The sequence below is a fragment of the Merops nubicus genome, unplaced genomic scaffold (genome assembly GCF_000691845.1).
Source record: "Merops nubicus isolate BGI_N331 unplaced genomic scaffold, ASM69184v1 scaffold7851, whole genome shotgun sequence".
Classification (NCBI taxonomy): Eukaryota; Metazoa; Chordata; class Aves; order Coraciiformes; family Meropidae; genus Merops; species Merops nubicus.
Window position 1 is genome coordinate 22,366 of NW_008590296.1, and position 144,179 is coordinate 166,544.

Here is a 144,179-nt window from a genome sequence, read left to right on the forward strand (position 1 = left end):
CCTCTTTCCAGCTTGATGCTTCAGCTGTTTCAGGGCAGGCTCTTTCATCTCACTGGGAACTGTCTTGTATCACATCACAGCTTCCAGTTCTCCTCCCTGCATTGGACCTACCCTAGGACTATCAGTGAATAGGGAGCCAGAAAATAGTTTGCAGATTTCTGAGATGCTGGGGTGGGAACTATAACAAGCACCTAATCCATGAGCTGGCTGCCACTGAGTTCTAGCAATAAAGAAACCAAACAGATGTTTCATGTTACACATTATATATTCATATTGCATTCATATTTCATTGCTTCTGTGAAAATGACAATGTTTTAAAAAATGAAATGAGAATGACCTGGAAATGTCAATAATTGCTGTATGAGTAGAAAGAAGCAAAACATAAGCAGAGAGGAAACAAAAGCAGACATGTAAGTTACAGCAGGGTTAAAACCATACCTTGTGGACACCAACTGAAAATTACAGTTTACCACACTGCAAGATCTCTATTAGAAATATAATCCACCTGTTAAAGCCAAAAACTATGCTACTTCCTATGCCAAATAGCTCATAATAACTTAAAGTTAATTACTGAATATAATAATTGGAGAGTTTGAATATATATGTAATATTCTCATCACAGTAGCAGTTTCTCCAAAACATCTTGGTAAACAGGAATTGATGTTCTGAGGTAACTGTTTCTTCACCAGTTGAAAACAACGTACTGTATTATTTATGTTACATTCTCTGCTTTAAAAGTTGTAAAAAAAAAAAATAATCAGACTGTCATCTTTCACATTTTAAGTATCCAATACTCTATTAGAACCATGATTCTCTGAAAAAAAAAAAAAAGTAAATTTTAAATATACTCTTGATACAAATGAAGGGAGATAGCAGCACCCATGACCTTAGTGTTTGCTGTTTGTGTGGTATCAAGGAACAGAACATGCTGCCACTTCTTTTTAATAAAAAAAAGCCCTTCACAGACCTTAGAGAATCAAGTGTTATGCATACAATAAGTAATGCAGCATTTTCAAGTCCAGAATGTAACTAACATGAAAGCTACAGAAAATCCTCCTCCATAACTAGAGGTAAATTGCATAATGTTCTTAATTTCTTCTATCCCATTTTAACCACTGAGTGTTTTATTTGCAATGGAGGGTTCTTATAAGCCTTAGAACTACTTTAACTTTGCAATGTGATATTTTTATCTTAGATTGAGGAGAAGGATATTTGTGATCACAGAGGTGGAGATGTGGCAATCAGCACCATACCTAAATCTCATCCTACACTAGAAAAGATTTCCCTCACTGTTTTGTCTGTTTCAGACCTGCAAAAGAACCCAGATCACCTGCTTGGTGAACTGAGACCTGGAAAATCACAGCCATCGCTTTGACTCCTTATAAGCCTTTCATTTACTTCAGGCTTTTATTTGAATTTAGCTTTATAGCAGCTTGCTTTCTTCAGGCCTTATTTACTAAAGCATTTTAAAGCATTTACTAAAGCTTATTTTAAAAACTTTTATTCCTCCAGCTCTTCTATGTCCATTTTCCCCTGTTGTCAAGCATATAAGAGCCCTTCATCTTGACCTGTCAACTGCCAGCACCTCTGTTCTCTCCCAGGAGAGAGCCAGCTTCTTGTGAATTCTGTTACTGCCTCACTTCCCACACCCTCTTTGCTTCTTGCATTTCTCTCCCTTGTCTGTTTTCTCAGGCTTTCCTCCTTCTTTGTAAACACTGTCAAACAAAATTTCTGATATATTCTACAGATTTACAATGATGAAGTAATATTTTGCATCTCCACAGAAGACACCAGCACTGACTATTCAACACATACTTCCATGTTTCCTGCCAAGCATCAACATCTATTTAAGCAAGTCCCTGCATTCACAGAGCAGAACTTACATTGAGTAGTATAAAAACCACATCATATAGCTACAGTTTTAGTTTTGTTTCATCAGGCTGAAATACTACAGTAATTGTTTAAAAACTTTATTACTGATAATTTTTTATACCTTCTATATTTTTGTCAAATGTTTTTGACTGTCATTTTGCTTTGATTTGCATGTAGGACAATCACTCCGCTAAGAAATCTCCTATATTATGTAAGGTTTCAGTTAGTTGTCTTTTGCATCCAAAGGCCATATCTGCTTTAAAACTACTATGAGTTGTTTCAGAACTATATGAATTGTATAAATTTTTAAAAATTCTTCCAATTCTGTATGTACTTCTTTCTGTTCTTTCAGTCATCACTGCACCATAGGACTCTAATGAGGAGATATAAAGTACTGCTTTTATTCTACACTCTCTGTAGCTGTAATTTGAAGACCGGTGGTCATTTTCTGACCTTGGGCTATTATAGGATTTTTAATTTCCTACAGAGCACAAGCATAGCTCTGATGTCCCTCAGAGCATTCAGTTCTTGGTCCAGCACTGTTCCTAATATACGTGCTGGCACCTAGAGGTCAAATTCTTTGGCAACATTTGTATGACACTGCAGGGATGGCAATATTCAACTGCGTCTTGCTTCAACAGCTTCTGTTCCTCAGGCATTTTTATTGTTCTTTGTCTGATCTCTGCTACTGGATGTGTTGTAACACTTTTCCATATAAATTCAACAGCGACAACAAAAAACCAAGCAGGTTATTCTTACTGACACAGGTTGTCTAGCTGTTATATTACTCTGTAGCCATTCCTGTAATGAACATTCAGTCCAAATATGAAGAGAGTTCTTAGTCTGGTGATTGATATTTAAGGCCTATGTCCATTCTGTCAACTTATACTTATCTCAACCAAGAAAGACAGATAGCATTTTATTAACTGGATATTGGTATCTTGGGATGTGCTTTTACTTCTTATAGCAAGATAGTTGTGAAGCTGTCCATATTTCTGAATCTATTTTTTGACGAATTGAAGCTAATAAAAACATATTGTTGCATGTGCCTTCTCCGGAATTTTCTAAACCATTTACGTTCAACTGTTGAGCTTACACCTGTTTGTGCAGAGGAGGCCTGAAAAACATATCTTTTTTAAAAGGAAGCACAGAATAGACTACAACTCACAGAAAAGATTGAAAAGAAAAGAATCGAAGCTAGGTCTACTAAGAGATGTGTGGCTGTTCTGCCAGTTGCACGGCTCAGCATAAGGGATATGGCCATCAGCAGAAAACAGACTTTACTATCCAATTCCATTGAATACAGGAAAAATATGATCTGGTTCAGAGCAGGGAGAACAAACAAGTCAATATTACTACTCAGCAAGTTTGCTGACGATACCAAGCTGGGTGGTGCACCTGATACGCCAGAGGGATGGGAGGCCATCCAGAGGGACTTGCCCAGGCTGGAGAGGTGGGCTCAGGTGAACCTCATGAGGTTCAACAAGACCAAGTGCAAGGTCCTGCACCTGGGCAGGGGCAACCAACATGACCAATACAGGCTGGGAGAAGACACATAAGAAAGCAGTCCATTGGAAAAAGACTTGCGGGGCACTAGTCAATGAGAAGCTGGACATGAGCCACCAACACACAGCGGCAGCCCAGAAGGCCAATCGAATCCTGGGCTGCATCAAAAGAAGTGTGGCCAGCAGATGGAGAGAGGTGATCCTGCCCCTCTACTCTGCCCTGGGGAGACCTCACCTGGAGTCCTGTGTCCAGCTCTGCAGCCCCCAGCACAAGAAGGGAGTGGACCTGCTGGAACGTTTTCAGCGGAGAGCCACAAGAGTGATCAGAGGGCGGAAGCACCTCTCCTGTGAGGAGAGGCTGAGGGAGTTGGGGTTGTTCAGCCTGGAGAAGAGGAGGCTCCAGGGGGACCTTATAGCGACCTTCTAGTACCTGAAAGGGGCCTACAGGAAAGCAGGGCAGGGACTCTTCACGAGGGTTTGCAGTGACAGGACAAGGGGTAATGGCTTTAAGCTAGAAAAGGGTAGATTTAGGTTAGATGTTAGGAAAAAGTTCTTCAATATGAGGGTGACAGACCACTGGAATAGGTTGCCCAGACAGGTGTTGGAGGTCCCATCCCTGGAAACATTCCAGATCAGGCTGGATGAAGCTCTGAGTACCTTGATGTAGTTGGAGATGTCCCTGCTTATTGTGGGGGGTTAGACTAGATGACCTTTGGAGGTCCCTTCCAGCCCAGACATTCTATGATAAAGGAGGAAGGAATAAGCCAAGCCAAAAGTCCAATCTTAATCATACAAAAGTCACCACAGCACTTGCCAAAGAGATACACCACCAGCCACATCATCCTTGTTCTGTCCAGCTCCCAATCCTGCCCCACCATTGCTAGGAATGCTTGTTGCAGTGGACAGTCAGGGATCCCTCCCAATAACAACAACAAAAACAAACAAAAAAAAACCCCAAAACCAACCAACCAACCAAAACAAAAACAACAACAACAACAACAAAACAACCCCAAGAACCAACAACTAAAAAACCCTACACCATGCACCCACCTGAACAGACACCCCATCCCACTGTAAGCAGAACCAGCTCTTATACTATTCACTTCAAAAGCAGGATACCTGGTGTTAACTTCCTAATTGGCTTTCACCTCATGTTGGACAGACCTTGAGAGAAAACCAAGAGGAAGGTTTCTCCTGTTATTGAAAAATCCTCTGCTTGGTCATGAGAATCATCCACATGTCAGCTTTGATTCCGGGCTTGGGGTTCAGATCCCAGCACTTCAGTGGCTCACTTATGTCACAGATAATGGGTTAAAAATAGATACTCTTGCTAGAGCACTGGTAGTACAACTGGGGAAACTGTGTAACAGAGTTTAGTCCAGACATTGATCCCTTTTGTTGCTTTGAATATAAATCCACAGAATATACTCCTTACTTTCTTAGAATATACTTTAATTTCTTTGAATATATTTCTTACTTTCTTAGAGTTTTATTTCTTACTTTCTTAGAATTCTAAAACCACTGCTTATTTCCCATTTTTATATAAGCCCAGCAATTTTAAAATATAGTTATGTTCTTGTGTTGATACTATTAATCATTATTAAACTTGTAACACTCTTCATTATTCATACATGTGAATATACGTTTCATGATCATGATTTTCATCCTAGAAGCCAGAAAATAGAGCCAATTCCAACAACATCACAAATTGCAGTATCGCCACCATCATGAAAATTCAAGCATATAAATTCTAGTAGAGAGGAGCACATTCATCTATGCCCATACTATGTTAAAGCATCTCATAACTGCAGATGATTGCAACAGCCAGTCAGTGACTGGGTTCAGCAAAACCCACCTGGTTGGGACATGGCACAATAATTTCCACCATCATCTCAAAAATACTTACAGCTGAGCTCTTCCTCTTTTCAACGTAAGAAAGTAGTTAAATGCTTCTAACACAGTAGATTGTCCATGTCCAGTTTATTTATTCCATACAGTATCAGAACATGTTGCATACCTCATAAGCTCCACAGTTTACATTCACCAGCAGATGTTTTTTTCTTTCTGAAGCAGATGGTATATTGAGTGTACTGTGACATAATTCACATTTGCATTATCAGTCATGAATGCTAATGCATTCCATAAACTGAGTTTTGTGTTTTGATAAGATATTTTTAATAGCCATACCATCTTAGTAAAAATCAATTATTTAGATAACAAAATCAAGGAGCCCATTTTTTTCCCTGTTGCAGAGAAAAATAAGACTTATCTTAGCTAAAAATAATATTTATCAAAATACAAGAATAAAACAAAAAGAGCCAAAAGAGACAACACTTTGTTATTACCCTTGTTTGATCTGTGCATACCTACTCTGTTTGTGGTTGTTAAATATTCCACCTCAAAGATGGAATTCTTTTGTAAGAATTCCTAATTTTCTAAGCTATGAGATAAAACTGAGTAATATATTCTCAGAAAGAAAACTTGATAAACTTACTTCATTAAGTCCTCACAAGGAAAAAATAGTTACATAACTGCCAGCTGAACAATATGTTGCCAGATAAAGTTAATAACTTCACTGTTCCTGGGCATGATGATGCCAAAAACAAACAAACAAAAAAATCCAAATTGTTTTGGATTTTATTCTCAACTTACATAATATTTCAAATTAGCTTGTGGTCCTGGAATCCAGAATGCCACTAAAAAGTGTCTGGAATACCCTGCTCAGTAACTTTCTAAAAAGGTAGGTCAAATAATATTTGTGATCTCAACAGTATTCTGCTTTTACAGTCTCCAAGGTATATTTTCACATAAATGAACTCTTTTCTTACTTTCTGAATATGATTACAGATTTTTCCTGATTCAAACAAACTTCCTATTGTCAGATTACTTTTTTAATCTATGACTTTCATCCCACAGAGATATGCCAAGTGTAGTCCAGTTCTTCTGCTGGCATAAATGACCCCACCCTTCTTTAAAGGCAACAGCTTTTCTCCAGTTTGAAATCAGCGCAACGTGAGCCAAAATGAGTCTCCTGATTCAGAAGCGCAGAGCCTGGCTTGTGCTGGGTGGGTGCAAATATCTTCTCATACATTTAAGTCAATCATTACTCAACACTATGCTGCTGCTATGTGTTAATATTTTTTTTGGTTGTACATAGCTTGCTTAATTCTGCACAGAAACAACTGGCATGTTTAATCAAGCGCTAAACAGTTAAAGTGTTATACAAATTGTGAAACAACCCAGATCAAAGGAAGGACGCAGCAGAGGAAAGATCACTGGCCTGATGAGGCACTGCAATTCCTAATAATACTTTCTTGATCACCTTTGAATGAAGAGCAAAAGCAAAAACCATGTCTTTTTGATTTTACAATAAGAATTCCATACAACAGCAAGCATATGAATCACACGTAGAGAAAGCTAGCTAAGAATTTTAGCCTTAAAATTTAACCTTTAATTTTTAGTCTGTGGCCTTAAGGAACAGTGTCATCCTACCATTGATATATAAGCATACTTATTTGAGATTATTATCTCTGTCTGCTCTTAAACTATTTTTAGTGAAATTCAACTAGTACTCAACATTATATGCCTGTTTGTGTGATCTTTTTCAACAGATAAAAAGAAAAAAATGAGCAGTTTTTTACATCAACACAAGCAAAAGGTTTGGGGGGTGCGTGTGCAAAGTAAAGATATCATAAGTGAGTAACAAAATAGCAATGCAGTTTTATTCTTCATCCAGTCTAAATCCCATTTAACAGGGCCTTATGTACAAACTATTGACTATCTTGCTGAATCAGAACCAGTGTCCTCTAAAGTAAATTTACAATTTTCTTGCACTGTTATTTCAATCAAAATCTCCTTAGATCTAATAGTTTTCAACTCCTAGCTCTTGACAATATTATAATTTAGATTTTGGTATCAATATAGTAGTTAGTCTGAGGCAGTTCTGGTAGATAACAGAAGGCCTTTTTACAAGAGTGAGTTACCCATTACAGTATTCTTTTTCATTTGGTAAACCTCTGCAATAGGAAATTATTCTCTGCTCTTTTCTTACAAAATTAATGTGTCTTTTTTAATATGATTTAACTGTTAAAAGAAGCACTCTCTGATTAACTTCTCCTGTTTCAGTAAGAATAACTCTCAGTGCTATTTGCTTCTTTCATAAGGAATTGCTGAAATTATATGATCTGGAAACTGAATACTTTTGAAGATACTATTCCACTTTCCTACCATGAAATATAATTACTCATAATAACAGTTTGTTACAACTAGCCCATTGAGATAGAAGATTATCATACTATGAGGTTTTATGTCATTTGTTTTGCATGAACTCTGTTAATTTGATGTAATTCACTTCATCTCTCATGTGGGCCTCCATTATTGTTTTACAAGTATTACAACCTTATCTTAAAATTTGTAACTCATAATAGCTCATCACTACTCATTTGCATTATTCTTCCCAAGTTTCTGTGGCTAATTTGTCCTACCTTGTACATCAAAGTTTGGTTTTGAAGGATTCAGTCTGTACTCACATTACTGGCCATGAGAAGTGCCCAGAAGTTCTAGGGGGTTTCACCACATCTCACTGAAATTCTTTTCATTCTCAGGGAGTGCAATAATTGTAATATTAAGTTCATCACTGAAAGCCCTGATTAGACTTCATACCTGCCCATGTCTCCCGTACATTAAAAGAATGTTTATTTTCTGTTCAACCTTTCTTCTTTTTAAAAGTTTATAATCCTTGTTTTGCTAGAAATTTTCTATGACCATTAAACTTCAGTTCAAATATTTCTTGGAGACATTTTTTTTGTGTTTATTTGTGTTTTGTAAATTTTAATGCATAATCATTTATAATCTAGTGCAGATTGTCTTAGCAGCCATCTGTCACTAAAATTCATGGTGGAGTGGCCCACTCATCTACACTTTCTTTCTCACTTTGATGCTTTTGAAAACCTTTCCTTGTATATACACATGTACCAAAGCGGCTAGCAGCATCATTTTTTTAAGTATATAATCCATTAGGCCACATTTATTTGCACCCTACAGAAATTTGCTTACATATGTTCAGTATCCTACTTTCTGGTCATTATGTAGCCCAAGAAAACAAAGGCGAGAGAAAGGACTTGTAAGCCCCTTCAATGGAAAACAGGAAAACACTTTTTCCAGCTATAAATCACTGCAATGTCAAATATGAGAAAAAGGAGTTGAAATGGCAAAGTGAAATGGAAATGTGGAATAAATCATTTGTGTAGACAGATTTGTGAATCTCAGCATCAAGAGTAGGCACTCCTAGGGCAACTCACCTTGTAGACAAGTGAGCAAGATGTGAAGTTATGCATGCACAGTAGAATTGTGGCAGAGTTGTGACACCTAAAGAGACTTAATTTCGCTATTCAAAGATCCAAATTTTTACTTAAAGATAAATAGACCAAATAAAGAGTTATAATTTGACAGACCTAATGCATAATACCACAAATCATACAAAAGAAACTGCAAACAGGCACCAGACAATTAATCCTAAGTAAATGAGATCATAAGGGGTGAATACTAACCATGACTGTGAACTGATCTGTTTTCTCAAAGAGCATCATCAGCTAAAACAAGTAACATCTGATACATCCTGAATAAAAGAAAAGACACTTAGTATATCTACACAGGAGGGGCAAAGATTGCTTGGTCCTTCTAAAATGAAAGATTAAAAAAAAAAAAAAAAAAAAAAAAAGGAGGAGACTTGATGTGTATACAGAGAGAGATGAGCTAATTAGCTGAATTGAGAAGTGGAAAGCTCTGAAGCTCTGATTCACGTATAGCTATAAACACAACATTTTTACGGATATGGCCCCTATTTGGCCCTTAGGAGCAAAGTCAGCAGCATTGTCTCATAGCTAAATTGACAGCAATGCCAGCAGAAACTTGACCTCTATGGAAGGTTTTCAGAGCTCCCTGTCTTCATTTGTTTGCATGACTTCAATTAACCTTCTAGACTCAGGACTTGATTATTTTAATTGCAGTTGCTGAAGGAAATTGTATCATAGAAAGAAACAGATGTTTAAAAAAGCAAAAGAATACATTTCATACTAAGCAATACGGTGCTCTCACCAGAGAATTGCAAATAGTTCTGGCCATAAACTACAGCAAAAACATTTCATTTAGGGATTGGAATGTATGAAGATCTTTGGGTTTTAGTGGTTTTGTTTGTTATTTTGTTTTTGTTTGTTTGTTTGTTTTTAAGTTCTGAAGTTATTTATGTAATGTAGCAGCAGTTCTCAGGTTTCCAGTAATTTCCAGAAAGTTTCTGTGACTTTAAGTTTATAATGCCAGCTGTATGAATGTTTAGGTTGCCTGGATTCACAAATGTGTAGAGTTGTGTAGATACAATAAGTTCTTTAGTATATTATTACACCTAGATTCACTGATGACATTAAGTACACTATTGTCCACCAATCACAATGTATCTCATTGGTTTTGCCTTATGAGATTTGCAGCAAATCATTTGTAAGATTGTGCATTTGAATTTGGTTGGCTGGTTTTTAACGCGTACACAATATTGTCTATACAATGTGTGTTATACCATATCTGTCAGTGGAAACATTGCCTGGAGTATTCAACAAATCACAAGTGAGGAAAGAAATACAGTGGATTTCTTTTTTAACTTTTACCTTTTTTTCTTTCTTCCAGAAATAGAATCACTGATCAATTTTTAGACAGTTAGTATGTAGATGCTTATAAAACCAATGATCCTTCTCTTACTACTTGCCAAATTGCCTTGGCATAGAAGCAGGAGAAGAGGGACAGACATTTTAAAAATCAGCCTCCAGGCAGAATTAGTTGGATATGGTTTGTTTCTGATGAACAAGTTATTGGTAACTTCTTTTGTCTAGGTTTTTTAAAAATAAAGTCTATTAATCATTCTAGAAATGTAGGAGCTATTAATTGTACTACTCTGTTCTTTTTACAAGTGTTTGCCCTTTTCCAGGCCCCAGGTCTCACCTGTCCTTCATGAGTTCAGAAGCATCATTACCATTGACTCCAACAGTTCCACCACACTGTAGGGAGTTTTCAGTATGCTCATGGATCCAGCTATGCTCAACTGATAAAGGTTTTATTTCCTTTAACCTCTTCCATCTCAGTTGTCCTATATGACTCCTATTTCTTTCTGATTATAGTCTCAGGTGACTACCACCATCAAAAACCACTGACATCATTACAGAGCTGAGACTGCCCAGAACTGTAGGACTAGATTTACCTGATGCAAGAAGCATCATGTTATGATTCAGAATTTATTTACTAAAAAGTGAGTTTATGCTTTTCTGGCTCTGCCATTGAAAACTCATTTGTTTGGTTAGTGCTATCAGGACTGATCCAGCACATGATAATGAGCAGCTTCTTCAGTGGGAAAACCATTCTGGTTATCTAATCTGACCTGTTTAATCCAACTCTCATTTACCAGTCCAGTAATTTTTTATAATACTTGATCCAGTAAGTAATCCATAAAATGTATTCTAACAAAAGTTCAGAAAAATTGAGGGAAATAAAAGAATAAAGTGATACACTGTTTTCTTCCAGTCCTGAAGGAGGCTGACAGAACTTGTGTTTGGTATCACTTCCCCTACAGGTGGCATAATTACAAGTGATGCGTAGGCAGGCAAGATGGGAGTTATTTCTTTATGTGGAAATAAGAATGTCTCTTTATTCCTCTGTGGCTTGAAGTGTGCAGAAACAGCACTACTGGAATGTATAATTTCTGATAAATGTTGGCCAAGTAGAAAGAATATTTAGATGAAATACCATAGCTTTTGTTCTCTTCCACTAGGACTGAAAAACGTCATTGCTAACTAAGTGTCAGCATCCTGATGCAAAACACAAAGAAGGTGCTTCATACATCAGCACAGTAAAACAGGGAGCAGTTGCAGTGCTTTCTAGTTAGAGCAATTTAGAAAGTAGTGATATATTTTTCAGCTCAGTTAGCAAAACTGCACTGAAAAAGGACAGTGTTATTGGCATAGGCACAAATAAAATTCCATGTTGTTTTCACTTTTTTTCTACATCCCTTACTGAGGTTTTAGAATTGTTTACAACATAGTCCTCCAAACGTCCACTCCTCAGTTGAAAGGAACCAGTAAACAAATTCAGCATACTTTTCCTTAGTATCGAAACTGGCATGAAAGTGTAACAAAAATGTCATGCCTACATTTCTGCTAATCACATCAAATTAGGTTTATACTAGGATTATAACAAATTATGGAATGGATTCATAGCATAGCATGCTTGCAATAAGTCTTATAGAACCATTCCTGTCTAGCCTTTGTTTCAGGTTGTTTTCTAAAGCTTACAAAATCTACCCACTACCTGAGCACTAGATGGGTGTGTGTATTGAATGAGATCCTTGTAGCAAAAACTGATCCTTTGTTCAGCAATAACCTTCATTTTCCTACAATCACTTTTGGCCCTGATCCTGATCCTAACATTTTAGCCTGGTGGATAAATGCACTAAACTGAATTGCAGTACTTTTTCTTGAATACAGTAGAGCAGAGAGAAAGTGAGAAGTAGAGGATATATTCTAAAAGATCCAGGCAACAAATAAATGGAATTTAACGTGAACTGATATTTTCAAAGTGTTTTTATAGTACTGAGCTTAACCTTGATCATTAATTAATACATTTCACAAAAATACAACTACTGCCTTTTTTAACAACCAGAACTAGGTTGTTGCTTATAAAACTGTACACTGGGATTTTTGTTAGTATTGGTACTATCCTCTCTACTGTACTAGGCAAATTATCGTTTGGGGAAGCAGCTTCTCAGGAGTTCCTATTTAATTTTCTTTTACCAGCAATAGCTTTGGCATTTGCACTGTAAATCATTCCTCCTGTAGTTAAGCACTATATTCTAAACCTTGGCATATCTTTTTAGTGCATCTGTAGAACCTTCAGGTCTGTGTTGCCATGGAATATTGCCAGCCTTGGAATATGGGAAGCCATTAGTGTCCATAATAATTGTTGCACACAGCCCTGTCACTGCCATTCTACCTCTGTCGTGCCAAAATGTGAAAGCATTAACACAGATTAAAAAAGTTCAATCTTCTAAGAAACCAAATTGTTTGACCAGTCTTGATACTCTTAATCACATTTATTCTAGAAATAAAAAATGAATGTTCAGTATGTAACTTCATGTCCTAAAGCACTAAATGCATTTGTTCATTAAAGGATAAATGTATTACAAATTCTTCATTATCATTACAGCCACAAGAGATACCTGGAAATTTTTTGAACTACTTCAGTTTTATCAGAAAGTCTCTCACATCCAAGCTGAATTTCTGACCACTAAGAGGAAACACCATTCTAGAACAGTCAATAGTCAAACAGTTCAGGTGAACTTCCATTCCAGTACATATATAGATCTACTAATAAATACATTTCCAGCTATCTAAATTGAGCACAGACAATTAAAAGCTTTCACCTTGGAGCAACCACCAGCCTGACAGTTAGAGCAGTTATTTCCATGCAGGTTATGATGTAAATTCCTGTTTGTGGACCATCATGTCACACACCTGAATCTTCTTTAGTCTAAATCAGCCCAATCCATCCAATCACTCCAAATTTATGGTGTGTTTTCCTCACAACCGAAGATTGCTATTAAGTTACTCCACATTTCCTTTCCAAAAATCCCTTCCTGAGAAATGTTTTTAGCTCTTGCTGAATTCTCAGTTTATTCACCATTTTTGTAGGGCGGTGCCCTACCTGGAAAAATACTATAGCTGAAGCCTCAACTTGCTGAGACTTCCAGACTAATTACTGTCTAGGTCATAAAGTGTTATATACAATAGCATTTTTATATATGGATTCAGCAAATACTTAGGAAATTCAGTTAAAGATAAGCATGTATTTCAGTAATTTTCAAACTCAGCTCAAATATTTTGTTTTTTAGGTATTATTACTGTCATAGCTGCCTATTTTAACAAGCAAGTATTGTTCACAGGAATGTTAATTTCCTATCAAAAGCAAAAATCTCACAAGTTTCAGGTTTTCCCTCAAAAACAAGCTCTATCTTCTTATTCTCATGTAGAAGAATCAAAAACTAAACCAGAAAAGGCTGGAAAAGATCTTCCTTTCTAGGAACACCAGCATGTATGATGGCTTCTCATTAATATATATTTAAATTTTTTTAGCTGTCATATAGACACATATTTTTATATATATCTACGTAAATCAGTTTGCAAGACATGCAGAAAGACCACTGCTGACAAATGATCAGTGTAGACTGGCAAATCATTTTAAGCATTCCTTTCCCATGGTTCAACATAATCCAAGCCGAGATGTGCAAAGATTTCTTCCTCACTTCCAGCTTTGAGAAAGATCTTCTGTGAAAAAAATATAAAAAAAGAAAGTCAATAAGGATGTTAGAAGGAAATTTCAATTGATGTTTTTTGTTGTTTAAAAGGAGTTAATTTTTGACAGCTCTATCCATTGTATCCTCTACAGAATACACTGTTTTCATCAGTGTGCTGACCTTGAAATCTGAAAGCAAGTTAAAAAATAATTCTAATGCTGCTTGATGCTTTCAGCTCTAATGACATTTACAACTCTGTTTTGATTTATTTGTTCAAGCCTCTGTACACAAGTATTAGGAATAGAACTCAAATAAAATCTGCATTTCCCTTCCATCAGGGTCAATAGCTTGACTTTCTTCATAAAGTCATCAATGTTTTTTATAACTAATATAGTAATGTTCTCTATAAATGCATTTAAGCTGATTCAATGGTTACACTAATTATGTATAGCCAGGCATTAAAAGCATCAATGCTTTCCAAATTTCTAATACTTACAGAAGGTTTATCTGAAACAAACAAACAAACAAAATACTCCATCTGGAAAAGCAAGAGAAGCTGAAAATGAAGGATTAACAATTGCAACTGTTTTCTTTTTAACACACATACTCCTAATAAATATTTTACAGTAGAAACCAGGTTTTTTTTTTCATATCTGCACTTCTGATAATACAGGATAGGATTCTTGCAAAGGTATCACCCACAAGCCCACTTCCTGTAAGATGACTGATAGTAAGGTACATAGCTTTATGCATTCCTTTCATCACCCAAGTAAATATTAACCTTAAAAGCTGCTAAGGTAAATGAATGCCTAAACAGAGAAACTTCACCATTTAGATGAGTGTGAAAGCAAGAAAGAATTCATTGCTATTGAAAAAGAATATTTAATATTCCAGCAATTCCTGAAATATTTAAAGTTAGGTCACAATGAGTGTTCAGCTCTGAACTATGTTTAATTCCAGTGTCATGAAACCTTCCAGGTTAAGGTTTCATAATCTACTAGATTTACTTTCTACTGTGAAAGAGGAGATGCTGTCTAGAGAGCTACATTGATCAATTCCACTGAGTCAGGAAAATTTCTGACTACCTTAAAGTTTAGGAAAGTTTTTGCCAGCACATCTGCTTTCCCATCTGCCAAGGAGTGCCTCCAGGTGCCTGACACGCAGGAATGGGTCAGGAAGACGAGTCCATAACTAGGTAAGAGCAGGGCCATGATATAGTGGAACAATCAGAGCACCAGGGATTCACAACTTTTCTTTCTTTTTCCTCTGTTTTCTCTCCTTCTTGCTCTCCTTCACTCCCTGAAATGGATGGTGCCTCTTACTCCCATTGAGATCATATAATTCAAGGGACTCAGAAAACAGCAGGGAGGCAGATTACTGAAACACATAGATCCTGCTTCTGGTTACTGACACTTAGCTGTTTCTTCTTTCAACCCTCCTGTTACTTATCAGTCGGCAGAGAAGATGATCAACACTGGTAGGAAAGATGGGGTTGCAGCCTGGTGATGCAGTATGACACCTCAGCATGCTAAGGCTACATAATGCAGTCAGAGCTGCTGCATCAGTGGAAGGAAAGCAGGAAGAACATTAAGCCAGAAAGAAAAGCAAAACCACTAAGCTCACAGCAGCCTCATGCTGCACCTGAAATATGCTTGTGCATCATCAGTGCAATTCACCTGATCAGTTAGTACCCACTGGCTTATTGTGAATCACCATCAGACCCATTCTTTAAATTGCCTGATCCATATCTCAGTCCTGGCAGGAGCCATAGTTTTGCCAAGGCATAATGAAGAACTGAAACCCTAAACTGAAATGTAACATTGTCAGCTGATTTCAAACTTTATCAGGGATTCAACTAAATCAGAAACTTGTTTCCATTTCATTGTAGGTGTATTTGATATTTGAAGTTCTAAGTCAAAATCTACTCTTGCTTTCCATTGCAGCGGTTCAGCTCCAACAGCCAGAGCAGTCAAGCTGGCAGCTTGCTAACAGCTATTTTTCAATGCCACAAAGTAGAATGAAAGCCAGTTTAACTGTGCCAGAAAGGTTACGATGACTAAATTGGATGGTAGTGGTTAGATGCTCCTGAGTGAATAAAGCCAGAGGCCATCAGTGTTCCTTTGAGCTTGGAAGGACAGAATACAAGGTTTTGATTCTGATGTTCCAGAGTTCTCAACCAACAAAGTAGGTATTTAAGATCAGTTTTGGCTGATATCCTCTTGAAACCATCCAAAGTTACTAAGTCATTTATATTTCTTAGCAAATTAATGCTATACAGTTAAGGAATATGGAACTTTTTCACTATTTGGAGACAATTCATTTTTAATTAGACAAAAACAATCTTAATAGGCAAATAGTTAGTCAATGGTAACTATGGCAAAGTGTAATTATTAAGAAAAAAAATTATGAAATCCAGAAGTAATTTTTAAAGTTGTAACTGTTTCTGCAGTGTCCTGTATCAATATGTACAGTGCAGTCTTCACAAATAGTGCATTGCCATGCTTAGAAGCTACTTGCTTGTCATATTAACTCCTTGGCATTTACATTACCCAGACTTGCATTTGCAGAATTGTCATCTATAAATTGCAGTTTACACAAACCAAACCCATTGAAGTAAAGTCTTTCACACTGAGGTCAGCAGACATTGCCTCTGCCATAAAGGCATTGATTTCAGGCAGTGGTACATTTCGTATGGACCAGAGATTTGTTACTAGACTGCACAGGAAAAGTGCTTAATGTATTTGAAGTTGTTTTCACTTTCCCATAATGAATTCCACTTATATAAGATAACTTTCATATTCAAACAGACCATATCAGAACTTTGAAGGAACAATTTGGTCCATTGTTTCAGGGACTTTTTTTTTTTTCTTTAAATCAAATAAAAATACAAACATGGTATGCTTTTTTGCTTTGACACATGTAGTATAAAAAGCCTCTAGTTTTCTAAAGTATTTTATCCTCTACCATAAATTCTCAGCATATGCCTGAGACAGTGCCCCAGACAACTACGGAGCACTGCTGGAGCATGAAAAGCTAAAAACAATCACATACTCATAATGAACTGACAGTTCAAAGTTGTGTCTGCAATTGCAGATTGCTTCCTAGGAAGTTCAGATGTCAGATTCTGGAATAAAAGGAACCTACAAAAAAACAACAACCAGGGGAAAACAGATCCTTTTCCATAGAGACAGGAGTAGGGGAAAAAAAAAAAAAGTAAGAAAGAAGATACTGAACAGAATAAAAGGAAATAAGACATTTATAACTGCCCACCAGGTTAACAATATTTGGGATATTTTGTTCCTAGAGTGTGTCCTTGGAGAACAGGATTTTAGACATCGGGGAGGGGGGTATTCTTCTGTTTTCCTATCACTAAGAACAAGAGCAATGCATACACATACCTTACTGCAAAAAAAAAAAAAATTAAAACAAGAAAAAAAGATCTTACACTTGTAGACAGATGTTACAGATACTCTCTAATAGAAGCTATTCATATCTCTGGGACCCCAAATTTCATCCCATTTCCCACTTTGTTTTCCTGCAAGCAAAATTCATTTTATTTGCCTGACAGCAAAAATTTCTAATACAAAGTATCTGATGCTGAATACCATTCTCAGTAGCTACAAGCCATGCTTCTAAATCAATCACTAGCTAATATCTGAAACCTGTTTTAGCAATGTGTTATTAATGCTAATCATAACCTACGATTTTCATTCTTTGTCAATCTTTGCAGAGTTTATAGAGTGGTGCAAATCTGATCATTGCATTCATTAGTAGTCTTTCTTCCTTTTTTCTTTCTTTTTGCTCAAGAGAAGTAATAAACTGCTTTACAAGTTGTGATTTTTTTCAGCTTCTTACTAATATTCAGGAGATCCAAGACATGCCAAATCAACCAAATGTCAATCAAACTTATGGAAAACAATGCTCTGGAGCAGCTGATATCACGCTGCTCTTATCCCTTTTAATCAATTCTGTTGTTTCAATGGATGTAAATATTGCATTTGTAGTTGCAAACATGACCATTAACTACACTTAGTGTGGAACAGCTGCCATCCAGATGTTTTCTTATGTGAATTGCTACCTCTTATTTTTCATTTTGGCATTAATGATCAATAATACTTTTGATGAAAGAGAAGTAGGGAGTAAAGGCACAGAGCCAGCACTGCTTGATGTGATCCTAAACTAGCACTGTCAAAGTTCAAGCAGATGTTATACTATTGTCACTTGGTTTCGTATCACATTTTAATACAATAAAGCCAGCAAAACAAAACCATTACTCAAAAAAAGTGGAATTCTAGTTTCAACTATATAAAACAGCACTGGCCAAGAGCACATGCTTTTTCTGGGGGGGAAATACAGATTTTACTGATTTTATATATATGTAATTTAATCAGAAACAGTTGAATGTACTGGAAAGTACCTGCCTTCTCTTCCATTTGGGTTGATTACCTTCATGGGTCTCCTGAACATACTTCTTGAGTAGTTCAATGCAAGCAGGCTGACCCTATGCAGCAAGATAAGAAACCTCTAAAAAATTATCAGAAATTTGTCTGGTAAAGACGTAGAAGTAAATATCATGAGAATTCAGATATTACTAGAAATTACTGTGCACAAATTCTTGATTTTCATAACACAAAGGATCTTCCTATCACAAAAAAAAATTTAGGTCACTGGATATGCACTGTTCATGTACTTAACCTGTAATTTCAGTGAGTCTAGATCAGTTCTGTAAGCTGTTGAAATGAAACTATACTGCTTAGACACCCAGCCCACACTTGCCTCCCATCTTCCTTTCCGGTGTTTGGTCAGGAAGGAAAAACACTGCAGTGATAACCTCCCAACACTGCATTGAACAAAACAACACTTTCCTGAGGTTATTCATGCAGCAGACATAGGAGCTGTTGCTTTGCCTGCAACTCTCTGCCAGCTTTGTGTACACAAAGCTCCTGAAACAAAGTCTCCATCAGTATTAACTCAGCCTTCTTGAAAAGCACACATTTAATCAGATTCCAGGTAATAAAAATGTGTTGCAAAACACCAAATTGAGTAATATATCATAATTGAATAATACTATAAATTACTCAGCCTATCACGATGGCATTTCATTAGCATTTCCCCCATCTCAAAATGAACTTGAGAAGTTAGTTAGAATAAAAGTACCTCAAATAAAAGTCAGTACAACTACACAGATAGTATCATTGATGAAATGGAATTTAATGCCTCCAAACCAGCACAACCTGCTGGAGAGCAAAGTACTCCAGGTTTGTGTACAACATATATACATATTTGCATCTCACTGATCTGAACATGAGACACATGGTGGAAATTTGATTAATTTCTCTCTTTAAATCCTTATCATACCTGGTATTAACTAAGAAACTGGAATTAACTATCAAGTTTCCTGGATGATTACTGGCCCAACTCTGTACTTCTTTTCAGCATTATTCTTGACTGTCATAGCAAAAAATCATTAGTAACTAGACTGCACAGGAAAAGTGCTTAATGTATATGAAGTTGTTTTCACTTTCCCATAATGAATTCCACTTATATAAGATAACTTTCATATTCAAAAAGACCATATCAGAACTTTGAAGGAACAATTTGGTCCATTGTTTCTTTCAAAGATCAAAAAATTTCCTTCCATATCCCATTTTTCCTACTCTTTTCATAGTGTTGACTTTTATTTGCTTTACAGCTGTAATTCAGAACAAATACAATCATCCTCCAGTGGATTTCATTATCCTTTGGAAAACTATAACACCAAGTAGGAGGCACCTTCTGTCCTTTTGCAAAAGACTGTGAAGGGCCATGGTCTTTAAGGTCTGTCTGGACTCTGTTTGACATATTCTTTCATCAAATAAATTGAGGAGAGGTAGAGGGAGTGTGTGTGTAGTGGATGACAGAATATTGCCAACATCATCTTGTTAACAAATTACAAAAATGTTTCAAACAACTTTGATTCTAGACAAGTATCTTGGAATGTCATTAACATATACCTTTATTCTCTCCTTATCTGTATATCCTGGTGATGTGGCATGCTTTAAAGGGCAAACTCCTACACAGGGTAGTTAGGGATTTGTCTCATTTCATTTTGGTCTTTTCTTGCTAATTTTTATATACTTTTTCACATGTGACATCTATTCAGAAGGTAATTAAGCTTAATTACCTTAATATTTGCTTTCCTTTTACAAATTATTAAAATGGAGATATAATGGAAATATGTTCAGATCTATATTATTTCCAGTATACAGAATGATAAATACCAAGCAGTCTAAACCCCCATCATTTTACATGTCTGGAATTATTACAGTGGCAGTAAGCATGACAATGATAAATGAACAACAGAAAATAAGACAACAGATTGTCAATTGCAAACTTGGAACTTATCTGTTCATTGTGCTTGGACAGAGTCCATTCTGAAAATAAGTTTTGCATCAATTGGAGATGAATTATGGTAACAAAAGGATTTGCATAATCAGCTATAGTAAAGATATCATAATGCACCTTAAATTTATCTTTACATATGTATTTGATACTTTAGTGACATGTTCACATGTCGTCACTTACGCCAAGTCAATTAAAGATTTTTAATTAAAGATAATTGGGGCTAATACAGAGATGATGCTACTTACATTGCTTACAATAGCTTCCTAGGTGTGAAAGCATTTCTCTAGCTATGAAAGGCCACTGCATTCAAAGAAGCAGTGCACTGTAACACCAATGACCCACGATTTACAGAATATACTACAATGGCTTATTACATTAAGGGTTCAAAGCTATTTAGCTGCTCACACTCCCTTTTTCTCTGATTCCGTTTGCTCAAATAATTTTTATATGCTGTAAAAATATACAAATAGCTGTTAATGAAATTAATAAAATGAGCTTACAGAAAGAATTGTGAAGGCAGAAACAGAAGTAATGTGTCAAGTAGCAAACACATTCCATGTGATTAACAGTGGCAATGTTCACATTACCTTGTCTTTTCTCTGCCACTGGACCACCTTTCCCAGAGCAAGTGTTGGCGCACCACCACTGCACACGTCACACTAATACCCCCAAAAACTTTTACAAAGATAAAACTTTTACTATTTTTAATAAATTAGCCTTTTAAACTGTATACTTTACAATGTAGGTATGTATTTTGTTATTTCATGATTGATGATTTTCAGATTATATTGACCTATAATCTTGCATATCGTGCTGAAGGTATTCAGCTAACAAGGGAGTCTGAGAGCTGCATCAAAAATGCCTGCACAATCATGTGTCCACAAAACAATACACTGAAGTCTCTTTGTTGCAACGTTTCCTGCAATTCTTAGATTGCAGCTAATTTCTGTACTCAATGTTCATATTTTATTGAGTTCAGAGCAGAATTCTGACAATAAATGGGTACAGCATTAAATTATTTATCGTCTATGAAAATGTTAGAAATAATAATAAAAAATAAAATAAAGAAGCTGGAGTAGGTGCAAACAACTGTCACTTTTACAGGATAATTTCTATAAATGCTAAAACAACTATTGCTGAAATCCTTTTAAGAAGCTAACAATAGTATGTGAAATTGTTTCTTGGTATATCATTATTAAATGTAATATGTGACAATAGCTTCAAGCAACTTCTTCTAGCCCACAAAAGACTGATGAGAATAGAAAGAAATAGACAATTGAAAGCTTGAACTAGTCACATTTTCATTAACTGTAGAATCAGAATTGCAAGGAAAAGAGTTTGTGTGCTTGCACTACAAAATTCTTTAAAACCAGAAATGAGATTTGCCTGAAAGGTAAGAAAAAAAGAAGGGAAAAAGTCAGTTAGCAAACAACATGTTACTATCTTAGTTGTTCCAATGTTGCAGATAAATTATTACAATAGAAAATCATGCATCTTTCTGGCTAAATTTTGTATGAAATGAATATCAATGTATCAATAATTCAATCCTGCTGCATGGATTCTGTCAGATAAAATTTAAAAGTCCTTAGGAATACCCCCAATGGATTATATGAATATAATTCCAGTTTTTTCCTGGTTTTGAGAGTTAAATGTTCCTGTGACTGGCAGTACACAAAGAGAAAAGTAAGTTCTCAGCCTAAAATTAAAGACAGTCCAATGATAGGGGCTTTCTCATTTGACTACACTGGGCTGCATGAATTTTTGTTGAACCTTAACAAACAAGCATTATGAAACCATGTAAGTTCACTGCTGCTTTTCACCTGGGAAGCCTACTCTGCCTTACTAGCCTGAATATCTCTGTTAGCTCACAACCAAAAGAAAACTTGAAAATGCTGAGGTCACAGAAAAGTCAGCCGCTGGCAAGGAAAGCATATTTTTCAAACAAAAAGTCAAGTTCCAAGGCCAATCACTGAATGTGCAGAATGCAGACATCTAGGAATTCTTGGATGTGGCAAGCACAAGGACCACTGTTAAAGAAACTGAGTCGGGAAATCTCAAGAGAAGACAAGACAAAGAAAACGTGTTCTGTTTTAGCTATGCACATATATCTTCTCTCAGAAAGGTCACTTCAAAGAGAAGTAATCATATTATACAGTCTGACTGATGAAAAATTATCCAAATTCACTCCATGGCACAATTAGTTGGACCTTCTACTTATTGACAATTAAGTTGTTTTAAGTCCCAAAATAAACACTTTGAATTGATTATATTTTTGATCCCCATCAACTTCAATTAAGTGTATTCTGGAATTATAAATATGGAGATGCTAGTAACATTTCTAAAAATAGGTAAAAAATAAAGGAGGGGAGAAGGACAAAAGGAAGGATGTCAGTAACGGACTTAAAAAAAAAATAAAAATAATAATAATTTAAAAAAAAAAAAAAAAAACCAAAACAGTATGGAGGAGAGTGTTACTGAATGATTGAATTGAGATGACCCAAAAGTACCTCCTGTGCTAGCACTTCTTACAATACTGAACATGCTGATGAGGTTCTGCAGTTCAGCACTTTGATACTGAGAATGAGTGCAACGCATATAACAAGTTAGGAAGGCAAAACTGAAGAAAGTAGTGGAAAGAAATTTTCAGTGGAATTTTAGTTCAGACTTTTCTGAACTGTTTTTTTTTTTTCAGGTAGATGTAAACTCAAACTAAAATCTCTAATAAAATGAGTCAGAACATAGTACTCCCACCAATATTTGCAGAACCACATAAATTTACTCCAGCCACCAGACAGCCAAAAAGCAAGGATGAAAGGGTAGAAAGAGAATTTGTCAATAGTCTAGATGAACTTCTTTGGGTCTTAATAAAGCCCTGCAGCAGACAAAAACACTAACCTGTTTTTGGTTTATCTTAATGGATTTCTGAGAGAGTGGCATTCTGAGAGATAGGTGCAGGCAGTGCCTCCAAAGCGACTCTGCAAAAACAGCTGCAAGGGAGGGTGGGGAAGGATGTTGGAAACTTAAAGTCTTTCAATAACTTCCTTTTCAAAACTTGTTTACTCACAGAAAGATGTTCCCATCTTCTTCATTATCAAAAGTAATCACTTTCTGCAGTGATTTCTTGCAGACAGAGCTTGTGCATTGGGTCAGATAATAGCTCTGAAAGGTATAAGCCATAATTTTTGAAGAAACCTATAAGAAAATGCATAACTCCCATAGCAGTAAAAAAAGAAGCACTTTGCTGATGTTATTACCATGTGCTGGAGTCTGTATTTGAATTTACTAACCTAAAGACAAGCAACACTACTTGATTAGTATGATTTATAATAATACAAGAGAAGTGAGTGAAAACTAGCTTCTTGTTGAGTATATTACTTTAAACTCTTTCCTGAATATCTAGCTCCATGCTGTGTTCTACCCCGATCATGCAGAATTTGAGTCATTGAGCATTATGCTAACCAAGACAGCAGGCTGTGATTTTATTTTATATGCTATATTGTCAAAAAGGAATACATATGGTAGTATACAGAGTTTTTTACTAAAATAATTAATAGGAGCCCAGTGCTGCCATCAACATTTAAAAATTACTGACTTCAGTAGCAGGATTTGGCAATATCAATGTCTACCCCCAGTGGCTATGATCCTATTTCCTTTCAAGAGCTGGATATGCATTTCCTCAATCCATCTATTTATGGCCATCAACAAAAAGGTGCAGTCCCTGCACCAGGATTTCAAACTGTCATTCAGGTCTGTCATGTTCTGCCACGCAGCCTACAGTTAGCACTTCAACCAGCTCCTCTCCCTCTTTATTGAGCTGTAATGACCAAGTTGAAAGCAAACTTTTCAAACATTGATCAGGAAGCCAGCTATTTTCTCTTCCTTCTCTATGCTATTGTTAATTTACAAGAATGAAACTTTGCAGTTTTACACCAGTGACAGTCCCAGAATTATGCAAAGCCACTGCAGAGAAAGTGTTACAAAAGATCCATCAATTCCTGCATTCCTCTGCGCAATATGAAGTTGAGGCCTTCAATCTACAATTAAATGATGTGAATAAAATGTAACACCAATCCACAAAATGGTGGCTACTTCTCTAAAATCATTAGCTCATTCATTAGGGTAGGCTAAGTCTTAATAAGAATCAGTGTAATCAGTAATGCTCACAGTGAGCTAAATGGTTTTATGGAGAAGGAAGAAAGGGAATAGAGGAAGGAAAAAAAAGTCTAAGTAAAGCAATTTCCAGATAAAAATGGATACAAACCTGCCATTACACAAAAGTTATCAAATAACTTTATTCAGTGATTATCTCATGTAGTACAAAGACTGTCAGAAAGTAGCATGGAAAAATGAAAATTCTCCATGGTTCTGATATTCACACTGCTAGTGAGCCTGAGAAGCATCTGATTCCATCACTTTCACAAAGACACTGCTTGATTAAAAGCCATGACAGAATCAAGGCCCAAGGAACTGTGTAGTAATTACCTGTTATTTACTCTGAGTAGTATTTATCTTCATTGTGGTCAACACAAAGTTTTTATACCTTGTGAATTGCTATGCTATCTGAGCATCTATCTTTTAGAACTCTCCTAAACAACAGGAATAAGAACTTTTACGTGTATTTCCTTCTTTGTTTTTCCCATTCTTATCTTTTTTGGGAGGGTACAGGGGTGGCTTTGTTTGTTGGTTTTGAGAGGTTTTGTTTAAGACTGTTGGTGATTTTTGCTTTGCTTGTAATCTGACATTTTGCTAAATAGCTATGGTATGTTTATGAATGAGACTATGAACAGCACAAATAATATGTTAATTATAGAACATAGATGCTGAAGTAATAATTGTTCTAGAAATGCGAAATATTTAATCAAGTTCAATAATAATATTCCCCAGCACTGTTTAGACGTTGTATTTTCCCTCTGATGGGATCATAATGGTTTTCAGTAGCAAATAACCTGAAGTGCCTCTGACATTATTTTATATTCATATATAATTTTCATGTTAAACTGATATTTTCTGTAGTAATCTTCCCATCACATTTCCAGTTGTATAATAAAAACTAAACTGTTTCTAATCCAGCTACAAATAAGATGATAAAAAAAATCAGAGAGAAAAAAGTGACTCTTTGAAATTGACACTATAACAACTATGATTGAAAAAGAAGTATTACAAGCATTACCCACTGACTCAATACCCTCAGGCAAAATCATGTGTAATGGTATTAATGTAAAATAGTGCAGAGGAACTTATTCTAATAATTCTGGGCATGAATAATTTTTGAAGGTAATAGAAGCTGGAACAATAAATTCTCATTTCATTTTATCACTGGACATGCCCTGTGTTTCTAATCAGAAATACAATACTTGAATGTTTCTCTTACAACTATTCTCTAACTCTAGTTAAAGGTTTATTTGTATGAAATTTCTAAAGAATAAAAAGTAGATTCACTGAGTAAAATAGAATAATCTGGTTAATATTATGATATACTGTAAAATGGAACTATTGTATCTTTAAAAATGAGAAATGTGTGGTTACTTCACTGCAAAACACTACATAGTTGTGCATCCAATCTCCCATTACAATTTTAATAATCAAAAACATTCCACAATAAAGAGTATAATACATTATCATCCAGACTACCAGAACATGTTTGCAGTTTTGGGCACACAAAGTGTAGAGAAACCTGGAACTTCCTATCTGGCAACTCAGGCAAAATGTTATAACATTAACATGTTATAGAGCACATTGTTGTAAACAAAAACATAACAAAATTTCTTGTTCCCCGTAGTTCTCTCTCAATGTGTCCTATCACAAAGTCCTTAAAAATACTAACAAGGATTACTTCCTTTTCCACTTTAGCTATATTTCTTTTTCTATGTTATTTACAGTAGCTTTACCTTGTCAAACACTGTTAAGTTGGCTTATTCTATTTTTTTTATAAAGCTTCATATGAATGAAAAAAGAAAAATGCAGAATCCTGGATTTTATGAAACAGTTAACTGTAGTTCAGATGGGATTATTATAAACAATCCACTTCAAAAGAACTTTATTGAGATTGTAAAATCAAAGACCTACAATTTAAGAAGTCCCAGAAGGTGGTTGATTGTATTTTAACCTTAATTCAATTTTCCTATATATATGCATAGACTCTTCTTGCTCTTTGAAGAAATAATGCTTCCTTCAATTCCTGTAGCATACTTAGGCTTCTTTCACTAAGCAGGAAATCCACTGTGCCCTGTACACAAGGCTAATAAATATTACTGACAGCACTGACAGCAATCTTGGGTTGCAGGCCAACGTAGAACCAATCAGTCTTAGCAATCTAAGTTTTCACAATCAGAATCTATTCTAGCTTTGTCTCATTTCTACTTCCCTGTGCTAACTTGTAGCCTTGATCTCTCACTTCAGATTTCTAATGTAACTTCAGGCTCTAGTCATGCCACGTCCAGGGTAAAGTGAGATAAGCACAATTTACTGTTATTTGGGGCAATTGAAAGCTAACCAATTTCTTATTGCCACCTTAGATCATCAACCTGATGAATTTATTTTTCAGTACATCAAACTTCCAGTCATGTCTCTCACCAGCCATTCTTTTTTTCAGCTCAGTGTCTTCAGCCAACCCATACTCTTTTCCACAATGCATCTGCTAATGAAATACACCCCTTCCATTCCCCATCACTTTGTCTGGTCACTCTGCACTTCTTTATCAAAAATGTACATCCACCACAGGCTTCCCATTCTCACTCCACCTCCACACCCCATTTTCCTTTCTGTCCCCTTGGCCCTTTAATTTTCCAGCTTCCTCTCTACCTAGATTCTTCTCAGTCAATTTCTTTTTTCTTTTAAAATATGCTGCTTGTCCCACATTCGATAACTTGCCCAAGTACGCTGATAGAATAATTGAATTAGTACACTTGAAAATTGTTGGCTCTGTTCTGCCCTAGAAATTAAGTATAGTTAAAATATTCTTCATCTGTACCTACTCATGCATTTTGAGGTTTCACTGAACTGTTCAGAAAACACACTGAGCAAAGGAAACAACAATTAGGTACATTTATCTTTGCGCTAGATGTACAGCTTGCTATTACAGAGGGATTAAATTTAGCTAAATATATACATGAATTACATGTAGACTTTGTCAAAATGAACAATCATATACTGAAACATTCAAACCACTAAGACGATGCTGGGGAGAAGCACACTTTGGAAGAAAATGCATAATCTTTTTTTTAATTTACCGAGAGGTAAGAAAAGTAGATTAATTCTTAATTTTAAAAAATAGACCAGGTGCAAAAGGAACAAATCCCCCAAATCACATGTGCAATTTCCACTTTACTGAGAGCGAGTGAGAAGAATTGGAACATAAATGAAAGTATATGCATCTGTTACAGTGACTTAGTGTTTAATTGTAGTAGCAATTGTGTGAACAACTGATCACATTGGAAATCAGTATTATAAACTTTGGATCTTTATGTTTACTCTAGCTTTAATCCAGTCATTATTGCAGACATCTAAAGCAAACTCTACAGCTGCAACATGTTTAATTCATTAAGATATTCTCAAGGCTGACTTTCTCACCGTTATAACTTCATAATTTTAGAGCAGCATCTGCCAAAGTAAGACTACAGCATCCAGTTTTTAAAGTATCATTTAAAATCTCTCTTTAAGTGTGCAAGTAAACTTCTGCAAGCATCTTTTTTCACTGAAAGGTAGTGTGGAGTAAATGTTCCTAGATAAGACAAGAAAACTGATTTAGATACCTGGATAACTATTGAATACACAGTTAAACACATGAATATTACACATCTTTATGTAATAACACAAGGGTATAGAATCACAGCCAGCTCTTCTTCCCAGTGATACATATTTTTGAGAAATACCATATTGGGTAGTGACAGACAAGAATCAATGCTTGGAAAACAAAGCTGGCTTTTTATTAGGAGACTTGTTTATAAATTTCTGGGAAGTGAAGGTGACAGCCTAGCCATCTGCAATCAGTGTAGCTTCCTCAGATCTGTTTCCAGCCTCTAAGTCAAGCCACCACATGAACAAAACTTTTCCCAACAACACGGTCATTGTCAGTTAACACTTATTTCAAAATAAAAATTACTGCCATGTAACCATAACTGTGAAAGTAGTGACTTGCCAGCAACACAGACAGAGAAGGAATTGAGTATCATGTGGGAAGCTAGAAGTTCAAGTATGTTGCTATGCATGACTGGATGCACTGCCTGCTGCACACACGGTGGTCGTATGAGAAACAACTACTTGGAGAAAATGATGAGTAGTAGCAAAATTCAGAAAACTTACCTATGTCCTTGAGCCAGCTCATCAGAACATTACAGTCATATAATAGTTATTATACCTAGGCTGCAATCACACCTTCATTTGGCTTTACAGATTTATGGAAAGACAGACAAGGCAAGCCCTGCCTGAAGAGTCAGATAAGGATTTTAATGAATAGAAATGTTTTCTGCAGGCAAGTGATTAAAGACTGTGCAATAGTGATCTTCACAGTGTGGAGAAAATCCCAGGATACATTTCCGCTCTCTTGTTTATACTGGTTTACCAAGGAAAACTAAATATTCCTTTTAATAAAGTTGGTAGCATATGGTTTTACTATTTCTTTTTGTAGCCATACAGCACTTAATGTTTTGCAAAACTGGATCCCATTATAAAGTTTTCAGAGCATCTTGTGAAATTAATATGCAAAGCAGTCATATAAACCACCTTTCTTGCTATTCAACAACTAAATATCATTTAATGCCATTAGAATTCACACAACTGTTTTTAAATGCAAAACTGTCATTAATCATATACAGTGTTCTGTATAATGTCTTATGTTTTCCAATATTTATTTAACAATAGAAAACACTAAGGCAGCTATTTCTATCTTAAAGTTTCATAGGACATAAAACTACTCACTAATTTATCTTCCAATGATTCTTCAAAATAACACAAAGCTTGTGACCCTCCTCTTACAAAAACAGAACAACCTACAATGTTACTGCAATTACATTCATATGCTAATAATTTAATCAATCTATTATACCCCAGGATCCTCAGCTACTCCTTTACAAAAAAAAAACCAAAAAAACCCAAAAAAACAATGCTAATTATTTACACCACTTCATTTTACTGTCTTGAACTGCATAAAGTAATTCAACTTAAAAGTGATTTTCTGGAATATTGTGAAAATATGTGGGTTTATATAAGTTAAAAATCAAAATCTACAAGACAAATTCAATCCTCAGATCCCACAGACAGCTTAAGGATCTCCATTGGGTAGCGATGCAATAAAAGTGTAGGAAAGAGACACTCTCTACAAGGCCATGATCCAGCACTTAAGCTTTTCCATATACCATCCCTAGAACTCTTGTGTCATGAAATGTGAATAAAGTATCTACAGAAGCTTATTGCATGTAGCCCATCCCACCTCTCATTCAGCATAATGATCAGATGCTCAAAAGCACTTTTGAGCACTCATGTGCTCAAAAGATAACAATTTAAGGAAATACATAATTCAGAACTTCTTGCATGGAGCACTTGAAACTAGTTCCTCTTTTATACAGCCGTGTCCTACGAAATGGGAAGTGCTTATGGCTTAGATGCTGAACCAGAAACAGACTTCAACCACGTTCTTTGGCTCTGAGTAACTTCTGAACAGCAAATGGCATCAAGAAGGGTGGATATACCCTGAATCAATGGAAAGAGCAATAGAGAATCCCACTACAGCTGAAACTGTGTGAAGTACAGTGAGGAAGTTTTAAATATCCTTCTTTACTGTAGCTACAAGGAATAGCTTCCAAATAGTTGCCAAAATTTAAAAATAACAAAAAAGCAGCTTATTTCCTGACAGAATGGGTTCTAGAGTATTTGGTAATGGTACTAGCTTTAAATTACCTCAAAGAAGGAAGTTTATTTAGGAAGTAATAATAAAAAAGGTTGCTAAATCCTGCATTTTAAAATCTCAAATTTATCCATGGTATAAGTGGTAGGGCTGGTCTTTGCATAGCACTGTATATATTTCAGAAGCATCTTCTCTACTTAAGTCTGGGGCATCCTCACATCAAGCTCTATGGAGAAACAGGATATATAGATTCTGCTGGCAGAGAAACACTGGGATACAACTTCCGGGGATTCCCAGAGAAAAGACAGTTCTATGAAACAGTATTTCTACTTAACACACATATAGTCACACCAACATAATATCCCTTGTGAAGAGATCTAGTTAAAACATGCTAATGAAATTTGTTTCATTAGAATTTTCTTATGCACCTAAACCTGGATGTCCCATAAATATGATGTAATTATCAAAATATTGCCCTGGAAAAAGAAAAAACAAAAACAAAAACAAAAACAAAAACAAAAACAAAAACAAAAACAAAAAAAAAAAAAAAAAAAAACAACAACAAAAAAAAAAACACACAAACAAAAACTGCATAGTGTCTAGTTTACCAGGCACTTTTAAAAATCTAAGCCTATTTGAGCTCCTGCCAGCTTGCCATCTTCTCAACAAATTACTTGACAGGCTACTGGGAACCTGTATTCAAAGAAGTAATTTTAATTGCATCAGAGCCAGGGTCCCCAGAGCTTATTTGGTCCATGAGCCTGGAGCAGCCAGGTAAGCTGAGCACATCAGAGCTTGCAGCCCCAAGAGCTGTCTCATCTTGGAGGTTTGGAACAGTCTGATCTGTCTGATTGCTTCCAAAGATGAGACTGAAAAAGTATTTCCCTTTACAAAAAGTGTCAACATTTTCACTTTCTCTCTGATTAAGCGAACAAGCAAATTTTGAATTATCTGAATTTTTCATTAATTTTTTTTTTTCCTCCTAGTTATAGGAAAAAGCAAAATCTGAGTGATCAAAATCTTTCATTAAACTGAACTGGCTTTTGCTACATTGGTTAACTACTTATTCTTACTGCACCTTTGCATTGTGGGAGTTAGGTTTTACCATTGGGTAGTGAGATCAAGGAAGGTTAAATGACTTGCTTAAAACTATAGAGAAAATTTGACTACAGTGAGACCCAAGGTGCGAGCTAATAGTCAAACCTGTGGGCCATCCTCATGCTTCAAGCCATATTACAACATGGACATTCTCTTCAGCTCACACAATTGTCACTTCATGCCAAATGTCAGAATTCCTACTCATGTTGCCTTTTCACAAGCCAAATAAGGATAAAAGAAGGATCAGAAAACATTCAGAGAATATGAAAACCTGGGATTTGTTTGAACATGCCCTCTGATGTCACATGCCTTAACTGGTACATGATGTACCTTTGTACTGTGTACAAGCTGTACTTTGGCTGACTGTCATCACTTCAGTCTACCACCCTCACATGGTGCCCTGTTACAAAGGGATACAAGAAAAGATGTATGTACTAGGCAAGAATAGGCCTATTGCAGAGTAAGAAAAGGCACAAATAGAGTAGGTCATCTCCAGATGTTATTTCCAGTTTTTATACAGGTGCCTTCCTCATATATTAACAGCTGTTCTTATTGTTTTCTCTGTTAAGCCAAAACACCAGCAGGAGATGCAAAATTTTACATATAAATTTCAAAGTAATTTCACTGTGCACTTAAGACATTTCCAAATGCAGTGTTTGGACAGTGTACAGCCCTGAAGAATCAAACTGATAAAACACGACATTACTTTTAGTAATGCTCATTCAACCCCTTCTTCAAATGTTAATGGTTATCTAGGCTGTGTTTCATCAAAGAGAATGGAAGTTTGTGGGACAACTGTCTTCACAATGATCAGTGTAAACACTTCGGGTACTAGTGACAGGAATAATGTCTTAACAACGTGTATGTCAGGTTTTTTGGAAGCTGAAGAAGGATCTTTAAAACCCAGTGACTACACACAGAGAGCCAGAGGAAGCAGAGAGAGCTTCAATCAGCCAGACTGCATCAAATCTACAGCTGTTCATAACAAATATTGAGTATCTGAATTGGGTCTTCAAATGGATGAGCTACAAGGAAGAACATGATCACAACAGTCTGGTATTTATGAACTGCAAACTGTAACCTCAAATAACACCCAGGGACACAGAGTCAGGAAAAGAAACAAAGCAGAATCCAAGATATTTATGGTCCTGTAGAATTTCAAGCAATAAAAAGGTTTTGCAGCAATGCCAAAGAGCAGCTAATAGCAAATGTCAGAATAACAGAAGTTAAAGTAAAATCAGCTTAAACTAAAACCATCGATTTTCTTGATGATTAAATTTTCAGAACTTGAATTTCATTTTAGTGCTTACAGTCCAGAATCTAAGCTATATTTAAAACAGTTTAACTTTAATTTCAGCAGAAAGACATAGCTTGCGTCTTCCGGAAGTACTGCAGCACACTAGGTAGCTCACAAGAGCCTACTGGATCCTTGTGATACTGCAGGAAAGAAAGTAACTTCCCAAACTGACATTTTACACCACTACGTTGTAGCCACCAGCCAGCAACACAGGAGTCTACAAAACTATGGGAGGGTACAAAACTGAAAGAAATTATGTCAGATGACGAAGAAATGGAGGCATGAAGAACACACACAGACAGTAGGATGTTGTATTTACGGTGGAGCAAACTTGAAATTCAGAGATGATGCTAAGTTTATAAGCCAACCGGACCATAGCATTTCATATTCTGGAGAACAATGTTGTTTTTCCTGAAGTAATTTTCTTACTGAAGAAAAGCACACACTTGAGTCTGAGTGGCATTTCATGGAAGAACAGTAATTCCACTTTAAGTCTTACCCACCCTTTTGGTGAAAAGTGCAAAAATCCACTATGGTAGAGTCCAGCTTCAGACACTCTCCACAGCGCCCTTCTGCACAACAAGGATACTCTACTCTAGCTAAAAGCACCAGAGTTTGGTAAAGGAGCAACCAACAACCTTTGCAGTTCCTGAATCTTATTCCAGGTTTCTGACACTGTAGAAGGGGAGAAGTACTCATACTTCAAGATATGAATACTCCTTTAAGAATAAAAAGTCTGTGGTTTGCTAGCCTCTTTAAAAAGAATAAAACCTCATAAAGAAAGTAAAACACATATTTATTGCATTCTCACACAAGTAGATGGTGGTTATTCAGCTTAAAGACAGGTGTTTAAAACAGGATTTATAGCTGTATCTTCTTTAGTTGGATCTTTCTCCATTTCACCCAGGTAAAAAGCTGCCAGTGTGTTGACAATACTTGCTTACAACTGCCCTTCAAATCTCAATACGTGGCAAATCCTATATATACATGTACACTAAAAACTGCAGTACCAACAATGAACTGATGACCACATTATGTAAACACATAACAGAGATCAGTGCTTACACCCTTATTAGCTCCTGAGTTCAGACACAGTGCATGTCGTACACCAAAAATTCTTTACAGTGAGTTAAGGGATAAATGACTCCAAGTCCAACACAGAGGGGCGTAAAAACAACTAGTGATGCCATGATTTCCAGTTTAAAGACCTTAATTTTTCTAAGGATAAGCCTATTGTTCAGCTGAACTGACTCCTGGTTTACACAGAAAAATTAAATTCTTTTTTTTTGCAAAAGCACTTCTACTTTCCTCAGCATATTGTTCATTCATGAATCAGGAAAGTTTTACAGTGAGAATTTTATTGGCCCAGTTCATAAATGTGTCATGCCATTCGTAATCAGCACAATAATGTTATTATAATACAGAGGGAATACACAATTTAACTTTCTTTCTGATGGTCTATTAATTAACTCCTTCATTCCGTAAGTGTGAGAATCATTGTAAGGTCTGACCTCTGTAAGGCTTGATCTCTGATGTAAATCACAGAAACTTCATACTTCAAGTTGGTGTATATAAGTGCTGATTTCCATAGTTTTAGGACACAGTTCTAAAGAGGCACAGATTTGGACATTCACTCATTTTATGAAAAGGAGGCTGACAGATAGTTGGTAGTAAATTTTCCATATTTGTCACAATTTTCCTACCAAAGGAAGATCTACAGAATGCCCTTTTTATTACAGGACTGAAAAAGATCATCAGTTAAAAATCAGGTAGTTGCACACTGTCTTCCAAAAACTACAGATGTATAAGAAAGATTCACACCAGGAAAAAAATAATCAAGGCTGAGGAATAATTTCACAGTTTAACTTTGTAACAAGTCTCTGGAGAAAATATCTGTTCCTTTTGTTCCTCTCTGCAAAGCTATATAATTGATTCTTAACTACTGTATTAATGCTCCCTACTCCTGTCAGAACCCCTTTGGAAATACATTAAAGTAAACAGGACTCTCTCCTGATGCAATCCCTTGAACGCTGCAATATGGAATTCTCTGACACACATCATATTTCAGGCAGTGACCACCGTAGTGGAAGTTTTAGTGCCAAAGGGCTGATAAATATTAATATGGGAGAATAAAATGTACCAAATTATATATTGCAATGTAGAGCAAACCAAGAAACTGTTGCCTTTTATTAAAAAAAAAAATTAAAAAATTTAAAAAATACATACTCTTGGAGGCACTATTATAAAGGTATATTTCCTATATCATCGATTCTTTTACCAGCTTGCAAAATTTCAAATTATGACAGGCAAATATTTTCAAGGAAAGGATTTGGCTTCCATAAGGATCAAAAATTAGTTTGACTCTCCCTAACCTTTCTATCCCTTTTGCTGTACACACACGCAGAATAATAAAATAAGAAGAATGAAGCAGAAAGGATTTGGCCCAGCCTTTGAATTACACCTCAGTGACTGTTAACAGTCATGCACGAAACTGTGTCTGCCTGGACAGAGCCAGTGACATCAGGTAACCTCTCTTCATCAAACGAGGAGAGAAATATGGAAAAGATGTCATCCAGGTTTTACCTATGGTGCCTAATTAACCTTAGGTAAAGTTGCGTTGAGGGTTTTTGATTTCCTGGTCCGGCACAGATCGGGCTGGTTCTTCACCTGCAGCCGGGCGGGAGCTCCAGGCAGGGGTCATTCACTGACCCCATGCTGGGGCAGCAGGGCCGGGCTGGGCAGGTCAGGGGGTTATGAGGGTGCAGCTGCGGGGGCCGCCCACAGTCCCTGCAGGGAGCTCTGGCCTCTTGCCCTTTGTTAGGTGTTGTTATACCTGTGGTTACTGCTGTTTTTTGCTGTTCCTCCTGCGCTGTTGTATTAAATTCTCCTTATCTCAGCCCACGGGGGTTTGGATTTTTCTCCCTTTTCTCCCTCCCATTTTGGGGGGCGGGGAGGTGAGCGAGCCTGGTGCCTGGCTCCAGCCTGGGGCTAAGCCACCACATTTGAGCAGTTTGCACAAGGGATATCTGCTTCCTGATCGTTTTTTAGCTTTTAGAAAACTTTCCTTTGAGAAGGTTTTCTAACTCTAAGAAAATGTCCTTATGTAATCACAGAATCACTATGGTTGGAAAGGACCTTTAAGATCATTGAGCCCAACCATTATCTAACACTCCCAAGCCACTTCTACATCTCTGAGCTCCAGGGATGGCGATTCAGCCACTTCCCTGGGAAGCCTGTTGCAGTGTTTAATCACCCTTTTGGTGAAGAAGTTTTTCCTAAAGTCTCACCTAAGCCTCCCTTGGCATAACTTAATAACATTTCCTCTTGTCCTGCCAGTTGTGACACCTAAGAAGAGGACACACCCACCTCTCTACAACCTCCTCTTAGCTAGTTTTAAGAGAGCAATAAGGTCTTCCCTCAGCCTCCTCTTCTTCAGGCTAAACAACCTCATTTCCCTCAACCACCTTTCTTCATAAGGCTCATCCTCAAGACCCTTCACCAGCTTTGTTGCCCTTCTTTGCACCCTCTCCAGAACCACAATGTCCTTCTTGTACTGTGGTGCCCCAAACTGAACACAGTACTCAAGATGTGGCCTCACCAGTGCCGAGTACAGTGGGACAAACACTTCTCTAGTCCTGCTGACTGCACTATTCCTAATACAGGCCAGGATACCATTGGCCTTCTTGGCACCTGGCCATGCTGCTGGCTCATGTTCAGCTGTCTGTCAGCCAACACCTCAATGTCCCTTTCTGCTAAGCAGCTTTCCAGCCACTCCTCCCCAAGTCTACAGCTTTGCATGGGGTTGCTGCAGCCCATGTGCAGGACTCTGCACTTGGCCTTATAAAACCTCATACAACTGACCACAGCTTGTTGGTCTCCCTGAAGGGCCTCCCTACCCTCAGGCAGATTAACATACCCAGCTAACTTCATGTTATCTACAAACATATGCTCATGTTCCAGTCCAAATTTAAGAGCTGGTACAGATGAAGCATCCACGTTTCTAGTGTTCTCCCATAGTGAAATTTTTTTTAAAAAAAAAGCACTAGAATTACAGTAAAGAAGATTCTCTAGGCTTCACAATTATATTAAGAAACAAATTGCTAAACATTTCACAATTTGGGTGTATGTTCACTGAAAGAGCACTAAAGTTACTTCGCATTTTTATCACTGATTTTAAGTTTACTAACCTCATGACCCTAAAAATTAATCAGCCTTGGCAGCTGCACAACTTACTGCAAAGTTCTCCTCTTCTCTTATGGGTCATCATCTCAAGTTTCAGTTGCAGACACCATTGCTGTATTATGCACATTCTTGACTTTAATACACACTGGGTGGCAGTATGGAAGTTTGTTTTTTTTTTTTTTTTGTACAAAATGTCCTTCACGGGAATAACTTAACACAAAATTGTAAAGTTAAAAAATTTGGTTGTTTTTTTTTTTTACAAAATGTCCTTCACGGGAATAACTTAACACAAAATTGTAAAGTTAAAAAATAAGAAAAAAAATTGGAATTTAACATACTAAGTTATAAATAGTAGAATACTTAGAAGGACAGGGGATGGAGGTGAGTCTCCCTGCTTCTTGTTAGAATCGTAAAGTTAAAAAATAAGAAAAAAATTTGGAATTTAACATACTGTGTTATAAATAGTAGACTACTTAGAAGGACAGGGGATGGGGTGAGTCTCCCTGCTTCTTGTTAGAATGACGCTACTTGATAAAAGACCCTGTTTTAAGTAGATTATAACTACAGTGCCACTTGGTCTGAAATTTTTCACATCAAGAATCTGCCTTAGAATTTTCTTTCCTTATGGAAAATTTCAGTTGGTGTAATTTAGCTATTTCTGAGAATGCTGAGACAAGAGCAGCAGTAAGCTGTATCAACAGATTTACATGACTTCTTGTTTTGAAATCTGCAGTACATCTGTGCTTTGCAGCAGAAAATAAAATTTGGAAGTAAACTGGCTATGTCTGGGATTAAATGAGAAAAGGGAGACTTAGATATTATTGAGGGGGGTGATGATGAACAGATATTTGAAAGCAGAACACAAACACCCCTAAGGAACAATTGATCCATTCATGTCTGTCATTTCATATCTAGAAGTCCTAGATTAAGATCTTCATGGTTAAGATGGTTGAAATTTGCCCTGAAGGACATTTTTTTCCTTGCCCTTGTCATAGAATTCCTTCATTATAATAAGTAACAAGAAACATTTTTTAAGTCTTGCTTCTCATTCTTCTCACTAATTCTTTTTTTTCAAGTTTGGGCAGTGTAGTGAGGAAATATAAGTTGAGACCCAGACTTACAGAAGGTCTTGAGATTCAGTTTCAGCTACAGCTGATGGCTTTGGGAAGCATAACATGGATACACATATTTCTATGTATTTTTCAAAGTCCTGAGGCAGATACTCAACAAGAGAAAATTCAGGCCAGACACTGCAAACAGGAAGGCCTTCAAATCAATGGATTTTTAGGGCCTTAAATGTTTCTCTGCCTCAGTACTTTACTTGAAAATTTGGGAAGACAAGAGCACCTTTCTTCCCAGAGGGCATTGTGAAGATAAACTCATCATTTATCTATGAAATGTCCTGACTAGTTCAGTGAAATACACACGGAAACTCACATTTTCTTTCCCAGAAAGATTTAAACGGTATGTCAGATATAAAGCCTAAACACAATAAAGAAAAAAAATTATACTGATCGATGCTGTTCATGATTGAACAATGTCTGGTTTGCATCACTGAACACCTCAGGGTTCTAGGTAAAAGCAAGCAGATATAATGATATATACTTGCATGCCAGGCAGGCAAATTTTGCTGCCAATAAAAAATAACACTGGCATTTCTTAAATTCTTTGTATTTCCCTAGTGCAGTTATCTGTTACACCCAAAAACTTATTTAAGGGAGCACATATTAACTTGTAGATAATAACTTTTGCTATATTACATTGAGGCAAAGAGTTTATGTTTTGAATGCTTTCAAACTATGAAAGACAGGCAGAAACACATTGACATCATCTCTGACCTCAGGAAGAAAATTCCCCCCTTAGGCATTTGATAGCATATTTTTCTATTATGCAATTTTATATTTTCTTCTAAAGCATCTAGTATTGACAATTGTTGGAGACAGGATATTTGACTAAATGAATCATTAGTCTGATGATTTTCCCAGGTTTCTGCATGGTCTGAGGATGGCATAGCATCTGAGCCTGACCAGTACATATCGAGACAGCTGAAATGAAGTGAGGGCTTGGATCACTTTTGCGTCTCACAAACATTGAGACATTGTCTGTATGTAAGCAAAGATGCTAAAAGCAGGAATATATAGAAAAGATTAATGTAAAACCTTGACATAGTATTTTTGCCTTCCCTTATAATGACATCAATAAACATCTTCAATATTGATTTTTGCCTATTATTAAAATGGCTGAATACAATTACAAACATTAAGCTAGACAAATGCAGAGATCAGTAGAACATTTAGACCAAAAATACTACCAAGAGTGGCAAGCCTGACTAAACAGAACTTCACTTGGACTTCTGAATGCAGGGTGTTAAAAGCAGGACAGCCTGTGATCTCCACTTAGTATCATACCCTGCAAAAACTTCCTCAGGCCTTCTAGCTGAGCCTGTACCACTGAATATCTTCCTCCAATATGCCAGCATAATCCCTGCTGAAATTTTGCCTGCAGCACAGAAATGATCTTTTATTCTGAAATGGAATAGTAAAATACTTTTTTCAAACAGTTGCCGATGAGTTGTTCTCAGTTTTGTGAAGGTTGCTCAATTCCTTCCAAACACCATTATCTAACATATGTTTCCTGTTAAATTTCAGAAATTACCCCAGCAATACCAAAAGAGATTTCTGGACTTATTTGTTCACATTTAATCAAGCTCTGTCAGTGAAAATAAATTGTGTGAAGGTGGGGCTGTTTTATCACATAATAGATATAAAATCAAGCTAAACTAGTCTACATACTTGAATATAAAAATACCCTGAAAATGGAGACTCAGAAATAAAAATATGATAGCTTTATTTTTGAGAAGAAACAGTACCTCTCTCCTGTCATATAAGGCATGGTTATCCAAAATCATCTTCCTTTCATGAGTAGCATACCTCCGCAAATCACGTCCAAATTGCTGTAAAAGATATGGCAAATATCAGCAATTCGGACAAAGCAAAATTATGATCCTTTGTATAAGAGCTCCAACACTAAAGCAAATAATAAACTAAGATGTAAAAACTGCCTCTATTAACAGAGTATGGTCTGAAAAAATGGGTCACCTGAAAGGATGTTTTATATAGACAATGGTCCATCATTTCAGTTACTCTAAGAATAATTGGGTACTGTATGAGAAAATAAGTCTATGATGGACTTTCACAATCTGTAAGTGAATTATCTCAACAGGGAGTAGGAGCTGAGTAAGGCAGAGAAAGATGGAGTCATTGCCTACTCAAAGTGGTTCACAAAGTGCATTTTTAAGTCTAGACACCCACCTACAGAGTTGTTGAGAGAAGGGCTTTCAAGTAGCCAAACATTTCCAGGATAAGAAGGACCCCAGAGTCCATAGAACTGAATTAAAGGTCCAAATAAATACCTTTTATTATCCCAAAAAGAAAAGTGACTGAAGTAACTCATCGGCTCTGCAGGAGAACACAATTGCAACGTTTTGCCTAGTCTAAAACATCCTGCTTCCAATAACCTGCGTAGAACTAAGTGGCAATGCACCTGTACTACTTCTAGCACATCAAAAAGATCATTCAGAGCAGGCTCAGGAGACCTCCATTATACCATGTAATCACTCCCTCAGAAAATGAACATCAGAAGGCAAGCATGTAGAACAGATTAAAAAGTAATTCTGTTCAGAGATAAATTAATCATTTGAGCTTTGAGTTTGCATTTAGATATAATTTTTTATTTTGAAAATACTGTACTATTTGATACCTACTTTCATAGTAGACACAGTGAAAGTGTCATAATTTCAAGTTTTCTTATTAAAATATAAATCAAAACATTCTATTTTAGTTCAAAAAGTGTAAATCTTAAAAGTGTTTTTTTTTAAAAAAAACTAAACTACATCTGAAACAAAACATTTTACCTTATTGAATAATAAAGATGTCAAATTGTTTTCAAATTAAGTTCTAATTCAGAACATCTATTCATCAAGTGTTTAATTTCCTATAAAAATCTGTAACATTTTCCAAATCATCTCTGTACCAAGTAAACATTTAAATTGCTTGTTAACACTAATATGATGTAAAAAGACAATGCAATTGACTGAAAATCTAGCCCTTCAGTCCATGAACCTAAACAACAAGCTTTCAAGAAAATAGATGTTGGGTCCTCTAGAGAGACATCCATAAATGTCAGTGATGAGTTCATCAGCTCAAACTTATGGCCACAAGTTGATGACAGCATGAAATGTGATGTGTGGGGAGAAGGAATATTTATTTTTTTTAAATCCATGAACGCTGAATGGTACTGAAACGGCAAAAATAGGTTAGCAATATTAAGAACACATAGATTGTTGTGGCTACTTACCCTGGAGCCTGTCCAGCCCAACAGAGCATATGGGTATTGCTCAAAGGGGGTTATGACCAAATCCACACGGATTGCCTTCCAGTCTTTGACTTCTGCCATATCAAATTTTCTTGATGTGTTGTTACTGCTGTTGTCTACTCTTGGCTGATACAATTTCAAAATTGCAAAACACTTCTGAAAATGATCCATGGCATCAACTTTTCTGCTTGGTATCTGTTCCTTTACAAAAGTTGATTCAATGATATCACAATATAGGAGTAAGCCCTAAGGAGAAGAAATTGCTCACATTGAAATGCTGGACTGGTTTTCCTGCAATTCCAGAGTTTCTACATAGTTGCCTTAAAGTAATATGCAGTTCCAGTAAACACAGAACTATGCTGGGCCAAATTTGGGTTAAGCAGAGACATGAAACAGCTGCAGCTTCTGGAAAAACCTTTCCTTTGAGGGAAATCTGCAATGGTGGTGATGAGATAGTGGCAATGTCCTGCCCTGTACTAGGGGGAAAGTAATTGTAATTCTTCCCTCCATTCTTTCCTCCTAACCTTTTTGTAGTTATGTCAATGGAAATTTCTGAGTAGGGACTGAGACTTTTTCACTTGGCAGACATCTAGAAAAATCGATTATTCTAAAGCACAGCCTTGCTGACACATTTCAAGCAGAGCATTTGGACAGTGTCTGTTGTGTGAGATTTCCCTGGGACAAGGTCTGAAGTCTCCAAAGAGATGGAAAGGCTCTGCCTGTGCTTTTCTTTTGAAGGGAGTGCACTAAACCTGCTGTTCCTCAAGAGACAGATTTCATTAAAATATAAATAAGATTTTCTTTTTATAATAAAGAACAGAGCATCATGAAATGATTCCTTCTAATCTAGCACCGTAGGAAGGGTTGGGCAGAAAGAGGTAGTGCTTTCTTCCAGCCTTGCTCTGTAACCAGCAGCCTTTCAACGGCTCCTGGAGTTAGTGAGCTCTGCACTATCGCCTCTAGGCCCTTAGGAAAAGTATCTTTCTGTCATTCCTCCATCCTGTCCCTGTGCCTGTTCTTTGCATTTCTAGGCAGTTTCCAGGGCTACTGATTTCCTGAGCATCTCAAATTTATGCTGCACTCCCACAGCTTAGAGGTCTTGTGTGTCCAGCTGCCCTCTGGTAATGTGCAGTCTCCCCTCACCAGCCAGAAAACCTCTTGCCACCTGAAGCTCAGCACCTGGGACAAGAGAAGGAGCAGCCCCCTTCTCTCTGCTGCCTAGCACACCTTTTTTAAAGAATACAAAACATCAAATACACAATTACAAAGAAATAAAGCAGATATTGTCCATCACACCACTTCCTTAAGTCATCCGTGAATCTTCAGAATAGAAACGGAGCTTGATACATAATAACACAGCAATGTTCAGTGTCACTGAAGTCATCTGTAGCAGGAGGGCCCAGCAGGCAAAAAAAAAAAAAATCTGCTTTCCGGGAGAGGTTCCACATGATGAGAACACCAAGATGTATGGCTAAGCCCTGGTACACTCGCTATTAATTTAGCTTTTATAGATTCATAAAATGTGGGAGACTACTGTGACTGCCTCCTCTGAGCTCCTGGTTTCATAGAAATTAGAAACTTCTGAGGTTTGCCTTTGCAAAAGGAATTTAACTTTGTTATGAAGGTCAGCAACAACAGGGCATAAAACACTTTGTTCATAGTCTACTAAGTGTTCAACTGTTACTACTAGAAGGAAAACTACTAAGCTGATCTTGCAAACTTCATGTTCTGACTAGATAAACTCATTAGTTTTCACCTGCAACAAGGCTACAACTGTCACGTCTTTTGATAAATCTCCTTTTACATTTCTTTGAACCTACACATTGATCAAACCCTTCCTTTGAAGTTCTTTAAATGTTTAGAAATTTTCCCTCCTCTGGATGAGGAATTCTTATACTAGTCTCACCATAAAAAAGCATAGTCAAGAATTCCTCCTGACTTTTAGGTAACATATCCCTTAATGGATGGTAAAGAATCATACTAGTTCCGTTGATTTTTTTTTTTTTTTTAATTGCAATAATGAATTGAGAGTGTATAGAAGTAGTTTTATTTGATGACTGTCAATGGTTTAACTACAGTGGTATCCAGGTCAGACCTCCTATGAACACAGGTGACAATAAACTGAATTTTGGAATAACATCTCCATATTAAACTCTGGGGTTTTACTATTTCTTTTATATAGTGTAAGTGTGCTGACTTTATGTGATAATGTGTTAAATACCTCAGACAACAATTACAACAATAAAATTACTTTTATCATTCAGAGCTTAATTCTGAGAAAAAAAAAAAGGCATAACAAAACCACTTAGTTTGATTTCCATGAAGAGACACTGAGAGGTATTATTATATTTTCAGCCTCCATTTTTTTGTTGATAGTTCTAAACTAATGATCCCATTATTTTGCCAGTAATCAGTCACAGGCTTTTTTGTGGGTCACTAGGCCAGCCTTTTTAATGGTGACTATTTGATTTGCATTGACATTCTTTCACTTTTTTGGATTTTTTTCCTGATTTTGAAGATTTATTATAAACTAAAAGAAGAAAATTCCTTATGTAGCTCATTCTCTTAGATTACTAGTTTCCAAGTCTGCTGATGTGAAAATGCTTAATTTTAGCAGGTGCTGTCTCACATCCATCTTTAAAATAGATAATAATTTTTTCTTAATTTCACCCATATGTCACAAGGCACTGATGCTTGCTATTTCTAAATAGAGACTCAAAACAGCTGTTGAATGTTAATGCAAAACTGCTTATTCTATCACTCTTTTGATGAAACTATGCCTGCCTTCAGGTTAATTTTGTTGCTTTTAATGTGAAAAAAATGCTTTCAATGTCATTGAACAGTGGCCATTAATTGGTGACTTCAAGCTTTGATTAAATACTGACAATCTTCCCATTCTCTGTAAAAATCTTCTACCTACTTCATCAGTGCTTTCTCACCTTTAGTTTCATTTTCCTTTTTGTCTCTTTCAGATTTGGGGCATTACATAGCATACCTCAGAAGGAATCTAAATAATTTCTTTTCACAGGCAGAATCCTAACTAGATTAGGTTTTGGTAAGTCTTTTTTTATAGTTCAAACTACCTGCATTTCCAGTACCTGAATGGTACTCGTAGACAATGTGCTCAGATCACTAGTTTTGCACATTTACCACAGTTTAGATCTGTTTTTGTGTCCTCTTTGTTCAAATGAAATTGAAATCTCCTCAGTTTTAGTGCAAGCAATCAGAAATCAAAGCTCATTTTCAGATGGACAACTAAATGAATGGAATTCTTGTTGTAGATGAGAAGCTTTAAGTAGGAGTTTTGCTTCTGATCACTTGAGCATTCCAGCAAGGTATCACAGTCTGCAATGGTTTCTCACTTCATGGGTAAGGAGATGAACACCTAGAGAATGTTTTTTTCTCAGAATCTGGGGATAGTCACACATGGCCACCAGTATCACATACTTGGATTTTTAGCCTATAAACTCTTGAGGAGATAGGATTATGTATTACCTGTGTGTCTGTAATAGATAAAATGCCCTTGACATAAAATGCTTAGGCCTTTTAAGACATTAATTTTTAACTTTTCATAATACATAGTATGCTCTGCTTCATCAATATTTTCATTCTAACACCTAGCTCTGTTATCATCTTATAGATGATCTCTTCTGCACCTGCTTTTCTTAGCCTTCAGAATAATTTGTTCTAGCTTGCTGTTCATTACAGGAATATATAGTTGTAAAAGAAAACAAGGTAAATTGGGTATGTCAGTCTTTACTGTATTGCCCACATCAGAAAGCAAGAAATTCCCTTTACCTAAAGACATTTACAAAAGGTGTCCCTCTTGAAATCTCTCAGCTGCTTGAAGACTACAAATTCTGCCTGTTAAAACACAACATTTAAAGACAGGTCTCTTTTCCATTTTGTTTTTTTCTTATCCTAATTTCATATTTAGGAACTTAAAGGGAACACTTATTGGGGTCTCTGAGAGTTAACTGAATACGCCTTAAGTATTTGCAGATAGCCACAATTAGCAAGTGTGACTAGAAGATATTTTAGGACTACCTTTCTCTGGGTTATTCTGCACTGTTTTTCATAGTTTGTTGGCTGGGCAATTCTAAAGCTAATAGGAAGAGCATGAGAGTGTGTAGACCACTGTAAACATCTATTTCAACTTAAAAAAAATAATTAGGCAACAATTACACAAGTGCTGAGTTCAATAAACAGTTGAAACCTGGTGCAAAGTCAGGATATCACCATTAAATAGGAGCCAAAGCCTAGGTCATATCCATTGGGATAATGTTTCCAAATAACCTAATTTGATTAGGCACTGGACATCACCATCACTCCATAAAGTAAAGCTGAAATGACACTTCTGTACATTTTGAAAAAGTATTGCCTGAAGGAGCAGTCAGCTATGAAGATTGTGTAAAGTTTTGGCTATCGCTATCTACAAAACAGCAGCCTTATCATTACTCTGTGTCAGGGAATTTGCAGTTCTTTGCAATTTTCTTCTTGATCTATACACCATAGAGTGCTGTAGACCTTGTTTACACAATCAAGTTTTAATATGTGGGCACTTTATTAATAAATTTAAAGTAAATTAATTTATTAATTAATTTACAACACCATCAAAAACAAATGTATATTTTTAGGGCTGTTATGTTAACACCCACAAGAATTTTCCCTTTTTTTGAATTATTATGTACTTTTACTTAAATAGACTGAGCGCTTGCAAATCAATAGTACTGATATTGGAGTAAATCCATAATCAAACTGAAGAAAAGTGTGACATTTTAGAAAAATATTAAATAGCTGAAAAATCAAATATGGTCATTAGTGGCCTATGCTATTCCTAATGTTACAAGCTGTCATTATTCATAATTGTTAGTAGCTGGATTAATTCTGTTAAAACTAGGTAGGAACATTGTATACCATGTGAAAATGTAATCCAGTATGTTCCTCTGAAATGTATATATGTTGTGACTCTTAATTTCTTTCTGAGATGGTTTAATAAAGTGAAGCTGGATTATTATTTTTTTTTAGTGAAATATCTATAGCTAAACCAAAATAAGATGTAGGCATGTTAGTTCAGTAAAATCTCTACCTAGGTGAGACAGCTGTTCACCTAAAGCAGAATAGCTCAAGGAACTGATGCCTGGGAGCCCTGTTAGGGTGAGGAATCATTAGTGAATGGCTCATCAGCAATACAAAAGTTTGCAGCTGCTGCATACCCACGAAGCCATCTTGGGCCCTTTTTCATCTTGAAGTTCCCTGTATGTCAGGACAGTCTAATTCTGGATGAATAGCCTGATTCCAACAGCAATGGACAAACCAGAACTGGAGCCCAGAAATGAAGATGTTTCCCTCTCTCTATGCCATGAGCATTTGCATCGTTGAGCAGGATAATTCGATAGATAAGGACATATACATATGTACTTAGTCACACAGAGATATAAAATACACACCAGAAAGATCAGATGTCAGAAGAAATAACACTGTTGTCTGGTTCTTCACTTAAAACATAGCGGGAAATGAAACACTTCTGCCTACTTTATGCAATAACCTCATAAGCAGAACTCTCAGATTCAGCCCCATTCTCTGCCTAAAGCAATTTAAGCCAGCTTCTCTCTTGTCCAATGCTCTAACCACCATGCAATAGTCTATTTTAGGTAAGAATGTCCCCTGCTCCTGATAAAGCTGAGCCAGAATGCAACAAAAAATTCACAATGCATTGAGTCAAAAGGTGACAAAATATGTATTCACAAAGGAGCTCTGCATCCTTATGGGCAGAGTGTTCATCTGGGGAGGGAAAACAAACCACCGAAAAACAAACCTTTGTTCTGACCTCTTTACCATTTCTGTATCTTGTCTTAGAAACAGGTATTTTTGCTGTTAAAATACAGCTGTTACTCAATAATGAATGTGCTGCTATTCTGTAAGCCCTGTTTACAAAAAACTCTTTCCAGCAATTAAGAAGTGAGACTGGCCACTTGCTCCTCACCATCCATCCACCTTAAGCATTCTCATTCCTGATCTCTTCAACTTAGCAAGGGTGACTAAAGGTTTAAAAAGACCACTAATATACTGAAATAATTAAGCACAGGCAGGCATCTGCATTCATCATTTTCCTAAAGGCCAAAAAATAAAATACTTTATAGTTACATAAATAACCATACAATAAATAATAACATAATAACTTTACAATAAATAATAACATAGCTGCAAGGGGAAAAAAAGTGTAAAAAAAAGGGAAAAAGAAGTGTAGGAATACCTGTAGTAACAGTATCTCTTCCTTTGTTGAAAGTATGTACGTGACAACAGGAACAGTGCTAAATACAGCTGTATAAGTTTTTAGCAAAAAATGAAAATGTCTTTATGCAGTATGTGAATGAAGTTGCATGGACACAGATGGTTCACGCTGTTAACCCACAGACTTCCAAGCTCCAAGACACAGTATTAACTTCTTACTTTCTTTAAGCTTTTTGGAACCATTAAAACCATAACCTGTGTACTGCAATGCAGCTTTTCTATTTTGCCACTGTACTTTGAAACTCAATGGAGACTTTGTGTTCTCTGTTCCTCAGCCCATTTATCCCTGGTGATGCTGCATCAAATAGAATGACGGTGTTGATTTAACCACTTACTTTTCAACATCTTTCAATGGAAGGATCTTGTTACATTAAAACTCTCAGCTAAGAAAAAGTCCCTTTTAAGCTATTTAAATAAAGCCAAGGTCCATAATTTAAAGCTAAATATTTCAGAATCCTTCACTAAGAGCTGCCAAAAGGAGATCAACATTATGACCTCAGTGATGTTCTTTCATGAATTTGGACTTTGAAGGAGTAGCACAAAGGTGGAAAGCTGTGAAGCAGACAACAGGTGTACTATCAAAAAGTATAAGTGCTTTAGGTTTGGGAGGTTTTTTTGTTCTCCCCTCCCCTTTAGAAATCAAAAGAAATAAAACAGTATAATGCCTATCTTTCTTGTTTGCAGTTTTATTTTGCTGGCAGCTTATTTTTCAGTAGTGCCAGTAAAAGACTGTATGTTACAACTGCCCCAGTAAAGATGCAGTATAGCTTGTGGTATAACCCATAAAAATTCTGGAGGACAAAAAACATGGAAAATATTTCTTCATAGCTCTAAACAAGATCTAGCTTGCTTAGGTTTAGTTTCTACTGCCACCGTGCATCTGCTCCTCTGACATTTCCTTCATGCTGGGATTCCTGGAGAAGTCCTAATCTTTTCATCAAACTCTTGCCTACCCTTGACCTCCTATACTCTCTCTGCACTTGCTACTGCCAAATTATGTCCTTAAAAAGAAAATCTGCAAGAAACAATTTATTTTCTATTTCTTTCCTTTCAACTCCATTTAATGAAAGCAGCTCAGACCTGAAAAGCTTCAGCAGTTGCCAGACTTCTCAGATCACAGCCATTGATCTCATTAATGTAAGTGGCCTGTGATAAAATGGAGAAAGACTGAAAAGCTGCTCTCAGGGCAGGCTCTAGCCTCAGCCTGTCATCACTTTTCCTTTCTGCTGTGTGATAATAAACATGATCTTTTGGAGGAACCACCCACGCTTCCTAGAAGTTCAAGTCTGCCTGAGAAGGTAAAAGGGCAGCTTCCAAAAAGAAACATGACTTTTCTCATAATAAAAGGAACAGAAGACTGAAAAAGAAAGAAATAATAAAGCGATAAAAATCAAGTAGCTCTTTAGCATTCATTAATTGCCATGGCTTCATTACTTTTCACTGGAATATGATAAATTATACCTGCTAGCAATCTACTTCAATACATACACTTACATACAGAATTAGGATGGAAGTCACAAAAATTAAAAACAAAAAATAAAAATTAACATTTCCAAATCCAAAAGTCAACTGAAGGAAGACGATTTTAGCTAAGGTGGTATTTTATCAGAAAAATACAAGTATGAAGCCTTGCCATTAAAGCTAGCTGAAAGGTTTTGACCACCTTGAAATAGCTAACTTTATACAGTCAGATAAGTTTTTGTCTGCTTAGATGTTTTTAATATCTTTCATGTGTTAACCCATTATACCTCAGTTAAAGCAGAGAGTTCAAGAATCAAATCAAAAACATTCTCTCCAGGGTATCTTAACTGAAAGCTGACTTTACTTAGCAGTGGGGCATTTGGATTTACCTAGGACAGAGTGTTAGCCTTTTACGTGTTGAAAGGTACTCAATTCCTTTGAACAGTACAGGTAGTAAATGTTAAAAGATAACTTAGCTGGCAAGATAGGTAGAATAAGAAATAACAGCTCATTGTTCCAAACATACTATATTTCTGATCCAGGAAAATTCTGAGGTGCCTGCACCTGTTATAATTCAGACTCCTCCAACTTTAAAGCTGCTCAGAAGTGAAGAAATCTGAAGAGGAGAGGAAAAAAAAATCCAAACCCACCAAAACCGATAGATGAATAGCTCATCTGTAAAATGTGTGCATTCTTTAAAACACAGACATCATGGAAGACTATCAATTTTGCCAATATTCTAAAAGAAGCCAGAAAAAAATGCTAATCTACGGGCTGAAAGGAAACCAGAATTCCAAACTTTTGGTACATAGGCTTACAGACTTGCTCACATTACACTATGCTGGCATCTAAATCCACTACATTTAAAGCTGAAGCTCCCAAGTTCCCCTTGGGAGAACCTACTCCCATCTCAAGAAAAAAATAAACAAAACCAGTTAACAGTTTTTCTGTGTCACTCAAAACCCCACCTAGCTTGATTTATCTCTGACTAGCTGTATGTTCTTAGGATAAGGTACAACAGAATGTGTGTAGAGTACTTCTGATACAATGTTCAACATTCAGAGCTGGAGGAGGCACTAGATCATCATGATTAGCAAATAGAGCAATATCCTATTTCAAAATATTGCAGCCATCTGTAAAAATGAGTCAGCATCCTTCAGGTGCTACATAGGCTTAGTTCAGTGATGTTAGAACATGCCTTTTTTGGCTGATTATTTAGTTCATACCTGCTTTTTCCACAGGTCAACAACTTTATGCAGAAGTTCTCCATCTTCTTTTAGTCCTGGACTGGTGACCAAAAAGTCTATATCATGTCCAATCTTCTTACCCCTACAAGCAATAAATAACAAGACTAAAAGAGTTAAGTTTCTGTTAAATTTAACACTACTGCATTAGAAAAAGTTTGCAGCATAAAGTGATAGCAATGTTTCTGGAAACATAATCAAAATGGAATCTTCTATTTCTTTTATTTGGTCTGTCAGCGTTCTTTGTTGAGCAATAATGTAAGCTTTTTGATGTATTTTCTCTGTTCAACTAGATAATGCAGGTCCATTTGGTGATGTTAAATCTCTTTATTTCTTCTCCTTAAGTCCTGGAAAAGAAGGTTACAGTCATCTCTGAATAAAAAGTCATAATCAAAATACCACGGTATATATTATGAATCAAGTGCAGTAACAGCAGGTAAACTTGTCAGACTGACTATCGCAGGCTTAAATATTCTCCTTTAACTTTTGATGGACACTCTCATGAACAAAACTATAATTATGAATAATTATATTGTTTCTTTTAATGGCAGGCAAAATTTCTGAGTGTTTTACATTTCTCCTTATCTTTTAAAATATAACAATGTTTTATGCAGAGATTGAGCTTGATTTTTTTGAGAACAGTTCAGCCTTAATATGACTAAAGCTTGTTTATTATACCCACTAAGGATTTTACAATTAAATCCACACGTATAAAGTTTAATTGTAAATGTTATTAATGAAAAATGATGTCATAACCTCTTGTGTTTCTTCATGTAATTATAAGCATTTGGCTTGCCTTTCATCTACTGATCAAATGTTTTATACTTAAATCAGATTAAGATGAATCTGTCAATGGACACAAAAAAAAAAAAGTTATAAAATGTTTGAGAACATCTGAAAATTTATCTTAGAGCACAATTTATCTGAGGATTGCAGAACGAATATAAAGTTTCCCTTTTGGTCTAAATATTGCAACAAGGAGTGTATACACATCTATTTATTTGGTATAATCTGGCCAGCCTAAGGAGAAAGCAGAGGATGTATTTCTGCAACTAGGTGCAGTGTGCAGAAGATAGAGTAAGCATCCAAAATCTGGAGTAGCAGCATATAAATTCAGTACATCTCCAAATCTTTTTCATGTGTTTATGGGAAAAGTCTGCTCTTGTTGAGGTTCACAAGGGTACATGATGTCATAGCTTGGGTATATTCCAATTCAACACTGTGCCCAGTATTCAGAGAACTTGGAAATGATTATACAAGGAATGAAAATAGGAAACAAACAAAACAAAATATTTACTTTTTTGTATTTGATGAAATTGTTCATTCTCTTAAAATAGTGCATAAAACAATTTGATAGCTTAAACTTGGAAATTTGTAGAAAAAGAACTGATTGGCAGACATGTCAACTGCCACTTGTGTGACAGGAAATCATCTAACTGATGGATAGTTGAACAGTGTTAGCAGCAAGATGTAAGGAAACAAAAACCCAGGTTTTACGTTTGACATGCAGTCGAACTCACTATAATGACTCACTCCCTAGTGTTGTGCCATGTCTGCAGCAAAGTCAAAACTGCTTAAACAGGTGGAAATTATTTCAGAAAAAGTTTTAAAGCATCAGTCTAGGCTTAGAAGCTGAACAGCAATTCAAACTCAAGAAGTTAAAAAATATCTAGTATTCCATTTAACACTTGCAGAGTTACATATAAAATAACAGAGTTATTTTGTAGGATAGCATTCATTATCTCTTAAATTACCATGATAATCCAAAGCTCTTACATAGCACTTTTTACTTACATATCTCAAAATGTTTTTTCAAAGGGAAGGAATTTACTATTCTTATCTTAGAGATGAGGAAAGTGGCATAAGAAAACTTGCTTAATATTATTTTCAAAAAAATAAAAATCAAAGTAAGAAATTGGAAGCTGATGGAATGAGGAGCTGGTTCCTCATTCTTTCCCTGGTAACTCAACACATACATATTTTAGCTTAACAACATCTACAAAATCCTGCATCAATTCAGACATAAAATCCCAAGAAACCTAATGTGTTTCACTGACCATCTATTTCCCAAAACAGAGAGCATTTATTGAAATGTTTTTTATTTTTGAAGTTAATGTGCTTAAATCTCATGTAAAAGTACATGATATAAAGTCATTGTTATTGTTAGAGTTATATTTCAGCTTCTTTTTCAACTCATTCACTTTTTAATTTCTGACTGAATTTGTCAGGCTGTTACTGGTTAGGGAACTACTGGAGAGAGTCCAACGGGGAGTTGGACTAGATGATCCCCAGAGGTCCCTTCTAACCCCTACTATTCTGTAATAATGGAACATTTAGTCTAGTTTCCACTAGTACCTTTTACCAAATAATTTATTTCATCCTAGAAAAATGTATTAACTTCCTTGAAATGGAAAAACTATCTACAATCTAGCAAATTAAAAAGCAGTATCATATACGATCCTCATGGCATGTAAGTCATGGAAAAAAAATGCAGGAAAGTGCAATAGATTCAGACCATCATTCTATCGAAGCTGAAGGGAACATGACCATGGATTTCAGCACAGTAGGGCTTTTCACACACATATTTATAGTGATATATTTGTGTGTGTGTATACATACAAATGTGGGCATTGGTATTCATAAAACTCACATTGGATCCGATAGTGCCAAGGTGCTCTGTCCCAGGCTCAGAATATGTATTTCTTTATCAATGATTAATTCTATATACACAGCAACAGTTTGTTGAAGCTGATGCTATCTACCTAAAGACTAGACATGACAGAGGACTTGATTACATACAAGTTAAACACCATGGTGCCAGACATCTAGCTATGAAAATCCAGAATTCATCACCTGATTAACTGCCTCAGAGATGAAACCTTAATGTCTTGTTCCTTCATGAAGCTCAGCAAGAGAAATACTCCAGGCTGCTGTCTTTTTCAAACCTCATCACGTTCAAGAGAGCAGGGTCCTTACACAAGGCTATAGGTAGGCTCCACCATGATATAGAGACTGAAGGGGCTTAACTAAGCACTATTCACTTAAATGAAAACAAAGACCTTGTTTGAAAAACAAACACCAAATTGATGCTGTCAGTGCCCGGTTTTGTTTTGCATTTGTTAACCTAGTGATTGATACAGCGATGCCTCATCTTTTGATTGCCCTATTTTTCTGTTAGGAATATTGGCAATGTTCCTACTTCACAGGTGGCATCTGTTCAGTCTCCTCTCCTTCTGCCTTCCACTGGGGTACAGTTCGAGGACCAGAGTTTGGAGATGGCCTTTGGGTCCACACTAGCACATACAGGTTTTTTACTTACTTGTTATTAGCTATTGGATTAAAACTGCTCAGCCATGAAAAAGAATGGTATTTGATATCCTCACAACTAAGTTATTGGTTACACTGGCTGTTAAATATAGAAATACGGAGCCAGTTCTCAGTGCAGGGAGAATAGTCTTAAGAGTTCTCTTTAAATGGAGATGCTAGTGAGTACACTACATTACACTCTCTCCCTAGCTCTAGAGATCTCCTGCTTTAACATTGCAGGGTGTCATAAATCCACCCAGGCTAGTGATTTTAGCATACTAATGGATGGTTGGAGAAGTAGGGATTTGATTCTGACATTCCACTTCCTACATACTCTAATCACAAGGCTTTTATATAAAAGTTGAGTACTATTATAAAAAGAAAACCAGCTGCAATGACATTTTAGAAAAAAAAATATACCTCCTCTTAATGTATATGAGAGTTGATCAGAGCTTGTCTATTTTCTAGGCCACCTGTGAAATAAAAGGGATAAGCTGTCTAGTTTCTAGATTCCACCTGCACATAAGCAGGACCTGAGAAATTATTTGCTTATACCTGAAAACTATGAAGCAAAAGTGCAGATGCCCCTAGAAGCAGAACAATCAGGGACATGATTGGGGAGTTTAGATTTCTGAGACTTTGAACAGGAAAGGATATGGATTCAAGTTTTGTATTTGCTATTCATATCTGCTTACACCTTTTCTTCAAATCTAAACCTAAATCCTTCTTGGGTGGGAGCTGTAAGAAAAGCAGCACATTGCAGAACTGAAATTGCAGTGTAGGTTTTTAATTTATTCAAGCCTGAAGACTATAACACACGAAGCACTGTTAATTAACTGTGTTCAATTCTTGGCTGACAAAACTTCTGTGAAGCTGGTGTTTCTTAGTGATCAATCAATTATCTTTAAGATTGCTGGAGTTTGGTTTTTTTACTGTTATTGTTAGTACAAAATCTAGATTTCAAGTCATCAAACATTATTACTAAAATTTAAATTTATGAATGTATGGCAAAGGATAATCATATTGTCTTAATCTGCAAGGGCAACATCTGCATGATTAAGCATTTTAGACTAACATGTGTACATACTATTTTGAAAGGCCAGGATATTATATAATGGTGAAACCATATCAATGACAATTCTGATGAACTGACTTCAGTTGAGGAAAGATGGACTGACATTTCTCTATCACTCAGGAAACTTCACTAACGGAGGAGATTAAACCACTTATTTTTACAGCAGTGAGTTACATGTCAAAACCCTGAAAAACATTTAGCAATCTTTGTACTTATACAGAGTTCAAGTGGATACAGAAGACACTTTATTTCCATGTGTCTTTGCATTAGGTGAAATTGTAAGCTTTTCTTAACCTTGAAAGCCCTTGAAGTGCATGAAATATGAAGTGAACATCAACACCATACGTTTATAAGAGTAACTGCACCTCCTGCTTGGCCATATTTCCAGGAAATCTAAGCATCAAAGTAAAATCACAGACAGCACAATACCTTTGGATGGATCTGTCATAAAAAAATATTTATTTACATTGTATTGTGCATAGAAATGTTACTCACTTCGAGTGTCGCCAAAATATGTTGGGCTTTGTCTGCTCACCAAGGTAAGGTGTTTCTCCTGAAATGTTGCAGTCTAAGTCCTAGATTGGTTTACCACCATCCTCTCTATCAACTCACTTCAACTGTGAGAGCCTTTCTCCAAGAGTAGCCACTTTCTTCAGTGATGGTCAGATGATTCCAAGTTTGCCAGTACTCACACTACATGCACACAGCCCCGTATTTTCCAGCTAAGCTTACTACACTGTAGGTTTTCTTCACCAGCTTCCTCTATCTCCGGTTTTCTTTCAGGTATTCATAATTTTACCCTACACTATTCCTCCCTTTTTTTCACAATTTGGATAATTTATTTTATTTTAAAAAAAAATTATTTTATGTTCTACTGCAGTGACTTTCTTATTCCTGTCTGGTTAGCCTTCAGAGACCATGGGAATGATAAGGGGGAATACAAAGATCTAAGTATTTTTTTTGTTTCCCTGGAATTCTTTTGTAGCTGCATTTTACAGGCCCTATATTTTCTTCCTGGGTGCACTTCACTTCTTTCACCAACAGCTCTTTAAAATGTACCTTTTAGTTTTCAAGTTCCTAGAATTACATTCTGATAGATGTATAAGTTTTGTCTCATTTGACAATCCACCTGTTATCCTGCTGTGGAACAAACCAGAATGAATGGGATAAATCCTTGGATAAGTCTTCTGTGAAGTCCTTTAAGCTATTAAGGTGATTAACTGAATGGTCTACATGCAAAGCTAGGTGATCATAAAAATTACTTCTGAATTTAAAACTTTGAACACAGTACTCAATTGGTCTGTGGTTTATTACGGTTATTTGTAATGGGTCACTGTGATGTTTTGCTTTACAGACTACATCTTCATGTTCTCACACTTTATCTGAAGTGGGGTTATAATAATTTTTACAAATTCTTCTCAAGCAAAACTCTGACTTTACTTCTGTGTGAAAACAGTTCTCAGGCTGAATGATTTACCTCGGACCTTTCCTTGTCAGCTAAATAACAAATGATTTGCCTAATTTCTGATTAGAAATGCAAAGTCTGCTATGTTGGCAAGATATTTTGGAAAAGGAACATAATTTAGTATCAGGCTTTCCAGGGCAGTCCGAAGTCCTCTTTCTTCACAGCTCCCATACTCTGTAATTCATTCCACTCTCAGAATCATCTTAGGAAGGGCATTTGAACACTCTTTTTGGGAAGAAAGGCACTTGATGTCCAGAAAAAGGTAAAGTTTTTAAATAGCTGCTCAGAAAGATCAAACAGAGATGACTATGGCCCACTGGCTCTACACTCTCAAAGCCTGGATGACTGACATGCTGACCAACTTCTATTTCTGTTTCTCAAAAAAACAGATGGAAATTTTCCAAATAATTTGACTTTTTTTATTTTGTAAGTCACAGCATAGCCAAATCTCCATTAAGGAAATCCTACCTATTCAGACAAAACTCTTGTTGGTATAATGATAGCCTTATAAGTGTTGAATGAGGTTACATGTGTGCTAAATCCTTCAGTGTTTACACACGCATACTGAACTTCACACGAGAACACCACCAATGATATGAGAGGCATTAAACACTTGCATGAGTCAAGCATATATATTTAAGAATCTGGAAGACTAGCAACTAACAAGCACTCATTTCCAATGCCTGATCAGCCATAATAAACAATAAAGCATGAATGTATGTGGGGCACCTGCAATGAAGCAAATTCATTGCATATAATTAATTATAAAATAAATCTTTAAATCATACACTCATTTGACTGCTACAAAATATAACATGGTGAATTGGGGCAAACAGTGGAGAACAGAAACAGATTTGGCATAGACAGTTCAGGCTTCCTTCTATTTGACTGATCTTTGTATTTCTATTAAAATCATGGGAAAATATTGATTGTGGAGGAAGGCCTATAAATCTTAAACATTGGATATTTGGCTAATGTTCTGAGTTAGTCTGACAAAACTGGGCTGTATTTACTAAACCAGTATATTTATGATAATATTAATACTCTGATCTGGCAGACTGATTTTTTTTTTTTTTTTTAAATTGTTAATGGATATTTTACCAACATAACTTGCAGCCTTTACATTGAATAAGAAAAAACCCAAAGCTGTGAAATAGCTTCCTGAGAATGATTGCTATAATCAGGAAAGACAGCAAAAAAACTTCAGGTCGTCAGGAATTGCTAAGTAACCAATATTCACCATAAAACTGGTAAGATTTTTAAACTCTCACTCTCCTGACCATTTTATTGTGTAGTTTCATTTTGATACACAAAGCCAGGAAAATCAGTAATGTCAGAGCAGAACTACACGGTGCAGGCCTTAGACAGCATGTGGAGAGCGTTCACAAAATATCAGAGGATACAACTCTTCCTTCCTTGCAAAGAGTTCAGATTAAAAGCAACCCAGCTGAAATTTATTTCTACAGCAAGCTAGATACCAGCTAACATACCAAAAGCCAATTAAAAGAAAAAAGAAAAAAAAAAGACAAGTCCTTTATTTGTGAAAGAGAAATATGGGAATTCATTACACATTAAATTAAGCATCATCTTCTCTACATTCTTCTTTTGGGAAATGCAGAGAGGACAGCTTCTAGACAGACATCCCCAAGTGATTTGAAAATATGTGAGGTAATTTGAATATTTCCTTGAATATAGATAAGCAATATGCATAAACATCTAGGAAGACCAAATGCAATTGCTGAAGTGATGATTGTGTGGCAATGGAAAAAGGATTAAACATTGCAGAAGATTACACATAGCTGAAGGAATGGACAAATGGTAATATAGCACAATGAACTTTTGTTTAAGCAGCAAAGAGAAAGCTTCGATAAGTGGCAGAATCACTGCTTTTGATATAGTAAACAAATAATTTATAAGTACCATAAAATGCAAGTTCCTAAGGGAAAACTCTAGTAGCCTCCAGTGTGTCTGCATAGTCAAACATAGCATTACAGCTATATCCAAACATGCACTCACATGCATACATAGTTCCAAGATTTATTTCTGATTTTTCTGATATCAATGCCATTTTTTTACGCTAGGGAGGTATCCTTTATGTTGGGTCTGATTTAACTTTCACTGCACTGGCAATGTAGAACTATTATTTGACAGCAGCCGAGTTTGACCAAATAGAAATAACATGGTAATTCTTTCTGTAATATCCTCAGTTCTGATTAAGGTGCCTCTACTACATGTCTCCCACCAGCATATGCGCATATGCCTTCTCAGAAGAGGAACAGAAATTTTTATTCGAAATCCCAGGTAGTCTGAATGCTTGTGGATTTGCTTATTAAATTCAAGTTCAAGTCTTTGCTGAAAACTTGAACAAAAGATGGGCAATTTCTTACTTCTAGATATTAAAATAGTTCTGACTCACTGTCACTCAATCTGTCTAGAATTACGCCTTTTTTTTGCATAAACCCTGTTATAAGGAGAAAAAAAAAATATCTTTATGCTGGAAGTGCTGAAGTGTGACAGTGCTACAGCTATTACATAGAAAGTAAAATCCTGGGCTGTTTAACAGCCAGAGGAGAAAAATCCACTGGCTGCAAAGTAGTCACAGATTTCATTTGGCCAAGAATCATCCTTGGCTGTAACACTACAGATTTTCAAAACCTTGTTCCATGATGTTCCATATTCAGGTATAAATTACTAGCAGTTTAATAAAATATAAATGCAAAGTAGACCGATAAGTAAAATTCTCATAATAGTTTACCTGAGTGAATTCAGTGAATTCAGAATTTAATCAGAAATTATTTCAACACACTTTCTTCAGATCTTTTTCAGGTTTGAAACGTGGACCTAGACTGAGGGGCTCAACTTGACTCAAAAGGACATTGAGTATTTAGACTGACATGAAAGTACAAGGCTCTTTCCAAGGAAATGAACAGAACTGTATCAGTTCATTGCTATTATAAATGACCAGCTAAACTCTGTACACAACATGTAAGCTGTTCTTCAAATCACTGTTAGCTTTAGCCCAGCAGTTTTCCTTAATATTCAAGTCAGTTCCACATTTTCAAAACAACATTTAGGTTCAATGGTGTCAATGCAATGGTGGTTCACATACATACAGAGTAGGTAGCAAGAAAATAAATGCTCACTGAACTGCAAAAGCAGCTCAACCAAAGTTAACAATCCAAAAACAGAGGAAGCATAGACAACAGAACACAAAAAGTAACTGTTCACAAACCTCACTTGCACTGTGCAATGATTATTTTGTCGGCAGTGGAAGAGGGAACTTTCAGCCAGAATAAACTAGGGGCACTCACACATGCCAAAAACTACCATCAGCTTCACTTGCTCTCTAGGTGCATGATCTTTATACCTCCTCTTCAAGCATGGCAAAGACATAAGATTGATGAGGATGCCAGAGGCAAGATACCTTTTTATAGTTCATCAGATTACATAGTCAGAAGGCTCACCTATGCCGTTTATCACATACTATGATTCCAAAAACTAAAACGTTTGAGAAACTTAGATTGCTCCAATTCCAGAACTGAAACTTGGGGAAGCCTTCCATTGTAGGACTGGGGAGGTAAATGGGAAGATTAACTATATAGATTATCAGGTTATTTTATGTGAGAGATAATTACAAACCCTAGATGATAATTTTGCCCATTGTTATTAAAAGATTAATAACCAAGAAGGACCCTCCCCACCTTACACTGCAAGCATCTATGGCAAGTGTCATTTCTTATTTCGCCCTGAGTGAATGAATCCCAATATGGTCCACACATGGTCAGTCCCTGTTTTTCAAAAATGAAATAACATGCCTGAAGTAATGAGGAAAACAATAAAGCAAGATCTGATCAGGCATCTGCGGCAGGCATCTGCGGAAGACAGATATGAGTACGGGAATATCTGGCTTCTTGGGATAATTTCTGCTCTTCTAGTTTGTTATTTAAATTAGAACTTAACTGTTTTTAAAGGCAGTTTGACACTAGTGGTTCCTAGCCAGCATCAAAATTCATTCTCTTTGCTTTCTAATAGGTGGTAATATAAAACAGCTGTTGAGATGAGAAGTGCCAGTGTGGGAAAATACTTGGATAAACACTTTGTATCTGGACTCTGACTTTATTGCCCGGCATTTCAGTCACCCTACTGGTCTTGACTGGCACAAGCTGATGAAAATGGAGATTTTAATATTTCTGTAAATCTAATCACAAAGTGACTGAAATTTTTTATTCCATATCAAAGGAAATTCTGGAATTCCTGTCCCTTGAAGATTAATTCTTCCCTGACTGTACATCACAGGGCTATTTTGGGGCATAATTAAGATCTGTGAGATGGTTTATTAGGATGCTGATTAATGTCTGAAATAGCAATAATCAAATTAAATTAACTGAAATAAATTCTGCCACCAGCAAAGGCAATTAAAACTGAATTCATGATATATTTAACTGAAATGATACCATACAGTTATGAGAGATACTCTGACTCATTTGAGAAAGTTTGTGGGTAAAAAAAAAAAAATTGCTGTTGCTGCTTTATCTGGAGAATAACTTTTTCCACAGATATAAGAATAAAATAATTTTAGATTAGACTGTCTCTGAAATTAAAACATAGTGAAAACTGAGCCAGTGTTCTCCCAAGCAGCTATAGGTCAGGTTTCTACAAAAGTTTGAATTGCCAAAGATTGCATATAGCAACATCTTCACCAGCCAAGTAATTTCACATAAACTCAGCTAAATTACAGAAGTATTTGACAAAGATTCACAGGCATCTTTTCTGGAAAAGGTGCTTAAGGGTGGACACTTCACTAAAACTCTACATTTCTTGCCTAACATAACACTAATTCTAATTCACCATGGGCAGAACCCATTTTCCATAGCTGTGGAAGCCATTTATTTTATTTAGGAAGTTAATCCAGCTCTGTGATGAAGTAGTAATGGAAAAATGCCATTCCCTTTTTTGAGCAGAAACTTTGCTTCTAGAGCATAAGGGAATATAGCTTTGATATTGGATAGACAGAACAGGCACTTTTGGTTTCTCATTTATTCAAGAGGATATTACTGCTATGGAACATCAGTACCTGCTGCTCAAGGAGACTTTTATGGAAACACCTAACAATGCAGAGAATGCATTATTTAGAAGATCCTCCTTGTATCAAGTCAGGATAAAGAAATATAATCTGCTGCAGCAGAAGGGATCACATCTCTGGATATTTCTGTGAGGTATGCTCTTAGGGTGAAAATCACTAACATGAGGAAAATCAGTGCAAAACCTGTACAATATCACTTAAATCTCACTTAAAACCTAGTTTCACCCTCAGTGACTGCATTGCTTCAAAAAAGTATAGTAAAACATGCCATTCACCCAGTGTCTCATTAAATGCACTTTCAAAGACTGTGTGTCATGCTATGCTTGACTCTGTGTGTCTTTTATGACCCAGAAGAAACACAGGCACTTTTTCTCAGAGTAAAAGACACCTGGGTACTCCTCTTCATGTCCTGCTGATATCTTTTGTTCAAGCTTTGCTTTAGCAAGGTATTTGATGTTACTTTAATGCTATAATCAGAAAAGATAAATCAGAAACTTCCTAAACTGAAGAACTTTAATTTTAGCAATACTGCGAGTCATTTAAGTTACCCACTGTTGTTATAAAGCTTCGTTAGATTATTTGCATTAAAAATTAATTAATGGGTTAAAAATATTATAATGAGAACCCTTGAAAAGATTTATTTCTTTGCCTTGTGAAAAGAATGAATAGTGTGTTTATATATTGGCTTTTGTGGAGTTTTAGCCAAATGGTTATTTCAAAGCATATTCATTTAAAAATAAATCTACATGAGGATTCTTTTACACACAGATATCTAGGAAAAATATTATGTTGTGGAGCATTACAAAGAAATATAATAGAAGTCAAAATTTGAAGATTTCACAAAAAAAAATATTTCTCAAAAAAAATTACTATTTAATTGACATATTTTTGAACATATTATCTTGAGGACCACCTATTAATTGTGGTGAAACTAATTCCCTTCAACCTTAACTCAACTTCAGAGTTGTTAAAAAAAAAAAATAAATCTGTGAAAAGCTAGAAAATTAAAATTATTACACACTATTAAAATTGTTTATAAAACTAGTACTCTGTCAGCCTGCTTGCTACCAAGACAGCAAAACAGGATAACAGCCATGTAAGAATTTAGTAATCTAATTCTTAATTAGAATGTATGGCTATCTTTACATATTATAATAGTTCTATTGCCTAGATAGCATTATTGTCTTCCAGCTTTCCGTGACATAAATGCCTGAATGTGGCTGTCACCAACTGTATGCTGATGTTGAATATTTATCCCTTTTTGGCTTGCACACAAGAAGACCTTTTGCTCCTAACAGCTCTAGGCTCTCTGAATTCTGTATTTGATGTAAATTCACTATTCCTAAAACCAAAAGAAAATTATGCTTAAGCTTTGAATCACTGAGAGTGCTGTCTCAGTTTCATGTAAATAATGCAACTGTACCTGGAAGCTGTCCATATAATTTTAAGCTTTTAAAGCTTATGAAATGTACCATATCAGTCTGTCACAGTTTTATTTAAAGTCATTAAATACATTGCTGAAGTTTTGCTTTTGCTGCCTTGGCAGATCCTTTAAATTACACTCCATTCTAATCAAGCATTTCAAATGACGTCATATAAACTTCCTGCATACATAAATTTTGTCGAGTGTCAATCAATGAAGCAAAACCTCTTCAACACTATTTTAAAAAGATGCACACTCCAATGAGTGTTGATGTGGATTTGAGATGTCATATATTCAGCTGAAATGTAAGAGTATGCAGATAATATTTCAGTCTTAAAACATGTATCTAGTTTCTCATGTGTAAACTCTACTGTCTGCCCACTCCATAATAACATGGAGCAAGCTCTCTCACACTTAAGAAACAGTCTGGATGGCAGTGGTACAGTATCCTTCATTAGAAGATATTTTAAAATTTTAATCCTGAAATCTGCAAGAACATATTCTAATATGTAGTAAGTACTGAAAAATTAGGCTTGTCTGGAGAGAAGGCACATCTTTTTTATTTATTAGAGCAGGTATCTCAGACCTGACCTGCTTAGGCATCCTGAAATACCTAGTCTCTTTTGGCCTATTTCAAAGGCTTAACAAAGACCTTAGAATAATGCAAACTGAGAGACAAGGAAATTCGACTGCCTCTACTTATAAAGACTTCAACAAAGAGATCAGTGCACTCAAAAATACCAGATGTTTCAGTGAACTCTCAGGAGTACTATGAACTTTGGGAAAAATAAATAAGAAAAAGTAAAAAGAATTAGCTCTTCCTCTATTCAACAATAAATCAATATGAGATGATGAAAGGAGAAGGTTAAGGTTTTCACAACTTCCCTTTGACATCTTTGGAGGTAGTTGGTGACCAGTGCTTTTCAGGACAGACCACCACAAACTAGGAGAGCACAGGACCTTTCTTGGTCTGGATTAATCATTGTACATAGATATTGGTCTGATTCAAGAAAAATTCAGGTCTCCATCCACCCACTGCTGGTGTTCTGCCAGGGAATGAAGTTTGCCATCATGAGGTATTTAGATGGAGTAATCAACAGCTGGCTCGAGATTACACCTGTACTCCAAATGCCTAAAGCTGGAGCTGAGTGGTGGAACTGCATTGACATTCTGGAATTATAGATCAGAAAGCTTTCCAGTTTTTTGTTTCCATCTCAGCTGGTACATAATGTACTCAGATGCCACATTTCAAACCATGCTAGCTGCAAACCAAAACCTCAGCTAAGCAAGTTTATATTGCCAGAACAATAACCTAGTGACCTCTTCAACATCATTATTAATGCAGCAGAGAAAACACAAAGGTCAGCAGCATTCAAGCTATTTACTAGAAGAAGTAGACAACAGGCTGCATTATTAATTATGAAAGCTGTATATTTAAAAAATGCTTTTATGAAGCTTCTTGTCATGCTTACATTTTTTTAAAATTAAAAAAATTATTTTGCAAGTAAGGCAATTTCCTTTTACCAGTTTAGATGTTTATTGTCCATGAGAGAATTGTTTGGTTCAGAATTATATTTCTATTCTACTTACTCAGAATCTCATTAATATATATAAGCTAATATGTAAAATATATTCTATTTTGAAAGAAGAAAAAGGTATTATTCTAAAATGACACTATAACAAAATCAGCAAATAGCTTTATAGCAACAAATTTTGCTGTACTGAAGCTTTCTAGTGGTAGATTGAAAATGTGTATTCAATCCCAGTCCATTTTTTGGATGATTTCTAGCTAATTTTCTTGAGAGTTTCAAATGGATAATTCCTTTGTCATATCCCTGTCACAGAAACTTACATCAAAATATTCTTTTTCATGCACGTCTGCTTTGGCATTTCTAAAAATCAAAGTATTCACTTTAAACAATTTAAAAGACAATATTAATGTTCATGCAAGGAAGAAAACATGCATTTTCAGAATGTCTGAATATCATTAGCCTGGGTTTCACTTACTTGGCAGCAATGCAACCAAACGTAGAATTCACCTACCATAAAAATAAAGGTTTCTATTTGCTTCCTGCTCAGCCGTACTGGAAGTTATATAAACATGACAGTTTTTCTATTAAAATTTTTTGAACTGAGAAGAAGATTGCTTGCATCTGCTGGGAGGGAAAAAAAAAAAAAAAAAAGACATCTCCCCAAATTCTAGCATAAAACAGGATTAAGACTTTGGTTTGATCTGGTAGTGTGATGACTGAGGAGCACAGGTAATTATTCATGCCTTTGGGTTAGTCACAAAGACATGACAAGCCGATTTATGAAGTTGAACATTTTGGCATTTTGTAGCAATACATGTATAATTCTTAGTTATCTTTAGTTGTGATACTTTATGATATTTTATTACATTCTATTAGATTAATATGTGATAATTTCAAATTAAACAGTTGTGTGGTTGCTAGCATACAGCTGCACAATGGTGGGTTTGCCTTTCTAACAAGATACTAAAAATTATGTACACTTTAAAAATTCAAGCACAATCTGATAGTTTTAATTACATTGATCACTCACTTGAATTTTTAGATTGAACTGCTAAGTCTTTCCAGGATTGGGCCAACATACAGGTTTTCCATAACTACACTCCCATACACCTAATGCAAGTAAGGTATTTGGGAATTTTACAGAAGTATAACCTAGAAATAACGAAATTGCTGTCTTTGAGACCTAACTTGGACTGTTTCAACTTGGACTTTCCAAACAAATTGAAATTCAAAACTTGTCTACTTGGCCTACAACTGTGTTTTGCCAAGAAAGCTGTGTCGTGTGAAATCCCACTGTTAGCCAGCAGTTCTCTAGCTGAAACAGCTATACCCTTTGGGCCAATATAGGTTATTCCACCGTTCAAACTATACTGGCAAAGGAACACTGCATCTCCACAGGGAAAGTCTGCCAATATATTCTACAAGTATAAGCATACTAGAAAAGCCTTTTAAAGCGTGGACAAGCCTGTCATTAAATCTACTTTCTACCATAAGTAAATCTCTCCATAGTGAAATCTTGTTACCCTCCTTTACAAAATTCCCTTGCTCTGTGTGGAGACTTGGTCCTCCATCAGGCTAAGGATCTCACAAGGTCGGCTTAGTAAATTTAATCCTAAATTGAAGACTTCTGTGATTCTGTAATAATTAACCAACTTTCTTAACTCCCAAACCATGACAAAGAGATACTCTGAGAATGTAAATTTTGAGTGTTCTCTCTGTACCCTTTTTTCCTGATCCAGATTTTGTAAAGCTCTAGCCATGTGTTTTCAGAGAATCTCTCAAAAAGCCAGTCAAGTCAAATTTCTCTTAACTCTTGCTCTGACTCTTCCTGAATATAATCTTGACTTTTTCAACCTGCATTGTGTGACCTCAGGTAATGGGGCATTTTAAGGGTGACTTCATTGTAGTTACATAATTTTTATTTATTTAGGTTTATTGCGAAGATGTGTTTCCTGGATGACTATTTCTTGCCAGTTCAAATTCTCAATCAGATGAAAGTATCCTTCTAGTTTGTCATAATTCAGCTGAAATCAACATCAAGACTCCCACCAACCTTTTAGCCAGAATGTACTAATATGTTGTTCACATTTCATTTATGGTATTTCAGTGGTGGAGATATGATCTACATTTGCTAACTCGATGTAGTACTATTTATGGTAATGATACAAATGCATACTATAGTATCAATATCAAGACACTTCATAAGCAACAATGTTCAAAGAGGACATCATTACTAAGGCAGACAAACTAAGTGCAACTGGACACAGTGGCCTCTGCAACAGGATAAAATAACCAGGAGTGTTTGCGGTGTTTATTTGCTAGAACTGTCTAGGTGTAGATATAGCAAGATAGAAATGAAAATTTTCTGCACTCTGTGATTATGAACATAATATAAAGAGTGCAATGTTATTAGTTTATAAACTAATGAGTCTATAAACTTGCATATGAGGAGAAGTAATCCATATGGTTTTAATAGTTGGGTGTTTTTTTTCTCCAAGATAGCCCCTAGTAGTATATAGGAAATCAGTCATAGCTAATGATTATAACTGAATTTATCTTATCAGGGGTTTTCTGCTATTTAACGCTTATTTTACATTCCTTCAAAAAGATTGCCTGAAACATTTCCACCCAACCCTCCCACAGCATAGCAACAATTCATAATAAATTTCACAATTACCAAATCGAAAGCAAATAAAAGGACTTTTTCTGTCTATATCTTGTAATTCAGGAATTTACTACATGATTTATTTTTAACCTTTTTAGTCTTTTCCTTGTTCTTTGGCATACAGAAAATGTAAAAATTACAGAAATGTAAAAATTTAGCCAGCAGTTACCACCTCATTATCATGTGCCCACACCACTAGCACGATCATGCCACACTTAATTAAAATGTTATGCCCACTCGTACTCACAGGAGTCTTCAAAATGTACCCCTTGCTTGCTCTAAGTATAATACAAGGTCACCAACGCATGCAGCTTTTCTCAGGATTATCTGCCAGGAAAATGTCATCCAGCTTGTGCCATCAGCTATCTTTACAGCAACTAACTAGCCTATAATAAACTTTGACTTCTGCTACAGGGTAAATCAGCAATGAGTAAGCTGTGCTTTAAATATATAAATACCCTGGTTTCAAGCCTGCTTTCTAGGAATAAAACTAAAACAATGGTAAAAATGATGCAGTATATTACATATTATAAATAGAACTGGTTTTTAATCTCTTGACTCTAAACAACAGGCATTTGATACTGCAAAGCCTGTCTGACATGTAAGCCTGCAAAATCTTTTGTGCAAACAGTGAAGCACAGAATAATATTGTTCATCTTAGTAACTGCTCACTAATAGCAAAATCTTCAGAACAACTTCATCTCTGGTGTAGATGCCCTGAAGCAGGAGTAAAACCTATTTAGAAACAAAATTATCTTATTACATTAATAGTAAGAAATATTATTGAAAAACTTTGGGGCATCCAAAAGCTCTCAGAGGAGAGCATTCAAGGACTGCAACCAAAACAAAATGTAATTAATTATTTCTACTTCTGTCTTAAATTGCTTAGGGACAGATATCAGAGTTCATAGTAAAAGAAATGTTTAAATACAATTATCTGAAACAAAATAAGAAATAGACGCTTGTTTTCTAGTGCACCTGTATGTGTCTGATAAAGGTGGTAGAAGTCTGGCTAAGCATCACTGGCAATGTTCTTTCACATAATAATTAATCTCTTAATCGTAATCAGGTCCTGTCCTTGGCCCATTAATGCTAACTTCCACCTGACTTTGCCAGCAGTCATAGACTGAGCAGCAGTAGAGTTTTGTTTAAAGTTGCCTTTATTCAGAGCTTTGATTTGATTTTCCTTCCGACAATAGCACTTTCTTCTACAGGTCTCACATTGTTACGAAGACAGTGTTATCTCTCTCTCTTCATTTCACTTCCACCTTGAGTGGCTTGGATTTTTTAAAGTATACTCTTTTAGCAGAGATACCCAATGAAAACATTTTATAGATAAGATCTAAGGAACAGAACTAGCTAATGAACTACGCATCCCTATCCCATCAATGCCATGTATGTCTTTGATTTGACCTCTTGTTCTTCATGTTTTTCTTTTATCTTATCACCTTATCTGAAACCTCCTGTGTCTTTTCCTTTTTATCTTGCTACTTCATCTTTCCCTCAATATATCCCACTATCTTAATAGTCCTTCTTGTACCTAATGCTCTGTAACTTAAAATCTTTTAGCTTACCAGTTTTATGGATGATCATAAATGTATTTTACTCTATAGTTTTTTATTTGTGAGACAGCCTGTAAACCCCATAGTGCTTATCCACTTACAGCAAGTACTTTTCAAGTAGTATATTTTAAATATCGTACTTCAACATACTTCCTGTCCTGAGCATTAAAATTAGTCCATTTAAATTCACTGGCCAAGCATTTCAGAAAACAATGCATGATATTAGCTGTCTTCACATCAAATGTTTATAAGACCCTGATAATTGTGACTTTTCAGAACAATACGAAATATGATTCCCTCCATGGAATGTCCATGTAAAAAGCCAAACCTCCCAAACATTTTTTAAAAATTTCTAATAGAAAAAATATTTCCTGGTGCTTGATTTTGCCCAAATTCTGAGTGATAATTATAGTTGATGTGTTATTCTCTCTTCCCAGTCACTCAGTCTACTATTTACAGTGAGGATTCAGCAATGAGAGAAAGCAGAACAAATGTGTGGACAGTTAAATATAAACGAGAAAGAAATGTTTTAATCCAAGCTGTCATTTCATTTTCTTGGCTAAAACTTGAATTAAATATTTCAATGATCTTGAAAAAGCACTGTAACACTACACAGAAGTTTCTGTGCCTCTGACTACCTCTTCTGTGATGCACATACTCCTGTCCTTAGGTGATATGATACAATATAGTATGAAACTTCTATAGCTAAGGCCCATCATGAAACAGAAGTTCTGACTAAAAAACTCATTTCACTACAGAAAAAAATTATAGCCCCTACCAGGCAACAGAATGGCATCTCTGTCCAGTTCTTAAATAAAGAATTGAAGTTTTTTCACATAAAACAAGCAATACTTATAAACATTCTGGCAGATATTTTCCAACTAACCCTAATATAAATGTATGATCTATTTAATTCCCTCAGTTTCCAGATATAGAGATGTTCTGTAACACCATTGATATATTTTGGCTTACAATAGTCACATTGCCAGCATCCCCTTTCACCAAATGTCTTCCCAAATAGTAATATACAAATATCTCCTAGTACTTAAAAAGAAAAACAAACCAAATTTTAGTGAAGAGCCACTAAAATAAAATTCCAAAAAGAGTTAATCAAATCTTCACTGAATTTAGACTTTCTTAGATACCAAACCATGTGATAAAATTCAAAACTTCATGAAAATTGGATATTAATATTCTATGTTTATTGTATTTCTATTTTATCTAGTATCATCAGCATAAAAAAATTCTGTAAACTGAATGAGCCCTATTTCGTGCACTTCAAATTAAGTGCAGCACATATAACACCACTCTGCTCCAGAATAGTTCTAAGGCTATCATCATTAATTTTGAGTGAGATTTTCTGCCATTCTCTCTACAGATTTTGAGAAAGAAGCTCATTCTGTCCATAAGTACTTGTCAGGTACCAATTATTTGTATAGCTTCCTTTTAACCAGAGCAGCTTTTATTCCCCCTGCCCCCAAACATATCACTCTTATCTACTACCAAATTAAGAAAACATTCCAAGAGCAATAGATCACCCTTAGTGTAGGAAGCAGATTTTCCATCTTATAAAATTGTACTGATAAATTTTTTAGTTCCTGCTCTGTATCATGCAGCCTGCCCTACTGCCCCAGCCTTGGAGTGTATGTTTTACTAATGCCTGAGGACATTGGACTCATTGTGATTTTTTGGGATGAAATGGTGTCCTATTCAAACTGTGTCAGCACCAGTGACTGCGTCCTATTCAAAAGATCTTTTCTGAGCTTATTTAATATGCATTTTACGCTCACTGAAAAATTATGTATTCGTATACTGGAAAAATTGTGTATTTGGGAGAATCATTTTCAAGAAAAAGCAGATCATTTCCAGAGAAGTGTTTTCAATATGTCATACCAGAGCTTACTAATTTTTATGTTTAATTTTCATAATGCTAATAGAAAGCAGTACTGCATATTTTAGTTGTTCTAAAATGCTGAATGAATAACTTTCAATTCACCTAGCATAATAAATATCACAACTTTTACTATGCTTTCAAAATGGGGAGGGTCGGTAGAATACAGGTACTATTCTATAACCTATATTGGGATATATCTGGACTCTACAACTAGTTTCATTACAACCACCTTTTATAACTTCTCAGAAATATTCTCTTTGGTAAACTTGTCTAGAAAACTGAGTAAATAATGCAAAATCTGTTTTGACATTTCAGTATTCTAGTGGTACATGATCTTAAAGAGTGCCACTGCATGAGTCACTAGTGTTCAGAGCTGGGAATACTTTTACTCATACTGACAGCTGTCACCATTTCTTTTCACTTAGGTGAGTCTAATGAGCCAACCATCATAACAGACTTATTTATTTCAGAGTTAGGGCTTTAAATCAGGAGGAAGCAAGTTACTTGTGGGCAGGTTTATAATCTGATATTCATTCAAGCAACTAAAATGGCAAAACTGAAGTTAGTGATGAAATCATCTCTAGCTAATGACAATATCATTCTCTTGCACTTTGATAACCAAAGCCACTGGAAAAGATACATCTACAGTCCAAGTCATCCTCAGCCCAGCTCTTCCACATAACAGACACTCCAGATAGCTTTTGTTGGATCCCATGGTGAGCAGTAAACCTAGAAACCTCTCTCCCCATGCCTGTCCTCATAAATAGTGAAGGTTTAATCACAGCAGGACACCCCTGTTTATAGACTGACCATTTTGAGAAACCGTCACTCAAAAATGAGAATAAACATAGAACAGGATTATGGAAACATCAAAAATTATTTTGAACAAACTGTGGTAGATTTCTAACCATTTCTATTACTTTTTGTATAAGTAAAAGGTGTCTTACATTGTAAACACTAAAATAATCCATGAAAATTTTAAATTCAACCATATTGTATTAATATAGAATAAATAGATTTTAAAAATATGGGATTTCCACACTGTTTAAAGATTAAATTATTTGTAAAATGTTAGACTAAATTTATGAAGGGAATCTGCATTCTTAGCTCACTACTTTTGTCACCATTTTGTAAAGTGTTTTCAATGTGTAATTTCTTGGCAAGTAATTTTCTCAATTTCTCAGTCATTAGCCTTTCTTAAAATCTTAAATACATCTTTTTGTGTTCCTCTTCCTTCAATTTCATCACTTTGAAAACAGAGATGCTGTGATTTTTTATCTCTACACTTTATTCAATATGTGCATTGCACAAAGAAACTGTTGTTCTTTTGACATTGCATCTCAATAAATGGATTAAATGAGCTGTGAATATCAGCATTTAAACAATAAAAAGAGATCTTTATTTATTTAAAATGTATCAGATCTGCTTCATCTAAAAGGCTAATTGAAAAGGCTATTCAGGTCAGTTGTGATATTAGAAGACAACTGAATCACATTTAATGCTGCTTAAAGGATGTGAACAGACTAAGAGAAAAATTAAACCATGGCCATTAAAATTTAATTTGACTTAGTGAAGCCATTAACATTTTGATTTTATGCAGTGGCAAGCATTCTAAAAATATTTCCATATAACTCAGAACCCCAGAACTGTCAAATGCTTGACCGTTATGTACCAAAAATGATTGAAAGTGATTTTACAGAGCAAATCGTGAAAAAAAAAAAAAAAGAGAAAAATTATTTTAATACCATTCTTAGCTGTCATTTTGCTCTTCCTTTATATATAGTCTTTATATATGTATAATTACTGTATACACACATACGCAAATTATGTGCTCACAGTAAGTTTCTCTTCTCTTTTATTGTTGCAAAATTTAAACTTTTGTATCTTATCACATCTATTGGCAGGATTCTCTGTAACAGGGCATTTCCACCTCCAATAATAGCCAAATTGATCTATGTAGTTATTAGCTCAAGCTCATCTGACAACTTTATCTAACACACCCTTTTAAAATAACTTTTCATAGGAAAAGGCAACCTACTTAAAATTTGTGATCAAAGCCACTTAGAGCCCTGTAAATTTTAGTTTTATTACACTAGAAATAGTTGCATCTTTACTAGAAATTCTTGTACTACCTCTATTAACTGCGCAGTTCTGTTTTCAATTTAACATTGAATATCAGTTATCAAATGAAAAAACATTACTTTTATGTGAACTATAAAGAAATAATCTGTTTTAAAGACAATAACTTATCTTACTCCTAGTAGTGTATGTAATATGTTGTTTTGCCTCTAAGTTTGCCTTTGTAATTTGAAAATGCTACTGTCAATACTCCTTATACTCTCTGCAATGACAAATATTATAATTACCACAAAGCAGTTATTAATGCAGTAATTTTAAAGATTTTAGCTGGTTTCATTTAAAAGCTTTCTCTAGAAGTAAAATGGTAAGACATCTGATCATGTATCAGTGTGTAACTAAAATTTCAAATTGACTGCCTGACAAGGAAGTACATTTCCCTTAATTTTGATTTTCATTCTAATTTTTTTCAATTCCCTTTAAAAAAAAACCCAAATTATTACTACAGGCGGCTTTGTTGTGGTATTCATAAAATAATATAATCCTGGATTGGATATCTTCCTGTATAAACACTACTTGTATTGGTCTGGCTTACTAGTTGGCATTATCAGTGTTGATAAGATATGGAAAATGCTGAACACTGCTAAGACTGCTACAAATGCATTCCTGGAGGTATAGGTTATTGTGGAAACTGTAAGGCTAATCCAAGGAGTTTCTGGCACTACATATCAAGTGTAAAACTGGCTTCACAGAAATCAGCATCATTGCTACCTCCACTCTGTACCCATCACTTGAACTAGCTGTAGAGAGAAGAGATGTATATAACTAAACTGCATCCCTCTAATGAGCTGATAAACCTGTCAAAGTGTTAAAGGTTTGAGTGGAGAAGGGCATGTAAAAAATCTTGAATCAAGTATTTGAAAGGTTTTGAAAGAATACACTGTGCTGAGTACTCAACTGTTTCACGGATTCATACACAGTTCTTTTTAGATACCTTATTCATCAGTTTTGACTTCACGAATCATCATGGCTAATAATACATGAAATGAGTGGAAAAATAATCAAAGTTCTAATGACAAAAGGAAGTGTCTGAATTACTCTGATAGATTATCTTCTAAATTAACTTAGCTATCCATTCATTTGGACGAAAATTATTTTCTCCTTTGTCAACTTATTTTTTAATGGGTTACAGAAAATTAGAAGCAGAAACTATTGATGATCTCTGGTCTTTCCCAGTTGTAGTGCCTCCTACTCCTGCCACAGAATAATGTTATTCACAGCAACCCAATACCTCAAGGTCAAGCACTTCTAAACTTAGGGAGTTCAGTAAAGTGAAGCTGTTTTACTAAATTTTAAGAACAAACAGATCAGATTAGAACAGCTCGGTTCAAAAGCCTCATCCAAAAGTGTACTATAGTTTCTCAGAGGCAACATAATGCTCATGAGTGATAGCTATATCATCTCTTCAATCTGTTGCTAGAAGAGTTAGATTTTACCAGGATCTGCTTAAATTAGAATGTGTGCAAACTATCATATCAGCTCAAATGTTCAGTGAGCAGCTTGCCTCACAGCTCCTTTTGTACCAGATTTCTCCCTTACAAAACTACATAACAGTAGATAAAAAAAAAGCTGCTTCTTTTAACAGCAGTGGAGGAAAATGAGCAGAAATGACAGTATTCAGGCTTGAGCAGCTGGGTACAGCTTATATCTCCCCTCATTACAGCTTGTGTTTTGGCAGGAAATAAACCCCACAGAAATACCAACAAAAAAAATCCCAGAGAAATAACTATTTTTAAGAATAGTGTGAATGTAAAGATACATTATAACAACAAGGTATGTGTAGAGTAAGGAACCTCTGCCTAGGAGTTTGCCTAAAAACATAATGAAAACATCTTTTGCTGAATTAATTGTATTAAGTGAAGTCTGGCACTGTTTTAATCCTAGATGTGAGCAGAAAGAAAAAAATTTGTGTAAGAGGACTTCAACTACATTTGTTTCTCAGAACTGAAAGATCTGGAGTCACATCAGGTGTTCTAGCCTCATAGCAGCCCCCACAGCCTGCTAAATACGTTTTTTTTTAGGAGTATCCAATGCAAAAAGGTGAAATAGAGCTTTTTTTATCAGGTTTTAACAAGAAATTCAGTCAGAGGCCCGGTTAAATAAATCACAAGGTCTTGAGTATATACCAAGAGCTTGGGAAGTGCAATATTCATCATACATTCAATCTCACACTCTCTCATTTGTAAGCAATGTATCGCTACAGTTAGATAATTGTGATTTCAGACACCTTATAGAAGTCCCAGTTCTGAAATGAAGGTGCCACTAAAACATTTCTTATTCATCAGTGTATGAGCCTGTAAAATAATCTCCAGAAGTGTTTTCTTTATCCCAGCTATTTTGTTTCACTTTATCTCTGAGACTGGAAGGAGGGATACCTTTAAACTATTTTCTTAATACATAACAGCAAATTCCAGAGTGATGTCCATGTTGTTCCTCTATGCATTCCTTTGCCTTGTAGGAAATGTCACTGCACACAGGAAAGAAACTTTGGCATTGTAATATAAAAAAGCATGGCAGTGCTGCCTGATAAACACACTGACCCTGTCCTTTCCTCTGCTCATTGCTTTTCTGTTAGCAACTCTTATCGTCAAATGTTAGAGCCTCAAATCTCGATTTCTGAAAAATTATATAAAATTCAAGCAAGGAGATAGTAATCTACATTTGGCCTCACGTTAGGGGAAAAAAAAAAAATCAGTAATATGAGGATCTGAGACAAAACTTCCCTAAAGACTGATGCAAGATGGAGGAATTAGTCACACAGCAAGACAAATAATAGCTGATAGGCACAGTCATTCTGCTTTACACATTGCCCAAGGCACTTGGGCGCCTTCCTAAGCACTGCAATATAAAAACTTACCTAAAATGGTCTCCTTAATCTACTTCACCCTATCTTAAGGCAAAGATGGGAGAATCTAACAAAAGTGTGTCTAAGCAAAGTTCATTTGAGAAAGTCAGAAGTGAAACTGTAATACCAACAGGATGCCTAGGTAATTTCTAAAAAATAAGTGTCTACTGATGGTATAGTAACTATGCGTTAAGGCCATAGTGATACAGTCCTGCTGCTGCAGAGCTAACCACAACTGAGTGTGTTAAATGAAACGCCAGAAAATTGAAACCTAGTTTGTAAATCTTTTGTGAATCATATGGTTGAAACACAAACACTAACAGAAAGCCATACTGGAAATGCAGTTAATGAACACGATGATTTTTCCTTATTATGGTATTTAATTCTTATTCCAGATCCTTTTCTGAACTTATTTGGGTTTTGTGAACATGTGTATTGAGATATGAATAACCAGTATAGAAATGGAAGCCATAACTACATAAAGGATATGTTTCTTCCAAGTATTTTTGCTCGTAGGAAGCCCTCAATCTAAGTCACTGCTTGTGGCAAAACCAAATATTAGCAGCAAAATCAAGTTAACTCTCGTTTACAAGTGATAACATACATAAACCTAAACTACACTCATGCCTCAGATACAGTTGGGACAAACACAGTACTTAGTCAGGGATGCCACATGCTAAAATGAAGTTTCTTTTCTCCCCATCCCAGGGCCTCTCTTTAACTCCATGTTGGAAGGGAAATTTCACCCTCAGTTGTTCTTGTAAATTCTACTATGAAGTGCTATTCCCCACCTCAGAATTTGTCTCATTAACTTGAAGAAAACTGCTTTAAGTCACAGCAATACCAAGTAAGAGAGGCTGGGTACTGAAAATAATGCTGTGCCAATTCCCGATTCAAACCGACTGCACGACAAATTCAGTCTTTCTGACAACATTGTCCATGGTACGCTTTATATTGCGTTATCAGCATCTTCAGTACTTCCTTCTCTACAGTCAAACTGACAGGCCTAACTAGATACACAATTAAATGCATTCCACATGGTGTGGGTGTGATTTATTTCACAGCCACAGTTGTATAGAAATACAGAAGTAGAACATTTTAGTGTTGTTATTTCTGTTTCAAAATAACCCAGATAAGCATTAGAAAAATATTTTTTATAAATGAAAAAAAAAAACTTCTCCCAATCTCTCATACAAAACTATACCAGATGAAGCTAGGAGTATGTTTTACAAGCAGTTAGATCATGTTTCTGTAGGGGAGTAACAAAGAATGAACTCACCCAGACTTTGTTAATTTATTAGTTTCTGCTTCTGTGAATGATTTCAGATTACAGAGATACCGATGTGTTGCAGTCACAACCCTTTATTTCAGTTACTTTTATGTCTTTATATTCCTTTATGGATTCAGACAATAGTTGCCTTCAACCAAATATAGCATTATCATCACTTCCAACCAAAACCATAAAGAAAGCACTTCCGATTAAAGATGTTTTATGAGCTATTATTTTGTGAAGACAGGCAGAAAGATGCAAAAATTCAGAAAGAGAAGGCTTCAAGGAAGTGGCAAACACTGCAGTCTGCTTCAGTTATAGGACCCTTGAGAAGAAGTAAAAGAGAATTTTGGGGCTAAGCTGAAACTAGAGAATGGCAGAGCAAGAGAGGACATGAGCAGTACACAACTGAACTGGTCAGAGGAAGAGGTCTTGGTATGTTTTCAGTAAGATTGCATCAGCTTTTCCAATTTTCTTGCCTTACTCTAAGAAGAAACCACATAATCCAAAGTAGTAGTTTGATTTTCACTTCCTGTCTATGGCTTTTTTTTCTGTCCTGAATATTTCACCCTTCTGAACTAGAAACAATCTAACAGTAGTTTCCAGTACTACATAATCTGCAAATTGATAACTACCAGCTTAATCTTGCAATCTTGCTTCCTTGACACAAGCAGTGATCAGTGTCCTAACACACTTTTTAGACTCTCAGCCAAACCTGTGCTCAAAATATTCATAGAATCATAGTTTGGAAGGGACCTCCAAGATCATCAAGTCCAACCATTGAGCCATGAGGGCTCTAAAGTCCTCTGCTAAAACAGATCAGAATCTGTCAGGGTTGGAAGGGACCACCAGGATCCCCCAGATCCACCCCCTCTGCCATGAGCAGGGACACCTCCCACTAGATCAGGCTGCCCAGAGCCTCGTCCAGCCTGGCCTTAAAGACCCCCCTTAAACACCTCCCTGGGCAACCCATTCCAGGGTCTCACCACTCTCATGGTGAAGAACTTCTTCCTCATGTCCAGCCTGAATCTGCCCACTTCCAGCTTTGCCCCATTCCCCCTAGTTCTGTTGTTACTCGATATCCTAAAAAGTCCCTCCCCAGCTTTCTTGTAGGCCCCCCTAAGATACTGGAAGGCCTTGTCTCTTCTCTTCAAGCTCCATCATCTTCTATCTGTTGTCCATCCTTCTCTTCATTTTGCTGTTGCTCTCTAATATACAACTGCCAGCCAAGTCTACTTCTTCACCTGTGCTTGCAATTTGACTATTGAGGGATTGATGCCCTGATGCTTTTGTACTGCAGATAGCACCTTCTCTTGTGTTTGCTCTTAATCCTTCATACTGCTCCCTCATTCATGCCCAAAACACGGTTCATCTACCAACATCCACGATTACAGCTGCTATAAGCACCAAATAGCATTAAGACTAGAATAAGAAGCAATAAAGAAGACCAAACATAAAACCTAAATCAAACAAAAAAAAGGCTGGGGTTTCAAAATAAGCTATTATTTACTTGAATTTTATACTATGCCTCTTAATTGTGATTGAAAGAAATACTATATCACCTGATTTCATGAAGTTCCAGGAATCTAATGTAAATAGATTTGTAAAAGAATGTAAAAGTCTAATAACTCATCAAATATATTCAGCCATGGGTTTGATATGTTTGGCAAAAAGAATGTAACTTTCCTGTAGTTTATCTCTACCCTATTGAATCTCCATAACCACGGGATCACTAATGGAAGTTCTGTTCCTCGTAATTCATCCAGTTCCTCCTTATAGTCAGCAAGGTTTTACACTCCTGACTTTCAACTCTCGGTCTCATCTGGAGGAACACAATCAACTGCTAATTTTTTCCAAGTTATGAAACAAATCTACTAAACAAGACAAATTTGGGTACTGGGAAATTAATACATTATTTAGAGCAATCATACAGTATTTTTTCCATTAGTAGTGTACAAGGTGTAATATGAGGCAATCAAGTAAAGTTGTTTGATTAATAAAATTTGCCTACTTCTTTTATTAAAGTATTTACATAATGATGAAAGGAACAAATAATAATTTGTTAATTGAAAACTTTGAGCTAGTCAGCTTACACATACTTCATGTTAATGAATATTGCCACTATGAGACAGGCAAAAAAGAACAGATGTAGTCACTCTATTGCAGTTTAGTAATTCAAATGCAGATGCCTAATAAAGGTATCTCCATCCATTTAATCACATTTTCTACAACTCCTGCACTGCAGCATTTGTTTTCCATGGATTGGTAAAATATCATTTAGGACTGACATTTTGAAATATTGGGGATTTTATATATTCTCTGTATATTTAAAGGCACTTCATTAACATGTAGGATTATTCACCCAAGGCATCAGTAGATACTTAAATAATTTATCTTCTGGTTTGACACATCCATTTAGAGAAACAAAAGCTTCTTCTTAATGAAGAAGAGAATAGCTATCGTATCGCCCTGAAATAATAAGCAAAACAATAGCCTTCAATCTAGTGTGAGAGATTCAAACTTTGGAAACAATTCTGCCAACAAAGCTCACAAAGAGATCATATCAGAAGAATCTGAGAATTTGCAGTGTAGCAACAGTTCTGTCTCTGAAACTCCGTGACCTATGTAGACAGCTATTAATTAGTCATATCCAAGTTACTAACACGAGGTCCCTGACTGATTTGCACCAGTGTGAAGAGATTGTCATCACACGCCTCTTAAACAAGGACTCACAGAATGATGACACTTGGGGTTCTGAATATAAAATTCAGTCTTTTTCCTTTTACCCTGGTCAGGGTTCACACTCGAGCCTAATGCTTATCAATCACTTTGTTTTATAGAAATTACATACCTGGTGGCTGCAAACATTCTTACACTAAATGTGTGACATACAAGGAATAACTATAAATATCGTGAGGTGATAAAGACACAAAGGTAACAAAATACATTCATCACGATCATTGTGCATGTATATAGAAATTACAAATTATATAAGGTCTTAATTTTGCCCTGGAGAAAGTCTAAGCAGGCTTATATAGACTCACAACAATAAATCACACAAGTGATACATTAATTATTAACGTGTTTATGTCTTTTGCTTTCATACCAGTTTTACTTGCATGAAAGAGTGACAGAATTGCATATTTTGAGTTCTAAGAGAATATAAGTATTTTTTAATTATATTTTTATATTAAAAACATTGTCAAAGTTTCACAAAGTAACAAATCAAGAAGCAGAAGACTTAAGGTACAGACTACTTTTTTTTTTGTTTTGTGAGCATGACAATGTGTAACAGTGACATAACAGGGGAATGAGTACAGAGCAAGGAAACCAATACTCCTCAAGACTATTACCAGTCTCAGTAGTTTGTTATTTAAGAGCTTTCCTAAATCTACACAAGTGCTGAAAAAATTATTTTCATATGTCCTGAGCAACAGTTTCAGGTTTGGTTTTACAAAGCAAGACCAAAAGCTTTAGGAACGAAAACCACGCAGGAAAGAAATTCTGAGATCAGCCTATCTATACAGAGATTGGAGTATGTTTGGTTTAGTCAGTGCTTTATATCCAGTTTAGTCAGTGCTTCATATTCAGTTTAGTCAGTGTTTACTGTGAAGTACACATCCAACACTACAAACTTTGCCTTAGCACATTTCAGTCTCATGTGACCAAGTTCTCTTAAAAAAAAAGAGAACAACAAAAAAAACCACCACCACAACACTAAGATTCCCTTTAAACTATTGTATTTTTCTTTCAAGCATGGCCTTACAGCAGTCTCAGCCATGGGAATTCAGATACACTAAAAGAGGAAAAAAATATGCTCAAGCACAGTATGTGATCTAAAGATCATTCTTCTAGCAAGATATTTTTAGATCTTTTTTCTGACAAACCAACCATTAAACACAGGAATAGAGGAATGCCATAGAATTGCTCTCTTGTTTGGGAAAACAAAACAAAAACAAAGGAAAAAACCACACACGTGCACGCGCGCACACAAAAATAACGCCAAAAGCACTGAAAACAAATTCTGATACTTTCCCACTAAGTTGTTATAATTTTTCCAACACACCATCATCATGAGTAAAACAGCCAAGTGACGTCTTTTGTTTTCACTCACCTCCTGAAACCACCAGTTATGGTAACTAAAGCATCTGGTAGAAACATACACACAGTATTCTTGACAATCAAGCTTACTGCATCCGCTTCTGCCTTAGATACACAACTAACCAGGTCCTCATAGTAGAGAAGCCCTGGAAATCAAAGGCAAAAGAGTGATGATCACTCTGTGAAATTATCAAAATCTACACAGCAGTATGTAAGCCTTGTGCAAAAACAGCCTACTCTCATCAAGAAGTTAAACCACATAACTCATACTATGCTCATACATATACTCCACTCATATATATGGGCAAGGGAACCCTATCTAGCAGCAAGAATTAAGAAATACTCTATCTTGAATCTGAAACTACAGATTTGTTTGAGGACATGCAATGGGAAGAAATATATTTTGACCCAGCCTCTTCAGGAGTGTTTTCCTCCCTCCCCATCATTCCTGGAGTCAGCCACCTGCCTTGAATGTTGTGCACCACAGGCAAGAGACAGCCTCTTCTTTCACTTACATTTGTTCTTATAGATTTTTTTTTCCCTGTTATCAATTATGTATTTATGTCATCATCACAGAAGTCAGGATAATTCCCCCATTTACTGAGAAACTGAATATTTGTAAATTACTCTGACTTCTCTACAAGCTCCCATCAATGACATTTCTGGACATACTACTTTAAAGGTGCTCTTCAGAAAATTATGGAGTTCTACCCAAGTACGGGGCTAAGAGGCATGAGAAGTATCCCAGCTATATTGATGTCTAATCACAGAGCTTGTATAAAAACAGCTCGATCCTGCAGCTTGCTTCACATTTGGATATGACATGTAAGAGAAAAAAGGACAAAGGAGCATGAAATTTGGCAAGCTGATCCAAGGGATTCTGAGGTGATGTCTTCTACACAGGGGTCTAATGAAAAGAGGAGTTACAATATTTTAATGTCATGTTATATAATCCACTTTTCTTAATGTAACTGATTCTTTTTTAAAAATTAGTTCCTTTATTTAGGGAAATGATGCACACAAATTCCTTCTGTGAGGAAGCAACACTATTCATTTGACCATGTTTAACACTTTAAAGTTAAGATGTGCTAGGATTATGGAAGTAATTTTACAAGTATTTTCTTACAAATCTTGATTCATCACTAAAGCAGGGCTGCCTTGAATGAGACAGGTCACATCTGAAAAATAGTTCTGGGCTTTCCTAATGTAACTTTTTCATGCTATGTGCAATATGACCCATTAATAATTTTGTGCATAAGAGCAGATTTTATTATCTGTATAAGCAATTAGAAAACAAAACATATATTTTTAATTACACCATTTTTAATTTTGAGCTCTGTAAACAGTGTTTAGAGGCTGCACCTCAAATACTGTGTTCAGTTTTGGGCACCTCACTTCAAGAAGGACAATGAGATGCTGGAGCACATCCAAAGAAGGGCAACAAAGCTGGTGAAGAGTCTAGAACAAGGCCTGTGAGGAGCAGCTGAGGTAACTGGGTCTGTTTATACTGAAGAGAAGGAGGCTCAGTGGAGATCCTATCACCCTCTACGCCTACCTGAAAAGGAGGTTGTAACAAGGTGAGGGGCAGTCTGTCCTCCCAAGTAAGAAGCAATAGGATAAGACAAAACAAACTCAGTTTGAAACAGGGGAGATTTAGGCTGGATATTAGGACAAATTTCTACACTGAATGCATTGTAAAGCACCGGAACAGGCTGCCCAGGGAAGGGGTTGAAAGGCTAAGTATCCCTGGAAGAATTTGAAAGATATGTAGATTTGATGCTGAGGGACGTGGCTTGGTAGTGACCTGGCAGTGTTGGGTTAATGGTTAGACTTGATGATCTTAAAGGTCTCTTCTAACCAAAATGACTCTTTGAAACATTACTTTAACCCAATAATTTAATATTCACAAGACACTGCAGCAACAAAATAGTTCTAGAAATGAACTTTGCCACCTCCTCTGATTCTATTATCAAATTCTTAGAGCGCTGAGACACAGGTTTTTATGAGAATTTCACCTTACCTGCTTTCTGCATTTTTGATAGCTTCAGCGTCCTGTTAGCTTTTACTTCTTCCAGAGTTCGTAAACCCATTCTGTACCATTTCTCAGATGTCTTCACTCCCACTCCAAAGACTGAAGTAAATTGCTATGGTCAGTAGAAGAATACACTTTTCAGTGATGTTTTCTAAAGGAGCAGTGAGTGAATAAGTAGATAGCAATGAAGTTTCACAAGGAAGGTATTGAGGCAGAGTTTATCTTACAATGAAGATAAACAATGGTGTAAACATACAGATTCAGCTTCCTTTCTTTGCATAGTTACGTTGAACATAATTTTTTTAAACATGGACATTTTTAATTAAAGTGAAATCTAAATAACAATAAAGTAGTAGCCTGAACATCTTTATGTAATTCACCTAACTGTACACTTTCAACTAAGGTGTTGAATAAGGCTAGTTCTTAACAATAAGTAGCTGGATTCCTTTACACTGACTTCAGAGGATAAGAGATGTGTCAAGTCTATCTTCCTAATCTGACTGAGATGACAATCTTACATTATATGCACTAACAACTGTCAGTTGTACACATGATGGTGTTGCAGCAGTCCTGAGAGATGAGGTCAGTGGGAACCCTGTAGCTCTTAAAATTCTGCACCGAGGGCAGTGGTCTCAGTGATGCATGGAAACAGATGGCAAGTACATAAAGACAACAAATATACTCTTACACTGCATTATATAAAACAGGTTTGGATGTCACAGCCAATATTGTTTTCCAAAATGGGATTCAATTTCAAGTATAAAAGGTACTTTCTATTTACTTGCATATTGCAGTCTTATAATAAATACTTCAGTCCTCATGTGAGACAAGCTAAATTTCTATATGTCTTATCTGGAGTACAGATTTCATTGATTTGCCCACTGGGGGAAAAAAATCCCAAACCTATAAGCTCTGAAGTTTTAGTATGGTTATAGTCCATTTATTCCAAAGTAAGTTTGTACACTGACTTCTTCCCCAATAAAGGATGCAAAGCAAAAATGTCACAGGTGTAAGCATCATTCAGTGGATCAATATCTCAGATGAACAGTGATATAAAAGCAAAAGGGAAAGCTTTCATGCTTGCCTGAAAGCATGTTCTTTATGTTCAGTTTGTCAATATTGAAGCTCTCAATAGTTTCTTTGTAGTTTTGTTGAATTAAATGAGTAACTGTGTAAGACAAAAAAACTGCTGTTTTCCATTGAACCTACAACCTCTGAATTCTAACTATGCTAGCTTTCTTTTATGTTTTTCTGAAGAGATTATCTTAATTATTTTCACTGAATTTAAGAAAAGAGAAAAATTAAAATCTTGGATAGTATTAAACAGGGATTACCCTATATTGTTTATACAACTGATAAAATTGCCTATTCCTTCTCTGAATCATTGGTGTTTGTGAAATAATGTGATTTTAAAATACTTACATTATTATCTTCTGATGTTTCTCAGGTGATAAAAGATTTTCAAAAGCATCTATTACTTGGTTTAGAATGATTCCAAGAGACTTAACTAATATTGAGATAGAGAATTAAAGAAAAATTCTTCTATGCCACTGGTGAAATTTTTAGGGGGAAAAAAATTCACAATATTTCCTCCCCCCCATACAAAGATTAATTATTATTCAGTATGTTTTTAGATGTCAATTTAGAGAAAGTGCCAAGAGTACAGTGTGAACAGCAGGTAGCACATTTCTTCAACTGTTTATGCAAGTATTGCTCTTTTTCAGCTGCTGAAAGTGAAATACATGAACTTGTTCTCTGCATCATCCACATTCATAAGGAAGTAAATTGACCATATCACTCAGGTACCCTACATATAAGACACAGACAGTATCATTTATGTCAGCTGTTTGATAACTGCGGTCCTGGGACCAGCAGTGATTTTTTATGTCACGATGAATGATTTGCAGCAGTTAGCAGAATGATGCTAAACAGTAAAATATAGGAATTCATTAATATTAGGGAATTCTTCTTGGCTTTCTTAGAAAGTCATTAAAACAATTGCTACAGCCAGTTTAGCCAAAATGTTGAGACTGTGCTCAGCTAACAAGATAATCACGTCTGTTGTAATTTGGCATGCGAAACAAAGCATAAAGTGTATTTGAGATAATATGTCCTCTGCTAGGTTTTTATTCTAATTTCCAAGAAATTTTCTTAAACCCTGAAACATAAGATTTAATGCCTCATCCTCAATTTTTATTACCATTAATAAGCAAGTCTGGTTCCTGAATCCTGCCCTACATGTGAAACTACACCTCTTCTCTGAGCACTGATACAGCTGGCATGAACAACTAGCACTGAACATCCTTTCATACTTGTATTACATGTCAGAGAGAATGGAAGAGCAACTGTATATGCATCACAGTAATTAGAAAGGTAACTGATTTTTCCATTATTCCTTAATCTATCAGTTTCTCTTCTTTTCTCTTTATTCAAGACCTTCCTTTCTTTATTCTTGATATTGGTTGTTTCTTTATAATAAAATTGATGGTTATATCTAAGCTCTACTAAATAGAGGAAAACAGATGCAATTTTAAACAGCAACAAACCTCAAAAGATTTACCTTAAATGATTTGTATCGTTCATCATTTAACACTTCTTTAGTTCTAGAACTCTCTCCCTCTTCAATAATCTCCTAAACAAAGAAAAAAATTTACTCAAAAAAAAAATGGTAAGATTTAGTAAAATAATCTAAAAGATAGTCTTATCAACATGTAAAAACATGGAGAGCATCCTTAGTGAGCATATTGCTTTACTCCATTAGGATCAAATTCTGCAATCCTTTTCAAGACAGAAAATTACTGAAGGGTGAAGGAGAAACTGGAACCATAGAATAAATTTCACAGTACTTGTTTACCCATAAATTTACTCAAGGATGAAGCAGAAACTGGGACCATGGAATATATTTCACAGTACTTATTTAGTCATAAATTCACAGCCAGAAAGCAGTTATTTATCATAAGCTATCAATGAGTTGTCCTGAAAATTAGATTTCATTATTTGGGTGAGTTTATCTTCTCAAAAGCAAGAGCATTATAAGATCAGGTATATTTTTTTTTCCTTGACTGTACAATTCTTTCAGTCCTTCTGATAAATCTAACAAAGAAAAAACCTCACCAATAAAACTCCCCAGATCATCCTGTTGTCTGAGGGATCGTAATTGAATTCTCAGTCCCCAGGTAACATGTACAAAGAGCACTTCAGAGGTTACATTCTTAACTTGTGGAACGAAGCAAACAAGGAGCCAGAGTGAATCACAACACTAAGCAATGGCCTCTCCAGACAGCTGAGACCCTCTGATCAGCTCCCTGGTGGAATAACAGCACCTGAGAGATGTGGAGTCCTGCAAAGGCTAAGAATTAAAGAAAAATGCAGGGAATACTCAAAGCTCCAGTGAGAATGTAAAGTTCATCCATCACCTAGATAAAAGGCTGTGCTGTAACTCACAGCAAGGTAGGATTTAACATTAAAGTACTAAAATATTTACCACTTTTACAAAAATAGTATTTCTAATAAAGCATTCAGGTGAGCAAAGTGATGTTGCCAAGGCCAGAAGTCACGTGAACAAAACTATTAACAGTTAGGCTGTCACATCCAAATCAGTCTCTTTAAAAATTACATACAAAGATGATACTGCATTACTTAGTAATTCATATTTATTCATTAATGACCTTTACTCCCAAGGGTAGGAGTTCCATGACAGAACTTATGTTACTACAAAAAGATTCCAGAAGTCACTGCATTCTTAGTAAAAAGGATAATACAATGTTATTACAGGAAATACAGAAGGTTGTGTATATACACACAGATATCAATGCTGCACTCTGTGACCTCTAAAAGCAGACCTGTAAAAGAATCAATTGGTAGATAATTCAGAAGTATGATACCTCAATGACATCTCTGACTCTGTCTCCAATGCAGGGCAACCCTTGTATATCTTTCATTCTGGTTACTGGAAATTGAAGAAACTTCAGCACAGAGGCTGCTCTCAGAAACTCTAGGCAGAATACTTCATTTTCTTTGAACTCATAATTCTCAGCCATTATCTCAAAGGCATCCTGGGGATGAAGAGGTGTAGAAAAAAGTTAAAGGTTAATAAAAGCTTAAATTATTCAGTATACTTCTTGGACAGGTTACTTTGTGTGCTAATTCAAGAATGATTTCTTTGTAGTAGGGTGAAAAGATAGAGTTCATTAAAAAAAAAAAAAAAACTCAACATGATTTTCTAACCACTTGAGATTTTCCAAGTATCATCATAATTACCTTTAGAGGCAAATGTTGGAAAAGATTCTGATCTGTAACAAAGCCAAACTTTAAAATCTTTGTGAGATAGACTTTCCATATTCTGTGCAGATCTATTAAACCAATGTGAAATAGCATCATAATTTTTAGAATTGTGCTCAAAGACAAGTAATAGGGCAGATAAGTATGTGACATCTTCATTTTCAGACACAACCAAATAGGAGTCTGTAGCAATACTAGAAATCACCTACTTCTCTCTGAACCTGTAGCCATGCTTTGATTTAGTAATTTGAGGAACAAACTTGCTTTTTCCTCATTTTTCAGATGCATGGAGAGAGACAAACACCTTCTTTATGGTACTTCGCCTCTCCCTGGCCTGACTTATTTGACATTGCACTCAAAACTACCTGGAGATTGCCAGTAAAATTAAAAAAAAAAAAAAAAAAAAGCAGCACGAAACACACACACCCAACAGCCATATATCATTTATGCAGCTTCCCTCCCTCACAGAATATATCTATTTTTATATATTTTAAAAGCAGCAGTTTTTAGAAATTCAATGCAGGGGACAGATGGCACAGCAGTGGAGAAGAAAAGCAGTCTTTTTGTTTCCCACTGTAGAATACTGTGTTTTGAGAGAGAACAAATGTGGATAAAAATATTTCTGAATAACCTCAGACAGGAATTTATGAAGGTATGCCACTGATTAACAGATGGAAATTTGAGTTCTTAATAAAACCTCGATCAAAACCTCAGAAACTTTCAGGACAGCAAAAAGTTAAGTGAATTCTTCAGGGGTGTTTAAGAATGTACCATTTCCAGAAGAGATTTTCACCACTCAAAATATTTATCTCAAATGCATCCCACACCTGGCTGTTAGGAATGTTCTTGCACACCATTCAAACAGCACAGGGCAGGCGAGGTACTGACCATCAACAAGCCAGCCTTGCAAAGCTCCCACACTGTATTTTGTCCTGCGCTCCTGCCAGAGAGGCCATTTCTTACTCTTCAACCAGTGTCAAAAGAGCAGCTAACAGATCCCAGCTTTGGAAGGGCCACACATCTCATTCTATCTCTTGCTGCATATCCTTCTTGTTTTCCAACTTACTCTCTTCTTTGACCCATGAAACATTACAAAATAACAAAGAAGTGGCTGTTGATGTGCATCTGCCTGCAATTATCACTTCACTAAGCAGTAGTCTGAGTGTCTGTTCAGAAATGGTTTTGGAATAAGGATGAGTAATACCCTGTGATACAGATATTGACAGCAAATGGCTTACTAGAACAATGACTGCAGTGGATAGTAGAAAGGAATAAGATTAAACAGCTTTTTCCTGTACTCAGTGTTTATTGGATCACTGTTCATATTTAGGCTCAGATTTAACTTCATTTGTAATTAAAAGTATCATATGGCTTAAAGAAAAATAAATTTAGATTTTACTTTGAATTTTATCTTCACATTAATATGTTTTATGGTGGAAGATAAAGTCAAGTGAAAACCACCAGGCCTTGCACATCCCACATGCTACATATGTAATATCTCCAGGTGAACTGGAGTCAGCTCCAAGCCCACTAAATGTCATGACAGCACATCCAGTGACGTCATCCCTTTATTCCATCCGCGAAATTGAGAACAGCATTTGTCACCCTGCACTGAACGAATATAGCCTGATTTAAAATACAAGGAAAAGATTTTACTTAATGTACAATAATTTAGATCATTAAAACTTCTGCAAATTAGATTTATGTTTCACAATGACCATAGATTACTTACATATTATATTTAATTGTTTGGTCAGTTCTGGAAAAATAGACCATCTGATATGTTGTTCAGATTATAAACATTATAGTCTCAGTGAAGCAAAATGAAGGTCTCTATCAAACTCATCATGAAAACATCATCTATAGTGATACTAAGATTTGCAAAACTTTCCTCTTAAATAAAAAATATGAGATCTGAACCGGTTTGACAGTATATCTTTAGAAGAACTAGAAACCTCAGCTGAACAAAACCACTTCATTTTCCTTTTTACTTTTTCCCATGCTTCCAAGGTAAAGTGTATGAAAATAATTAATTAGGGCTAGCTACAAAGATTTTGCTTTCTTTGTTCTATATCACCAGTATAATTTCACTCCTTGATCTCTGTCAGGATCAGTCACATATTGTCAATCTAACTGGAAGAAACCTCCCCTTATCTGTATATTAATTTATCAGCAATCCTGATTATTAACTGCTGTGCAACTCCATTTTCATATTTCATGGAAGACCTCTTGAGATAGAGTGCTGTCTAGCAATGTGCTTGATCTGGAAGTTTCTGCCAGTATTTACTTTCAACATGGGTATAAGGAATCAAAGGGAAGGGGAGAACCCTCCTTTGTGAAGAAAAAAAAAAAAACAAACCACCATCAAAACAGCATTAACAAAAAACCTCACCCCATTCTATTAAAAATATAGTGCACAAAACCTTAGCTTCCTTACATCTGTCTTTAAAGCTCTTGCAGTGGATATTTGTCTGGTTTATTCAACTGTTAATTTTTTTTTTATTTTTTCCACACCTAAGATCCTCATTTGCTTGACTATGTTGTATATTATGGACTATGTTAATTATGTACTTTCTGGTTAAAGACAGATGCACATCATAATTCTCATTTAGGAAAAACAACCAATGCAGAAAAAAGGGAAACTACCAGTTTGAGCTCACAAGCACCACGGCTTCATCCCAACTTGCATACATAAGAACAAATACAACATATGCAGTACTGTAAAACAAATGGGCAATATATATTCTGTAAGTGGGGTGATAGGAGTCAGATGTTTCCTCTGTTGTGAGTTTTGATGTTCTCTCAAGTTCTTTTTATTCTTCATAGGCTTCAAAGATTCTATGTAATAAATGCTAATTCTTGCTTTAAGTCAGGTTTACAGTCACAAAATTATGATTATTTTTGCTTTCTTTGTCCCTCTGTACAATATATCTACATGAATACTCAAGAAATCAGTGTTTAGAAAGAATTTTCTTACTCCAGTTAACACTATCAGAATTAACCAGAGAACAGAAACTAAAAGAGATGATAACTTTATTGTTAAAACAGCTTATACAGATAAATACAGAAAACAAGTCTCATTAGTACCTGCTCAGCAGTATGAAGTAATGACAGAGACTGGTAAGTCATCTTCTTGATTAGGAAGCTCAGAAAATCTAGTGACATTTTTTCCCACTCACAACAGGTGGCCTCTCACATGCACATTTAAATAGATGTATTCTACTCTGAATAATCAGCCATCATGATGAATGTGTCTGCATATATGAGTCCCACCGCTGTTTTAGAGAGGTATTCGCCCCCTTGCACTAGTAGGAGGGCAGTTTAGAGAAGCTGTGTCACCACCACTATTGAAAGAGAATTCCATGTAGCATTTTACTCAGATGCTGTTGACAGTCAATCAGAAAATATAATCAAAGCATTTTTGTCATTCTAGTTTGCATTTTTCAGTGTTTTCCTGCCTTTGCAAAGCTCATTAAGCTGTTTTAAATAAACAATTAAATAGTATTGAATATTCATTATTCCCTGTACAAAACACAGCCTGCAAATGCTGCAATTAATTACAGATCTGTCTTTTCACATAAAACTGCTTTTGACATTCTTTTTGATAAGGATCTTTCTGCTTTAAAAGAAGCAACCAACTGATCTCCAAGTGGAGCTGCTGTCTATTGAATATTATAATCCATATTGAATACTATTCCAGAGGGGAAAAGCACATGAAACTCCTTTATTAGCTGAGAAAAAGCTTGTAATCTATTAGATCTCTGGTGAAATCTACTTATGGTTATATAAAAAGGAAAGTTACTGACCCTTTAATTTATTCTAAACATTCATATTTTTTATATTAAGCACATTGCCATCTTGAGATCAATGCTCAGATTGCTTATTTGAAAGTTACTGGTTTAACAGGAACCTGAATTTCTAGAGATTTCCAGCACATGGGATTTTCCTAGTCTCTGAGTTATTATTGCAGGAGGTGCTCTAATTAAATGTGAAAGATAACTGAGGTGTATTTCAGTTGTTATTGCAAATTTTCCATCTGTGTCCAAAATTATGGAATGTATGTTGGTAAGACTTGTGCTATGGAAAAATTTTGAGATGGAATGTACTTTCAGATTCCAGCAGGTCAGTTAAAAAAGCACACAAAGGTTTTGTTGTATTATGTTAAAAATAAGGAAAATGATGGATGTACTGACAGAAAATTTCAGTTCATTTAGTATCTGTTATTTAAGACCTAAAAAGATAAAATATCATTAACAAAGTTGCCAGTAAGCATCTGATACATGTATAAAATATTCCTATAAATGCTAAAAACCACAAGACTGTGATCAACAAAAAGAGCAAGATTCTCAATTAATATGAGAACAATTCTCAATAAAAAACAAACAAACAAAAAAAAAAAAAAACCACAATGGTACGTTGTTTTATGCCTGCTGACCAGCTAACCCAGTAACTTTCAACATGAGTATCAGAGTACAGGAGTCCACTCACATTCAGAAATGCAAAAGAAGCTAATGGTCCCCTGCTATGCTTCATACTATCCTGCTTGTTTCATTAAGTTTGACAGAGCAGTTCCACTGGTACTTACAAAACAGTCATCAATAACCTCAGTTTAAGACTCTGCAAAAACAGACATCACCAATTTTATATTACCAAGAACACATTTTAAATCCAATCTATTTTGTAAGAAAAGCATTTCAACTTCACGGACATGGCATTTGTCTTATTCCCATGCCTGCATCCACTGCCCATCTGCTCTGTGACCTTGGAAAGCCACTTCAGACCTCCCTCAAATTGTTTCCCTTACTAACTTTCATTCGGTGTCTATTAGTGCTGTGAACCCTCCAGGCCTTGAGCTGTCTTTTATAATGTGTTCATACAACATTTCATATTAAAAAAAAAATTTAAAATTTAGATAAAAATTTTAAAAAAAAATAAATAAATTAAAAACAGCACCACAATCACACCACCACAACCCTATCTTACTTAAGACTGCAAATGATGCTGCAGCACAAATTAAAAAAAAAAAACCAACATGCTATTGTACAGGTGAACTTAATCCAAAGAGCTAAATAGCAAAGTGTGTTAAAACAAACAAAAAATCCTACACCATAGCTGGTTGAAGAACTGTTAAACTCAGAAGAGCAATTTGAGTTAAATTGCTTTTGCTCTCAAGCACTGTTTTCTGCTTGAAGTTTATTTAGCATGTCACAAACCCATAGGGTGGGTCCTAGTTCACATGCTGTTGCCAGTGTTTGGTGTTCATTCAAAACTAGCCAAAGTGATTTTCAAGAGATTTAAAATGAACCCCATTCAAACCATTTTCATCCCAGTTTCCCCAGTGTAAATCCTGGTTTCATATGCCAATGGAGAGAGGCGCAGAGCTTGTGAATGCCTTTTGTATTTAGAAAGAGAAGATAAATGCTTACAGATTCTTATTTCAAGGAGAATTAAACATTTTGAGCCAACCTGTAGTGCTGACTAAAGTGGTTTCCAAATAAATAAAATGATCCATTTTTGTTCAAACTTTTTTTTTTTCCCATTTTATTTTTGGTATCTGAACTGAGAAGCCCAATACTTGCCCAGGCCCAAAGGTTATATCACACCATCTTACATCAGCTGGAGAAACAAAGAAGCTGAGAGAATGACGATACCAGTAATAGCACAATATGAATGATCTCAGGGTCCCTGTATAGACACTATTAGAAATAAATATCTGTTAGCTCCAGCTGCTCCTCATATTAACCAATAATAATAGGTTCATTTCCTACAACAGAAAGGAGCGGTACTCTTGAGAAATTTCTGTATTTTTCTACATAATCTGAAAGAAAAGAAGACAACAGTGAGAAAACATTTGCTGAAAGAGCACAAAAATGCAGTTAGAGCATCAATTACATAACCTTGCCCTGAATAACCTACCAGTGTAATCAGAAATGTAAAATGCTGAAATTGTACTGCTCATATTAATACGGTCAAAGAAAGCAGCAAAAACTTGATGTATACATACAAGTCTGGGTTGTCAAAAAGCGCAGGTGTATTTATACTCTATTTTAGGTAGCACCATCCCACTTACCTTAAAAATGAGAAGAGATACTTCCTCCTTAGACCAAACCACCAGTTCATTCTGGACAGTTATACACTTCACATACATTTACAGAATTTACAATTTCTATGTACTGTCTGGAGAATTTTTACTCAAGTAAGCTATGCCAGTAAGACAATACACGTCATTAAGTGTGTGTATTTAGTTAATAGTTTTCTACCTAAAGAGATCTCAAGTTCATTATAAAATTAAAGCTGAGGTTTTCCTGAAGTCTGTTTTAAAATGAAATAATAAATGCTTGAGCCACTGGCATAACTGATACATGTTTCTGTAGGTAAAAAAAGAAGAGATAATAAAAAAAGGATTTTTTTTCCACTTCTCTAACAGAGTGGAAAGGAAACCAGGCATCTTCCCCATGCTAAACAAGACCGTTCTCATTACCATGAGTAAGAGCCAAAGCAGAGTAACATTTAGTAGCATTAGCAATATGCCTCAGAATCACAGAACCATTTGCCTCTGACTTAATTAGTTTCTTCTGTTAGAATTAAATTGCATTTTCCTCACAGAAGAATGTCTTTCTGAATTTTATTGCAGCCTGGTATTAATATTCAAATCCAACAACTCCTCTTGGGCACAGCAGAATGACTCCATTTATTTTACAACATGAAAACACAATGCAGCCCCCAAGTGTATATTTTCAGAAAAGTGGGAGAAGGGGGGGATGGCTAGCTGTTTACAAATGAGCCACAGAGCAATATTGTAATATTATATTCCATAAAAACCTTAATGTTTGAGACAAACATGAAGGAAACATGCTAAGGTATAGCCTCTGGTGAAACAATTTGCCCTTTTGCTTTGCATCTTTACCCGTCTGAAGAGCTATAGTCCACCTACAGAGTCAGTGTTGTGTGTTCAGGTGCCTTACTGCATCATTCAAACCAGTGAAGCCTGGTTGTGGTTTCCAACCTATGTACCACGAGGCCACAGTACATCACATACAGGGACCCAAAGACTGCACAAGGCCCCAAAAGTCTGAAGTGGTTGCATTTCTTGTCCATAAACTGCCACACAATACCACAGTCTCCTCCTTGGCATGCAGCTTGATACACTTATTTTTCACACAACAGGATTTGATACTACACAACTGTTCATAAAATAATTCAGGTAGGATTTGCCCCATGCTGACCATACTAATGAAAACTTCACATCTGCAGTGTGGCAACCCTTCCATACCTGATTTTATGATGTAAGACTGGTTTGTGGCACATTTCTATAAGTTATTTTCTGGCTATTACAATAGAATGGAAACATGGGACAGCTGAACATAGAAATTGCATGGAGTGTGTTAAACCACCACATTGTACTCATGAGCTCTTACAATATATCTCTGCTATTTGGTTTTAATAAATTATCTTGCCTGGTAAATATATACAGAACAGGACTCAAGATTACAACTGGTCACTAATCACCAATTTCTCCAGAAAACAAGTCTCCAAAAGTGTCTGAATCAGCACATTCAAAGGCTCATTGTACACATCAGTGCCTGTTAGTGACTGTTTTCCTACTCTTCTGAAGAGACTAAAAGATATCAAAAATGCTACTACTCTCTCTCAAACATTACTACGCATTTGGAAGAGGAATTTGATACAGGTTATCAGGGCAAAGTCCAGTAAAAGGAAGAATCCTTTAGTTCATCCAAGAATGCATAAGAAAATAATAGCTTTGTGCTGCTGTTAGAAGCACAATCAAAAAACCACTATTTTCAAGTAACAAAAAAAAAATAAAAAACAACAGAAAACCTGTAAGAAAAAAAGAACAGTACTGGCTCACAGACTGAAGTTATAACAAAATGCTATCATCAACACATAGTTCAAGATGGTTTGGACCTAATTTTCAGGATATACAGCACTGAGCCAAGGAAAATCTGTCATTTAATGGTTGGCTGCCCACAGCATGCACAAGTGAATTATACCAATGCTTCAGTGCATTTGCTAAGTGCAAGCACTGAAAAATCTGTTGGAATACTTTTATCTGAGAACATGAATTATAGGTTTAATACAAAACCAAAAAACAACAAAACTGAATATCGGGCTCCTGGGACGTTAGGCAGACTAACTGGCAGGCCTTCAGGGAGTAGTCCGGCTCTTGCAGTGCATAAACCTCCAGGCCTTCAGCTCTCATTGTAAGCTTTGGTTGTGAGGAAAAAAGAGCAACAGCCCTAAGGAGTTACATTACATATTGGGTCTGGCTGGGATGGAGCTCATTTTCCCCACAGCAGCCCTCAGAGTGCTGTGCTTTGTATTGGTAGCTAGAAAGGTGTTGGTGACACACCAGTGTCTTGGCTAGTGCTAAGCAGTGCTCATGCCGCAGAACGTCTCTCTGACATTCCCCCCTCACCAGCAGGCTGGGAGTGGGCAAGGTCTGGGGAGGGGACATAGCCAGGACAGCTGACCCACACTGATCAAATGGATATGCCACACTGTCTGATGTCTGCTCAGCAATAAAACCTAAGAGAAAGGAGGAGCTGGGGGAGGGAGGAAGATGCTTCATTATGACATTTGTCTTATGGAGCAACCACTACACGTACAGAAGTCCTACTTGTCAAGAAGTGGCTGGACATCACCTGTTGATGAGAAGGTACAGAATAAATCTTTTGTTTTCCTTTGTTTCCACGCATGGTTTTGGCTTTTATTAAACTGCTTTTATCTTGATTCATGAGGGTTTTTTCCACCTTATTTCTTTATTTTGTTCCCCACACACCCCTCTCCCCCTGCTGTGCTGCTGAGAATGGGAGTGATAGGGCAGCTTGGTGGGCACCTGGCATCCAGTCAAGGATCAACCCACCACACATTGCAACTGCCAAGACGCGGACACTAGACAGACTCTTATGTGTTATTGTTCAGTACCACCTCCACAAATAAAATACACCATGAACTTATAACAGTAACTCTAAAAGTACAAAGATTTAAAACTGCCCCCTTTGTCACTACAAAACCAAATTTCTACCCAGACTCAGAAATATTTGATATATAGGGTAACAGAAGGGAGTCTTAGCGCTTCTGTCATTGAACTACTCTGCTTCTAATGTGTTCAACTAAACTCATTTATCAAATACAAGCTGTACTCTGACACTAAGACTGCTGCAATGATAAACCTGGAAATAATTCAGGGTCTGCCTCTCTGTGAAAGACAGGTATAACACAAACCACTCAATTAATATATTACTCCTATAATAGTTTTCCTTTGAACTGAATCTTGGACTAAATGCACAAATTCAAGAGCTATAAGACACACACACACACACATATATATTCTCTAGAGTTATGGTACTCAATCTTTGAAAACTAAAAAATACTGTGCAAATTTGAAAATAAGGATATTGGATGTCCCAAAAATGAAAAATAATTTTTAAAGGCATCATTTAAAAAGGAACTACCTTATTATTGACCTTTTTGTGCTCAAAATGTTGATGATCATTACAAATCAACAACTTCGTGCCTTCTAGGAGTAGCCATTGTACTTTGTTATTATCCATCACCATTACTTTTAATTTTTTTATTTTCAGAATGACTGATAAAAAGTCCTACTATAAAAAAAAAAAAAAAAAATCAGCAAAAAGCCAGAATCTCACATTCTACTGTTTTCAGAAAGTGTAAAACTATGGCTCTTACTTCCTATTTATTCCAGAAGGCCAGTATTTTACCCAATCTGTGGGTTATACTATGTGTGGTATGACATATTCCCCTACAGCAATGTTTGCTAGATGACTGTAAACAGCGAAAAACAGTAACTGTTTTCAAGAGGTTAAATGGTAACATTCACAGCTTTGTTATTCTAGCAGGAGTTCAGGCATGGTAGCCTTTTCAAAAGAGACAATTTCAGGAAAGTAGCGATCATGAGGGTTGGAAGGGACATCAGGAGGTCTTTAGTCCAGCCGCAGGCTCAAAACTCAATTCTCATTAGGATGCTCAAAATGAGATTTTTTTTTTTTTAAATTAGCACACAGTTTAGCTTACTAGACTAGCATAATCACAAATTGTACCAATTATATGTGTTGATTTCAAAGCATCACTATAAGGCAAAATTTAGGTTATTTTTTACTGTGCATTCCTAGAGCAAGACATTTTGGAGTTGCTTTTCATTTTATCTTTAGTTCTGAATTCCCAGAGGTTTTAGAGTTTACCTTGTAAATGTTTTTTGTTCTCAAATTACTGGTTGTGTGTTGTTATTCTTTTTATATGGATCTTACAGATAATATTCACTTGAAAGATTTGTATTTATAGACACACATACAAAAGTAAAAGCATAAAAATTATAGATAATAAAACTTCAGGAAGATGAGGTGTTTCATGCTACACTTAAAACATATGAATGTAACTGTGAAAGATTTATTCTGACTATACCACATTAGAGTCTCTCTGTCAAATGCTTCCTATTGAATAGTTGTCACTAAGTATCCAGAGCCAATCAAGAGGAGCCATTAGGTACAATAATTTAAGAGGAATTTAGACCAGATGACTTGGGCTTTCCATGCCTGCTATATAATTAACATTAAACAGGATTTATGACAGTTCCTAAGATTTCTAATTAACTAGACAATTTAAGGAATTTTTTCATCACGTTAAAATAATTACATTGATAATGCAAACCGTTTTCATAACTAAGCAATTGTAAAACTCTGAAGTCTAGAACCACACTCGGAAGAATGGAACACCTGGGCAAAACAGAAGGCAGCACAGCAATTGTGGAGTACCTGGGAATGACCTAAACCAAACTTGCTTATCCTTACTTCCAATCTGTCAAATCAGACACTGATGAAAGGCTAAATGACATTTTCAGAATGTTGCTCTGTCATTTGTTTTAAAAATCAATGTGTTCACAGGCTATCAGTGTATTTAAAGATCCGATATATTAAGCTTTCAGTAATACTTAAAAGATGTAATTAAGCTTGCACTAAATTTTAAGTATAGCAGATAACTTTTTAAAAATTGCTATTGTGCTTCCTAACTCATGAATTTGCTGTGAGTGCTACAGAAAATATTGATGCAAGTACTGTATTAATTATTTTACTTATGCTAGTTTTTAATTTCATGGGTAGATTAAGTATTACCGTGAATTTCTTGTTGTAGTTATTTAAAGTTGTCTTCCTTTGACATGAATACTGAGATACTTTGCTTGCAATAAATGATGGCACTTCTGATTCAGTTGTATTTAAAGGAGGAGACTGATTTTGTTCCTAAAAAGAAAACAAAAGGGGAGAAGGTTTGGTGACACATCTGTCAAATGGCTTAAAATATCAAAAATACATTTCATGAGCCCAAAATGTATATCTTTCAAGAGAATGTCAGAGAATAATAGTTCTCCTACCACCTTCCTAGGAAAGAAATTTAATTTCACATTGGCTGCACTGACATTACCAGTTTATCTGGTGATTACTGGGATTTTTCATTTTCTGCAGTAAGTTCTTGTAGAGTTTTCAATGGCACTGTCATTTAAAAAAAAAAAAAAAAAGGTCTCTCTACTACTACCTTTATTATTGCAGTAAGATTGAAAAACTACAGAGCTTTAAGAGTGGATAAGCTTGAAAATACAAGAATTTTCCGAGAAAAGACTAAATGATTCTATATAAGATCAGAGATGTTAGACCAAGGCGGGGGGAGGGGAGGGGGAGAGATGCTCAAATAAAAAAAATTTTTGATCAGTAGCTAAATTCAGAGGTAGAGAAAAAACATTTGTATGACTTTAAAATAAAGCTTTCCCTTGTCTTACAGGTAAAATGAAAAAAAAATTTTTGTTTGTATTTAATTCACTAAGCTAAATGTTCTATGTTGGGGGCTTTATAAATCAAAAAAAACATTTACAAACAGCCATAGAAGAGTCACCTCCATCCTTTCACCCAATAGCCAGTGTGCACCATATGTGGTTTCTCATTCAGCCCCTTCCATAGAAGCTGACTCAACTCAGACGTCGTTTCTAGGTGTTCACTGGAGTATGGAGAAGGAGGCAGGTGCCAAATCTTAAATGGGAGTTTCCCAAGCACCAGGCTGCCTATAAGCTTGTTCAGTTTTCACCTAACTTTGCTTCATGCAAAATCAACCAAGATCAACAAAAATGTCTGTGGGAAACCAACTCCAGTAGGGTTTGAAGAGAAATCTCTTGAAAGACAAGATACAAAAAGTCAAGTCCTCATTGGCAAAGAAAGTCCTGGGCATTAGTTCTCAATAAGTGAGTGTCCTCACCAGTGAGAGACTGGAAAAACATAATCTAGCACCACCATTTCTCCCACTTTATATGCCCAGTCCCTTAATTGCTTTGCTGTCATCAAAAGTACCCAAATCTGAAATACTTTAGAAACACCCAAAATGTTTTCAGCATTTCTGTGTATCTTTTGCTGTTTGTCGTTTTGTCTGAAAATGTTTGGCAGATCGTACTGCATTGCACATCTAAAAGCCACAGGGAAATGGTTTTACACAACAAAAAATATCCCGAAGGTACACAGAGGAAATTTTCACCCCAGTAACGGAATGATGAGCCCTTTCTCCCCTCTATTCAAAGGCATGCAGGCATAAAGCTGGCATCTGTGCTAGGCAAACCTGTAAATATGTCTATGTGCCTTCACACACATCCTGCCCTAACCCCCCACCCCACCCCTCATAATTCCATTCTAAATTGCCTTTGTATTTGGTACAGAGTAGTTAAATAATAGTACTCACACACAAAAAAAAAAAAAAAAAAAAAAAAGAAAGGCATTTGCTTGCACAGCTGAAGGAGCAGTGAATTATATGGCAGGTCTTGTAGTATACACGGAAAGGAAGGAAGCTATTTTGTGTGTAAGACCACTCTTGGGAATAACCAAAATCAGCTTCAGCCAGGATCAACAGCACAACTCAACTGCTTTTGCACGCATTCATGAATTATACTTTAAAATAGATTTTTAATGATATAAACAATGATTGATTACAGTTAATATACTGCTTGAAATGATAGCATCAGCTGCGGAGACTGAACAAACAGAATATCACTGAATAGAATATATAATAAGCTATTATTTTCATTAGGACATAGACACAGAAAGAAAAAGAACCCTACGTGTAGCGTTACGTGGCATTGTGAATGAGAGCAAAACTAACAGAAAAACTCTATGTATTTAAGAGAGTGGTAGACTGCCACATAAACATCCTGTTCCTGTCTTAGCAAAGATATCTGAGCATTTTTCTCAATCAGTAATAGTTATGCTTTTAATTAACAGGACTTGGCTATATATAACACTACCACCACAAGAAACTAGCTAGAAATCAACAGCAGAAATGTCTAGCAAACTGTAATTTCTATTGTCTGATTTTTAAGGAATACTAAGATGTCAGAATGAAAACTACAGAGATGATTTCCTATCATCAGCAGAACATAAGAAAAGGATTGATATTGCTTTTGAGTGGAAAGCCCAGATGGGATAAAATCATTTGTAGAGATTATGGGACAAGCCTAAACTTTCATCTAGTAACGATTACAGTGTAGCACAAGAAATCTTGGAAACTCACACTACGGCAGAATAACCTGCAGTACTGGGAAGAAACAACTACAGATATGAGAAAAATTTAAGCATTAAAATTCCTTTTTTGGCAGATAACTCCACTGCACAATTATGTGGAAATAACTCCACATAATTAAAATGAAATTATGGTACACTGCAGAGGGGCAACTGCTACAAAACATACAAATGTATAGGCTACTTAATCACTAGCCCGGGTCAGAATTTGTACCCCACATTCAGGCTGTAGTAACAATGAATGTCACTGCCACTTTTTCACAGTGACACCTTCCATATGGCATAAGGAGGAAAATCAGGCTGTACCACTAGCATCAGTTTGTATAGCAGAAAGTCTTAGTTGCAGAATCTTGTAGGAGAGTCCTTTGGTCTTTGTCAAACTATTTTTTTAAACACACAAACAGGGAAGTATAATGACATAGAAAAATAACAGAGAGAAAATACAGCAGCAGTGAATAAGCTGCACAGATACTACAAACTGTGTCACGCCACATTATTCAACAGCCAGCAGCTTTGTAAGTCCAGACAGCATTGATCAAATAATGAAGTCTGCTGATATCCAGCATTTTATGAAGAGAATGCAGCCAGTCTATAAGTTTCATTTTATTTTCTGGGAAACTCTGACTGTCAGTATGAAGGATTTCTTCCATTACGTAGAGCCTCTCTCTTTCACAAGGCAACAGAGTGATACACTCTGGAAAACGTTATATATGAGTTGCTTGTCACATGATGTGGCAAGGGATCAAAAGATGCATTACTTCCTTTTCCTAATGTGGAAGAAAATCCTTTGTTCAAGTAAATAAATCTCTTTTCCTTTCTAAAAAAGGTAGTTAACAGCTTTTTGGTTCTGACTGAGGAAAAGGCAGAAGAGATGCAGTCACAGTACAGTTCCTAAGGCTGCTGGGCATGCCAATCCACTTACAGTTCTCTTCCTTTCTTTTTATTCCTCTGAAAGCTTCCCCTCTGCCTCTTTCTTTCCATTACCCAGCAAAAAACAGCACTACTTTCTAGCACATGGGGTTGGCCTTGCATACATGTTAATGTCCATGTCCTGCTGTTGTCCACAATACCCATCACTTGTGGTGAGAAAGGTGTCTTTAGACAAAGACATTCCTCTGCCAAAGATATATTTTGATTTCCTCTTAATGCAGATGTTTTGCTACCACACTTCCATAGCCTATTAAATTAAATTATGGCTATTAAATGTAAAAGTCACCTGCTACCAAATGAACCAATAAGAATTCAGACCATCCTAGGCCTGGTCACAACCTCTTATACTCTATATATCACTAACATCAGAGCATCTCTCAGATCGTTTGCACTCACAGAAAGATGCACAATTTACTGACAATTTTAAGTAATATGCTAGCTAATGATCTGTAACTCTGACCTTAATCCCCTTGTTTTGTGTGGAGGAGATTTCTTTTTACTAATGCATTAAAGCAAATGTCCTGAATGAAGATCAAACTTCAAAATAGGGTACTGTAAGACCTGAAAGATTAAATATTACTGATGTTGATATTAATGGAAATTTTACCACTAACCTACACGTAGACGGGATTTTAGACAAAATATTCCCCCACTGCAATCCATTCCTTTTACCTCAGAGCCTTCATGATGTAGCCTGAGTTCAAGGCTTGTTAACTCACTTTCATTTCACATTTTACAAGACTGACATAATAGACCAAATTTGTCTTCAGTGAAACTTCAATTACATTATGTACTAGTTCAGTCTAGTACTTAAAAAGAAAACTTTTAATTCAACAGTCCCTCATTTCTCAAGGCAGAAAAAAAAAAAAATATAATCATGGTGACACTGCAAAAATAAGATTATTTTTCAATTTGCTGAATTTCTAGAATCCTTTCTATTCCTTTCTTATTTGCTTTACAAAAAAAAAAAAAAGTTTATCACTTTAAAGCCACTATATAATTAAGACTGGCCTTAACTGCAAGCTTTAATGTTAATGGTACAGCTGTCACTGGTGTGCTTATGGCACTCTACGTTTATTAGCATGAAAACTTTATGTTTCAATAAAACCAGAATCTCTTACTTGCAGAGCCAGTCTCAAAGTATAATAGCAATCTCCTGACAGTGCTGCTACCTTTTTCAGACTTTTCTGCTCCAGCAATATTCTAAAAGGACTTTTATGTATAAAAGAAAACTAAGGCAGTTCAACTTGCAATGATCTTCTCATTCAGGTTTTAAAAAAAAAAAAGTAAACTTCATCATTGTTAGAGACATTCTGGAGAAAGACAAAAGCATTTCTTGCTTTGAAAATTTTAAAAAAGTGAAAAAGTATAAAAAAGTACTTTCTGAGGTGTCCGAATCTATAGATCTTCATGCACTGCTGAAATTCAGACTGTACATAAAGGGTAATTTGCTTTACTTTTACTCTTAATGTGAAAGTCCTAGCAAAATTCATAGGATTTTGCTCACTGTTGGGATTCATTTCCTGTTTAGAGAACTTCTTTGTGTTCCTGGTATTTATTTTTTTTTATCATCTGTCTCTCTGTGAGGTTATATAATATAGTGGCTACAAAGTTCTCATATTTTCTTTTTTGCCTTAATTTTTTTGGTCTATTCTCCCTCCAGCTTATTCACTGAAAATATAAGTATACTGCAAAAAATATGTCATTGGAAGGACTGCAAATATAAATACATATTCTGTCATGGAATTATGCTGAGTATGCGAGTGACAGCTCCATCTGGTGCATTCACTCCTCCCACGCAAAGTGTTATTAAACAGTAATTCTTATATGTAAAATTCTAGAAAATAGTTTCTGGCAATGAAAGAGGAATGAAAAAAATTAATCGGGAGCTACAGTTTTTCTTGGGGAAAGGTGGTATTTATGAATCATCCTTCATAATCGAAACACCAGGATGAAGAAGCAGCAAATAGTGTAATATTAGTGTTAAATATTCAGGCATCCTCTGCCTCACAGGAAGGTGCATGTTGCAGATCCCGCTGTGGTCCCAGTGTTTGCAGGTCTCCCAGCTACTGTTTTGCAGTGGGGTCACAGCTCATACACAGCCTTATCTGGACCTTCAGAAATCACACTTCAGAGAGCTTTAAGCCAGACTTGGAATGCTCTTGATGTATGAATTAATTTCTTCACTAGTCCACTTTAAATCCATCACCATAAGGCTCAAGTGCATGCAAAACAAGCAAATAGGTTCATCCTGCCAAAGTGCAGGATTTTCTATTTCATGGCCCAGCAGCACATGCTCTCACGCTGTGCACATCATGCCCAGGCATCCCTACCACACCCTCATAATTTACACTCTGTACTAGGGGTACTGAATACTGCCTTTTCACACTGTGCTCCAGTATGAAGAATTTGCACATTATTTTGTCAGATACAGAGCAGAGGAAAATATATCATCGTCTATTGCTGCAAGGTCAAACACCACTCACCATATAATCAGCCTGCCATTCGCAATATCCTCTGACTTACAGCTCCCGTTGAGAGATAATACAATATAATAAAACCTATTTTTCCTAGCAGTTTTACTCGATGGTGCCAAATCTGTAAATGCACGTTCACAGACCGCAGCAGCCTTCCTTTCCCAGATCCTTCAAGGGCCCCGCAGTTAGCCCATCACTTCCAAACACCAAAGGTTTTATTATTATTTTGAAGGGACAAAGTATTCTGTCATCTTCCCATTAAAACACACTGCTCTCAGTGGGATATTTACCATGATGTTCAAGTATCTGTAGAAATACCACAAGTACCACAGCAACAGCAAGGGTCCCACCTTTAATAACAATTTTTATTTTTTTTAAAGGAATGATGTATATTACCAGCCTGTACCACGTGATGGCATAGTAATTTAGTGTTTATAAGACACAAATATAGAATGTATGGCAGGTCTTCTTAATGTATTAAAACTGTGTGAATTACTTATGTAAATGTTAGAAAAAAGTTCTTAAATTCAAAAATTGCATCAAGAGACAAGTATATATGTTTGTAGGCTTAAAATAAAAAAAAGTCAAACATTCATTATAAATGACACTGTACTCACACTGAAGGATCTCTCTTACCATGAGACGATACTTCATTTCTGAATCAACGGGTCTTCCTGCTTCCATGCAAGCTGTGAACCAGGAGATATCCAGTAGTTCAAACCTGGAGCTGTCACTCACATTCTGTCCTCTCAGCCAGTCCAGCACCTCCAGGTAAGAATTGTTCTCAGCCACAATATGAGTCACAGAGTCACTGACAAGAAGTATACAAAAAAGTTATCTCTTTTTCCTGATCCTGTATATGTATATACAGCTGCTCTTTCCATATTTACTTTACCATGCACTTCCTGAAAATTGTAGAATATATTGTACATTAGGATACAGGAAGCAGTTACTTTTTTATATTACAATATATCTATTCCAGTCACTGAATCTGCTTTGAGGAAAGACTTTAGCCTGACAGCTCCTCTAAGTGCAGCATTTTCTGTCTTCCAGCATCAATTGCCTTCCATAAGACACTAGCCTGCTACATTTTTGTTGCAACTCTGAAAATATTTGACTTGCACAAGCAGTACCATAATGAAACAGCTACTTTATGATACATGACAGCTCTTTCTCAATATTCCTGATCAATGAATGAAACCTTTACAGTATTCAAAAATTCTGTTAATTATAATACTTCACTGCTTTACAGCTAGAAATATCTTTTTGGAAACCTAAGTCCTGTACTTACAGTTTTTACATATGGCATTGTCAAATATTTATTACTTAAATCTTATTAATTATTTACTCCATCTAAAGTCCACTTTCTTACTATTAAGTGGCCAGTCTCTCAAAAGAAATGATAACTTGCTTTAGTGAATACAATGTTTACAGACTGAGCTATTGTTTCACAGAATATGTGCTGTAAATTGCTTAAAAATATGGTAGCACAAAAGTTATTAACTAAATTTGGGTTGATGTACTAAAATAACATTGGAAAGAATCTCATTGATAATTCATTATTAAAAAGACACAGTTCTGCACCCTTCACAAGAAAATAATGTGCAGGGACAAACACGTTCGAAGAAAAATTACATACATACATAGGATGATCTGTTAATTTCTACCTGGCCTGCTGACATTCCATAGCAAGTTTAGAAAACTTAGCAGAAAATATTGAGCAATTACTGGTGTTCCCGCTCCACACACACCCCAGGAGGGTGCTGTCACCCACAAAGGCAACAGATAAAGGAGGAAACTCTTCATTTTCATTAAAACTGTAGGACCTCAGTATCTCTGAAATATACGCCAAAATCAAACAATATGAGAAGATCCCTAAACTTCTTGGGGGAAAGGCACAGATAGAATCATTATTGGTCTTAGTTTTTATAAAAATAAGCCTAGAACTGGAACATAAATTGTCTTGATGGCAGTCACCTCCACTTGCAAGCCTCTGTAACCTCCTGCTAGACCATGCTGGTGACAGCCTGTCATTGTGAGAGCCTGTATATTGCATATACAATAAATTTCCAACAGACCTGGCAGCTTGCTTTGCTGCCCTTCCACATCACCTGCAGAAGTTAAGCCACCAACCTGGGCACCACTGGTAGAGATAGTTGCTTAGGGTGGACTTTAGAAATTATATGTGCTAACTGTTAAAGGCAGATTGCACAACCTTTCAAAGCAAACTGCTTTCTAGGAGATAAACAAAACCCTTCGGCCTATCCCTGTGATCCTCATTCGTACCAATAAGCACCCATTTCATTAAATCACCAAATAGCAATGACAAATACTAGAGTCATCCCATATAAAACTCTTACCATGTAACTCTTCAATGCATTAAACATACTATATTTTGGAAACATAAGAAATTTATTGAATGCACTGTACTTCAGAAACATGAAAACTGTCATGGTATAGCACAATTTTTTTTCTCTTGTGCAACTTGTAGAGCAGAGTCCAGTGGAAAAAAAAAATCCAAATTTATTTTAATCTAAAAGATTACAAACCTTGGTTAGGTGAATCTCCATGAAACACTAATGGATTTATTATTATTTAACCCTGCTAAGTTTCTACTTTAATTAAACTGTCACATCTTTACTCAAGTTAAAAAAAAGATTAAAAAAAAAAAAAAAAAAAAAACAACGGTTAGAGACATAGAACTTCTGTTTCCTGTGGTTTATTTCACTTTATATAAAATATTCATGCATAATGTATCTGCACCAGGCTGCAGATCTGGGAACTTTGCCATCACTATGCTCACAGCAGCATTTTAGCTGCTGTGCACCAGTTTCCTCTGGTACCTGTACAGCTGTGCTTTTTTCTTGGCTCAGAACATAACAAATATAGCATTTCCTCTGGCATTTTCAAAAACAAAAATCAACAGTTAAATTGTTTTGTTTTAATGAGTAGCAACTTAGCTGAAATCAAACATAACACCTGCCTTGCATACAATTTACAGCAAGACTAAAATATTGGCAATAAATACCTGTGTGTCAGAGCAGCCCAGATAAAGCTTCTACTCTGTCCTAAATAGATTGTTAACGTAGGATTCAGAATAGCCCAGTTCATTTTTTTTCTTGAGAACCCAATTAGTTTTGTATCAGACGCTAATTACCTACTTCTGTTCAATACCTGCTCGAATATTGCTTTACAATTTATTTCATCTACCCTTCTTCCTCAGGCTTTCAAAGTTGATAGCATTGAAAGATCTGCGGAAATGAGCTCTTCTAGTGAGGACCCAGTTGTATACTATCTGCATACAGATACAGAGAAATGATCAATACCTGGTTTGCTTCCAGCTTCTTAGAGAACCTACATAATCATGAAGTTTTTAGAGGACTGCATAATGATCTAACTAACATCAGGAAAAGCACTGTTTGAAGGAATGGTTCCTTCAAAATGAGTTGGTTTCTTGAAATGCTATCAGACAAAACTGCAGCTGAAGTATGTTTTCACCCTGAAATGCTGCATCTGTGGTATTTTATTCGTAGGGTTTTTTTTTCTCCAGTGCTCTTCCAGACTGTACCAAAGTATAAGACAGTAACTTTGAAATTCACATCACTCACAGAAAAAAAAAAAAAGAAATCACTCAGAGGAAAATTAAATATTAGAATACCAGAAGTGTTCTAGAGAAATGCCCCCCTCAACCTATCACATTATCCATTCCTGTATATTTCACTTTTTTTCATCTCAGGAAGTGGCCATTAAGCTTAGATTAATCTTAATCTGGCTTCAAGGGGGAAACAAAAAATGGCTGATTTAGATCAGCTAAAGACATGATTCATTGGTTCCAGTGAGACCATACAAAAGCACAGAAATATACCCCACAAAAAACATTTGCAAGTTCAGAGCTCATATTTTTTATTTGGGAGAAGCACACTTTTTTTTTTTTTTTTATTTGTGAGAAACAGCACATTAAAAAATGCAGATACATTAAAACTGACAAACTTAAGCTAAATTAAAACCACAGATTTTGGTGGCAAAATTTAGAATTTTTTCTAATGTTTGTGTTCTGCCTGGTCTTTATCCAGAAGACAATTGAAACAAACTACTCTTTAGGAACACCCACTGAAATCCTGAAGTATCTTTATAGTGGGAAGGGTGGAGTATATCCACTAAACACATAGGCAAAAACTTCAACTACAGTCACTTGTAAGAATGCATTTATTAAATTAGAATGTTTCACACAGCATTTTATATGTTATTTTACACATATAAACATTTTCCTACCTTAGCTCACTTTCTACTCTGAAACCTTTTCTTCTTGCCAGCTCCATCAAAAACATCCTTCTGGTCATCCCCATCTTCCTTTGTATAATAAAAATTACAAACTCACTGAACTTTATTTCATAACTGCAGGAAAGATTTGGGGAATGCATCCCTTTCTGTCTTTTCCTCTGGGAGCGTACAGCTGGAGCTCTGATCCTATCCATGATGCAAGGTAGAAATGTTTTCACTGGTTAAATGGAGATAACATGTTTTCCACCAGGCAGCAGCTGTATTTCATGTCACCACCCACTGAAGTAATTTTCTTCTGTTTCCCCTCTGAAATCAAAAACAGGTGCTACACAAGCAGAAACATCACTTGCTTTCTACTAGCTGGGACTTGCACAGAACTACTCCAGAGAGATGTAAATATGCTCTCATTTGTTAAAACAGACATTTCCTAGAAAGGCTTTATCCAAATAATATTGATCATAACAGAATTATCTCAAAATACTAACCAAGACTTCAGCTGGTTTAATGGCCTAGCTCCATCAATTTTTGCTTTCAAATCTTTTCCAAATCTCACTTTTCCAAACTGCAGGGTGCATTAATTTTCAACTTATTAAAAATAAAGAAATCATTCTTCCTGTTGTTAGGCAGGAACTAGGTCTTAGAATACACCTGAACAATAGCACAAAAATAAGTTACACAGAAGTAGCAAGGCTATTCTACAATTGATTTGATTAAGAACAGACAGGTATTTTTAAGATGACAAAAAATAAGTTTTTGAAAGTAAATTTACAATAAACTAAATCTTTGCTTTTTTGATACTAAGGCAATGGAAGACAAAGAGAAGGCCTTAGAGATGTGTTTAAATAGGCCTTTGGTGTGCATTGTCAGCATTGCTTTCTACTATTTGCCCTGGGATGTACTGCTATTTGTGGCAGATACAGTAAGGAGAAGGTAACTACCTTCCTGTTTTCAAGCATCCAGAGTCCTCCAAACAAGTACAGAGGAGATTATAGAGACTATGTACCATCCTCTCTTAGAGGACAGAGTACTGGTCATCAAAAAGCTATGCTAAAATTTGTTACAGACATGCTGAATTCAGTTAGGTATCACCCTGAATTTGCACCAGAGCAAAATGAGTGCAAACAACCAGGTTTACAGCATCTATTTCAGTACAAACCTACTTCAGTGCTAAATATCCCAATTTCCACTTGAAGCTGGATTTTATTTTTACTGTAGCAGAGAATTTGGATTTCACCAGTCCTTCAGAATGTGTCAGAAACGTTATAACTTGCAATTCTCATTGCTTGTGTTCAGGAGGAAGCAAGGTGGAAAATTCCTGCCTAAGTCAGAGCTATCAATTTTATTTTCAGCTACTTTATCACAGGTGGATGTACAACCTAAGTTACAGAAAAACGAGTCAAAACGTGCTTCCTGCAACTACAGCCTTGAGTATAAAATTAAATTATAAAAGCATTATTGACATTTTCCTAGCCCTATAGCTCTTGCTGCTTCAACTGTATTATCACAAATATAAAGAAACAGGTTTTATCAAAGTAGGAACTAACCATCAAAAATTAATATAGCACTTTCTGCTCTGGGGTCTTCCTGAGGCCATGAAGAAAATATATACATAGTTCAGTACATAGACCAGACTCCATTTCTTCTCTTGCCTAAGGATAACCCAGGAGCCAAAAATATCTATTCCTCTTTCTGATTCATAACATTAAAATCATCAAAATAAATAACTTCAATGTTATTTTGAAATTATAGGAGATATTTTCATAGGAACTGCAAAAAGGACAAGCAGACTTTAAGAGGCTTAAGCAAAAGAATAGCAGCAAGGGGGAAAAAAAAAAATTAGTAGTGATGGGTCTGGCATTAAGGCTGAGCAATCTGTTTTGGTTGCTCCATGTCTGCTTTCCAGACTACTAATCAACCATTGAACACTGGCCATCTCCCTGCTTACAGCCTTTCTAGGCTCGGTAAAATGCTTTACTTTATCTTGAACCCTACAAGGAATAATGTACTTGAGAACAGATTCTTAACATATGTTAAACAAAATCTTATTTTATAATTAATTCAATGCTCTCAAACATGCAAATAGAATTTCCCACAGTGTAACATCAAGATGCTCAGTGCCAGTAAAATCCTCCTCGCATGAAAAACATAAGTTATTATTCCTTTGTGTTTCTGTAATAACTCTTGAACCAGATTTTTGAGGGTATTTAGGTGCCAAAAAGCTGCAAGCAGAAGACTAGTGGGATTTTCAAAATGTCTAAGCAACCTAGGCACACAGCTCTTTTGGAAACCAATTTCTGGCTTTGAACCAAATGCAAAAAGTTTTTCACTATCTAAACACAGTATAATACCAATGATGCAATTTTATTAAACATACTTTCTAAAATTAACAGGATTTCCATATTCCACATGAGTGAATAACCTACTCTCCTACAACACCACTTCATAATCTTTTTGACAGTAACACAGGAAGCAGAAAATGCATTTAGGAGAGAGCAAATACAGCACAGGAAAAGCAAGTGTCTTATTTATGACAAAGGAAAATTATCATGTTTTCCGAGTCATGACACTACACATAAAACCTTACTCTCTACCACATACAACTAGTGGCCTAAACCCACAGAAACTTAAAGAAATTTTTTCACCTCAGTGCACCCTTCTGAGGTTCAGGGTAGTTCACATCCCTGGAGGAAAATCTAGAACAAAATTCCATCTTCTGATGCTATTGCTGTGGATCAATTTTTTGCACTATCAAAGGCATAGATTAAAAAAAGGATGTACACAAGTGTTGACTGGCATTTAAGTAATCATTTCTCCACTTGTGATGTCTGTGCCAACAATAGCATCCCAACCAAGCCTCAAGCAGTGTCTAGCACAGATGTCAGCCTGAAGCCCAAAATACTGGTCTGGCTTCAAAGGGGGGTTCCTCTGGAGAAAAAGTGCAACACACAATTTCTTTAAAGCCTCTGAATTTCAGTATTTGCACATGCTTTCACTGCACCTTCTTGGTTACTGTCAGATAGTCCTTTAGCCTTGCTTTCACATGAACTGCATTTTAAATGTTTTATAATATGTTACTTGCCTATTTCATACAGCTTTCCTGTGAAGTGTGGTGAAAGGTGCTTTTAATATACAACTGCAGTATGCTAACCTCTAGAGAAGGCATCTGTCAAGTACCATCAATAAAAACCAGAGAACTGATTGCTTAGATATCTTTTTTGATTTCACACAGGTTTAATGGCTTTTCACACAGTATTGTTTCACAATGATGAATTTTCTTAGCTTTTTTTTTTAAATTTTAAATTCTTTGGCAATTCATAGTTTTTCAATTAACAATTTCATGGAAATTTTAAAATCCTTCTGATATTTGGCTTTTGTCCAGATACTGCCATGACTTTGCTTCTGTTTAAATTCTGGCCTTCTTGGCTGCCAAGCATTCCCTTTGCTGTTGATACCTGTTCTACCAGACTCTCAATGCTTAAAAATAATATGGCAGGCATTTTACCTGGTTTTAGTAAAAATTTTGTGGAATCTAATTTTTAAATTATATTATTACATAGAACTTTTCTATATTTGTAGTACTTACAGTCAGCTAATGCACAAACTTGAAAGTTGTACATATAACAAAATATAAAATATTTAAGAACTTTTTTGTAAGGTTTTATCTCTTACAAAGAAGTACAGGTTTTGTTTTCATCTCTTTATTTATTTGTTTTACTTCAGTTTCTGCTTCACTTGTCACCAGCAAGCTGTATGGACTCATGAAGGCCTTGAGGTTCTGTCCTTAACTCCACATTATGTGGGAAGTCTTCATGATTTTTTAGTAGGTAATCAACAAACCTAATAATATCTTACAGTCTCATTGGACAAATGGGGTCAGTACCAGGAAGTCAGGACCTGGAATTCCTGGACACTGCTGCCTGCATCAGCAAACCTTGTTTGAACATATGTTGCATTAATCTACTTCTTTAGTCCCTATTTTTCTCCCATATACTAACACAAATTCTTGCAAAATAAGCATGATAAATCAATCTGGCTAGTCTATAAAATAAAGAAGCAGAACATCATGCTGTTACATTTTATTCTAGTGTTTTGAATAAATGTACTACTATTAAAAATAAGGAAATGTTGAAAAGTATATTCAAGAAATGTTCATGTACTTTTAAACATCAGTTCTCCCTCATCCTCTTTGGTATTTATATTCTTTGAACTACTAGAATATTTTCAGGGACCAGCTCTGAAGTATATATGCTTGAGTTACATCACAGATGATAAACTTCATAAAATACCCAGATGTCTAACAATTCTGGAAAACTGATGAATTGATAGCATGTTTTGACTACATTTACTTCACTGTAGCCTGTTATTTGGCATGTAAGATAAAGCAGGTTTAGAGAGGACACAAAATTGTTTAAATCGCTGTCATCAAATATTGTACATTTGATGTATGCAGTTAGAACAGCTGCTTATTATTTTTTTTTATTTTTCTCCCCCCTCAAATTGGAGGTGAAAACCTGAGTAAGAAGTATTTAAGCAACATCTCTCAAAAACTGTCCATGCAGAAATCATACCAGGAGCTCACAGCTTCTTTAACTGATTGTATATATAGCTATTACAGAAAGGGCTTTTTCTTCTAAGCTCTTTGTGAGGAAACCAGGTAAGAGTGATATCACAGTGCTGAATAATTAAATAGAGCAATAGGGTTCTCCCTTACAGCATGGGGAAAAGTAATTGGTGACAAATCCTAGCAGAAGCTACTTCCCATCCACATCAATATGTCTGTATTCCCTGGAAACTATTATTTTCACTCTTCCTTCAGTCTCTCTGTTCAGTAACAAGGCCTGCAATTACTCTCTTTGGTTAGTCTGCTAATGTAGCTGCTGCTTCTTGTTGTGACTGTTATTGGACTATTTGATTTTTTTGTGCTGGTCCATCAATAGTTTTCTTTATACTGTAGCCTCCCAAGAGCCTCATGAATCTCTCAGCAACAAACGGAGACACATCTGTGCAATCTCATGAATATACATGGTCAGGAAGGTCCAGCAGTCTTCTGGAGAAACCAGCTTCTCATGGCTTGGACAGACACACACTTTTCTGAAGAAAAAAATTCAGCTAGATGGCCAGGCCCAGAGAGTGGTAGTGAATGGAGTTAAATCCAGTTGCTGGCTGGTCACAAGTGGTGTTCCCAAAGGCTCAGTACTGGAGCCTATTTTCTTTAATATCTTTATCAATCTCCAAATGAGGGGATTGAGGGCACTCTCAGCAAGTTCACAAACAACACCAAGTTAAGCAGATGTGTTGGTCTGCTTAAAGGTAGAAAGGCTCTAAAAAGAGATCTGGACAGACTGAGATGATGGGCTGAGGCCAACAGTATAAGGTTCAACAAGGCCAAGTGGCAGGTCCTGCACTCGGGTCACAACAACCCTACAGGCTGGAGGAAGAGTGGTTGTAAAGCTGCCCAGCAGGAAAGGACCTAACAGTGTTGGTAGACAGGCAGCAGAATAGGAGCCAGCGGTGTGCCAAGGTGGCCAAGAAGGCTCAAAGCATCCTGGTTTGTATCAGAAATAGTGTGGCCAGCAGGACTAGGGAAGTGATCATCGCCATGTATTCAGCACTGGTGAGACCACACCTTATTCTGTATTCAGTTTTGGGCACCTCAATACAAGAAGTACATTGAGGTGCTGGAGCACATCCAAAGAAGGACAAACCTGGTAATGGTTTACAGCATAAATCTTATGAGGAACAGCTGAGGAAACTGGGGCTGTATAGCATGCAGAAAAGGAGGCTCAGAGACCTTATCACTCTCAACAACTACCTGAAAAGGAAGCTGTAGTGAGGTGGGGGTTGGTCACTTCTCACAAATAATGAGTGATCCAAGAGGAAATCGCCTCAAGTTGCACTAGGGGAGGTTTAGGATGGATATTAGAGAAAATTCATTCACTGAAAGTGTTATAAAGCACTGGAATAAGCTGCCCAGGGAAGTGGTGAAATCACTGTCACTGGAAATATTTAAAAGAAATGTAGATATGGCACTTAGAGACATGATTTAATGATGACCTGGCAGTGCTGGGTTAGCAATTGGACTTGATCTTGAAGATCTTTTCCAATGAGAACTATTTTATGATGATTTGACAGTTATGCATCTCTTCCAAACACAGTTTACAGAGGTAGACAACTGGATATTAAGTACCATTTAGGCTCTCACATTCATCTCTTTGCCAGTATTAAGGAAGTTTCTATTAATCAACAACTACCAAAGAACTTTTCAGACATGAAGAACTACACAAATGTTGTTGCATGGCCTATATTTAGGCAGCTGAAAATATTATTTCTCTACACGATGACCAAATAACATTCCTGTGGACACTTCAGAAATGTCTTTTATAAAATTATAATATTAGAAATTAAAACACAAATTTTTCTTATCCTGTCACCTTCATTCCCTCATAAAGAATCCTTATTTCCTTCCCTGTTCCTCTAGTAAGGCACTGCTAATATAACAGCTAAACTGATCTTGTAATCGGTTGCCACAATAGTTACTAGATGGTAGAATTCACGCACCTTGCAGTATCACTGCAAATGCCACTCTAAACCCAGTAACATTACAGAATATACAAAGAGCAGTATGTGAGAGATCTATGCCTTCCTTCACTTACAGGTAATGAAGCATGATGCATTTAGTAAAGACAGATGTACTTGAGCCAAAATAATCTAGCAGGAGAAAAGTCTATTGTCATGTTTCACATAAAGCTTTCAACTATATACTCAGTTTTTAGTAGTACAGGAAAGCTTCTTTAGCTTGCAGTTTCCCACATCATCAAGCTGAGATAATCAGATCAGGTATTAAGAAAAGAGAGGAGTAAATAAGAGTAAGTACCACAGATAATGTTGCATAGGGATATCTATGTGTCCCCTTTTCCTCTAAAAAGTTTAAGTGAATCACAACAAGATAAGAAAGTTTATCTCATTTTCTGTACATTGAGCAAATGCAACAGTTAATAGCTAACAGTTCAAGGAGTCCTGACAGAGCTCTTTCTGCACACAGCACTGAAATAAGCTGTAGAAAAAAGTCAGAGTCAGAATCAGAGTTGAAAGAATTGCTGAAGAGAACTACACATATTTGTGTCATCTCCAGAGAGAAAAAAAAAAACAAACAGATGTTCATCTCAGTGACATGCTGTGAATTTTGCAGGTGAATGAAGAAATCAACTAGAAGACATTTTTCTTTGAGAAGCTGAAGCTGAAGGAAGCTAGAAAGCAGAGTAGAATAGGGCAGAATTCTCACCTTTTTGATTTATTTAGGTCCCAAGTTCCACTAACGCAAAACTAATTACAGCAGAAGTAACCTAGCTGGGTGATTAATTCATAGCGGGAAAGAGATTGCTTTATCCAGCTGGATTTTTTTTAATCCAAAACCACTTTTGACACAGTTTCCACAAAAGGATTCTTGTCATTTCTTATTGATTTCATCTATAATTTGGCAGCTGCCTAGAGTATCACAAAATACTTAAACATTTTTATTTTGCAATATGGGATAGATGGCTCTACCTTTCACTACAACGAAAGCTATTTTTTTTTTAACTGCAAAAAAAATTTACCTCTAGAAGTCAGCGGCAATTCCCTTTCCAGGCTATCTCAAAATTTGCTCCCTGATTTCATCTTGCAGAAAATGCAATGTTACTAAATCAATTCAAAGTTGCAATAACCCCTACAAGCCCTGTCTCAGTGTAGCATTACATACTTAGCTGTGAATGTATGAAGATCAATCTTTATATGAAAACCACACGGTCCCTAGACATTTTTGAGAAGCTTTCAGAGTCACCTTTCTAATTTCTTAAATCACAGATGTAGATCTCATGCCATTCTTTTATAAGGCACACTTGCTTATTAAAAAAATTTCATTCACAACTTTTGACATATTTTTATATTATTCAACCATGTAATTGAAGTACTTGTATTATGAGTTTTACTACTCTTTCGCATGTTTATTGCTGCATAAAAGATTCAGTTTTAAGAAGTGAAAGCTAATTTTCTGATTTGTGAAAAGTCAGACTCAATGTACTATCACAGGACTATGAATGAAGCTGGAAATTCAATAGTTAAGTGACAAATCAGAAGACCACACCATACTAAAGAACTTTGTCAGAAAGCTTCAATACCTTTATTCCACTAAGGCTTTCCATATCCTTCTGGTTTCTAATCCTACGCTAAGCTAAATATCATTATATGTAATGAAGCATGACAACAGGAAGGATATAAAACAGGTGAATTTTTTTCACCTGTTTGTGAATGCTTTTAAAATTTACTCAAAATTTTACTAAAAATACACAGTTTATAATTTAAAGACATTTAAATTCAGTCACTTTGTACTTCTTGATGTTATTAAGGACACCATATCATAGTTTTCTTTTGCTGTTGTCAGATCATTATGATGTTTACAATGCCCTAGAATTTAAAATACTGACAGCATGTTACACAGCCAAATTTAGTTTATTTTGTTCAACTGTGTTGAACGTGGAGTTACAAAGATGTAAAATCTGGTCAAGTTAGGGGAGAGAAAGGCCCAAACCCTGATACTGTGCTAATGGTTATGGACAGTGGGTACCAATAGATGCAATAGTTATATAGCCAAGGACAATGATTTTGATATCATTACATACTTGATTTCAAAAACCAACTGGTTGATTTCCAGCTATTCTAGGCTGCTCTTCTAAAAGCTTTATTCAAGCAACACAGAATTGATACTAATCTACCACCCACTTTCACTGTCCAACGCAAATGAGTCAAGTAGGAGGATTTGGAGAAAATCTTCTGTAGATTTTGGTACTTATGACAGTCTACTGATTTACTTACATGAAGCACTGAGGAAAATACTGATTTTTCTCTCTTACAGTCTTACCCACCGGTCTGTACTATGCAGACTCATCACACAGAACACCTGAATATCTTAACACAACATGCACAGCAATTGCACAATAATCTTCAAAGAATGAGGAAGCCATGGGTATAAAAACATACACAGACTACAGCTTTGACAGCTGTAAGTGAATGCATGTCAAGAATAAAAGGTTTGCAGAGGAAAATACTTCAACGGTAGCAAACTACTAAGATTAAAACCATTATTTAATATATAGCCATGCATTTGAATGTATGTGAAAGTAGGCCAAGATGTCTCTAATGTTGAAAGCAAGGAAGAGCTTATGTAAGCAAAATGGACACTATACAAACTATATGTACATATTTGACTAAAGAATTTTATGTTATGCACATAAGAGTCATAATCACCAAACCATGCAGTTAACCTTGATGAAACTGTATTTTGCTAACAGTATGGGTTTGCATCTACAGAAAATTTGGTCACTCCATCCATTTTCTTGTGTAGGCATCTAAAAAGGTACAAGATGTGTCACATTGCACAACCTGTGGAAAGAAAATCCATGTAGATTTTCAAACACCAGTAAATCCAGAAAAGTCTCTGCAACAAGTAATTATATGTAGTGTATATCTTTCCCTTTATGAAGACTCATTGGCTTCCTGGTTACTTATTTCACTGGTATATAGGTTATATGAGTTAAAATATCTTCTTGATCCTTTATTGTATACTGTACAGGTGTTGAAAATTCAGGGGAGGGGGGGGTTGTACACCTGTGGGTGATTACGTTCAGCTTAGAGGGTTGGGAGAAAAGGTTCAGACTAACTTTGCAACAGTCCTTAATGGTTATGCACAGCATCGTGAAAGGAAACAGGATGTAAATATTTCTTAATGAATATTAATATAAGGAGGCTAAAAGAGCTACCTAAATCAGACTGTAAGAGCAGACATTTTTGAGAGGGAAAAAAATCTTCACATTTGAGAGAGACAATACACTTTGCTTCAGTGAGTGGAGAAGATAGCTCTGCCCAAGACAATGGTTTCTGAGCAGGAAGGATTTGAAGATAGCAAGGGCTCAGGCATATATCAAAGGCATATGATCCAGGACATGAACAAATAATTTAAATAGTTATTTTCTGGTAGACATCATCAAATAAAAGTTGAAAGGTATCAAAAATATCATGAGAGCATTTGCATCTAAAGGAAAATTATGTGCGTTCTCTTCACCACTCAATGGTCAAAACCAACAGACAACAAAACAGAAACCCATCGTAGCCTTTGTGGTGAGATCCGGAGCCATGACACACACTCCCTGCTGCTTCACAGCAAACCACCACAGGATCACCTCGTGCTACCTCCACAGCTGTGCTACCCACAGGCACACTACAGCACAAACACCAGTGTAAACAAATGGCAGCACAACACAGGAGGGTGAATGCGGGGGCCAGAAATTCAGGGTAACAGCTTGTTTTAAAGGACTAAGCAGGAAAGAAAAAATAACAGGCAGTACTTACTCAGGCATACTGTTTCACTATATGTATTTGGATTCATAAGATGTCCTCAAGGCTATCTTACATCCCTTGGCACAGCAATTTAGCAGATCCATTGAGTAAAAGTCATTAGGAAAATAATGGAGCATTAAACTTGTAAAATTGAACTACATGAAATACGCAGCACATGTAACAGATAGACTTACAATACCTTACCACCTTGTCACTCACAACCCAGCCCTGTACATTTAGCAAGAAAACTTACAACTCAGACTCTAGGCCAAATGTCTAAGCCGGAAGTCGACTGCTGCACCTGACTCTGTAAACCACTAAGAAAAACATGGAAAACCTTATTCTGACAAAGCCTGAACAATATGAGGTTAGAATCAACTGAGAAGACAACTAATATTATGGTAGATCGAGTTGCTTGCTTTATGACTTTTTTAAAAAGGCTGTACAGCCTTCCCAGTCATCTCCAGAGCAAGGAAGAACTATTTTAGCAAAACATTGAAACAATGATTGCTCAGGTTTTCTTCTCATGTTAAATTTGAGAATGTTTTCTCATTACAGTAATAACTGAAAGGTCAGTCCTGTTCCTTTCTTTCCCGAGAAGTCACATTTTACAAGCATCCGTTTAAATGGATACATTAAAAACAGTCAATCTTTTTCAGATTACTTTGGTACTACAAATAAACAGGATACGCCTGAAAACTTATGTATCACTTTTCATGCTAATTCATATTGAATACGTCTGAAAAGTAGTCAATCATCTCTCCATTCCTCGCATTTTGAAATAGGCATGTATGTATATTTAAGTGGCATACCTTGTGCTCTTCAGCTTTTTTTTTTTATTTTCACAAGCAACTAGACACTCCAAATTCATTTACCTATAATTTAGGTCACTGATCTTCAATCTTTTTCACCTGTGAGAAAGCAGAACAGTTTTCCAGTGCAGTCCTAGGAGTCAGACAGAGCAAGCTTAAGCACGATGCGTTTAAGAAAGCCTATGTTGCAAATGAAGTAGCAATCCTGTTACCCCCAGATATATCTGGCCCCACAATCTTTTGAGACTTGCAGTCTCAAAAGATTTACAGTCTTAAATCTGTGCCTGAAATGTAAAGTTCAGCCCACCTGTATATAAACCTTGAACTTAGGAACTGCTTTTATTCTCACTATAATTATAGGAGAATGACCAAAGCAGTATCAACCTGAAATCAAGGGTAACGGCTCCTGTGGGGTCTGACAAGGTAAATTTAGGACTGGACTTAGGCCAAATTTAGCACTCTTAAAGTGATTTACCTCCTGTGCCATGATATTTTGGATAATAAAGATTGCTTTTGCATGTTAATAGAATAGGATGATCTTCTGGGTAAAAGTTATGGCTACAGCCAAAAGACAAAAGAGGGAATAAAGAGAGGTTCAGGCAGGTTCAGAAATAGATATTAGGTTTTAAGTTTGGTGTGTACTTACCCAGAATAAATGTTCAATACGGCTACAAACAAGGGTGGTTAAGACTTTGGACTGAGGGTAGCTAAGATAATAAAGCCTAAATTTGGGAGGAGGGCTAAGGTCAGATAATATACAGATAAATATCAGTATCAAAGGGCCACGAGAACAGATTTAGTTTGGGCCAGAAATCTCCATTTATTATGGGTGATGTAATATATCAGCATCAACAATCAGGTTAGGATAACTATTATGTTTTGGGGAAATAGAACTCATTCACCTGTGTTTTAGACTAAGTCTAGAAATAAGAAATTAATTGAACGCCAATATGAGCAATGGTGTGAACTCATGCTTGGATTCTGGCTGAAAAGAACAATTTTTCAGCATTAACGAACGGGTTGAATCTTTACAATCCAGAATTCAGTAAAGAGTTGAATTCAACAGGATCCCATGGTCTATGTTATGTCTAAAAGGACTATTGGGCTGGCAATTCTGGGCACGCAGACAACATTAGGGTAGCAGAGGTCAGGATTGCTTGGGTGATTATTACCAAATGGGGTTATGGCTAATTAATTCCTATGCAAATAAAGATACATTCCTGTTTGCATAAGTATATTAGGTGTGGGGAGGAAACAGCTGTGTTTGGGCTAACAGTGTCTTACAAACAAGAGTCAGATCTGAAGCAGAAAAAGCCACCTGGCTTGGTTTTGTGGTCATACAAGCAATAATTTCCCTCTGTAGAACTGTCAGCTGAGCTTTTACACTTCTGTATTTAATCTAACTCTAAACCTTTTCTTAATCCTATAGAGTGACTCTACTAGGCCCCAAACTCAATATAGTTCCTGGGCAAATTAGTGCATTCAAGCTTTATACTGAATGCAGAGGAGCACACATGGTGTAGGAATACAAGCAGGTGAAGAAAGTCTTTTCAGTTCATTTGCTGAACAATTGTTGAAAGAAATATTTGATTGGAAAAAGCAGAGCATTTTCCATTAAGTGAAACTAAAATGTTTCTCTGTGATTGAAATTGTTCATTCAACCAAAAATGAAACTCCATGTATCAATTAAACAAATATATCCGCATTCAATTTGGGTTGAAAAATGTGTTTTGTTTGATATGAAGCCAGGCAACATTAAGCAATTTCAGAATACTTGTTTCCTAATTCCTTATTTTATTTTTAAATTAAGGGCTATTTTTATTTTAAAATGTAATTTTTATATGATAAGCAAAGAAAAATACAAATCTTTTTTAAAAAGCATTTAATCTATTTCCATTTTTTGCTCTCCCAGAATGTTTTCCCAGATTTTTCTGTAACACAGAAATTGGTTGCTCTGCTCTGCAGAAACCAGTGTTACTACATAGATAGAATTACCCAAAACCAAATTTCTCCATTCTCCTAAAGGTGATTAAAAGACAAGTCAGCACAGAAGTCCCTGTTTGAAACATCTCAGAGGTAACACTGCTGAATTTAGCAGAACAGTAGCGCTGTTGGAGAAACACTAGTTAGACGCAATGCCAAAAAGGACATGACTTCCACCACTTAATGCCACCAGTGGAATGACATGAAAAACTGTTTTACCTAAGTTTGAAAACACCAAGTCCTAAATGAGCATAAGCAACATTAACCTCAGAACCACCCATTCCATATATCATATGCTGGATCTCTGTCTTTTGTTAGATTTTCATAACAGCACTGGACAGTGTTTGGGGTGGGCATTGTTTGTGGTTTTGTTTGGTTGGATTGTTTTGTTGGTTGTTTTTTTTTTATTTTATTTTTAAATATATGTTTTTGTTTAAAGAAGTTGAAATAATTTTTTTAACTATGATCTTGATTTTTGATAGTCATATTTTGACATATCAAGACTAGTCATAGTGGGATACACTCTGCGATGTACTCAGACCAATATGGTGTCATACATAGCTATCTTGATAAATTCAGGGGCAGAAATACATGGTAGATGTGATTGATTCACCTTCATCAACTTCTGTGCAGCTGGACTGTGTGAATTTTCAAACACTGGAAACTCTTAATCAAAGCTGAATATTTTTATGACTATATCCTTTAGTTCAGTCACAGTCATAGGTTATAAAGAATTTATTTATATAAATCACAATTTATGTTATGCAGAAAGTCACACTATGATGTTTGTTTGTCTTAACACTATAAATTTATAAATCTCTATTTGAAGCCTTGACAAAAAAAAAGAATACTGAGATGACTACTATGATTTCTACACTGAGTAGTTCCCATTTTCATTCCTGGTTTAAGATCAGCTTCTGGATTATGTCTGCTTCAGCTACTGTAACTCCAGTGGATGGCAAAACCCCTTGTGTTTCAATAAGGGATACATTTAAGATTTTCAGAAGTCTAAATAGGTAAAAAAGAGTTCAATAAGAGTCAGGGAAGAGTGGTGCCCTTTATTTTGCAAATGGTGCAGAAAAGAATGTGCTTTGTACTTGCATATAGGTATGTACACATGTGTATGCACATTTAACTTCTATGAATGTTAAAAACATTTTCTCCAATGGGTGGATCAAATGCTTGAAGTTTAATAAATTAGTACCAACTGACTCATAAATGTTTTCGAGACAGAAGTCCTATCTTGCCAAGGATTCAGGACAGCAACTTCTTCCCGAGGCTTGCAGAGACTGAGGGGCTACATTAATCTGGGGCACGTTTTTTTTTCTATCCAACTACTTATTACTATACTATCCAGGCAAGAATATTATACTGTAGTATCTTGCATAATGGCTGAACAAGTTCTATGCTTTAAGACATGACACTTAATTAAATTCCAGTTTGATTACTTATATGACCCTTACATGCATCACGAATGTTGGTATTATCTATATATGCTTAATTTATTTCTTCAGGCGACTTGTTCTAGATATAGATCATTCTGGAACTAATCTCATACTTTTTATCTGAAGCTTGTAAACCAAGTTGTTCTGTCCATAAAATGGAAATAAAGCAATTTTTTTTCTTTTAAGCCAGATTCCAGGTTAGATCCAGTAAAATTTCCTATAGCAAATGTTTGAAGAGTAAACAAAAATGGAGGAAGAACTGTTCAGTGAATGATTTGGATCAATTACTTCAACACAAAGGGATGATGTTACTACATACTACAATTCTGTGCTAGGAACAGCTCAGCTAAGTTCCCACATTTCTGCAGTCACTGGTTTTGGTGGAAAAGGGAATGTCAAATACTCAAATAGTTCACCTGACAAAGGAGTGTGAACTACTGTCCCCAGTTGAGAACGCACTTCCCATTTCCCCTAAACACAAACTCACTGGCAAGAAAAAGTAATCCTTTCAAAAAATACAATTGTCTTTGGCTCATTATTAAAACAAATTTCTTTCAAGTTTTTGGCCATTTTCAGAGATGGTTTGATGGGGATTAAGGTATCATTTCCAATTGCTGATACACTTCTTTGAACATGACTTACCAAAGCATCAAAACGTACATGGAATGTTTGTGTTCAATATCACTTATTCCCAATTCTCTAACTCAGAAATCACTGTTTAATCAATCTAAAAGCACAGGGAAAATCCATCAGACATACAATCAATGGCCGTATATAATCTTCAAATAAAGCCCTCACTTAAGACCTCATTTCAAACCAAACACTAAGTCCTGAAATGATATCATCAGCAAAGACCTACTCACCAGAAATTGTATCGAAGTCAGAATTTAGTATATCATAATACACACGGTATATCATAATAAACGTTCCACAGTCGATGAGGACAAGGTTCTTGAATGTCTGAGGAACCTTAAGATTCACAAGTCGATGTGGCCTGATGAGATGCACCCCAGAATGCTTAAGGAATTGGCTGATACAGTTGCCAAGCCACTGTCCATAATATTTGAAAAGTCATGGCAGTCAGGTGAAGTCCCTAGTGAATGGAAGAGAGGAAACATCACCTCTATTTTTAAAAAGGGTAAAAAGGAAGACCCTGGGAACTACCACCCTGTCAGCCTCACCTCTGTGCCTGGGAAGATCATGGAGCAGATCCTGCTAGAAGAAATACTAAGGCACATGGAGGACAGGAAGGTAATTCTGGAGAGTCAGCACGGCTTTACCAGGGGCAAGTCCTGCCTGACCAATCTGGTGGCTTTCTATAATGAAGCAACTGTACTGGTGGACAAGCGAAGAACTGTGGACGTCCTCTGTCTTGACTTTGCTAAGGCCTTTGACACTGTCCCCCATAGCATCCTCCTTTCTAAGTTGAAGAGATATTGTTGCTACAAGAGTTGCTGTAGAGTTGCTACAAGAAAGCAGGGGAGGGACTATTCACAAGAAGTTTGTAGTGACAGGACGAGGGGTAATGGCTTTAAGCTAGAAAAGGGTAGATTTGGGTTAGATGTTAGGAAAAAGTTCTTCAGTATGAGGGTGATATACCACTGGAATAGGTTGCCCAGACAGGTGGTGGAGGCCCCATCCCTGGGGACGTTCCAGATCAGGCTGGACGAAACTCTGAGTAGCTTGATCTAGTTGGATATGTCTCTGCTTATTGCACGGGGGTTGGACTAGATGACCTTTGTCCCTTCCAGCCCAGACATTCTATGATTCTGTGATTCTATGAATACAGTTTTTATTTAGAAGGTGATGTGCATGCTTTGGGAACGTCAGCCCTGGCAGCCAAGTGAGAAGGTGAATCTGAGCACTTTAATGCTTCTTGCCCTTCCATATGCTGGTCACAGTGAAGAGCACAATTTGAAAATATCTTCTAGCCTTGCCACAATATTTTGCTTATGAAGGTACAGTGAGAGGCTGATGCATACCTGCACAGAGCAAAGCTCTGACACTGTATTTGTTGTATTTCCACTGCTGACAAATAGGGGAATATTAAGAATTCTGTCTAACTTCTGTAATTATAACTTCCTTAAGTTAATAGCATTTAAGAAGAATGTGAAGATTCCCAAATAAAAGGCCAAGTATGACATTTTCTTCAAGTGTGGCATTTTGATACTATTGTCATCCACATAGATTTTACCAGGGTGAACTAACAGTCAACTATCATGTTAAGCTCCCTTGATACCAAGTGTCAGTTAAAAAAAAAAAAAAGTACAATCCTGTGTCTTGTCATTAATCTGCACTGCTTTTTTCCCAAACATCTCAAAACAAGCCAATGAGCTGCCAACTATCTGACAGCTGCAAATGTCTCCTGCATGAATGTATACTGTGGGCTAGATTCCTATCTCAGTCATATCAGTAACCTTAAAAGGTCTTTTAGTAAACAACAGCAACCTAAAAGAAGTGCATCACTACTTTGTGGTAAAATTACAGATAGTCTGTTTAGTGCATAACTGTGGGAAAGAAAATGCAACAGTAATTTTGTATGCGCAAATATTCCAAATTTTACACTTAATTTATTAACTACCTAGTCAAAGAAAATAATTATAATGGTTCTGGTTCAGCAATACATTTACTATTTGGTTTTATATTATATAAACATGGGGTGACCATTATTTTGAGTCTAAAGGTCTGACCAGTTCTTCTTTTAGGAAATTGATTTTCCTTGTCAAGAGTTGACAAGATTACCATATTCAGGGGCTTTCTATTGAAACTGCTTTCAGTCTCTATTCCCAAGCCCTAACGATTCAATGTAGCTAAGTACTCCCCCTCATGGTCTGTTACAACATGGCAGTATAATGCTTTGTATTTCTCTTGATTAAATGCTAGCATCTCATATACCCACTGATATGTACTATTGGATTTAAGCTAGGTCTACAGCATTGCAACTCACCCTAGAAGCTGCTTCATTCAATAAATCTGTAATAAGAGATATTTGTAACTGCAGATTGTCTGCAGTTGCAGATAGTTGTTCATTGTTATGCTTTGAAATGTATTTTTGATCACCACTATTAAGTTTCAGAATAAATACATAGAACATTTATACAATATGAAATATAAAGGAAAATATTTTATTAAATCAGGGTTGGCTAAGTAATGTCTTGCTCTTATTGGGATTTACTCTGGAACAGAAGTATATCTATGCATTGTTGATAGGAGATCTTGCTACTGAAGCGAATTATGTGAAATTGCATTTGTTATTCCTGAAAAGCACAGTGGAATGAAATACCACTAAAACAGTACTCATAAATTTTCCTGAAAAAGTGGGGAAAAACTGTCCAGTGTGTGTATGTGGCCACTGCCACCTTCACTCTGCTGCATGAAGGGGTATATTTGTTGAGAAATATTTCCACGTCTGAATTCACTACTTTCTTCAAATCAAGCAATCTATTTTGAAATACTCATTTCATGATGTACAGAATGGATTTGCAACTTCATCGTGCTACTCTTTTACAATAAAACCTTACTAGTTAGACCTTATATAAGACCAGCCACACCAGATTAAAAGTTAACATAAAATGCCTTTCACCATTCAAAAAGTCTTCTGCTCTTCCTATTTTCACCCTTGTGCTGACTGAAAACACATAGGGTATCTCACCTTCTACAACCAACCATATTATTTTTTTCCTCAGTGCAGTTTGTGCTACTATACAGTCCCTGTTCTAGTATGTCCTTGTCACATTTCAGGGGGAAAAAAAAAAAAAAAAAAAAAGAGTATGTTGCTATCCTTATCTGTTATTCAAACAGTGAAATGCATAGTTACCATCAACACCCTCCACTTCTTGCTAGCTCAAACTCATCTTCTCAAAATGTATTGAAAAAAAATCATTAACAGTGATGTGATTTTACCATCTTTGTGCTGTGTCTGTCCAGTAAAGTGCTCTGCTCTTTTGCAGTCTTCAGAATTCAACTGGTAACTTCAAAGAAAGGCAAGCACTTAATTCTCCTCAAAGACCCTGTAATGTTAAGCAAATCACACTAAGGATTAAGATTCTTTCTGGAAATAAACAGCACTTTGTTTGAATAAAGTTCTTCTCCCTGAACTTTAACTGAATAATTCTGGGGTCATTTTGATATCATAGTTTGCTAAAAGGCATCCTCTCTGACAGTGCTTTTATCTTTGTTTACTCAGTTTATAAAAATGAGTGGGTTTATCTGTGATGGATTTGCAATTTAGATTACTAAACAAGCAGGTTAACAAGTTTATGCAGTATATTTGGTAAGACTGAATGTAAAAAAAAAAAAATTTAGGACATTTATTAGAATGCTCAGAGTGTGTGAACAGCCCAGTGAATACAATCCACTGGGGAAATACACAAAAACCTCCTAAAATCCCCTCGCCAGAAGTTAAACTTCAGTACAGGCATACCCATACAATGTTCGATAAATAGTTTCCAGTATTATTTTAACCTCCTCTGGGAGCAGAAAAGAATCTGAAGATCCATTTTCTACAAGTACATTAAAGGATGCACAAGAATCAAACAGTGGGGTGTCAGCTCCATTAAGGAAGCTCAGCTGATTTTCATTTCCAAGTTTCCAAACCACACTCACAGAACAAATTCTTCTATTAGGTAAAAAAAATTCAAAACTAGGTCTTAAAGAAGGTGGCTATATTCTGAAGCAGGAAAGGTTATCCCTGTCAACTTTTCTTTTAAATTCTTCTACTTTTGTGAAGTTATCTAGTGTCACTGAGAAATTTTATATGAAATGCTACATTTCAACTTTGTTCTTTCTGAGACTGATTGTATTTGGACAGAGGCTACTTTTGTAGGATGGATGCTCTAGAATTCTTCTATATGCAGTTGCACAGATATGCCATAAAAAGTTTCTAAAACTTGAATTAATAGTAGAAATTAATTGTAAAAGTGTTTTCTTATGAGTTATAGGTGGTATACGCAAAGATGTTTGTGTTGGAGGATTAAATGCCATAAATACAAAGGCTCTATCTTTCATATGGGGTAACCAAACACAGAAAGCATCTTTTCCACAATTAATTCACTTTATTGTTCAGATGTTTTTAATCTTTCAAGAGGGGGACATTTTCCCTCTGCCACGGGCGGGCAGTTTTCAGTCTGAAGGCACACAAATTGACAGAAACTCGGGGGTGGGGGGGAAAAAAAAAGGTAGGCAGAAAGACAATCCTTATGCATACATTGCTTCACACCAAACAGAGGGGTCTTTCTTTTTTCAGCCAGCTTTTTGTCAGTAGCAGGGTGGAAGGGTGGAAGCCAGTCTTTCAGAAAGCCAGCCAAAGCTGACTACCACATGCCTCCCAGGATGCTCCTCACCCTCTCACAGATTCACAGCCACACTTATGCAGAAGTGATGTGTTTCAGCCTACTTCTGTTTCAGAGATACTCTTCACAAGCAAGTATCTGTGCTCTCAGGTTTCCTGGGATACAGATAAGAAATCTGAAGGAGGTTAATCTAAGAAAACCCTCACAATAATATTGCATCCTTCCTGGCCTCGCTCGCTTGTTGTTCTGCTCTTACAGAGAATGTTGACTTACAGGGTTTTGCATGCTGTGAGAAAGACAGTGAGAGGCAAGAGAGCTGAGTGCAATTCATCTATTATGAGAATGAGAAGGAAAATTTAAAAAAAAGAAAATATTTATAGTATCATGAACTTCCAGAGTTCAGTCCTTGCAGAGTAGAACCTCTATTGACTCCTCTTCTATGGAAAATAGTTTTCAGTTCTTAAGTCTTCCAATACCTCAATCTAAGCATTGCTTGAACCTGCATTTATTTATCAAGACTTGCTAGATAAAGTTAGGGGGGAAAAAAAGTGAGTAAGATCTCCAGTAAGGAAAGAAACTGTTCAAGGAGTCAGTGATTGTGTGGCTTTCCAGATGTAATCTCTAAACTACATGGTAGTTATTGTCCCTGACGTGCTATTGAGCTTTCTTTAAAACCACAAACAAAACCAAGACTCTAGAAGCTGATGTAAGCACTTTGCAAACTGTCATTAGAAAACCAAAAGCTGGGCTGGCAGGGTAAGCAATGTCGATGACACCATCTCAGTGATGCAACAGGGACACTGGATCAGAATGCCTCCAGCACACACTGTTACAGTGTTCACTCTAAATGGCAAAATCATTCCAGTGCCTGGAATCAAACTAAACTAACGTCAGCCACCCAAGTCAACAGGAAAGAGGAGAGACGAACTATGGTGAAGAGCAATTTTACAACAACAATAAATAATCTGTAATCAATTATAAACTATGGAGCATCCTGTTTCATTTTGCTGATACAGGTTTATCAGCGCCAATGTGTGCTGCCACAGCTTTTGCACGCGTGTGTGCCAGTCACACACAAAGCACTTTAAGTGCTTTGGTTATGAACTGGAGCACAGCTGACCAAGGGGTAAGAATTGCCAGAGAATTCAGTTGTCTGCTGTAGTCCAGCAATAATGGAGAGATGCAAAGTTGCAAACAGAAATAATAGATCATACTTTGGACAGTGGAAAATATGTGGCAAATGAGGCATGGGTTGTTATGTAGACTGTGTAGGTTGCAGAGGACTGAAATCACCACTTTGATTTGTAACTTCTGACCTCTGAGAATAATCACATTATAGTCAGATCTCACTGTTTTGAAGGTCAGTGGTGAGGTTTTTATCAGCCTGACATTTATTGTCCTTTTTTTTTTTATGTTTAATTTCTCATTTAATTTCTTTTTAATAACAAAGGAACAAGGACGTGAAGGTTATGCATAAACAATTCTTACTGACTTTTCATACGATAGTTGAATCAAAATAGACTTCAATTTATCAGGAAACTTGGTAATATTATCAAGGTCTCCTTCTCATCACACTCATGTCATGCATCCAATCAACTTTCAAAAACAGGCCTGAAATTCCAAGGCAGGGCTGATTTTTAGGTGTGTTCAAAAACAAACAAGCATATATGGAAAATTATACCACCATGCAAAATTTATGTGTTCATGTCTTCTCTTTCTCATCTCATGGTTTGTCACTTGCTTCTCTGGAGTGAAAAGATGTTAATTTTCACCAGTTCTAGAGAAGAGAACGCTTCTAGAGAGGTGAAACATTCACCTCTTAAGAGAAAGAAGAAGTTTCTATTCCCACTACTGTTCAGTTTATGGTCTTGTAAAGGCCAGTAATGCAGTGCATGAGAAATCAAAAGCAAGAGAATAATCTAACACCACAATTCAGATACTCAGTATCAACCTGAACAGTATCTCATCCTCCTCTACATTATTTGATAAAACAGCAGTGTTCTTAAATACATCAACATTACAGAAATTAATTATACTAGATGCTGATGAAGGCATTTTGCAACAAAAAGTCTTGTAAATGAAGTTTATCTAGTTTAACTTGCATGGATATTGAGCCCATCATTCCCTAGCACATTCCCTGGAAACAGCAAAAATCTGGAGAGATCCTTTAATGGTACTATTTGTCAGGCAAGGCACATGCAAGCAGCAGTCAGCTGCTACTCTCATTCCCACTAATTCCAACTGGTACCACAAAACTGCTCCTTGGTACAAGCCATGTCATTTTTCACTCTCTACCTAATTATATTTAGATGCCTCAGCATTTTTCCAATAGGCAGCATATTTCTTTCAAAATAAACTAACATGATTAGCATAGCTTCTGCCTTTGGAAGAAGGGAGAGAAGAATAAACTGAAACAACTCTGTATTGTCATCAATTTATACTGCTTCAGGCAACTTTGGAACTGTGCAGTGAAAATACCTGTGAGAATATTCATGCTTCCCTTGAGTATTTGCATGAGAACTGAACTGGAGATTATAAAGTTATGGAAGAAAGGCTGACAAAAGCAAAAGCTAGTTCGTCTAGAAGAATGGGAAGAAAATGGATATAAACATACTAAATTCTAAATTCTGACTGTATTCAGCATATAACAATCAAAAACCCCTCCAGATTTGGATTGGGGAAGAATCTCCCCTTAGTGTTTGTTCCTTACATACCTTCCTTGTTATGATAAGATGACTCTACCTAGATATAATTTCACTCAATATTATGATGACAGAGAGTTTTGATCTCTGGTAATTACCATTACCTAAATCATAAAGGAAAAACTAATAAAAATGAGATAGAATAAAAGGTTATAAAATTACTGATTTTAAGCTGTGTGACTCAAATGAGAAATTAAAGAGTATTGTCATTTTTTTCCTTAATAGTTACTTCATCTAAAATTATCATAAATATAATATCTCAAAATATCTTTCTGAGATCTCCCCAAATACTGTAGTCCAAATAAAAAAAAAATTTAAAAACCTTATAGTTCGCTCAGCTCTTAAGGTCTTTCTTATTTATTGAGATTTTATCATAGTGTCTCTCTGTTGACAGTCAAACTCTGCTCATAAAATTTCATCTGTGTCAGCAAGCTAAGGACACACGACATGTAACAGCCCTCTTTATGCATCCAAAAGCCTTGAGAGATATTCTTTATTTATACAGCTTGTCTCCCCATCGCCTCCTTTCTCCTTTTCTTTACTTTTTTATACCTTTCCACTTTGACACCTCCTCCCTTTGTCAATCTTTTCTATTTCTCTATCCATCTTCTAAGCCCTACTTCCCCTTTTGAATTCCTTCTAACAAGCTCAGAAGTTCATTTTTGCAACTTCAATTTCAGGGATCTGTTGACTGGAAGAAGGGAGAAGATGTACTTATTTTTAGTCCAAACAACATCTGGTAGCTGGCCAGCTGACACATGCTCCACCCAATTTCTCTTATCCATAACAGTGAATAACAATTCCCTGAACTCTTTGGGCTCCTCAAACCCATCACTTTTTGTTTCTTTCCTTCCTTCCACATACTCTCTTTAAAAAAATAAGTAATAAACACCTTGTCCAAACAACTCTACCTTAGATTCTGTTCCCAGATCTTCCCTCTCTTCATATGACAATTGACCAGTTTCCCTGAGACCTTCTGCTGTCCTACAGAAAGGTCCTAGATTTTGCAGTATCTTGTACCCCCATCCACTTGTTTTCCCTGTCCAGTTTTATCTCAATTGTTCTAAGTAAATAGGAGAACTATATGTTTTTCTCTTATTATCATTAATAATTATATTATCATATTACAGTGCTATAATACTATGCTATAATACTATACTACACAGTATATATGCACTATATATACACCACGTATTCCTTTACAGTATTGTCAGTGTTACAATGTATACAACAATATTAATGTTATACTATTGTTTTGATGCTACTCTTTAAGTTCCCAACTCAGGAAGAGGATCAGAGAAATGCTGCCCATCTCCCAACCTGTATTGAAGAGGAAGAAATACCTCTTCAAAATAGAAGTAACTCTGTTTACCATGACATACCTTAGAATGCATTCTAACAACAAATGCATCAGTTATGACTCCCCAGTACGTTGTGACTGAAGTCTTTCTGGTTAAAGCCACTATCAACACAGTTAACTCAAGTAACACTAGTTCACTGTGGAAATCAACATAGCTGCTGCTCAGTTTTTGGATGTACTGAAATATCAAAGACTGTTCCAAAGGCTCTAAGGGCTGTAAGGAGTACATGAGAAGCATGGGGCAAGTGGGGAATGTCTACACCTCAAAGAAACAGGTGGTATCCATACACAAACATGTGCATTTACTTCAAGTGTTATTATAATTTAAAATTAGCCCTCTTGTGGAAGTCATACTGAGGTAGATTTCTTAAAAACGTAATTTGGAATTTTCTCTATAATCAGAAAATATAGATTATAATTATATAGTTTATATCAATTATATCTAGAATATAATTATAACAATATAGATTATAATTATAACTAGCTGGAATTGGCCAAGCCCATTTCAATGACAGAACTCAGGACCTGGGAAGCAAATGCAGCAAAAAACACACCACTCTGGTTCATATACTAATGTAATGACAGCCCTCAATACCTACATGGTGAACTTTTGAGATCTTCCACTGTAAAACACCATGCAATGATGTACCTATATGCCCACCAGAAGTTCAAGGATTGATTTGACATTTCTCCATTTATTTCATACCAAGAGTCAAGTGCATTGTGAAAGACCTTCTTCACATACCAATGTACAAGCCTCAAAGAAATAGTGTTTAACTAAGAATTCATGATACCAACAAAATCCATCAGAAGTTTATAAACAAAATAATTTAAAATAAGCATCAGTCACATCTTTTCAAATCTAAGCTGCTTAGGAATATTATTTGAATAATAAGGCAAGACTTTGAATTAATATTGGTTTTGTTTTTAAATTTACTCACTAGATTTTAATGCATATAAATGTTGCCAGACAGAAAACTACTCATACACATTTCCCTATATTTTATCAGAATGGTCAATACACAGATTAATTTCAAAGGAGAGGTTCTATAAAGAAACTATATAAAATGTAAGCGTTAACTGCACAAGCCAGCATATGAATCTAGAGAAACAGACAGCAAGTTCTGTCAAGGTGTTCAAAAGAATAAAAATCATAAAAGTGACTCAGTTAAACTGCAAAGAATACTGAGTACTTGTGAAGGATATCACAACCAAGCACTACAGCATCAATTCCAGCCTTCAAAAAAAATCAAAGAGAATTTCTAATAAACAATGTCACTTTTGTAGCAGGTGGAGATTTTATTACTGTTATATTTTATTGTACTAGTTAAAACCATGAAATTTTTAAAAGATAAAGAAAACCAGGTGCAAAATTCAGGTTACAAAAAGATACCTATGAGAATAAGTAAATTTTCAGTCCATGATGTTGGAAAATGTCTCTAGAATAATGGATGACTCTGCTGCTAGATTCAGAGAGTCAAACTATGCAACCAAAAGACAAATGAAAAGACTTTAGAAGGCTGGGTGATAATACAGAGCAACTATGCTTAAGACGATCATTTTCATTACATGTATCTGGCCTCTGTGACAAAACAAGCAAGCAAAAAACCCTAACATTTGGCAACAATTAAAATTCAGCTGAAATAATATGCCCCAGGAAGGGGTTGAAGAAAAGTGAAATAAAAAGGTCATATTTATGCAGCAAAGAGGATAGAGTGGAAGTTATTTAATGGTGACAAGTTTCAAATAGTGCACAACCACAATCCTCTTAGTATAGTGGTGGTGTTAACTGTTCTTTGCAAGGTTTTTTGGGTTCAGGGGGTTGTGCAGTGTGGAGGGAGTGTTTGTGTTTTTTGTTCTCTTCCATTTGAGGCTTCTTTGGGTCTGGGTCTTTTGCGATCAGAAGAAAGAAATGCATTTTAGTGTTACTGTTTAAGGCTATACAGAAAGAAACTTCAGTTAAGTAATGAAAATAGATGGGTTTCATTCTTTACCATGAACAGTTAATTATTTTTCAGTAGTACAGTCTAGACACTAGAATCCTCCAACAAATCATGTGTTGATTTGTGGGGTAACTGCTCGAAGAATTTCTACAGATTATTGCTCAGTACTGCAACTTAAATCAAACCATAGATAAAAATAAATACAACATGCAGGTAGTAGAATTGGAAAGATACTGTATACTGAAAAAAAAAAGACACACCAAAATCAGAAGAAGAAACATCTATAAAATTCACGTGCTTATTTTATAATGTGATAGCTATCATAACATTTGGAATATCATCAATATATTAAGGCTTTCTATGGTTCTCCCTGCTACAGTACTAAATCCTCTCACAGAAACAAGAAAGAAGGAAAACAGTAGGACAGAAAACAAGATTTGCAAAGATCCAAATATTTAGTATTTAGACAGGAAGAGTTCCCTTTGGCCTCTGAAAAACTCTCTAGTTGACTTATCTAAATCATAAAAAATAATCTACTCAGTCACAAAGGGAAGTCAAGATTCTTGAATTCCATTTTCACACCTCCTAAAACTAGCTAGCAAAGAAGAGGGAAAAAAATGCAACTGCAACTCAAAATACACGTTGCCACTGTTGGAGTGGATGTTCTCATACAGAAACAGTTACATCTCTTAATCCCTACTTCTGCAAAACCAGGAAAATGGTGACTGTTACATTCTGAGTTACAATCAAGCTCTGGAGGTACATCATACCACTAAAAAGGTTGTTATGAATTTGGCATTACAGTTTTAATATTGTAAGAATAAGTGCCATTTTTAAGCAATATAGTATTGCTGCATTAAAAAAGTGATTTTTCAGACCTTCTCATTGCACAATTTTTACAATGTTGACAAGAACTTAAAAAAAAGAATTTGGAAAACAAAAAAACAATTTAATGATAAAGGCAAATATCAGAATGGAATTAAGATAAACTGTTCTAAGTACACAATTACATTTTGCAGAAACGTTTTTATAAGAAATTCCTTCCCTTAGTACTTACCTGTGGCACTGTTAGAAATTCTGTGACAGTTCCCTCACTTACAAGTTCATCCAAAGTCCACTCAGGTTACTGTGGCTTCTGATATATTAGTAAGAGAAGAACAGGAGGGAATGACAGATCCACACCTTAGAAGAAAGGGGGGGGGGGGAAGTGAGAAGTGAGTGCAAGAGAAAAATTAAGTACCTAATTAGTCTTCACAGAAAAGATTTGACCAGATGCTTTATTTTGATAGCCACCACAGCAGGACTGGAATATTTGTTATCAATATTAGGTAGAGTAGAAATTTAAATAAGAATAATTAAATTATCATTTCTCACAGATTATGTAAAGAAGAAGCCAACGCATTCTCCTTGAATTCCAAGTGCTATGAATTCAGCATATAATGTAGGTCAATAAAATGACAGTGGCTAAAGAAGGGCAAACATCCATTCCTTAAGATGAGGTGGGAAGAAGGACGCAACTACAGAGCAGTCAGCCCAACTTCTGTTCTCACAAATACACTAAAGAAGATTCTGGGCCACAATATACTTATAAATTGTTTCTTTAATACTGCAGCAAAAACTGGCTTGTCAGGAACAAGATATGTCAAACCAGTCTCATTTCCTTTCTCAATACAATAGCTACCTAGTAGATAAGGGGAGGAAAGTGCACATTGTCACTAATGCTTTTCCTGGAGTTCCATGTAAAAACTACATGTACACAAACTACAGAAATGTGATGAAAGTACTGTAGAGTGCAAATGCTCCTCTCACTCACACTGTGAAAATGCCTGTGAACCATGCTCAAAGTCAGTGAGTATTTCAAGTAGGGTCCCATAGGAATTTGTTCTGGCTTTAATTGTATTCAGTATTTTGTTAACAACATGGATGTTGAATAACAAGCATACTTCTAAAGTACATCAAGATATCACTGAGACAGAAGTAGCTATCAGAGGATAAAGTATAGTACACTGGGACCAGCTTGGCCGCCCTCTTTTTCAGTTAAGATGGAGACAAACTGAAGAGTGTGCTGGGAGTGGAAAGCTTGAACAAGAGTTTCCTAAATCATTACTTCTGAACAAAGGCTAATGAGACTGGGTTTACTTCTTCAGGAAAGAGAGGCTGTCCAGGACCAGCCCATTTGGTTCTTAGACAGGAATTATTCTTATCAATAGGCACTTTCTCTTACATCCTCCAGCAGTATAACACAGAATTTATTAGAGTTCTTCCTCCTGCTGTGTCACCCAAGGACATAGTGAACCTGAGGCTTCCTCCTGAACTCACAGTTAGAAAAAGGGGTTACCAAACAGATTTCCAAGACTGAGCATATTTACTTGTATTTAATCCTGCTTCTCTCCTGAAGCCCTGTCTAGATCTCCCAAGCTCCCTTCAGACCCAATGTTTTCTGCTAATTTTATTTCCCATTAAATTTAAAAAGTCCAAACCAATTAGCAAAATTTTATCAGCCTTCCAGACTGTAAGTCTTATTTTCCAATGTTCTCTGTGAACTTATTAGCACTATGACACTATTTCAGCTTTTTACTTTAAGAAAACTTTTCTCCACCCACCATGAATGCCAATCCTGTCAATCACACTAACAACAAGAAAATACACATGGGACAGTTTAAGGAGGAAAAGGAGACAAGAGAAACTGCTCCTTTAACTTATTTGGAATCTACACCAATGTGTGCCTGGGAGAAGAAAAATGATTATATGGTAAGTCATGATTTTTGTATAAAATTGGCAAAAAAATTCCATGACAATGGCTCATATCTTACATACAGTAATACTTCATTGAGCTATTTTGTTCAAGTATATTTTCCTGAGAGCAATATTCCAGTGTTATATCCAGTAAAATAAGTTGCATGCAGCTGCTACAGGTTTTTGCAAAGCAGAACTCGACTTTGAAAATTTCCAAATGTAACACATTTAAGGCTTATGTTCATGAAAATATAGTTGTATTTCGTAAGAAATGCCAGGGGTATGATCTAGAAATCAGTTTTTATATTGCTTATGAATTATTTCTATGAAATTGTAAATTGAGAACTTTACTGTATTGAGAAACTCCAGGGAGCTGTAGCCTGCAAAAATATGCCTCTTATTTGGCTTCAGCATTCCAGACAGTAGGAAAAAAAATCCATTCAAATATATACCATAACTATGTGCTAACTCTGCTTTATGTGCAAGGTATATAGGAGAATGATTTCCTCTTAAGAGGTCAAATTACCTGGTGTATGGAACATGCACATTAACTAAAATTCCTCTGAAATTTGGTGATTCTCCAGTACTAGATGTCACTTTTGCTAAGGGGTCCAGAAAAATGAAGCTTCTTAATATACAGAATCAGATTTCCACCTTTTTTTGAGGTGTGAAAATGTAAACAGTATGGATGAAAAGTGTTAATGTCTCCAGTTAGATGCAAGTTTAAAATAACAGACAATCCTCTGCACATGTACCCCCCAAAATTTCTGTCTGCCAGTGTCCGCGTCAGACCAAGTGGCTCCAGGGAAAACTCAGTAGCAAGTGACCATGATCTGCTTGAAGCTAGTGCTTGTTCTCATTCAAGTCTCTATTATCTGCTTTGAAGTTATGTGTAGGCACCTTGATTTTTTTAAAGAAACATCTGGAGGCTGTCTATCTGGTGGACTCTGGAAGCCTCAATATTCTTCTCAGGGATACCACCACCACAGCCTGCACAGACAGCGTGTTCAAACGCACGTATTTACTTGGACTGCCGTTGAAGTAGATACACTGCATACAGTTACTCTAAGTATGAGGGTACTAAATAGAATTAGTAACTACATCTGGGGTTCTTCTAGCCAAAAACTCTTAAAATAATCCACTTGAGGGTAGAAGAAAGCAAGTGAAAGTGCATGCTAACATTCTCCATTTTTGTTGTGCACTTTTGAGGAAAGAAAAACTACAGCGTTGGTCAAGCCAACATCAATATCAGCATCAAGAGACTAACTGAAGGATCCTAGATGATCCTTCTCGTGTCCCTGTTTTTAAAACTTTTTGTTAGTTTTAACCTGACTCAAACACACACGGCAACATATTTCTTGCAACCTACAGTCCCTGTGGTTCAACCACCCCTGCTACAGCCCCTTTGGGAACACAAAACTGAATATGAGCTTTCTAAATAGATCTCTGTCTCACTCAATGGAGAGAGGTGACCTGCATAAACGTTAGTCACGAGAGTACTCTTCCAAGAACCCAGAATAAAATTTAAGGCAATGCCAACACAGGCAACGATAGGCCAGTAAGCCAGAAGCTAGTGCTGGGGGGGAGCAATCAGAGAAGCAGGGAGGCCTTGGCAGAGCAAAGCGGGGGAGCCGGCAGGGCAGAGCTTCAGCTCACTCTGCAGACTACCAGGCAGTGCAGGAATTTAGCAGCAGAGGGCAGCAAGGAGCAGCCCTTTGCTTGCCAGCGTTTCTGAAAAAGCTAGTGGCCTAATGGGCAACCCTAGGAAGGGGGGCAGTGATTTTTGCACTCATTAACAAAATCTTTAAAACACTATTTTTCATCTGCCTTTGAGATGTTCTGAACTAGAACTGCTTACACCAACTCAGTAATGAAACTCAGCCTCTACTGCAGAAATAACAGTACCACTGTGCTTCACTTTATTTATGTTTCACACAACAGATGCCATCTATTTTGTTGTTTACTCCTAAGCAACCATTAAACCTGTAAGTCAGACATATCTCCCAGCCAGCTGCTTCCCACCCCCACTGTGCATGAAGAACTTACTACTGACACAATCACTCCTGCACTCAAACTAGGCAAGCAAAATTTCTTGAGGAATACCTGCACCTCGCTCTTCTGGTCCTGCACACAGCAGATGAGAATATCTCTACCACCTGTCTTCCAAGAAAATGTTGCTGCTTCTTGGAACAACTCACAGACAACACTATGAGATATTGAACACTATGAAACACTATGAAATTCAACATAATTTTTCTTCCACTGTGCCAGACAAGCACTTGGGAAATGATTCTGAGGAGGCCAAGTTTAAGGTGTAAGGGCTTCTATCTCAATTCTGTATTTCTGAAATTCCAGGAGTCGAGTCTTCCCAGATTCAATGTTCTGGAAAGTCACAAGATAGCAAAGAGTTAAGAGTATTCACTGGCAACAGCTGACCTGTCAGTCGCACTAACAGCAAAAACACACAGAAAAAAAAATGGAGGACAGCAGATGAGACATTTCAACTTCACTGAAATCCACTTTAATCTTTGAACATGTGCCCCAAATCCAACTCACACTGGGAAATAAAACAGGAAGAGTAGCTGGAAAACAGAATATAGCATTCCTTAGTCTCTGGCCTTTTATGGAAGCTTTCGTATTTGTCCTGTTGTGGTGACTCAGGACTGCTGAGAAAAATAATCTTGAGATTGCCTCAGCAGCTGCATCTTTGCAGTTCTATTGCCATTCTACAAAGCAATGGCTCTCAAACATTTCCCCTTTGCTCCATTTCAGAATATACTCCCCACACCCTCCTCCAATTTCAGAACTGCATATGCCATTACTCTCAAACTGCAAGTGCTTCTGTGTTAAAGGTGAAGAGGCAGAGAAGGGCTGTGAGTGGGGCACTGTTGCAGCTCAGAGGAGATGGGTGGACAGGGACAGGATTGGGAAGGCACAGAAGTGTCAACCTTGAGCCTCCTTGTCTCTGCTCCATCCTGACTCTTAGCCCCAGCCTCTACTAAAAACATCCTTCCTCCTCCTCTTGCAACCCAGGAGCAATTCTTGGTTGTGCCTGTCCAGTCCACTGCACATCTCTCTCAAGGGATAATGGTCATAGGTCCAAATCTGGAAGCTATCAGTGTAACACATGTGATATATCTGCATGCAGCATATGCAGAAGCCACACCCAGCCCAGTAAGTCCCCGAGTTCAAAATTGTTAGACACTAGACTACTATGGAAGGCTTACATGCTTGCTCTGTTTCTACATGTTTTCCTAGGTACCTCACTCCTGAACAATCAGAAAAAGAAGATGATGGGCTAGATGATCTTATGGTCCGAGTCAGTAGAAGTATTTTATGTTAGCCCTACCTTTTGAAAATAATGTAGCACTGGAATGAATTCACAATTGGTTCTTAAGCAGTAATGGGGGAAGGAGGCCAAAACCCACAAAACTTCTAAAACTTTAGATCATACATTGCTGTAGAGAAATTGAATTATTTATTTATGCCCACAAGTATGATGCTCAGACTTGACAAAGAATGACATACAGTGTAACAGTATCCAGGTAAACATTCTGCAACTGAGCTATAATTTTTGTCTGAATACTGCATCACAATATGTCAAAACCCACAAGCAAGTCAAATACAATCTGAAGGCAGATCCAAGCAGCTCAATCAAGGAGTTCAAGGTAGGCAAGAGACAGCTATCTCTAATAGGTTTTGTAACAGGTATGAAAATTAGTTTCCATATTTAAACTTCTAGGATGCTGATGACTCAAGTATTTTATACAATCATTTTCAGCAAAATTTATTTAACTGATTTCAGCAATGATGGATATTGGCATATGTTGATATAACAACTTACAGCTTCCTTATACTGAAAACAGTCACTCATAAGAATATTGTTACTTCCTAAATCACCCAGTATAGGCGTTCACTTTAAGTGAACAAACAGGAAAAATGTTGCAAAAGAAACTTCCTCCTAAGGTTTCTACAGCAGCTCGGTAAAAACCCATGAAGCAACAGTCCTGTGTTACTCAAACAGATCAAGTCTTTCTCACTGGACAGCAACATGGCCACAAAACTGCCATCTCAAGAGGAATTTGAGAACTGGACAGCTTTTCAAGTTGCAGATCTCCTAAGACAGGTACTGAATGTATATGTAACACATTAGACAGTCTAGTCTACATTCAACAGAAACTCTTACAGGATTTATCTTTGATAAACAGGTATTGTATACTAAATCTAGCACAGATATGCAGATGTGCTGAAAATAGATTAGTCAAAAATGGTCACACCCAAGAAGTTATTCATATTAATATTACATGAGTTTCTTGGTGCTCTCATATTTTTTATAGAAATTTAATTCATGGTAGAAGCTTTAGCTAAGATCTCCTACATGGCAAATCACAAAAATGTTTGCTCACAGGGATATTTCTTATGATAGAAAAGGTATTTTATGCCCAAATTTATTTCCTGTTGGCAGGAAATAACTATTTCACTGAAAGTGAAGATTAGAAGAAAGTCTAGATTTTATATATGAATATTACATCAAAACTTACAGCTTGTCAATAATAATCTGCTATTCCTGTTTTCTTCTCAATGCATATATACCCATAGTAAGTAAAGTAAGATGTTACTTGAATTTAAGGTACTTGAGCTTTTTTTTTTTCTTTTAAACATTCCTTTGTCTGCTTGTATACTACCTAGTTCTGCAATGTCCTTTCTAGGATATGTAAAATAACCCAAAATGCACAAAATATTCTAAGTTGGCCTTCAGTCATCTTTTCACAACTTGAATAATCTCCTACAAAATATATAAAGTATATCCTACATGACATAACCTTTTTTTGGTAAGTTTTTTCCTTCTAACTTACTGAATACTATGACTGAGGTTTTAGACTTCTACCTGTAACCTACTCACACAATAAAGTCCATTCATTGCATTTTGATATATAGCTTCATTTTACGTTCCTTTGGGGTTTTTTTTAGTTGTGAGTTTCTCTATATAATTTTATATAAAAGATTTTTCTGTCATGTGGTCAATCCTACTTCTAACTGAAGAGGCACTAATCTTTTCAAGTACCTGCTTTACACCAACAGTGAGAATTTATAGCAATAAGGATTTATTTTTCAACTGAGGGAACATACAATCTTTTTCAACTAAAATAATACAGTGTTACAAAGTTGTTCTCCAACAGTTCCATTTGTAGCCACATAAAAAGTAGGCCAGTTTAAAAGTTTCATTTTGTATTATTATTTTCCATTTTGCTTTGTGCATAAATGCATACAACCATTCACAGACAATTAAGAAAATTTGTTTTACAGTGCACATGTATCACAGGTGAACCATTGGACAGGTTACTTTTCTCAATGTGGGGACAATGGAATTGATTCATATCATAACAATAATATGTTCATAGTTTAGCTGATACAACTATGAATGGCTACTCAGAGAATTAATTAGCTTAAAGCCTTTCAGCTTAAAGGAAATCAGACTAATTAATAGAAGATATAATGACTTTAAAGTACCCTGCAATTCTACAGCAGAATACAAGACAAAATTAATAACAACTGTCCACCAACTCAGAAGGCTTCCAGTGAAATTTCAGCAGGCACATTCGAACTACGGGCTTCCTACAGAGTCTTCCAACTTGACAAAAAGATGTTAATGCCTATGCTTACACTCACAGCACTGATTAAAGCAGCTAAGTGATCCAATTACTACAATGTAACCAACATTAAGTGCTTTGCCATTCGGTGTATCAAAGACCAGCACTGGGGAGGAGCAGCGGTTTGGCTGCAAGCACCCCATGCACAGGTCTGTTCAGCACCAACCACCAGCACTTCAGAGACATCCTTTCCACTATCAGCCAACCTGCCGGTGGCTGTGCTGGATCTCCATCCCCTGCTCCAAGACTGGACATACATGGCCATGAACCCTAAAACAATGCTGCTAATGTTGCAGAAACAAGCACTCAAAATGTGTCAGGACTGGGATTACTTCTGGATCCTGAATTTGCTGCCTTCCCTTTTACATAGTTATCGTGATAGTCTGTAACTGCTTCTTCACGCACTACCTTTTCCATTCACAAAACCCATACTCTTGCAATGCAGAGAAATCACAATGTTTCTGCACTGCTCTGGGCCAATACAGAAATTGTAATGTGTGCAAGGCCAAAGTCTGTTGAAAAAGAGAATGAATTCATGGTAATCTTGATCTAGTTCTGCCTTGAAATATCAGATTTTGTCACTGCCCCAGCCCAACATTTTTACCTGAAGCCATGCAAGTCTCCCAGAAAAAAACAAACAAACAAAAAAAAAAAAAAAAAAAAAAAAAAAAAAAAAAAAGGCATTTCCTGAGTGCTTAACATGAAATTCTAGGCTCTGATTTGCAGAAGTGGTGAGAGGTCAGAGTTGCAACCAAAGTGGCAGCTCTACTCAGAAGCTAAAAATGCCAAAACATGGAATATGCAAATGTACATGTGTATCTCACAGATCCTAAACAGCTGTAGTTAGGCATGCAAACCCATGAGATACTGTATGAAATTTATTTCTCATGCACCTCAACTCCCCTTACGAATAGAGTTTTTATCTCCCAGGGTAGTCTTAGGAAAAGCAGTTAGTTAATCTTACTGAAACACTCTGAGAATAAAAAGAGTGGGGGGGGTGGTGTGGGGAAATCATTCTGGGTTCAGAGGTAAACTTGTACCATGCAGTATTCAAACAAGATAGCAGATGAGCAGTAAGTACTGAACAGAATACAAAATATTGAACAGCAGTTCCGGAAAGTCACGTCAGCCTTTATGTGAACTGTTTTTATGTGAAGCTGTGACTGACATTAGGTCTTCTAGAAAAGGTATATACTAGGGCACCAACCTCAGCATATGTGCGTATGTGCAGTGCAATTTCAACATTTCCTTAACAGTCTTAAGGGTATTTCCAAAGCAGATTTTTGTGTGTCATAAGTACAGAAGTTAACTAGCCACTCTGCAAAGTGTTTACAGCTTCACGAAAGGTATTTTGTATAAAATCAATAACATCATAGAATGTTTTCAGTTGGAAGAGACCTTTAATGATCATAAAGTCCAACTTCATCACTAAAAAAAAAAAAAAAATTAACCCTGTTGATTTTGCTTTTTCCCCCCTCATAAACAGGTGAACAAATAACAGAAACCTCTTAGCCATGTGCATGTACCTCTCTGTTATCTTGCATCTATGCTAGAACTGCAACAACACTGAGATATGCCAAGTTGCATTCAGAGTTTATCTACTTGGTCACCATTTGTCATGTAATCCATCTCCCCAGTCCTGATCATAATGCCATGGAGTTAACATATTTGTAAGGAAATGAAAGGTTCCATAGTCATCACTAAATACCAATAGTGAGACATTTGCTTGTCTGACAAGCTGACCATTTAAAAAAATCCAATTTTCCTTTACACAAGTTATATGTTTGATTAATAGCATAAGGCAAAGTACAAATGCAGCTGGAGACAGAGCAAATAACTAGAAATAGGTGGACAAAATCCAAGACCAGAAAGTGTACATTACTTTGATTCTTCACCTCACCACCACTGATGGCAAATGAACACATCCCACAACCAACCAGCAGTCCAACACTCACAGCACTGCTCTCTTTTGAATTGTTCTGTGTTGCAAACAAGTAACAATGTCCCAGCCATAAAATAAAAACAATTTATACACTGAAGGATACTGGCTCATAGACCAACG

At 36.1% G+C, this 144,179-nt stretch overlaps 1 protein-coding gene across 1 annotated transcript; it reads right to left on the minus strand.

Moving 5' to 3' along the window:
• Window positions 1–13,582: 13,582 nt before the first annotated feature.
• DNTT (DNA nucleotidylexotransferase) lies at window positions 13,583–108,025 on the minus strand. Its single transcript, XM_008949884.1, has 11 exons — window positions 107,815–108,025; window positions 104,179–104,353; window positions 97,700–97,825; window positions 86,153–86,323; window positions 84,829–84,900; window positions 82,257–82,380; window positions 80,250–80,382; window positions 49,886–49,964; window positions 40,863–41,126; window positions 39,376–39,459; window positions 13,583–13,735 (listed from the first exon to the last, which is right to left on the minus strand). Exons 1-11 carry the CDS (start codon window positions 108,015–108,017, stop codon window positions 13,649–13,651), a joined length of 1,518 nt encoding a protein of 505 aa, XP_008948132.1. The 5' UTR covers window positions 108,018–108,025; the 3' UTR covers window positions 13,583–13,648.
• Window positions 108,026–144,179: the final 36,154 nt, after the last annotated feature.

What these genes read in the sequence shown, in the direction of transcription:
- DNTT (XM_008949884.1), bottom strand. Translation starts at nt 108,017, where the DNA reads ATGGATAGGATCAGAGCTCCAGCTGTACGCTCCCAGAGGAAAAGACAG. An exon ending in AGAGTAGAAAGTGAGCTAAG is followed by an intron (nt 104,354 to 107,814) that starts GTAGGAAAATGT and finishes ACTTCTTGTCAG; the next exon opens with TGACTCTGTGACTCATATTG. An exon ending in ATAACTGGTGGTTTCAGGAG is followed by an intron (nt 49,965 to 80,249) that starts GTGAGTGAAAAC and finishes TATTGCTTGTAG; the next exon opens with GGGTAAGAAGATTGGACATG.